The sequence below is a fragment of the Pelophylax lessonae genome, assembly GCF_965119305.1.
Source record: "Pelophylax lessonae genome assembly, chromosome: 5".
In the NCBI taxonomy this organism is placed as follows: Eukaryota; Metazoa; Chordata; class Amphibia; order Anura; family Ranidae; genus Pelophylax; species Pelophylax lessonae.
In genome coordinates, this window is record NC_138772.1 from 486,076,326 (window position 1) to 486,220,504 (window position 144,179).

Below are 144,179 nucleotides of genomic sequence, written 5' to 3' on the forward strand. Positions count from 1 at the left end.
CAGTGCCCAGGGCAGCCGTCCCTTCTGCCCACCCCTTGTCCCGGCCCTGAGTGCTTTACATGGTTTGCCCTCTTTAGGGGAATGTCTATGCCTAAATGGATACTGTATGTGCTTTGTTCAGCATGGCAGAAGACTGCACGTTTGTTGATTTAGAAATTACCAACACACATGCCTGGTGTACTGGGCTTGTAAAGGTCCTTTCACACGAGCGATCCGATCAGATCTACCTGTTTTTTACGCGGATCTGATCAGATCCTCCATGCATCCCTATGGGGGCAGCGGATGTCAGCGGAGACATGTCCGCTGACACCCGCTGACATCCACATCCGATCCTGTCTATGAAATCCGGATGGATGGAAACCCTATTTTTAATCCGTCCAGGGGATGGGATCGGATGAGAGCAGACAGGCAGTCCATTCTCATCCAATTCCCCCATAGAGAGCAGCGGGGTTCTGACACCTCCCTCTCCACACACAGGATCGATCCCCACTGAGCAGAGAACGGTCCGCACCGCACAGCGGACCATGTGAAAGGACCGTAAGGTTCTGGGAAAGGGAAGGTGGGTACATTTTTAAAGCTTTTAATTAAAAGGGTTTAAAAACATTTAATATGAATCATCCTAGAGTGTAATAATACAGTATTAGCACTACAGACAGATCCAGCCACACACTTGGAGATTCAATTAGGCTTCGGTCCCACTAGAGCTAAGCATTTTAGGGCTTTTTTTTATTTTTTGTAACTGATTTGCAAATATTTTTTTAGGCATTTTTGCTGTGACCTATGTAAGGTGTAGAGTGAGTAATGCTAGAAAAGGTGAGGGGAGCTGCTGTTTGAGTCGAAAGCGCCTGAAAAAACACTTGGAAAAAAAAAATAAAAAATTTGCGCTATTCAGGCTTCTTCCCTTAAAGTCTATGGGGACAAAAACACTCAAATCTGCCTGAAAAGTAGGTCATGTCGTTTTTTGAGTGAACAGTGTTTTGCTACAGGCGACAAAACGCTCAAATGTGAACAGGGGCCATTGAAATGAATGGGATTTTGCTTGTTGAGGGTTTTTGAGCGTCGAGCTTTGAGCTGAAAAGTGCTTAAGTGCCATCAGGGTCAAAAGTTTCAGTTTACTTCACTTTTGATGTTAATCAGACATTCTTCAAGTGTCACTTTTCCTGGGAGCATTTTTGCTGTGTTACAAATAAGACCATTGTAATGGCGAATTTTGATGCTGAAGAATGTGCTATGAACTTTTTACCAGCCAGCCATATACAAAAATGTGTGTGTAACTGTATATACAGTGCCTTGAAAAAGTATTCATATCCCTTGAAATTCTCCACAATTTGTAATGTTACAACCAAAAACCTATTTTTTGGGGATTTTCTGTGATAGACCAACACAAAGTGGCACATAATTGTGAAGTGGAAGGAAAATGATAAATGGTTTTCAAAATGTTTTACAAATAAAGATGTGAAAAGTGTTTTGTGCATTTGTATTCAGACCCCCGGAGTCAATACTTTGTAGAACCACCTTTTGCTGCAATTACAGCTGCAAGTCTTTTTGGGGATGTCTCTACCAACTTTGCAGATCTAGAGAGTGACATTTTTACCCATTCTACTTAAATAGCTCAAGCTCTGTCAGATTGGATGGAGAGTGTCTGTGAACAGCAATTTTCAAGTCTTGACACAGATTCTCAATTGGATTGTATATTGTATATATATTTTTTTCTGTATACTCTAATATTTCAAACTAGGTCACTAGCAATCCCTGAAAATTTCAGGTCATCTTTTATTGTATATAGGCTCAAAGTATTTGTAGACATACATCACTATCAACATTAAAGTGCATTTCCAGACAATCTTTTTTGTTTTTAGTTTTGAATAAAGTAGGGTAGGATTAGACCCTCTGTCAAGTTTTTAATGCTGTGTCCCCAAAGAGGAGATTCAATTCTCCATTTGTACAAGAAATACATTCAGAAAGATTTTTTCCTTTTAAACGTATTCCCTGTAACAGTCTATTGCGAAGGTGAGTCTGCTAAAAAAATTCTGCAAAAAATCGATAAAGTTGCTGCTCAGCGGGTTTCTTTGTATTCCTTGGGGGTTGAGGGTAAATGCCAGCGCTATGGAGTTTTCAGTATGTTAATAGTAGTAATTTTTAGGAATGGTGATGAGCTGCCGCCAACCTGCCACTGAGGCAGTATGTAATGGGAAAGTGCAGAGTTGTTGGTGCTAGGCGCTATCACCAAAGAATGTGTGCTGTGCGTTTTTAGACGTAAAGATAAAATGTGTGCTGTGCGTTTTAAAACCTTGTGTTTTAAACCTGTGCTATGCGTTTTAAAACATATGCTGTGAGTTTTAAAAAATGTGCCGTGCGTTTTAAAACCAACCCGTTTTAAAAGCAATCCGTCTTTAAAACCAATGCGATATTAGCACCAAAATCATACCATCATAAAATCATAAAAGTGCATATAGTGCATACAATGAAACCATATAGTGTCACCACTTGGTTAATACAAAGTGCTTTGGTGCTTGTTGTGAGCCAGTGTATCAAGTGCACAGTAAGATACTTATACAGTAAGAGAATAACAACCCGTGGATCCCCACTGGGTGTAGTTGCTTACCACACTCTTGTCTTGTTTGGCTCGATTCCCCTCATTTGCTGCAACAAAAAATAGCCTCCATTGCGTAGTATAGCATGTGTGAGATGAAAGCAGGTGTAATATCCACTCACATAGTAGGAGTTCACTCTCAGCGTGCAGGGTCCGCCGGGCTGTACCGCTTCCGCGTTCCTCTGGTCTGAACCACCGCTACTGGAAGTGACGTACTGACGCAATAAGCCACGCCCTACGCGTTTCGTCACTACGACGTCATCTACTTAAATAGCTTAAGCTCTGTCAGATTGAATGGAGAGCGTCTGTGAACAGCAATTTTCAAGTCTTGCCACAGATTCTCAATTGGGTTGTATATTGTATATATATTTTTTTGTATACTCTAATATTTCAAACTAGGTCACTAGCAATCCCTGAAAATTTCAGGTCATCTTTTATTGTATATAGGCCCAAAGTATTTGTAGACATACATCACTATCAACATTAAAGTGCATTTCCAGACAACTTTCTTTATTTTTTTTTAGTTTTGAATAAAGTAGGGTAGGATTAGACCCTCTGTCAAGTTTTTAATGCTGTGTGTCCCCAAAGAGGAGATTCAATTCTCCATTTGTACAAGAAATACATTCAGAAAGACTTTTTCCTTTTAAACGTATTCCCTGTAACAGTCTATTGCGAAGGTGAGTCTGCTATAAAATTCTGCAAAAAATCGATAAAGTTGCTGCTCAGCGGGTTTCTTTGTATTCCTTGTGTATTTACTATTGTCCTGTCATCTATTGTTACAAAAAAAGAAAGTGAAGGGAAATCCAACATTCTGGAGCTGTCCCCAAAACAAGAAGTGAAGGAAAACCATCCAATGAGGATACTTGTTCTGGGGAGACCTGTACGAAAAGGGAATTATTTTACTTTGGGAGGTTTTATCTAATATCCTGATGCGTCATTGGGACAGTAATTGAAGTGACATTTCCCCATTGAGAATCAGACAGCAAAACATAAACAGAAAGGGGTTTGAACCCAATACCACACTACCCAAAACTAAAATAAAGTTTTTTTTGGCTATACATACACTTTAAAGAGGTTGTAAACTCGTTTCAATTTTTTTTTTTTTTTTTTTTACAACCTGAAAGACAAACCCATAATGAGCTAGCATGCATCGCATACTAGCTCATTATGAAATACCTTACAACGAGCCCCCGCCGTGCCGCTCACTCACCTGTATGACGGGCGACATGTTCAGTCGCCCGTCTTCCGGGATCGCGGCATCCGGCCATCTGATTGGCCGGAGCCGCGGTGACGTCACTCCCGCGCACGCGCGCGGGAGCCGACAGTCACGGCACGGGACTCTGAAGGAACGGCACCAGCGGCCGTTCCTTCAGAGCGCATGCGCCAGTGACGTCACTGGCTGCATGCAAGGTAAATATCTCCTAAACGGTACATGTTTAGGAGATATTTACAGTACCTATAGGTAAGCCTTATCATAGGCTTACCTATAGGTAAAAGTTACAGAGGAGGGTTTACTTCCTCTTTAAGTGCAAGTGTAGGCTCCAAACATATAGGAATCGAAAAACAAAAGCAATCAGAAAGTGGAAAATGTCACAATCATAATCATACTTTCCTTTGAATCATGTCTGTCTTTAAGACAGACAGACTATGAAGGTATGACTGATCATACACTGGATGTGGCAATGCTTTCCTGTTAAGGTGACACCCTAGGATTTTCACACATTGCTGAAATCTTCAGCATCACGTGTTGACCTAGTTTCCTGAATCAGGAATTGGTCAACAATTTCAACAGTCTAAGAAAGGTATAGGGTATAATCTGGTACATCTTAAAGCATTTGTTACCCCAAAACTTCATATTCCTAATATGTGCCCGCTGTACCATGTACTTGTATGAAAAGGTATCCTTTTCTCTTTGTATTGCTTCCTTTATGTGTGTGGCACCCTACAGGTAGGTGTTAGGTGAAGGTATAGTGGGCCTTGTCTGCCTAACATCAGGGCTGTGATTTATTAGTCAGGGTGTCATGGTTTTCAGGTGTGCCTGCTGAAGGGGGAGTCTCCCCACTGGCTCCTGTGAGAGGCTTCTCATAGGGCAGTGGAGGAAACCCAATCAGGGGACACATCCAGGCTTGTAACTACCCCAGAAGGCAGATTGTGCTGCAAAGGATTCTGGGAGTGGGTATAAGTTTGGGGGTGGCGCAGGACACAATGTCTTTGGCGGGAGCAGAGTCCCAGGAGGGAGAGAACAGCTGTCTCCCCTCCTGTCTGAGGAGGAGGATCTCGGGGTGCTGCCTAAAGATCCAGAGAGTGCTGAGCTAAGCTAAGAGGATCCGGTGTGCCGAGAACCTACGGAGAGTCAGAGGGGTCCAGTCCCAGGAAAGCCTACACAGATCGTGAGTACTGAGGATTGCCCCTGGGGGTCTGCCTGAAGTTTGAGGGGACCACTCCGGAAGAGGTTCGGGGATTCAGTGCCAGCTAGTGGTGAAAGGGGGTACCTAGGTTGAGGACCTTGAAGTGACAGAGGGGGTACATAGTGTGAAGGGGGCGCCTGCGGTTTGGGCCCTGAAGTGATAGTGCACAGTGTGAAGTGTGCCAGTTGAGAGTTGAAGCAGTACAGGAACTTACAAGGAGCTTTCTCAGCCAGTGCAGTGCTGGAGGGAGCCATTCAGTGACTCTGAGCTATTGCAGTGTTACAAGTCAAGCAGTTCTACAGTCCTGGATCTTCTGGACTAAAGTCAAGGATCCAGCACAGTTTCAGTGAATACACAGTGTTCAAGCGTCTCAGGAAGTGTTGGCTGGCGTCAAGACAGCGCTAACAGGCATTTTTGCCAGAAAAGTCCCACAATTGTATTTAGTTGAGTCTAAAGGAGTATCCCACTCATTCCCTTCTCCCATCCCCTTAAATACAATAAAACAACAAAACAGAGATGCTGGAGTTGTCAATGTCTCAGTGCTCACACCCAGGGTCGCAGCTCACAAGCGCTGGAGGGGTAACCGGTACCGATGGCAGACCCACATCAGGCCACAGGCCTGGAAAACCTGCTACATGTGATATCACTGGTGGTCCTGCCAGTCCCTCTGCTTTCCTATTAAAAACTGACCACTCTAAGAAGGAGAGCACATCGTGGTCAGTTCTCTAGCTATGTTGGGAACTCAGTATGCTCTCCTCCAATGATCAGACTTGTCCTGACATGCCCCCACTGTACAACCATTCACTGGGAAGCTCGGTGTACTGCTGCTTCTCCTCTCCCCAGCCCCTATGCAGCTGAGAACAGAGGGATTAAAAAGGGAAAAAAAGGTATTTCGAACTATTTTTTATTTCTATACAAAAATGTTTTGGTTTTCATTTCTATTTTAAACTGAATGGGTTGTTTTACAAGGTGATCATTTACAATCACTTTAAGTCTTTACCTCCAGGGCCAATTCTGATACTTCTCACATACATGTAAAAATCAGCATTTTTCAATAGAAAACTAATTAGAACCCTAGTATTTATATATTTATTTTTAAGCAGAGGCCCTAGAGATTAAAATGATGGGTTTTTCAATTTTTTATGTCACATGGGTTTTAGGCGACGCTTTTTAAAACGCATATTTTTGGGAAAAAGTACACTTTAATTTTATTCAACACAAGAACAATAACATACCCAATTTTTCTGGCAAAATATAAAAGATTATGTTATGCAGAGTAAATAGATACTAACATGTCATGCTTTAAAATATGTAAGCCCATGAAATGGCACCAAACTACGGTACCTTAAAATCTACCTAGAATATTCTTTAAAAGCCTTTACAGGTTACCAGTTTAAAGTTAGACAGGAGGTCTGGTGCTAGAATTATTGCTCCCGCTCTGCCATTCGGGACAATACCTCACATGTGTGGTGCGATCACCGTTTACATATATGTGCAGGACTTCCATATGCATTTGCATTGGCACGTGAGCACGGGGGATAGGACGCTTTAAAACAACATTTAAATTTATTTTTTTTTTTTTTTTAAATTTAAACTGTCCTTTTTTTTTTTTTAGCAAAGTGAAGAAATTACACTTTGCTACAATGTAAAGTAGTGAGTGTACAGCTTTTATAACAGTGTAGATTTGCTGCCCCCTCAAAATAACTCAACACACAGCCAATAATTTTTTAAACCGCTGGCAACAAAAGTGAGTACACCCCTAAGTGAAAATGTCCAAATTGGGCCCAATTAACCATTTTCCCTCCCCAGTGTCATATGACTCATTAGTGTTACAAGGTCTCAGGTGTGAATGGGGAGCAGGTGTGTTAAATTTGGTGTTATCGCTCTCACTCTCTCACACTGGTCACTGGAAGTTCAACATGGAACCTTATGGCAAATAACTTTGTGGATCTGAAAAAAAGAATTGTTGCTCTACATAAAGATGGTCTAGGTTATAAGAAAATTGCCAAGACCCTGAAACTGAGCTGCAGCACGGTGGTCAGGACCATACAGCGGTTTAACAGGACAGGATCCACTCAGAACAGTCCTTGCCATGGTCGACCAAAGAAGTTGAGTGCTCGTGCTCAGCGTCATATACAAGAGGTTGTCTTTGTCAAATAGACATATGAGTGCTGCCAGCATTGCTGCAGAGGTTGAAGGGGTGGGAGGTCAGCCTGTCAGTGCTCAGACCATACGCCACACACTGCATCAAATTGGTCTGCATGGCTCTTGTCCCAGAAGAAAGCCTCTTCTAAAGATGATGCGCAAGAAAGCCCGCAAACAATTTGCTAAAGACAAGCAGACTACTGTAACGCTCCTGCGTTTTACGTATGATGTGGATTTTCAGCTGCAGAGATATTCCACTTCAGTAGTCATGTAGAGAAACGCTGAGACACCAATCCCAACTCTCAATGACTCATCATGTGTGGATGATCTCAATTCAGCAAGTAAATACACACACTCAATAAGATGTTTCCTAGAGTGACTTATGTATATAGTAACACAGTGATGATAGGCTGAAGAGACAGGTTGGGTAGAGATGGTAGATGACAGACACTTGAAAGGAAATGTTCTTGAAAGTAAGATAGTAGCAGATGGGATGCAGATAGGTTTAGCAATCATGTATGGTAGTAGATGACAGAGTAGCAGGTGGACATACACGAGAGATCAACCCAGTGCAAGAACAGGTGGTAGTAGGCTCAAGAGCTAGCAATCTTAGATAATGCAGATGTAGTAATAGTCCTTAGTATGCAGAGCTAGATAGTGTAAGCTTTAGTATAAAGGTTATAGAGGTTTCCCCTGTGGGGTACTTATCACTAATAGCAATGTAGCAGAGGAGAGGTTCGGCAAGAGCGGATGATCCGGTAGCGGGATACAGGGATCAGCGCAGCGTGGTTCCGACAGCGAGGTATGCTTGCAAGCATGAGAGCTTCAAGACAGGTTAGCATCAAGGCACAAAGCAGTTTGAACGAACACATGTGAGTGAGAGCCGGCGATCTAAATAGCCATCCAGTCCGGCGCTCAGTGATGACAGCATCAGTCTTAAAGGTGTATGCGCACCTTACCAAAAGAGAATGGTGGGGCGCATACACTTATGAAAAAGTAATTCGGGTACCCAAAGGTACCAGAACATTACAGTACCCCCCCCTTAAGGCCGGCTCCTGAAGGCCTCTGGAGCTGGTTTGTCTGGGTACTTTGCATGAAAATTGCGAATTAATCTAGAGGCATGTATGTCAGAGGTGTTTAGCCAGGTGTCGTCTTGGGGCCCATAGTTCTTCCATCGAACCAAGTACTGAAGTCTTCCTCTGTGGATACGAGAATCCAGAATCTCTTTTATCTCATATTCTTCTCCACCTTCAACTTGTACAGGAGGAGGAGGTGGGATAGTAGGCCTTATTCCTTGGTCAGGAACATGGGGCTTCAGTAGTGACACATGGAAAATGGGATGTATTTTTAGGTCTATTGGCAATGTAAGCTGTACTGCAGCTTTTCCAATAAGTTTCTTGATTGGGAAAGGTCCCAAGAACAGAGGTCCAAGCTTTTTGCTAGGGATTTTCAGTCTTAAATTTTTTGTTGAGAGCCAAACGAGGTCCCCGATAGCGTACTGAGGAGAAGGTCTTCTGCGAAGATCATAGTACTTCTTTTGTTGACTATGAGCGTGTGCAATGGTAGTATTAAGCAAACCCAGAGAGTCCTTTATTTGGGTAAGATAGTCTGAAGCTACTGGGTTATTTGAAGGAAGGATGCGTGGTGGAAGAATAGAGGGATGAAACCCATAGTTCAAGTAGAACGGACTCTGCTTGGTCGTACTGTGGGTTGCGTTGTTGTAGGCAAATTCTGCCAGAGGGAGAAGATCCACCCAATCATCCTGTTGGTAAGAAGTGTAACAACGTAAATATTGCTCGATGCATTGGTTGACTCTTTCAGTCTGTCCGTTGGTCTGCGGATGGTAAGGAGAAGTGAGCTTCCGCTCGATCCGTAGTATGTGACATAGTTCTTGCCAGAACTTGGAAATAAATTGTGATCCACGGTCAGACAGAAGAGGTTTTGGGATACCATGTAACTTAAAGACATGTTTCATCAGGAGTTCTGCCGTTTGTTTAGACGAAGGTAGTCTGCGAATAGCAATGAAATGTGCCATTTTTGTCAGATGGTCCACTGACACTAAGATGGTATTAAATCCTTTGGAAGGAGGCAATTCCACTATAAAGTCCAAGGACACAACTTCCCATGGAGTTTGGGGTATTGGTAGACTGCATAGTAGACCGGATGGTCTCGTAGTGTCAATTTTGGACCTGGCACAGACATTGCATGAAGAGACGAATTTTTGTATAGATGTTTTCATGTCAGGCCACCAGAATTGCCTGGTAATCAGAGTCTTTGTCATACCCATATGTCCTGCCATAGGCACATCATGCGATAATTCCAAGATCTTGGTGCGTATGGTAGGTGGTATGTAAAGTTTGTCGTTGTAGTAGAGGAAGCCTTCTGCATCAGTATTTAGTTGTGGTGGGGGTGAATCCAAACTTATACCATGCAAAACCTCTTCCTTCAAGGAACGGACAACTCCAATAATGCGTTTGTGAGGTATTATAGGAACGGAAGGGATTTCGAAGTAGTTTTCTTCAGTTAGTCGTGATAGTGCATCCGCCTTTTTGTTCTTATCTGCAGGTGTGTAGGTCACTAGGAAGTTAAACCTTAGAAAGAATAGTGACCATCGTACCTGTCGGTGAGAGAGAGTTTTGTTAGTCTGAAGATATTGGAGATTTTTATGGTCCGTGTATATAAGTATTGGTAATTGGGTGCCTTCGAGTAAATGTCGCCAATTCTCCAGAGCCAATTTTATAGCAAGCAGTTCCTTTTCACCCACGGGGTAATTTATCTCTGGACTGCTTAGGGATTTAGAAAAAAAGGCGACTGGATGAAGTGGTGAAGTGTGAGTTGGTCGTTGGGAGAGTATTGCCCCTACTGCCATGCTTGACGCATCTACTTCCAGAATGTATTGGAGGGATGGGTCTGGATGGCGTAATATGGGAGCAGAAGTAAACCTTGTCTTTAACAGGTGAAAAGCTTTATTTGCTTCATCTGACCATTTGAATGGTTTTTTAATGCTAGTGAGCTGTGTGAGGGGTCTCACAATGGCAGAGAAGTTTCTGATGAACTTCCTGTAGAAATTCGAAAATCCAAGGAATCGCTGTAGCGCCTTGCGTGTGGTTGGTGTAGGCCAATCCTGAATGCAGGATATCTTACTCATGTCCATCTCGATTCCTGTTTTGGAGATGATGCAGCCTAGAAACAGTACCTCTTCTTTATGAAACAAGCATTTTTTTAGGTTTCACATAAAGGTTGTGTGCAAGCAATCTCGATAATACTAGTCTTACATGTCTTATGTGTTCAGACAGGGATCGTGAATATATAAGTATATCGTCCAGATATACCACAACACAGACATCTAGTAAGTCTCTGAAAATATTGTTTATAAATCGTTGAAAAACTGCAGGGGCGTTGCATAGCCCGAATGGCATTACAAGATATTCGAACAATCCGTATCTGGTTCTGAATGCAGTCTTCCACTCGTGTCCATCACGGATTCGAATGAGATTGTATGCTCCTTTCAGGTCGAATTTTGAAAAATAGGTAGCTCCACGCACCTGCTCAATGAGCTCAGGGATAAGCGGTAGAGGATAGCGATCTTTTATTGTAATAGCATTCAATTGCCTATAGTCGATGATAGGCCTGAGACTTGAGTCCTTATTGCGGACAAAAAAGAGTCCTGCTGCTGTGGAAGAAGTGGAAGGTCTAATAAAACCTTTTTCCAAATTCTCATCCAAATAGTCTTTGAGATGGGAAAGTTCATCCTGTGAAAGAGGATAAACATGACCGAACGGCAATTTGCTATTTGGGAGTAGATCAATGCTACAATCATAGTCTCGATGGGGAGGTAGTGCTTGAGCATTTTTCTCAAGAAAAACCTCAGAGAGATCCTGATAACATAGTGGTGCAATCTCATCTGTCACCACAGACAGGATCTTCCCGAAAGACGGGAGGTTACAAGTACCCTCGCAATAGCAAGAGAGGAAGGTCAGGGTCCGTTCCTTCCAATCTATGGTTGGTTGATGTGTGTGCAACCAGGGAAGTCCCAAAACAATGGGAAAGTGGGGTGAAGGTATTAGATCGAAGGTAGTGGTCTCCATATGAGACCCGTTAGTAGTGACTAGGAGTGCCTGTGTCTGATCAGTGATCGGACCAGAGGATAAAGGAACACCGTTAATAAGACTCACTGAGACAGGTTTAAGTTTAGAAATAATAGGAACTTTATTTAAAGCAGCAAAACGTATGTCCATATAATTTCCACAAGATCCTGTGTCAATCATGGCCTTAGTAGTAATCCTGTTCTGGTCCCACTGTAATGTTAAGCAAACAGAAAGGTAAGGGTTAGTGATTGAAGTTGTCAATCCCCCTAGGAGGACATGTGAACACTCACCCTTCTTTTTGTAGACTAGGGGACAGACGTTTATCTTGTGATCCGGGGATGCACAGTACAAGCAGAGATTACCAGATCATCTTTTGGCTCTTTCCATAGTTGATAGAGGTGGGCGTATGGTTCCTACCTCCATAGGAACGGGGTCAACGGCCGAAATCCGAGAAGAACTGGATAATGGCATTCCCATTTTCTCAGCCTTTCTTTCTCGTAGTCTTCTATCTATGGTGATACTGAGTTGTATCAATGCATCCAGGGTTTTTGGCAGATCCGCTCGGGCGAGCTCGTCTTTAACGGCCTCTGATAGGCCAAGCCTAAATTGGGTTTTCAGAGATGCATCATTCCATTCTGAATCAAGGGTCCATCTCTTGAATTCTGCGACAAAGTCTTCTACAGGTCTCCTACCTTGTTTCAAGGATCTTAATTGAAGATCGGCAGTACTCTGCCTATTGGGATCATCATATAGGCTAGTGAGTTCTGCTAGGAACAAGGCATAGGAGTTGAGAAGTTTTTCTCAAAAAGAGAGTCTGCCCAGGCCCGAGGAGGTAAGAAATAATAGTACAAACCTTAATGTGATCAGTAAGGTAGGTACGGGGTTTTAGCAAGAAAAGTAACTCACATGCGTTTTTAAATTCGCGAAATTTTTTGCGATCGCCTGTAAATACCAAAGGAGGATTTATTTTGGGTTCAGGGGACTGAGCAGTGGTAAGTTGTGTCAGTCTAATTACCTGCTGCGACAGAGCCTGATTGTCTTCTTTTAATTCAGCAAGTGCGTGTATTAACGCAGTTACTTGCTGTTTTAATTGTGTCATCTGAGTGGTTATTTCTGCTGAATCCATTTGTGGTTCGTTCAATCTGTAACGCTCCTGCGTTTTACGTATGATGTGGATTTTCAGCTGCAGAAATATTCCACTTCAGTAGTCATGTAGAGAAACGCTGAGACACCAATCCCAACTCTCAATGACTCATCGTGTGTGGATGATCTCAATTCAGCAAGTAAATACACACACTCAATAAGATGTTTCCTAGAGTGACTTATGTATATAGTAACACAGTGATGATAGGCTGAAGAGACAGGTTGGGTAGAGATGGTAGATGACAGACACTTGAAAGGAAATGTTCTTGAAAGTAAGATAGTAGCAGATGGGATGCAGATAGGTTTAGCAATCATGTATGGTAGTAGATGACAGAGTAGCAGGTGGACATACAAGAGAGATCAACCCAGTGCAAGAACAGGTGGTAGTAGGCTCAAGAGCTAGCAATCTTAGATAATGCAGATGTAGTAATAGTCCTTAGTATGCAGAGCTAGATAGTGTAAGCTTTAGTATAAAGGTTATAGAGGTTTCCCCTGTGGGGTACTTATCACTAATAGCAATGTAGCAGAGGAGAGGTTCGGCAAGAGCGGATGATCCGGTAGCGGGATACAGGGATCAGCGCAGCGTGGTTCCGACAGCGAGGTATGCTTGCAAGCACGAGAGCTTCAAGACAGGTTAGCATCAAGGCACAAAGCAGTTTGAACGAACACATGTGAGTGAGAGTCGGCGATCTAAATAGCCATCCAGTCCGGCGCTCAGTGATGACAGCATCAGTCTTAAAGGTGTATGCGCACCTTACCAAAAGAGAATGGTGGGGCGCATACACTTATGAAAAAGTAATTAGGGTACCCAAAGGTACCAGAACATTACAACTACATACATGGATTCCTGGAACCATGTCCTGTGGTCTGATGAGACCAACTTATTTGGTTCAGATGGTGTCAAGCGTGTATGGTGGCAATCAGGTGAGGAGTACAAAGACAAGTGTGTCTTGCCTACAGTCAAGCATGGTGGTGGGAGTGTCATGGTCTGGGGCTGCATGAGTGCTGCCGGCACTGGGGAGCTACAGTTCATTGAGGGAACCATGAATGTCAACATGTACTATGACATACTGAAGCAGAGCATGATCACCTCCCTTAGGTCTGGAGACTGGGCCGCAGGGCAGTATTCCAACATGATAATGACCCCAAACACACCTCCAAGACGACCACTACCTTGCTAAAGAAGCTGAGGGTAAAGGTGATGGACTGGCCAAGCATGTCTCCAGACCTAAACCCTATTGAGCATCTGTGGGGCATCCTCAAACGGAAGGTGGAGGAGCGCAAGATCTCTAACATCTACCAGCTACGTGATGTCGTCATTGAGGAGTGGAAGAGGACTCCAGTGGCAACCTGTGAAGCTCTGGTGAACTCCATGCCCAAGAGGGTTAAGGCAGTGCTGGAAAATAACGGTGGCAACGCAAAATATTGACACTTTGGGCCCAATTAGGACATTTGCACTTGATGTGTACTCATTTTTGTTGTCAGCGGTTTAGACATTAATGGCTGTGTGTTGTGTTATTTTGAGGGGGCAGCAAATTTACACTGTTATACAAGCTGTACACTCACTACTTTACATTGTAGCAAAGTGTCATTTCTTCACTGTTGTCACATGAAAAGATATAATAAAATATTTACAAAAATGTGAGGGGTGTACTCACTTTTGTGTGATACTGTAAATATTTAAAAGATGTAACTACCTTAATGGGAGTAAAAGACTTAGGTAGTGGGGACTTCGGCTTATCAATAGGCAATCACACATACTTACTTCAGTTAATTAGCAACCCCGAGAAATGGCAACAAGTGGAAATTATGGTCATAGCATTTTCTAAGGATCGACCAGCATCTCTTAAAAATAAGAACACATCACCCACATACTATAATTTTTTCCTCTGTAGGTCCCCTTTTAAAACCATTATTATTTGAAGAACAGCTAATCATTGCTGCTAATAGTTCAAAAGCTATTACAAAAAATAGCAAGGATAAAGAACACTCTTGTTGCGTGCCACACTGTTATTTAAATTGTGGAGATAGGCAATTATTTACTCTATTTTATGTATCACCGTAGCCAAACAGTTTGCTAACATTTTAGCTAATAATTTAACATCTACTGTCAACAGGGATATCGGATGATAGGAATCTGGATACAGCACATTTTTACCCAGTTTCAATATAGCCACCACTATTACCTCATACAAAAATGCTGGTAATACATTAGGCTCAGAACGAAGGTGCATTAGTAGTGTCTAAAAAGGTTGGCAAAATAATTATTTAAATAAGTCTTGTATACTTCAGCTTGAAGGCCATCTCCCCCCCCCCCCCCCCCCAGGGGCCTAGTTAAAGTCTCCAATGTTTTCCAACTCTCCTAAGGTAAATTAAGAGTCTATGTAGCAGTGCCAGGACAAGGCCATCCAGTGCTCAGAGTAAAGATGCCAAACTGTGCCCACTCCCTTCGCTTAGGGTTAGGTTCAGGGTGCCCCCATCCCTGCAATAAATTATTGTGCCCAGGGAAGCAGACCCCTCCTACCCACCCCTTGTCCAAGCCCTGGATGCCCCCAAATCTCACATGATACCACAGTGTCCAGGGCAGCCGCCCCCTTGTGTTAGTCCTCGATGCCCCCAAGCCTCACATGATACCACATTGCCCAGGGCAGCCGCCCTTCCTATCCACCCCTTGTCCCAGCCCTGGGTGCCCCCAAACCTCACATGATACCACAGTGCCCAGGGCAGCCGTCCCTCCTGCCCACCCCTGTAGTTCACATTCCCTTGCTCTAAACCTGATAATGTTATCTGTTTCAAATAATCATGTAGCTGTAAATCTGAATATGATTGTTTAGAGGTAAACAAATGACTGTAAAACCCACAAAATGCATCTACAATTTCAGTGGTAGACAAAACCACTACCATTTCATGTACTTTTGCCCCAATATTCTATATGTTGGTTGCTGTTGAGTCCTTGCTATAGTTGGTAAAACAAGACAAACTCTACATCAAACTTGAAAATAATTTTTCTTAGCAAAAAAAAAAAAAAAAACTACCTAGGTTCAGCTTTTTCAGTGCAATTTTTTCCCCCAACTCCTGTATCACTTCCCAATTATTTAAAGAAATGGTAGTAGGTATGCTAATATATTCCTCCTCTGCTTTGTTCACTTCTTCGTTCAAATTAATCTCGATTCTTTTGCATTAGCTTTAATGATTGAAGTCTGTTTTGCCAGTGTTAACCAATAAGAATCTAATCTCCATAAACTAGGAGTGAGCCTGCTTTTAAATTGTATTACTAATAAAGAATGATGAGGGGGTTCCTCTAGCCATATAATCTATCTTTTGGATTAAAGTGACATTAACCACTTTACCACCGGAGGATTTTGCTGTCTTCCGTCCAGGCCACTTTTTGCGATTCGGCGCTGTGCGAATTTAACTGACAATTGCGCGGTCGTGCGACGCCGTACCCAAACTAAATTTACGTCCTTTTTTTCCCACAAACAGAGCTTTCTTTTGGTGGTATTTGATCACCTGTGCGATTTTTACTTTTTGCGCTATAAACAAAAAAAGAGCGTTTATTTTGAAAAAATAACAATATTTTTAACATTTTTTTATAGGAAATTCCCCCCCCCAAAAAATGTAAAAACCAATTTTTTTAAAAATTTTTGGCCAATTTGTTTTCTGCTACCTATGTTTGGTAAAAAAAATCACAATAAGTGTATTTTGATTGGTTTGCGCAAAAGTTATTGCGTTTACTAACAAAGGGAAAGATTTCTGTCATTTTTGGTGGTTTTTTTTTTAATGCGTAATGGCGGCGATCTGCGATTTTTTTTGTGGGACTGCGACATTGCGGCGGACAGATTGGACCCTTGACTGACATTTTTGACACTTTTGGGGGTACCAGTGACATTACTGCAGTAATCAGTGCTATATATATGCACTGTTACTGTAAAAATGACACTGGCAGGAAAGGGGTTAATTTTATTGGAGAGGGAGGGGTTAATGTATGCCTGGTGCTTACTGACGTGTGGGGGGGGGAGGGGACTGAGTGAGTCATGGACAGATCGGATGTCCAGCTATGCTGAACAGTCCGATCTGTCACTCCCTGTCACTATGGAGATCCGCCCGCTGTGTTTACACAGGCGGGCGGATCTCCACACTAGATCCCCGACGATCGGGGGAAGAGCGGCGGCGATCGCCGCTGCTCCTCCCCTGGCCCGACTCCCGCTGTGACTGAAAACAGCGGGAGCGAGCCTCCGGCGGCGCGCAAGCGCCGCCCCAGAAGGGGGAATGTCTGACGACGTTAATACTACGTCGTCAGACGATAACGAACCACTCTGCCGCAGTAATATTACTGTGGGCGGTGGTAAAGTGGTTAAAGGCAGTATAAAAAAAAATATATAATAACAAACTTATTGCTTCTGAGCAGCTACCCTGTGTGTCCCTTCACACACAGAGTGCGGCTTGGCCCTGCCTCCGCTCTCTCCCTATTGGCTCACTGGCTGTGGTTGGCAGTAGCTAATGGCTCCCGCTGGTGTCTCAGCCAATGAGGAGGAAGAGCCCTGGGAGAGCTTCTGCTCTTTTGCACATCGCTGGATCGAGAAGGGGCTCAGGTAAATATTAGGGAAGGGCTGGGGGGCTGCTGCACACAGAAGATTTTTCTAACTTTATGCATAGAATGCATGAAGGTAAAAAAAAAAACTTAAAGCGGAGTTCCAGCCTAACCGCACATTCACCTGTCCCACAGTCCAGCAATGCGCCGTCTTCTCCCTCTCTGCTCTGCGGCGCCGGCATCACTGGTGTGGGCTCCCGGCTGTGACAGTTTGCGGCTTCACAGCCGGGTACGCACTGCGCATGCGCGAGTTGCGCTATGCGTCGTGATTGGCCGGCAATCTTCTGGGACCTCTGACATGTCCCAGAAGATTGCAGAGAGGGAGGGAGAGAGGAGAACTTCCGCTCAGGGCGCCGCGGCGCTCCGAGCGGAAGTGGGAGCGGGTACCTGTCAAAACTAGATACCCGCTCCCCCCCCCCCCAAAAAATGACATGCCAAATGTGGCTTGTCAGGGGGTTAGGACTACTTAAAGCGGAAGTTCCACTTTTGGGTGGAACTCTGCTTTAAGTCTTTACAACCATTTTAATAGAATAATACTAGAGGAACCAACTGCTAAGTCTATCCTTAGCAGTTAGGATTTGAAAAAGCAAGAGTATTTTTTCTCATTACAATGCACCCTATAACTATAGACCTGAGTTCCTGTAATAGACATACTTTTTGAGTCACAGATCTAGAACAGACATACATATCAGGAAATACAGAAGTTCTTATTTGGGTTAGTGACTCAAGGTACTGAATAACTGACAGGCAGGCAACTGTTAACAATGCAACCTCCCATTTACTTCAAGAAAGCCTACTTTAAAGAGACAGAAGTGTGGCAAGCGGAGGACAAGCAGAGTCATCCATATTTCCTGTTTCCCAGCAGCTAATATTTTATCCAATACTAATTTACCTTGCCTTTTTCTGCACTCAGTCTCTTTGTAAAGGTGGCTTTATTGCTAGAGGTTCAAGGTTTTGTTTCCCTCAGAGCTGCTCGCTTGATGACTTGATCTGATTACTGGTGATGGAATATTCAGGAGAGGTGCAAGAATCAAAGATCCACAAGCAGAAGTCTGCAGGTACTCAGGTACAACTTTCTCTCCAGCATGAGCAGCACAGTAATGACCTTACTAACTATCACCATAAATCCACTGGGACTAGCAGTCAAAAGCAGCAGTTAGATGATGTCAAGCAACAGCTATACAGCTATGAGGCTCAAAGGCTCACATTAGTGCCTAGGCACAGGAAGTGCAATGCTATTTTTCAGGCTATAATTCAACGCAATAGGTAGATTTCCAATGCTACTGTTGAGACACAATCACCATTTTATTTGCTCCCTATAACAAAGTAAATCTTCACTTTTAAAGGTTTGCCTCCCAAGCCAATTCTGACACTTCTCTCCTACATGTAAAAATCATAATTTTTTTCTAGAAAATTTGTAAGGATCCCCAAACATTATATATATATATATATATATATATATATATATATATATATATATTTTTAGCAGAGACCCTAGGGAATAAAATGGCGGTTGTTGCAGCTTTTTTATGTCACACGGTATTTGCGCAGCAATTTTTTAAATGCGATTGTTTTGGAAAAAAAACACTTTCATGAATTAAAAAAAAAACAAAACACTAAAGTTAGCCCTATTTTTTTTTGTAATGTAAAAGATGATGCTGCACCGAGTAGTCAGATACCTAACATGTCACACTTTAAAATTGGGCACACTTGTGGAATGGTGCCAAAATACGGTACTTAATAATCTCCATAGGCCATGGTTTAACATTTTTACAGGTTATCAGTTTAGAGTTACAGAGGAGGTCTAGTACTAGAAATATTGCTCTCATTCTAATATTCACGGCCATACCTCACATGTGTGGTTTGAATGTTGTTTAAATATGCGGGCGCGACCTACATATGCGTGTGCTTCTGTGTGCTAGCATATTTATTTTATTTAAAGTTTTTTACTTTTTGCTCACTTTTTATTCATATTGCAAGGAATGTAAACATCCCTTGTAATAGGAATAGGGCATGACAGGTCCTCTTTATGGAGAGATGTGGGGTCTATAAGACCCCACATCTCTCCTCTAGGCTGGAAAGCCTGAGATCCAAAAAATAAATAAATCGATCTCAGGCTTTCTAACAGAAAAATGCCAGTGTTTACATCTGCCGGTGCCGGAAGTGACGTCATGATGTCTTTTCCGGCCTCTGAGAGTTATCGAGATGATGGGGACCATCTGGCCCTCGGTCAGCTCTATGGTACACTTCTGCCGCTGGTGGGTTCATTTTCTGGCTTGAGAATGTTAGGCTACATTTACATATAGGCGTCTCGGATCACGGGCAGTATTGCCCGTGATCCCGAACCAATGCAAGTCGCGGGACGCCTGTGCGATTCCTGTGATTTGCAATGGCACCCCAAACGTGGCGCGATTTTTCTACGATTGTCGACGGATGAATCATGGTAAAATCGCACAAAACAGAATCACGGGACGCCTGTCGCCCAAAAGAAGTTCTTGTACTTTTTTTGGGTGACAGGGGTCCCACAATTCTCTTTGTGCTATTTTACCACGATTCGTCGGGTGACAATTGCGGCAAATCGTGCCGCGGTTGGGGTGCCATTGCAAGTCACGGGCAATGCACAGGCATCCCGCGACTTGCAATGGTTCGGGATCGTGATGGAGCCTTAAGGAGCCTGCTAGGGAGACAGGTGTAGGACTATTGTCTAGATTTCTGGGGCTGTGAGAGAATATATCATTTTTCTGTCTATCTTTCCTTGTGTGTTGCTTAAATAATGTTTACCCTGCCGATAGCTTTCTACACTATTGTAGTGGGTACAAATGTATGCCTGAGCACGTTTAGGAAATGTAGTAAGATCAATTGTTGCTGTATTCTATTTAGTCGCTGTTCTCTGTGAGATGTTAAGTCTTTTGATTGGTAAGGCTTCTCTGTACAGATCCTCTTGGCTGCTGATGCTGTTTTTCTCATTGCGATCACAATTTCTAAGATCTTAACAGCCTCTTCTAAAGTTTTCTTTCTAGCTAGAAGAGCACTTTTACCAAAATGAATTTGTATGAGAAAAACTTTCAAATTGCCTGTTTTCGCATTCCATGAGCAAGTTCCTTTTTCACTCACAGTCAACAAGCCCCTCAAATGCTGATTTACTTATATTGATTTCTTTGGATATTTTGAACAAATTGAGAACCATAGGACATATGATACACTATATTGTCAAAAGTATTGGGACGCCTGCCTTTACATGAACTTTAATGGCATCCCAGTCTTAGTCCGTAGGGTTCAATATTGAGTTGGCCCACCCTTTACAGCTATAACAGCTTCAACTCTTCTGGGAAGGCTGTCCACATGGTTTAGCAGTGTGTCTATGGGAATGTTTGACCATTCTTCCAGAAGCGCATCTGTGAGGTGAGGCACTGATGTTAGATTATAAGGTCTGGCTTGCAGTCTGCACTCTAATTCATCCCAAAGGTGTCCTTTCAGGTTGAGGTCAGGACTCTGCACAGGCCAGTCAAGTTCCTCTATCCCAAACTCGCTCATCCATGTCTTTATGGACCTTGCTTTGTGCACTGGTGTGCAGTCATGTTAGAACAGAAAGGGGTCATCCCCAAACTGTTACCACAAAGTTGGGAGCATAAAATTGTCCAAAATGTCTTGGTATGCTGGCACCTTAAAGTGATTGTAAAGTCTTGTGTTTTTTTATTTATTTTTTAATAATTAACTTATTATATTTACCTCCTCTGTGCAGTTGGTATTGCACAGAGCAGCCCGGATCCTCCTCTACTTGGGTCCCTCTTCGCTGCTCCTGGCCCCTCCCTCCTGTTGATTGCCTTCACAGTAAGCAGCTTGCTATGGGGGGCACCCGAGCCGAGCTGCAGTTCCGTGTGTCCATTCAGACACGGAGCTGCCATTTGGCCCCACCCCCTCTCTCTCTCCTGATTTACTAACTGACTTTAATTGATAGGAGCGGGAGCCAATGGCACCGCTGCTATGTCATAGCCAATAAGAAGGGAGAGTCCCGGACAGCTGAGGGATTCGTAAACATTGCTGGATAGAGAAGGGGCTCTGGTAAGTATTAGGAGGTGCTGGGGCAGCTGCTACACACAGAAGGCTTTTTTTTTATCTTAATGCATAGAATTCAATAAGGTAAAAAACCTTCTGCCTTTAAAACTCCTTTAAGAGTTCCCTTCACTGGAACTAAGGGGCCAAGCGCAGCCCCTGAAAAACAACCCCACACCATAATCCCCCCTCCTTTAAATTATTTGGACCAGTGAACAAAGCAAGGTCCACAAAGACATGGATGAGCGAGTTTGGGGTGGAAGAACTTTACTGGCCTGCACCTGACCTTAACCTGATAGAACACCTTTGGGGTGAATTGGAGCAGAGACTGTAAGCCAGGCCAACATCAGTGCCTCACCTCACAAATGCGCTTTTGGAAGAATAGTGAAACATTCCCATAGACACACTCCTAAACCTTGTGGACAGCCTTCCCAGAAGAGTTGAAGCTGTTATAGCTGCAAAGGGTGGGAAAACTCAATATTGAACCCTACGGACTAAGACTGGGATGCCATTAAAGTTCATGTGCGTGTAAAGGCAGGTGTCCCAATACTTTTGATAATATAGTGTATGTGCCTAAACTAGCAACTTCTTTCTACCTAGTTTGTCTCCAAAGAGCATACCATCATGCTGATTAAAGAAGTTGTAAAGTCTCAAGGTTTTTCACCGTTTTTCACCTTAATACATTCTATGCATTAAGGTGAAAAACCTTCTTGGTTACAGCTGTCCTCCAGACCCACCGTTAATCTTACCAGAACCTGAAAATTCCAGCGACGAGCATGAGCCCAACAGCTCCAGCCGCTGTCTCGGGTCCTCATTGGATAGATTAATAGCAGCATCGGCTGTCTCTGCCTCTTAGTAGCAGCATTGGCTCCCACTGCTGTCAATCAAATCCAGTGACACGAGAGCGGGGGCGAGGCCAAGTCCTGCTGTCTGTGTAAATGGAGTGGACGCAGCAGCGGGACTTGGGAGCGTGCCCGCAAAGATGCCCCAATGGAAAGTGGCTCTCAGTGGGGGCACCCGATGAAAAGGAGGACCCAGAAGTGACGTTGGGTACCCCAGAAAGGGAGGATTGGGGCTGCTCTGTGTAAAACCCTCGCACAGAGCAGGTAAGTATGACATGTTTGTTATTTATCAAAAAAATAATAATTTTACAATCACTTTAATTTATAGGACTGCCCCCTATGTTAAAGTAAACCTGTATCAAATGAAATCCTTCACAATCCAAATCTAAAAAGGAATAGCAGGAACTTCTAGTTGTTTGTAAATCAACCTGGGCCAAACCTTCAAAGGGTAACTCCACTGTCATGGAAAAAAAAATTTAGCAAATAAAAAAAATAATATAGCATATACAGTTGTGACTCAAGTCATAATTGTGATTGAATGTTATAAAAAATGACTTTCCCTTTTCAATCTGCAGCGCTGTAATTTTCTGAGCTAGGAGGAACAAATGAAGCGTAGGGCTGGCATGATAGGGTGGAAGAGGAACCAGACAGCATAGAGTTAATGTACATAGAGAGAGGTGAGAGTCTTACATGATTGGTTGGGTAGATGGGGTAATGGGGAGGAGCACAGAAGAAAAGATGGTAGAAAGGGGTGGTACAGTAACAGTCGGAGTGGGAAGCCATCGGATGAACGTCCCGCCCTCCCTTCCTGAGAAAGGGTACGTTGGTTAGAAGGGTAGGTATGGAGATGGCTGTTGGGACCCCTTGGATGGGGTTAAGAATCTGTTGGTGTGATACAAGTGGGGAACCATCGTTGGTATGGTGTCCTCTGGTTGGGTGTGGTCCAATGAGAGGAACCAGGTAGTGATAGACCTGTAAGGTCTGTGGGACAAGTGGTAATGTCCCTGAGTCGGTGTTCTGCGGCTGGGGACATCTAGCTTTGGTTTATGTTACTGTTATTTTATTGTTATTTATTATTAGTTACATAGTTGGTGAAGTTGAAAAAAGACATCAGTCCAACCATTTCAACCCATGTGTGTGTGTTTACTGTTACCCGTACATTGTATACCCCTGTATTTATGTTGTTTAATAAAAGGCCATCTAACTCCACCTTGTGTCTTAATGGGATAAAAAGGGGGGTGGGGCTTATAAGGGGTTATGTGGTAGTTATATGGATACCTCTGAGCTACCCTAGTCATGTCCCCTGAAAATGTAATTTCCTGCTTGTGTGATTGGCTCACTGATTTTCCCAGAAGTCTGCACTAAAGGACACGTCAGATTTTGAGCATCCCCTGGAACAAAAATTTGATTTTTGATAAAATACTCTCAAAGGGAAATCACGTCTAAAAGGATGCAAACCCTGCCACTTTCCTCATTAGAGCCCTGCAGGTGCAGCCGCTGACTGATAATTATAACACCACTGCCATTAGATTCACTTTCCGCATGGGCACAGACAGACAAACAGTTTTTCCTTCAGAATAACAAAAAGTAGGAGTCTGCAACAAAGTTTGTTACAACCCCTGCAATGTACAGAGATCACCCAGAGGGCAATGTTTTTTTTTTCCCAGCAAAAGTAGAATTACTCTTTAACTTTATGACCGACGTTCATGTTTGTGTAATAAGGCGCCCCTAGGGTTTGGGCCACTGGAGTGCTCTGAGAAGGAGTTGATATGACTTGCAGGCATCTAGAGTGATTTTATTAGGAGATAGAAATATGATTCAGGGCAAAGCATGCTTGTTTATCATTGAACGTAAAGCGTTTGTTACCCCAACACTTCATATTCCTGATATGTGCCTGCTGTACCATGTACCTGTATGAGAAAGTATCCTGTTATCTTTGTATTGCTCCTATTGTGTGAAATCCCTGGTGTTCCTGCCAGTCTCTCTGCTTTCCTATTAAAACTGATCACACTAAGCAGGAGAAGGCATCGTGGTCAGCTCTCTAGCCTTGCTGGGAACTCAGTGAACTTTCCTCCAATGATCAGACTTGTCCTGACACGCCCCCACCGCAGGGCCATTCACAGGGAAAATCTGTATACTCATGCGTCTCCTCCCCCAGCTCCTATGCAGCTGAGAACAGAGGGAATGTGATCGCGTATAAAAAAAGGGAAAAAAGGTATTTATAATTTTTTATATATCTATACAAAAATGTTTTGCCGTTCATTTCTATTTTAAACCGAATGGGTTGTTTTTCAAGGTGATCGTTTACAATCACTTTAACTACTTACCTACCGCGCCAATTCTCCAAATGTAAAAATCAGCATTTAGAAAATTACCTAGAACCCTCAAACATTATATATATTATTAAGCAGGGGTCCTAGAAAATAAAATGGTGAGTGTTGCACTGCACAGTCATTCACTGGACAGCCATTTACTAAACAATCTAAGCAGGAGAGCACATGGTGGTCAGTTCTCTATCTATGCTGGGAGCTCAGTATGCTCTCCTCCAAGCACGGAGCAGTAGAAGACACCGTGGTAAGTTCTCTAGCTATGTTGGGAGCTCAGCATGCTCTCCTACCAGCAGGGAGCAGGAGAAGACACTGTGGTCAGTTCTCTAGCTGTGCTGGGAGCTCAGTATGCTCTCCTCCAAGCAGGGAGCAGTAGAAGACACCGTGGTCAGTTCTCTAGCTATGCTGGGAGCTCAGTATGCTCTCCTCCAAGCAGGGAGCAGTAGAAGACACCGTGGTCAGTTCTCTAGCTATGCTGGGAGCTCAGTATGCTTTCTTCAATGATCAGACTTGTCCTGACATGCCCCCACTGCACAACCATTCACTGGGAAGCTCAGCGTTCTGCTGCTTCTCCTCCCCCCAGCTCTTATGCAGCTGAGAACAAAGGGAGTGTGATCACTTTTAAAAAAGGGAAAAAAGGTATTAATGTTTTTTTTTTTTTTTTTTTTGGTACCTATGCAAAAATGTTTTTCCTTTTATTTCTATTTTAAACTGAATGGGTTATTTTGCAAGGTGTTCGATTATAATAGCTTTAACTCGTGACCCACCATTTAAACATTGCATGTTTGAAAAGCCTCTAACTTGGGGTTTTGACCAGTGATGGCCAGGCCAGTTTTTCTAAACCCTATGGTGACTCTATTATGTTCCTCCAAGTTTGGTGCACTATTTGCTATGTCTGCTATGTGTTGTCTTGTGTTGGCAGACAACACATTTCAGTCATATCATTCAATTTGTGGTATTTACATAGTCAGCCAGGTTGAAAAAAGACACATGTCCATCTAGTTCAACCAATAGAAAAAAAACAAATAGACAACCTCCATATACACAAAAGAAAGCATAGAGGGGTGCCAGAAGAAGTGCAGCATTAGTGATATTCCAGTTTATTAAAAGCGTAAGACAAAGGGCAACTCACATGTTAGCAAGTCAAGCAGACATGGTGGTTTATGTGGCGGTCCTGGATGGCAATTGCATTGGAGCACTGGTGGAGATGTGGTTAGTAGGGAACAGCCGATCGCCACATTACCCAGCATGGAATGCTGGTTCAATTCACATGCGATTCAGTGCGCTGAATCATTTTGAATGGGCTTAAATCACACCAAAGAATTTTGGAGCCTCATTGCAACTAGATCGCATATTAGTTTTGAACCATGCAATGCAGATCAATACGGTGCTGGCAAATACACTGCATTTGCAATGCCGTTATTATTGCACTGACACCTGCTGCGGATTGCAAGGGAAGTGCGATTTGAATGAGGTGTAGGAAAGATGCGTGAATCACAACGTTTCTCATGCTGCATTAGTGTAAACATCATCTGTCTTTCACATACAGTGCTGTTTTAATATCTCTACCCAAGCTATTTGAAACAATTTGTAATCTGCTGGGCTAGGCTGTCAGTTTGACAGCTGGATTCTGCTCTTTGTATTTGGAGGGACAGCAGTTCCTGTACAAATGAAGGATATAGTTGTAGTCCTCATTCATAATTAGTGCTTAACCGCAAATATTCTCCTTTGTTCTGTACATGATGATTCAGCGGGAAGGGGATGAAATTTGAGCCATGTATGTGTAGTACTTTCTAGTGTGTGCTAGATCTAAGATAGTTTTTTTTGTAATATAGGTTTGTTAGTGTAGCAAAATTGAGTTCAGCTCAGGACTAAGCCTGAGCTGTGAATCTGGGTCAAGCTTCAGTGAGTTAGGGATGACTTATTCTGACAGCTCCTCTGGTTCCTCCCCTTGGTCTGGAAGGTTGTAGAAACTTCTAGAGCTGGTGGGTGGAGGTGAGGAGGTGCTGTTTGAAATATTTTTGAAGTCCTCAGCCAATACCCAGTAAAGGGCTGGCAGGGGGCAAGGCTTACCTCATGAATAGGCATGAGACATGCCAGCAAGGGTAGTCGGGTAGAAGACTGTGGGTGGAACTCTGGGGTACCCCCTAATCTGGGGGGAGTGACCTTGGGCTGGGGCTCAGGTGCTGGAAGGATTCTGCCATAAAACACAGAGGAAGCTCTTTCTGGAAGAACTGGAGCAAGATGTAGGACGGCTTGAGTAGAGCAGCACTACTGAGGACTTACAAGGGGTGAGACTGCCACATGTAGCTAGTTCTCCCTGAAGACCGTGTTGTACCAAGTCTTCATCCCTTCCTTGGGAGATCTCCTGAGAGTCAGCCGGGTGGGCTGGTGAGAGTCAGTGTGGAGGACTGTAGAGGAAAGTTAGCCTGGAGGGCTAGTGAAAGAGGCAGCCAGGTGGGTTGGCAGTGCCTGAAGAGGTGATGCTGGGACAAGTAGCCTCAGGAGGAGTAATAAAAGCTGTAATTTCTACACAAGAGGCTTAGAGTTCCTGCCTGCTAAGGGCCATTGCTAAAAATCTGACTGTGCCTGTCAGATCCACAAACAGTGTTTCAGTTGGAACTGCAAGCAAATGAAATGCTGGAGGAGTGTTGAGAGACTGTATATAGACTATGTATAGGAAAGATGTCTCTAAAGTTGTTGCCAAGTTTGTTACTGAAGTCAAGTGGGTATCCTATAACCTCCCATCTCATCCAAGTTATTAACCCTCAATAAACCACAAAAACAAAGTCATGGACTGTTCTCTGTCTCTGGAGTGGAAAATGCATTGTGCCTGGCTGTGCAAGGTGGGGGATCCCAATTCATCTGTGAGCTACATATAGCAGGCTTAAAGTATAACTAAAAGCAAAACTTTCTCTTCTAGTTTTGGCCAGAGAGGAGGGAGATTAGTACACCTATAGTATTAGGTTTTTATTGCTGTCTCTGCCCCTTTTAGGGAGATGCAACTTCCCTATTTGTCCTGTTTACCATTATCACAGAAAATAAAAGTGAAAGAAAATGCCAAATGTTGGGATGTTCCCAGAAAAGTAATAGAAGGAAAATCTTCCAACAGGGATACTCGTTCTTGTGACCTACTGTAGGGAGGTCTGCTCCCCACCGCTCCGGACGCTTTTATCTTTGCCTGGTCTTTCTTCTAGGTTTCTGCCATCTGGCCATTTGCATGGTTGGGCTGCAATGACCCTAATCCCGCACATGCACACGGGAGTCACCCTGCAATCACAACACATTCAGTGTGCACATGTGCAGTGACATCATTAGCTTCAGCCAGCGTGAATATTTCCTGAATGGTGTTTAAGAATGTTTGGGAGATATTCACAACTTAAAATAGGCTTATCTGTAGGAAAAAAATAAAAATATACCACTTTAACATACAATAATATTTTATGATGACCCCTGATGACGTCAGACGCTCCTGACAAAACGCGTTGGGTTTCGGGCTAACGTGATACGTCACTTCTGCCGTTTGGGATGCAGGTGGATCGCAATCGGCGTCCCCGTGTATCCTGAAGACCCTGATTCATTTATATGCTCGTCAGTTGTTTTAATCCTTAAATTACTCAATAATAAAGACGATATAATGTTATTGAAGCCTCTATTTCTTCTATCTTCCCTAGATATGTACCCTTGAGATAATGTGATGGAGATCTGATACACCCTCCTACTTAGCATGGCTTGTGGAAATTACCTTTGATGGGGTTTAACATCTATGATGGATATATTTTGTGAGTCGTATACTTACCTCTGTTAAGTGAGTTTTGCTGCTGGTGGTGGATTTGATCACTTTATTGTGGAAGTCCCTCTGAAGTCCCTCTGAAGAGCGATCCACAATCTTCACGTGTGAACCACATGCGCAATAAGGACAATTTTTACGCTTTGCACAGTGCACATACAATTAATTTGCACTAATTTGAACCGTGTTAGTCCACGGACATTATTTATTTATTTATTAATAAACCATATTTTATTTTAAAGCACTATTCAGCACTTTATTTTTATGTATATATTGTTGTATTCAAATATCATGGTTTGCTAAATTATCAAATTCACATTAGATGCACACTCTTTTAATGAATTTTTCACGAGCCTATGTATTTATTTATATCAATTATTATATCAATTATTGATTTTTTGTATTTATTGGCACTTATTCACTTTAAATTATAGCGCGGTTTGCCAAGGGAGCGATTGGACCATTTGGCAATCGGTTCTTTGGAATTGTAAATAATATCTGATGGCCCACTTCTGTTAAAACTTTCATATAAAAAGTTATAGGGCTATGAATGGATGGATGGATGGGCAGACAGATTAACTAGGTGGCAGATTGAGGTTTTAAAAGCTTTATATTTAGTTCCAGTTTTCACACAGTTTCATATTTGTTTAGTCTGGGTTGAGAAACTAAAAAAGTCAGACCACAATGTAGGCTTCCATGACTAACTTGACATTTTAAAATATTTGCACCTTTCTAATGTAAGCGAATAACACTCCACCTACGTGTAACCTAATTGTGTGACTGTCTCACGGATAACAACAGACACACATATTACACTAATAAACCCTATTCATAGTGGCTTTACTGTATGCAGATTTTATAACTTCAGCACAGGAACCAGTGGTTGGGATGATGTCTGGCCTCTCACAAACACCTTCCACTATGGTGGGAATTCATGGATGAACGCAGGCTTCTGCATTGCATGGCAACATACCTGCTCTGTATGGTGGAGCCATTCATTGTGAACACACTGTACAATACAGTACAACATGTCATTTGTAGTGTGTTGTGTTACCAAAAAAGGGTCATGTATGTTTTTTTCGCCCTCTGTGGTTTGTTGGCAGTCCATTTACAATGAATAAGCTGTCTTCACACACCACTTGTTAATGCATGCAGTAACGTGTTAATATGCACTCATTAGTGGACCGCAATGGAATACTTACAGTATGTGTGCATACTAGTGATCGACCAATATTGTTTTTTTATTGCCGATACCGATATTTTGGTCATCGGATATCGGTATCTGTCGATATTGGCCGATATTTTCGGACATTTAAAAAAAAAAATGTTTTCCACAGGTCTTCTGGTGGAGGGATCTGGGGGTCTAAAAGACCCCAAACCCCTCCTCTGCACTTAAAAGCATTCAAAACGCCAAGTTAGGCTGTTATAAAAGCTCGCATTTTTTGTAATTTGCCGCCGAGCACCTGGAAGTGATGTCATGACATCACTTCCTGGCTTTTTACATGGAGACCCAATCAGAGTCGAATGCGGCTTTGATCGGGTCTTCTCTTCGGCGGCCGTGCAGGTAGGATGCCTGGGTCTCCCGGTGGGACGGGAGACCCGGGTGAACCACGGAAGGCGGCGGGAGGGGGGAGATGTCCCCTCCCGCTCCTTGTAATGACAGCTGACCAGCTTCTCAGCCACATCGGTTGTCATTACAAGACAGCCGACCGCCGGCTATGGACGAAGGTACCGGGGTGATGTCTTTAGCTGCAGGCATCACTCTGGTACAGCACTTTCCCTAAATATTGACAATATCGGTAAACTCAGGGGCTGATTCCGATATATCGGGGAAAGTGCAGATCGGCTCCTGATATATTGGCATTGCCAATATATTGCCGATCCCTAGTGCATACCTACGAGGGTTGCACTGATACTGATACTAGTATCGGTGCCGAAACCGAGCATTTGCACCAGTATTTGTGCTCATGCAAATGCTCCGATGCTTAATCCGATTCTTCTTGGAAGTCAGTGGGCGGAGAGAAGACAGAGGGAGTCAGCGCACCATCAACATTCAAGAACACACTGGCAGGTATGCTGGCCAGGGCAGGAGCACAGCCCCTGTATTTTCCCAAGACACATTGTTCCGTCAGAATTGGCGACCCGTCAGATTGGGTAAAGGAAGTGACCTTCCGTCAGAACACCACAAAGCCAATCTTGTTACACCCTGCACTTGGCCACAGTAAGCCCGCAGTCAGAAGGCAGTAGCAGACATCTTGCTATGAGGAAGGCTGAGGCCGAAACGCGTTAGCCTCTATGGACATTGTATTTGCTGTTGTGTATCAATAAAGGATATTTTAAGAAGAAGCACCGAGTTGCTGGCTTTTTGCTGGATTATCTACAGTGGACTGGTTGGCCTGAGCATCAGCACTCAGTCTTCACATCATTTATATGGCGGTAGAGCTTGGGTGAGTCTTGTATATATATCCATCTTGTTATACCCAGCCCATATACACTAGTTCTGGTGACAACCAGGGATTTACTTACTTTGGTAGGATTTTCTCTAGCTTCCTGTTTTGCCTATGAGACAGGAAGTGAAGAAAAATCTCCACAATGGGACAAAAAAAAAAAGTTTTGCCTTCAGTTACAAATTTTTTCAGGCTTTGTATCAGTGCTCCTTCCTATAATAGAGGATAGTAAACGTGGTGTATATAGTTATGAGTATTATAAGCAGGGTTTTATAGAAGGGTGTGAGACTTCCTTTCCCTCTGTTTATAGGCGGCTCCTGGTTTGCGCAGTGAATCACTGTATGGTTACTGTTCTCATAGATGGATTTTGGCAGGAGAGATCTGGGAACTCCACATTCTTCCAGATCCAGCCCTTCAGCAGATGGACACGCTTCACTTGCGGAAATACACAACGATATGGAAAGGCTATTTCAGAACTGATAATCCCGCAGGTCCACTATACACAAACAAAGCCAGACAATCTCCGTCTGATGAGTAGTTTTTGGCTTCCCGGTCTAAAGGAATAATGTATACTTTACAGGGTGCAGCAGACGTAGTATGGTTAGAATACTATGTTCCCTGGCAAGGCTCCCTTGCAGCGTAGTGTGATATACGTGGCTCGGCTCAGGAATGCAGAACTACTTATTGAGAACAATATGTGACCGTAGGCTGCGTTCCAAACAAGGGCTATGTGGAGCCGCTGACTAACCAGAAGAAAAATTAATGAGGAATTCTTTCAATTTAAAGTAGAACTAAAGGCAAAAGTTTTATTTTTCATTTTGGATACATTAGCCGCTTAAGGTGCGCCCGCCGCAGTTTTACTGCAGCAAGCAGTCCCTCCTGCGCGAATCGACGTAGGTATACATTGGTCGCGCGACTGCAGCTAGAGGGCGACCGTGCGCTGCCGGTGGCGCGCTCCCGCCCCCTATCGGCAGCGGGGACTCCGATGCAGGGGGCCAGCAGCTCTCTGCAATGATCACAGAGCGCCTGTGATCCTTCTATATAGGATCAAAGGTCTCTGTGATCATTTCAAAAGCCCAACCCCCATACAGTTAGAAAAAGTTCCCTAGGCTTACATTTAACCTCTTGATCACCCACAGTGTTAACCCCTTCCCTGACAGTGTTATTAGTACAGTAACAGTGCATATTTTTAGCACTGATTACTGTAGTAATGTCACTGGTCCCCCCAAAAGTGTCAAAAATGTCAGTTAGGGGTCCAATCTGTATGCCGCAATGTCGCAGTCCCACTAAAAATCACAGGTCGCTGCCATTACTAGTAAAAAAAAAAAAAAACAATAAAATCTTTCCCGTAGTTAGTAGATGCGATAACTTTTATGCAAACCAATGAAAATACGCTTATTGCCATTTTTTTAACCAAAAATATGTAGCAGAAAACAAATTGGCTTAAAATGTTAAAAAATCTAGATTTTTAAATGTTTTTCTTTTTTTCTGAATGTTATATAGCAGAAAGTGAAAAATATATATATTTTTTTTCAAAATTGTTGCATTTTGTTGTTTATAGTGCAAAAAATTAAAATTGCAGAAGTGATCAAATACCTCCAAAAGAAAGCTCTATTTCTGGGGGAAAACAGACATCAATTTTATTTAGGTACAGCGTAGCACGACCGCGCAATTGTCCGTGCTGAATCCTTCCGGTCCAGAAGTGGTTAAGGATTTTATATAAAGTGCATCCGAAAAGTATCCAGAAAGCTTAACAGTGAATAGATTAATTCAGTGTGTATTTTGATTAGCTGTGATTGGCCTCAGCTAGTCATATGGTACAGATGGGCTGGGATTGGCCCTGTCTGTGCCACGTGATCACTGTGACCAATCACAGAGATCACAGAGATGTACACAATGAATGGCATGAATCAAAGGGATTCATTCTGTACAATTGTTATGTGATCTGCTGTGATTGGTCACAGCGATCACATGGTACCAGCAGTGCGCTGGTACACTGATCTATCATCCACTATTTTTGGTAGACACAGAGGGTGACAGATCTCGCCGGAACTAGGCCTAATCCTGGGCGAACATCATATTTGCAAATTTATTAAAAACAAAAAAATCCCATGTACATAGATATTTACAGCCTTTGCCAAGACACTCAAAATTTAGCTCAGATGCATCCTGTATCCAGTGATCATGCTTGAGATGTTTCTACAACTTGATTGGAGTCCACCTGTGATGAATTCAATTAATTGGACATGATTTGGAAAGGCACACACCTGTCTACATAAGGTCCCACAGTTAACAGTGCATGTCAAAGCACAAACCAAGCCATAAAGTCCAAGGAATTGTCTGTAGACCTCAGAGACAACAAGGCAATAAAGGAGTGGCTCAAGAAGAAGTACATTAGGGTCATGGAGTGGCCTAGTCAGTCTCAGGCCTTAATCCTATAGAAAACGCATGGAGGGAGCTGAAACTTCGGGTTGCCAAGAGACAGCCAAGAAACCTTAAGGATTTAGAGAAGATCTGTAAAGAAGAGTGGACCAAAATCCCTCCTGAGATGTGTGCAAACCTGGTCACCAACTACAAGAAATGTCTTTCCTCTGTGCGTGCCAACAAGGGTTTCTTCACTAAGTACTAAGTCATGTTTTACTTGGGGATCAAATACTTATTTTTCTCACTGAACTGCAATCTAATTTAAAGCATTTGTTTTATGTGTTTTTTTGGGGGAATTTTGGGTTGATATTTTGTCTCTATCATTTAAAATACACCTTTGATACAATGCAATTCAATACAGTAGGAATCAGAGGGCCCTGCTTGTTAGAGTTTGCAATCTAAGAGGGACGGTGAAGTGAAACAAAAGGTAATAACTGTGGGGGATGAGCTGATGGAGAAAATAAAAATGAACGGTTGTTAGGTGGGAGCCAGATAGGCTTGCCTGAAGAGGAGGGTTTTCAGGGATCGTCTAAAAGCTAAAAGAGTAGGAGGTAATCGGACAGATTGGGGTAAGAAGTTCCATAGGATTTGAGAGGCTCTGGAAAAGTCTTTGGGGCGAGCATGGGAGTAGGTGACGAGGGAGCTAGAGAGCAGGAGGTCTTGGGAGGAACAGCTCTTACTGTTAAGAAACCTTTACGTATTTGGAGATTAAAGAGGTTGTAAACCTCAGAAAAAAAAATTAAAAACCTGAAAGAAAAAGGCATAATGAGCTAGTATGTATTGCACACTAGCTCATTATAAAATACTTACCTTAGAACAAAGCCCCCACAGTGCTGCCAGCACACTGGTGATGCAACTGACACGTTCATCCGTCTTCCTTCTGGGTTTGCGTCCTACGGCCATCTGATTGCCCGGAGCCGCGATAATGTCACTCCCACGCATGCGTGCGGCAGCCATCGTTCATGGCACAGGGCTCTGAAGGAACAGCACAGGCGGCCATTCCTTCAGAGCGCATGCGCCAGTGATGTCACTGGCTGCATGCAAAGTAAATATATCCTAAACGGTACATGTTTAGGAGATATTTACAGTACCTATAGGTAGGCCTCATCATAGGCTTACCAATAGGTACAAGTTACAGAGGAAGCTTTACTTCCTCTCTAAATCTCTTTTCCTCCAGATGTAAAGAGTACCCGCTTGTCCTCTGTGATGACCTTAAAGTGAATAACGCAAGCAACACCAAGTTCACTATTTGGACCCCTTATGTATACATGTTGATCATATCCCCCGTAATCTCCTCTTCTCAAGAGAGAATAAATTCAGTTCCTCCAATCTTTTCCCATAGCTGAGCTCCTTAATGCCTCTTATCCGTTTGGTTGCTCTTCTCTTCTCTGAACTGCATATTCCAGATGAGGTCTTACTAATGATACGTACAGGGGAAAAATTATATCTCCTTCTAGAGAGTCCATACCTCTTTTAATACAAGAAAGGACTTTGCTTGCTTTGGAACCCGCAGTTTGGCATTGCATGCCATTATTAAGCTTATGATCTACCAGAACACCCAGATCCTTCTCCCTCATTGACTCCCTCAGCTGTTCTTCTCCTAGCATGTAAGATGCGTGCACTTTTCAATCCCCCATGTGCATAAATTGACAGTTCTGGTGACAACAGTGATTTGCCTGACTTCCAGTTGTGTATATGGGACAGGAAGAAAAAGAGCAATTTCTCTAATGGGACAAAGATTGCAAAAAAAAAAAAAAACTGACAGGGGTTTCAACCCTTATTACTCTATTTAGAATGAATAAAAAATGTTTGCCTTCATTACTATTCTCAAACTGTACACTAAAAACTTACAGAAAGGGGTTTTCCCTTCTTACAAAAGTAGCATGTCTGCCACAGCAGTTCATGCTGCACGGCTCCCAAATGTCCCTTATTGGAGGGACTGTCCCTGTTTTAGAACCAAACCGCTCTGTCCTTCCTTCCGTCTTGGTTGTCAGTGTCATACACCTAGATGGAAAATGGACTGTTTACCAAAAGTAGTTCACCTAACCTCTACAGTAACTGGCAGAAGGAGGCCAGAAATGGGCAGTAGGAACAAAAAAGCTGAAGCTGGGCTAAACTCTGGGAATTGCAAAAAAAAACAAATTTGCTTCTGAAATGGGGCCCTTGTGCACTGCAAGGGTTAAAGTGACACTAAACTCTGGTTTAAAAAAGAATCCTCTATTCAAGTATGTATTGTTAACCCAAAAAAGTCCCTTCTATTGCTCTCAGCCTCCTTCAAACCTCCAAATTCCTTTATTTTTGCTGCTGTGATCCAACTTCTTGTTAGAAGATGGCTACGCTAATTTTCTATGGTCCCACTGTATGTAGGAACGTAGCCACCCTCTATTGCTCACTCCCGAGATGAACTATGGACTATGGGATTTGTAGTGTGCATAGAGTAAAACGCATAACTGCATCAAATGTGCACTGGAATATGCCTAATTGTGCCCCCCCCCACCAAAAATCCCATACCCCCCCCCCAAAAAAAAACAAGTGTTATTCTGCAAGCTTAGCTCAAATCCTTCCTCGCACAATTTCAAACCTGTATGTCAGTGCAAGATCGTGGGCAATTTGACAGACATCTGTGTGGGTTCCTGCACAGATGTCTATAAAAATCGCCCCCTAAAGTCGCCAAAAGTAGTGCAGGAACTACTTTTGGGAAACGATGCAGCGTCGCACTGATTCGGGTGGTGCTGTTACCAGCACTAGCCTCCGATTTGACATGTGATTTGACATGTCAAATTGCCATGATGTGAACGGGGGCTAAAAGTGCCACTGCGGCAGAGTAAGATTAGGTCCTCTTGTATGGCAGAGCTGTGTGAATCCCAGGACTGGATGGACAGAAATAGAAATCATTTGGCTAGTAAAATCACTCTCATATACTGTGTGTTTTTAATCTGAGTATATAGCTGTTCTCCTGTAGAAATCAAAACTAATGCCTGCAGCTGATGATGCCTGTCTGTTATATGCAGGGTTTTCTGTTTTGTAGCTGAGAATACATCCCTCTGTTACTGTTAGCATTGGCTTCACAGACCTCTCAACATCTAATGACTTTAGTCATTCAACAAACATTGAATATTCAAACGGTGACATTGTGTCTTATTTGTATATGGTGTCACCTTTTATTGTGGCCAGTGAAATAATAACTTTCATTACGGCGCTTACACAGGGAATGGCGCCAGTGCACTTGGAGACCGCTGTTATTAGGCTCCTAAGATGCTTGCGTCTTCTGGAGAATTTAGAGGAAAACTTTATTTTAAACAAGCCTGGTCATAAACGTCTCGATAATAGCATGCATCTACATTCAAGTTTTGCTTGCAAATATTATTTTTTTTCTGATTTCCAAGGGGGCGCTAATGAGCACCCCCCTCTTTGGGTAAGTGTGTATTCTGGTGCTCCAAAACCTGATTTGGAGGTAGACATGTGTCTCCCCACCTGTCATTCTCTGGATATATTCCCACCACCTACAACAGATTGTGCACCTAGGATAACAATGCCTGGAGCTCAACATCACAGCAACCCAGAAAAACCAGCACAAGGGACTTAAAGCAGAATTCCAGTCCCCCAAGTCAATTTATTATTTTTTTAATAATCTGCTGTAATTTTGTCCACTTTATCTGCAACATAGATAGTATCTAGAGTGTAGTCCTTGTCATTTATGTTTTAACCACTTGCCGACTGCCCGCCGCAGATATACAGCGGCAGGCTGGCTCAGCTGCGCGAACCACCAAACCAGGGGCTGACTGGCACTTTCAGGCCAGGGGGCAAGTACAGACCAGAGGCCCTTGGTGCAGCGACTTGGCCCCATCCCACTCTCTCTCTCTCTCTTCCTGGCCTTCTCAGGACCCCCATTCCAGGCCTAAGCTCCGCTGCAGGTACTCTCTCCTACTCACCGACCGAATCCAGGTTCCCAACCTGGCCAGCAGAGGGTGGTTGGGGGGAGCTGGGACAGCTCCGTTGGGGCTGGCGGGGGAGGAGAGTCTCCAGTGGGGCATAGAACCAGCTTCTGCTTAGACAAATATTACACCATCCATGCTGGGGGGAGGGGCCTGCGCTCTGTCCTTGTCTTCATCCCGCACTCAGTAGGTCAGCGGTGGGGACTTTTTACTTCTCTTCACCAAGAATCCTTTAGTCATGTCTGTGGCAGAAGCATTTTTTATGGGGCATTAGAGCGGCCCAGGGGGCAAATGCCCCCCTGCACCCTGGCCCAGTCCTCCCCTGCACCAAACCTGTACGGTTTCAGAATTGTCGCTCTTTTTTTGTTTATAGCCCAATAAAAAATAAAATGCACAGGTGATCAAATACCACCAAAAAAAGGCTCTATTTGTGGGAAAAAAAGAACATCAATTTTTTTTTTAGGTACAGTGTCGCACAATTGTCCGTTAAAGTAATGCAGTGCCGAATCAACAAAAATGGCCTGCTCATTAAGGGGGCAAATCCTTCCGGTGCAGAAGTGGTTAATAAAGTAAAACTACCTGGATCTCGGAAGCTGGCAGGGTCCATGTCCACTGTGGGCATCTGAAGCCCTCTTGTATCTATTTACGGAATTCGGTGCAGCTGGCTACCAGCAGTGATGCCACCGTGTGGCGCTCCTTCCTCCTGACCATAGCAACGGTCTGGAAATAATGCGTGACTTTGCCACTAAGCAGATTCGCAAGGACTCCTGGAATACATGACGCCGCTATCCCAGGAGCCCTTGTGGATCGCCTAGTGACGTAATCGCCTAGGCGGCTGCAGCCGGAAGTGCTGCTGATAAAATTTATGATTATGTAAACAAGCCGCCTGTCATTCTCCCCTGTGTAAAAATGGAGATCAGACGGTTCTACTATGTAGAACCGTTGATCTCTGTTTTTACACTAGTAGCCATGTCCCACTACAGTTAGAATCACGCCCCTAGGGACACACTTAACCCCTCCCTGTCCAATACAGTTAACCCCTTCCCTGCCAGTGTCATTTTTACAGTAACAGTGCATATGCATAGCACTGATTACTGCAGTAATGTCACTGGTACCCCCAAAAGTGTCAAAAATGTCAGTCAAGGGTCCGATCTGTCCGCCGCAATGTTGCAGTACCGCAAAAAAAATCGCAGATCGCCGCCATTACTCGTTAAAAAAAAAACACCAAAAATTACAAAAATCTTTCCCTTTGTTAGTAAACGTGATAACTTTTGCGCAAACCAATCAAAATACGCTTTTTGCGATTTTTTTTACCAAACATATGTAGCATTAAACAAATTGGCCGAAAATGTTAAAAAAATTTTATTTTTACATTTTTTTGGGGGGGAATTTCATATAAAAAAAGTGAAAAATATTGTTTTCCTGACAGACTCCATGGCAGCATACGTTTGGGTAGGCCCCGCCTCCTCTCCTACCTCATAGGACCCCACTCCCATAAATCTTTGCTCCCTTTCAGCATCAGTGTTCCTTTTTTGTCCTCCTCATTCATACAATGTGATGTTCCTACAAATACGGTCCTATACGCGGAAGCAGGATTGGGTCTTGGAGCCTCCGCTAAGCCCTGGCTATAAGCAGGGTATGGAGGGGGCAATAGAAGAGACCCTTTGCAGGAGCTCTGTGGTCTGGCCGAGAGAGCCCAGCTGCGGTGGGTGGCCCATCATTGCCCGAAGATTCAGCTGGTGGTGCGTCTCTGGACCCGTCTCTGCTCCGGGCAGGGTGGTAAGCCCTGTTATGGGACCCTTTTCTTACTATCTTATGTGTTTTTTCTTTCCCTGTTGTGTTTTAGCATAGACCTCCTTCCCCTGATAGGCATTTTTATTATGGTCACCCTACACTGATATGTATGCTTTTATGGTCACCTTTTTTCCTTATTCGGCTTGTTCATTGTGGTCTCTTTCCCTTAATCAATGTCCGCCGGGAGTGTGCTGTTGGTTACCCCATTATAATCCGGTTTCGGTCCGCGGCCGCTTCTTCCGGGTTGCGCCATTGTCTACGCATGCGCAGTAGCCGCCGGCGGCGTTAGGAATGTGCGCGTGCACGGGATGATGCGTGACATCACTTGCGCATGCGCAGTACCGCTCACGGACCGCAAAGCGGTCTATTTAAACTGCCGATGTGTCAGAAGCTGGTGGGAAGGTCGGCTCGTGTTATAGCCTCCCCCAGTTTCTGGCTTAGTCTAATAAGGTAAGATGCCACACAAGAATTACTTTTTTATCCTGGTCTTCTGCCAAATGTTGTGTCCTATAGCCTGCTTTTTCTTTTACATGCCCCGCTGATAAGACACTGTCCTGTTTATTGACAAGTATGGATTCTTCTCAGCCCCCTAGTGGCCAGCCTGCTCATACAAGGTATGTGCTGGGCAATTTTTGGGGGCAGGGAAGCTGCAGGTTCTTTTAGCTGATGTCTTTCTCTGTCCTATATGTCTGTCTCCAGCTTTTCTAGGTCTGACCAGCAGCCCCACGCACGCAGTGAAGACAGACATTCTAAACCGCACCACCGGCGCTCCTCGTCTAGGTCCAGACGCAGCTCTCCCCACGATAGGGGACGCAGTGGTCAGTCTTCCTCCAAGCATCATGGCCACTCAGAGCGTCCGCATGGGAAGAAGTGCTGGGGGTGTAGTACCCTAGTAACGGATGGATCCTCTTTGTGTAAACCCTGCTATGCCCAAGCTACGGGTGAACGGGAAAAGTCGGACCAACATATCGAGGAAGTTGTGCGTAGAGTCCTCAAAGACTCTCTTGCTGAGCTACACAGGCCAAATACTGCTGCAGGACCATCCCGCTCTCCTGAAAGAGATTTTTTGTTTCAGGATCCGTCTGAATCTTCTCAACCCAACCATCCTTCCATTCTTCCTTCGGATTCTGAATCTGATTCGGATGACTCCGGTACTGGGTTTGAGTTCAACCTTGTCTCTCCTTTAGTCAAGGCGGTGAGAGAAGCCCTTGAATGGGATCCGGCTGTCTCCTCCCCAAAGCAGAAAAAGTTCTTTAAACAGTTGTGCAAAGAACGTTTGAACTTTCCCTTTTTAGGGGAACTGGGAGATATAATCTCCAAAGAGTGGAGCAAGGTGGAGAAGAAAAATTCCTTGACCACGAAAATGGCAAAACTGTATCCATTTAAACAAGAGGAAGTGAAGCACCTGGAGTCCCCTCCCCTGGTGGACGCAGCTGTGATGCGACTTGTCAAGCATGTCACTCTTCCATTGGAGGATACGGTATCATTTAGAGATCCTTTGGATAGAAGGATTGACGCCGACCTCAAACGGGCGTATCTTTCAGCTGGTATGGCCTGCATTGGCTCTGGCTACAGTTTCGAAAGCCATGGAAGTTTGGATCAACGCCCTGGATGACACTCTTAAAGGAGTTTCGGAAGAAGTTCTTCAATGTTCTCCGATTCAGGAGTTGAAGATGGCTGCGGGTTTCTTGGGGGAGGCGTCTATAGACACCATTTGCCTTTTGGCCCAAGTTATGCTGTCTTCATTCACGACTAAACGAGCCCTCTGGCTTCGTCCTTGGGTAGCTGACGCTGCATCAAAACAGGCGTGGTGCCGGATTCCCTTTGAGGGTTCTTCCCTCTTTGGGAACAAATTGGATGCAGCCATAACTCGGGCCATGGGTGGGAAGTCTGGGTTCCTCCCTCAGGATAAACGCCCAGGCGCTCAGGAGCGCCCTTTTCCGAAGAGGCAGAATGTAAATCGCTCTAGGGAAGCACGCAGCTACAGACCGGGCAAGTCCTACGGAAGAGGTTGGAAGTCAAGGCAAACCACCTTCCAGAAAGGCCCAAAAGGCTCTTTGTCTGGTGACCGGGAGGCCACCAAATCCTTTTGAGGTTGGGCCCGTCCAGGCTTTCCCGGTAGGAGCCAGGTTGCTCCAATTTCAGGATGTCTGGGCGGCCTCGATCCAGGATCCCTGGGTTTTAAATATTGTGTCCCAAGGGCACTCTTGGGCGTTCGACAACGTGCCCAAACCCAGGTTCGTGGCAACTTCCCTTCCTCCTTCAGCAGAGAAAAAGAAGGTTCTTCTTGGCTATGTGGACACTCTACTGGCTCAGCGAGCCGTTGTGCCAGTTCCCGAAGCAGAAAGAGGTCTGGGAGTCTATTCACCTCTCTTCCTTGTCCAGAAAAAGAATGGCACCTGGCGCCCGGTAATAGACCTCACATATCTCAACAGATCTATCCATCGAGAAAGATTCAAGATGGAATCCCTGGTCACAATACAGCATTCGGTTCTCCCAGGAGACTGGCTAGCATCGATAGACCTAAAAGATGCGTACTTCCATGTACTTGTGGCAAAAGAATATCATCAGTTTCTCCGGTTTGCTGTCGGTCATGCCCACATGCAATTTACATGTCTTCCCTTCGGGCTCTCAACTTCGCCTCGCACATTCTCCAAGACCTTGTTGGCGGTTGTGGCTCTCATCAGGACCAGAGGTATCAGATTGCATCATTACCCGGACGATCTCCTTCGTCTGTCCCAGGACAGACTTCAGTTACTCTCACATCTGGAGCAGGTGATCTCTACGCTCCAGGAATTCGGGTGGATTCTGAATCTAGAAAAGAGCCATCTGGTGCCAACGCAGTCCCTGGTGTTTCTCGGAGCACTATTCAACACGGTGAAGTGCACCATTTCTCTGCCCGAAGAGAAAATCCCAGTAGTTCAGAGCAGGGTGGCTCTTGCTCTCGCTGCCTCCCGTCTCACTGCTCGTCAGTGTCTGAAGGTAGTAGGGACTCTCGTAGCTACTTCACCCATGGTGAAGTGGGCTCTGTGGAAACTGAGACCCTTCCAGAAAGGGTTTCTCCAACAATGGACGACAGAGAACTTGTCGCAAGTTATTCACCTGACTCCATTCATGAAGGGGTGCCTTCCTTGGTGGTTACGCCGTGCGAATCTAACCAACTGTCACTCAATTGCTCCAATCTCCTGGATTACGATAACCTCCAATGCCAGCAGTACCGGTTGGGGAGCCCACTATCTGTCAGAAGTGGCACAAGGCAGATGGAATTTTCCCGGTCATGGAGTGGTGTCCAATATCCTAGAATTACGAGCTGCCCTCAAAGCCCTTCAGGCTTTTCACTATCTAAATCAAGGGGCCTCAGTGTTGCTAAGGATGGACAACACCACGGCAGTGGCATACGTCAAGAGGCAGGGAGGAACTCGCAGCATGTTGTCATGGTCTTACCTTCTTGCTGTTCTCCTTCGTTTGACATGTGCTGGCGGCCATCTTGGTTTCTGGGTTTCTTGTAGCCTCCCACCCTGCGGCTCCTCCTTCCCACTGGGAGGAGCTGGATACCTAGCTCATATATATAGGAGGTCTGTGGCTTCAGTTCCCTGCTTGGTCCCCCTGTGTTCACATGCTACTAAGACTGCTGCTACTTCTGGTTCCTGTTCCTGGCTTCGTCTGACTACCCTGCTGGTTCCTGATCCTGGCTTCGTCTGACTACCCTGCTGGTTCCTGATCCTGGCTTCGTCTGACTACCCTGCTGGTTCCTGCCCCTGGCTTCGCAAAGACTCTGCATCGGTTTCGCCATCCGTTTGGACTTTTGCTTTATAGCTTGTTTTTCAATAAAGCTTTCTTATTTTCACTTATCTGTTGTTGTACGTCTGGTTCATGGTTCCGTGACACATGTCTCTCCTTCAAGAAACAGAACCAATTATGTCATGGGCCCAGCATCATCTGGCCAACCTTTTGGCGGTCTTTGTTCCGGGAGTGTTGAATGTGGAAGCAGACTTTCTATCCAGATTCCAATTAGACAACAACGAGTGGTCCCTCCATCAGGAGGTGTTCAATTGGGTCCTGTCCCTGGGGATGTCGCCACAAGGGGATCTGTTTGCGAGTCCACGCAACAAGAAACTTCGGAAGTACTATACGAGGTTCAGGGATCCTCGAGCCTTCGGAGTGGATGCCCTCACGGACAGATGGAACTTCCAGTCTGCTTATGCTTTTCCACCAGTACCAATAGTACTCCAATTCCTGCGGAGACTGAAGATGGAGGAAGTAGAAATCATAGCAATAATTCCCTTCTGGCCCAACAGGCCCTGGTTTCCCCTGCTGTCCCTTCTCAGCTTCAGGGATCCAATCCCTCTACCTCTCAGGCCGGACCTTCTATCTCAGGGTCCTACTCTGCATCCATGCCCTGCGCGTCTGCACCTCAGGGCTTGGTTCTTGAGAGGGGGAGGTTGGAGACTCTCGGATGCCCAGAAGAGGTGATTCCTACTCTTATGAGTTCAAGAAGAGCTAGCACCAACAGGGTATATGAAAGGATCTGGGCTAGGTTCATGAGTCATCAAGCCCAGAGGTCGGGTCTAGTAGGTACACCTACTATTCAGCAAATCCTGAGTTTCTTGCAATCTGGTCTGGATCTCTCCCTGTCGGTTAGTTCTCTCCGGGTGCAAGTCTCTACCATCTCAGCCTTCACCGGAATTCAGTGGGCAAGACATGAACTGGCGCAGTCAGGCTCAGGCCTCAGAGAAAGCCGAGATTCCCAAAATGGGATCTCCCATTAGTTTTGGACTTTTTTTCTTCAAAGGTTGTTGCTACCATGTCAATCAAAGAGCTTACGCTGAAGACAGTGTTTTTGGTGGCCATTACCTCCGCTAAAAGGGTCTCGGAGATACATAGTTTAGGTTACAAAGAGCCTTTTCTGACCGTCTTTCAGGACAGAGTGGTCCTAATCCCTATGCTGGGGTCAAACCCGAAAGTGACCTCTGTCTTCCACGAAAACTCTGAGATAGTTCTTCCCACCTTCAGAACTGATGAGGAATCTCTAGTCCATCCTCTAGACGTGGGCAACACTTTAAGTTAATATTTGGAGTCCACATCCTCCTTCCACCAATCGGATTTCCTTTTTGTTCTTCTCCATGGCAAAAAGAAAGGAATGCGTGCCTCTTCTAGAGCGGTGGCTGCGTGGATTGTCCAGGCTATCCAGTGGGCGTATAGAGCAAAGGGCTTGGCTCCCCCAGAGGCGATTACGGCTCATTCTACCAGAAGCATCGCTACGTCTTGGGCAGTTTCCAAACACGTCGCGCCTGATGTGATCTGCAAAGCAGCCTCCTGGTCATCTGTCAATACTTTTCTTTCCCATTACTGTGCTGAACCTGCTGCTTTATCTTCCGTTAACTTTGGCGTTCAAGTCCTGTCAGTTGACAGTGCCAATTAAAGTTTTCTTTGTTCAGCATCTTCCCACCCGGGAGTGTATAGTGAGTTATTTCCCGAACGTATGCTGCCATGGAGTCTGTCAGGAAAATGGAAAATTGATATCAAATACTTACCGTAATTTTCCTTTCCTGATGGACTCCATGGCAGCAGGAGTGCCCTCCCAATTCCTGAGTAGGCTAGTTACAGAACACTGATGCTGAAAGGGAGCAAAGATTTATGGGAGTGGGGTCCTATAAGGTAGGAGAGGAGGCGGGGCCTACCTGAACGTATGCTGCCATGGAGTCCATCAGGAAAGGAAAATTTAAAAAAGTATTTGATATCAATTTTCCATTATTTTTGCAAAATTTACGCTCTTTTTTTGTTTATAGCGCATGATCAAAAAATCGCACAGGTGATCAAATACCACCAAAAGAAAGCTCTGTTTGTGGGGAAAAAAAGGACGTGAAATTCGTTTAGGTACAGAGTCGCACGACCACGCGATTGTCCGTTAAAGTCACGCAGTAAAAAATCGCAAAAAAAACCCTGGTCAGGAAGGGGTTAAAATCTTCCGGGGCTTAAGTGGTTAACTGACAACTGCGGCATCGTGTGACGATGTATACAAAAAAAAAAAATTACATTTTTTTCCCCCCCCATAAATAGAGCTTTCTTTTGGTGGTATTTGATCACCTGTGCGATTTTTATTTTTTGCGCTATAAACAAAAAAAGAACCACAATTTTTTAAAAAAACAATATTTATTACTTTCTGCTATAAAACACAACCAATAAAAATGTTTTCATCAATATAGGCCGATATGTATTCTGTTACATATTTTTGGCAAAAAAAAATCCTAATAAGTATACTGGGATTGGTTTGCGCAAAAGTTATAGCGTCTACAAACTATGGCTTTTTATTTTTTTTATTGTTTTTTACTAGTAATGGTGGCGATCAGCAATTTTTAGCTTCGACATTGCGGTGGACAAATCTGACACTAAGGGCTCTTTCACACGGGCGTTCCGTATGTTCGTTTTGCGGATGAAAAACGGACATAATGTATCTCTATGTAAATACGGATGTCAGCGTTGGACCATCCGCTGACTTCCGTTTTTCATCCGTTCAGTTCAGTTCAGTTTTTTTGAACGGAAGAGAACCCTATTTTTTCTTCCGTTCAAAAAAGAAACGGACGCAGAAACGCTGACATCCGTATTTACATAGAGATACTATGGGGGAGATTTACTAAAACTGGTGAACACAGAATCTGGTGCAGCTGTGCATGGTAGCGAATCAGCTTCTAATTTCAGCTTGTTCAATTAAGCTTTGACAATAAAACCTGGAAGCTGATTGGTTACTATGCACAGCTGCACAAGATTATGTTTGCACCAGTTTTAGTAAATCACCACCATTATGTCAGTTTTTCATCCGCAAACGGATGGGATGAAAAACGGACATACGGACCGGATGACACAAGTGTCATCCGCGTCCGTTTAAAAAAAAAAAAAAAGGAACTGATCGGGCATAAAAAACTGAACGCCCGTGTAAAAGAGTCCTAAGGGGGTTATTTACTAAGACTGGAGAGTGCAAAATCTGGTGCAACTCTGCATAGAATCCAATCAGCTTCCAGTTTTTATTGCCAAAGTGTAATTAATTAAGCTGAAGTTAGAAGAGGATTGGCTACCATGCACAGCTGCACCATTCTGACTGCACCAGTTTTAGTAAACCTCCCTCTAAGTGACACTTTTTGGGGACCAGTGAAACCAATACAGTGATCAGTGCAAAAAAAAATGCACAGGTACTGTATAAATGACACTGGCAGGGAAGGGGTTAAAACCAGGGGCGATCCAGGGGTTAAGTGTGCTCCTAGGGAGTGTTTTCTAACTGTGGGGGGAGTGGATGTACTAGAGGAAAAGATCTCTTTTTCTCCCTGACAGAACAGTAGTCTGCCTTGTTTTACATAGGCAGAACGCTGTTCTGTCATTCCGCCGAACGATCAATCCATCTGTTCAATCACAGCAGGAGCGGTCCGCATGCCCCTGAAATCTCATGCACAACATCACATACATGTACGTGATTTTGCGCAGCCAGGCCATCCTGTGGCAGGCAAGTGGTTAAAGTGATTGTAAAGTCTTGTTTTTTTTTTCTTTAGAAATAACAAACATGTTAGACTTACCTCCTCGGTGCTGTTGGATTTGCACAGAGCAGCTCGGATCCTTCTCTTCTCGGGTCCCTCTCCGGCTCTCCTGGCCCCTCCCTTCTGTTGAGTGCCCCCACAGTAAGCAGCTTGCTATGGGGGCACCTGAGCCGAGCCACAGCTCCCTGTGTCCATTCAGACAAAGAGCTGCAGTTCGGGTCCCACCCCCTCTCTACTGATTGGCTCCTGACTTGATTAAGAGAAGCGGGAGCCAATGGCGCTGCTGCTGTGTCTCAGCCAACCAGGAGGGGGAATCCCGAATGGCTGAGGCACTCGTGCAACATCGCTAGACAGAGATGGGGCTCAGGTTTGTATTAGGGGGGGCTGCTGCACACAGGTTTTTTATCTTAATGCATAGAATACATTAAAATTCAAAAACCTTCTGCCTTTACAATCCTTTTAAAGTGATTGTAAATGATCACCTTGTAAAACAACCCATTCCGTTTCAAATAGAAATGAAAGGCAAAACATTTGTGTATAGATATAACAAAAAAAAAACATTATAAATACATGTTTCCCTTTTTTTAATTAGTACATAATTCTCATCCAGCACAGTTCAGTCAGTACTCTATGTGAACTTTGTTATTGGGATTTCATTATTGTATCAAATTATTAGTCCATTTACTATTGTTTTTACAGCTTAGAACATCCTTATGCCTGTATTAGAGCATCCCTGAAGAAGATCAGATAACTTCACATTCGAAACGCGTTGGACGTCTCTTTAGCCTATGTATACGATTAAGGTTATGTTCCCCCATTTTTGCTGTGTATACTGTATGTCGCATTGTTCCAGCTGTGAGTATGTTTTTAATCACATTTAATGGATTTCTGTAATTGTAAAAAGATTTGTATACTTTTTATTAACATTGGGGCTTCTTTGTCTATGCTGCCTTATACAGTCCCTTATCTTCCTGGAGGGTATTCTGTTTCCATTTTTTTAAATAAGTGATCACATTCTCTGTTCTCAGCTGCATAATAGCTAGGGGAGGAGAAACAGTAGCACACTGATCTTCCCAGTAAAAGGCTGCGCAGGGAGTGTGTGTCAGGACAAGTCTGAACATTTGAGGAGAGCAGGCTGAGTTCCCAGCAAGGCTAGAGAACTGACCAAGGTCTGCTCTACTGCTTAGTGTGGTCAGTTTCTAATAGGACAACAGAGGGACTGGCAGTAACACCAGGGATTTCACATAAAGGAAGCAATACAAAGAGAACAGGATCATTTTCCATAGAAGTGTATGGTACAGCAGGCACATATCAGAAATATGAAGTGCTGGGTTTACTAACTTTTTAAAGTGTCACTGAACAATATTTTTTTTTTGGCCCAAAATAATCAATACACATCCCCTACTTAATGGCCTGTGATCTATTTTTCATGAAATTGCCTTTTACTGGGTTTTTCTGTCTCCTTGTAATATCCTTCTTGAGCTCCTGTACTTCTCCTTTCCTCCCTCTCTGTTTGGATTGAGAAGTACATGTGAGTTGCAGTCATGTGCACTTCTCCATGCACACTACTAATCCCATAGTCCATCTCTGGAGCAAGCAAGAGAGGGTGGCTACATTGCTACATACAGGGGGCCTCCACTCTGGATTAAAAGGCAACAGAGACAACTTTGTTCAACAGCATTGTCAGTGTGGGGTAAATGATAGGTGTACTAACAGATTTAGCTACATTAACAAGTTGAAGCCAAACTCCAGGCAACACTTTTTAAGCAGTTACAGCAAACAGTTTTTTTTTTTTCCTTCTGGGATAAAGGTTTTACATAAATAAAATCTGATCATTGTATGCACCCCTGCTAGTGGTAAATTGTTTGTCTCAACCCTCTTAACTGCTACATTTGCAGGACAGCATAAAAAAAGAAAACACATCTACGACATGGTAAGCTGCAATATAATAAATGTTTGCTTTTGGGGTTGATACTGTTTTAACAGCATACAATGGGTGTGGGGAAACAGTCCGCAGAGACACATGATCTGATGTCACAGGCTCCTCCTACACGTTACGTCACCAGTCACGTGACTTCCTCAGGATCATATCATTGATATGAGCATATTCTAATATTCACTTGAACAGTGCACCATTTCTTTGGTTTTATAGTTTCATTTGCATAAGACTTCCCCATATGGAGGTTAGGAGAAGGAGAAATCCACACCAGGAATGTCTTTTAACTAGGGTTGCCACCTCATCCCTTTAAACCAGGACACACATTAATCACACAGGTTCTGAGGCTGATTAAGGTGGTAATAAACTCACTTAGTGCCTTATGAGCATTATAATAGCTTCAGAACCTGTGTAATTCATATGTTTCCTGGTTTAAAGGGATTAAGTGGCAACCCTACTTTTAACAGTTCATTAAATCAATATCAGCAAAGGTATCTGCGTCCTTCAGCCAATCCTTGAGGTTGGTGGCACCCATTTCTTACATTAGGGGTGTCCCAGAGTCTGGCATCTCAAGACAGGGGAATAAAAGCAGTCCCCGAAAATGCTTACAGTCCTCACACTGCTCCCAACCTTCCCACTAAGAAGAAACGAAAGGAATGAGGCCCAACTGTGTACATGTTGAACTGGCTCGGTCCACATAAAGAGCGAGACCCTGGGGGGGTTACCGCCTACACTATATATAGGCCAAATTTCCCATGGTGCCCCACTACTGGCAGGGGCAGACTGGCATTTAATACTAACACGAAGAACTCCTGAGCCATTCCTTGAATTATGACTATGGGGGCATCTAGTGGTTTCAGAGAGAATTACAACAGGACACCTATGTGCCCTACCCTTAAAGTATAACTTTGGAGACAGGCTTATAACCACTGTGAGATTTTGTTTTTTTTTCCATCTGTGTCCCATTGTGGAGATTTCCCTTCACTTCCTGTCCTGTATCCAAACAGTAAGGGAGAGGAAATCCCTGAAAATTAAAGGAATTCCTTTTGGACCACCAGGACCCCAGAATTAGTGTTCCCTTATGAAGATTTCCCCACTATTACTTTTCTGGGGACAACCGAAAACAAAGGATTTTCTTTTACTTTCAATGATAATGGTAAACAGAACAATTAAAGGAGGTGAATCTCCCTAACAGGGGCACAGACAACACTAAAAACTGACAGGGGTTCTAATACATCTTCACTCTATCCAGAACTAAAAAAAAGTTTTGCCTTTATTTATAATTGAACCCTCACTTACAATCACTAAGCAGGAAATTAAGCTGGGCATACATGGGTTCGTTTTTTCAGATCAGCCAGTGAGTTGACTGAAAAAAATGGAATGGATCCCCCATCTACACATTCAAGGTGGATGGAGGAATTCTCCCGGCTGCACTAATATGTTCTGACAACAGGGACTCCTCTGCTGTCAGAATACACTAATCAGTGCTGCAGCCGATTGGCATGGCGTTGTTGTGGGGCACTTGCCAAGCAGCCCTATTCACTTGAAGGGGTTGACCTCAACAGGTGTGACAAGGGGTATAATTCCTGCCATGGCTGCGATGCTTTGCTTGTGTACACCCCCGGTTGCTGCCTCTGCAGCTAAAGGGTTAGCAGTTTGGGAGGTGGGCAGTAAAAACACAGCTCGACCATGAGGTTTCCTGCCCCTCAACCAATAGTTACATAGTAGTTGAGGTTGAATAAAGACAATAGTCCATCCAGTTCAACCTGTGTAGGTGTGTGTGGACGTAATCATTTCCCACACCGCTGAATGTTTACATCTTTGAGATGTACGTCCAAGAGTCTTTAAAAAGTAGCCATACTCCCTGCAATTACCACCATTTGTGGAAGAGAGTTGCACATTCTTATTGCCTTTACTGTAAAAAATCCCTTACGTAGCCTGAGGTTAAATCGCTTCTCTAATCGCATTATATGGCCTTGTGTCCTCTTACATTCCTTGCATCTGAACAGTTTTTCTCTATGCTGAGATCACTGTTGAGGTATTTGTAAATTGCTATCATGTCCCCTCTCAGGCGTCTCTTCTCCAGGGAGAATAAATCAAGCGCTTGTAAACGCTCTTCATAATTAACGTCCTCCAATCCCCTAATTAGTTTAGTTGCCCTTCTCTGGACTCTCTCCAGTTCCAACACATCCTTTCTGAGGATTGGCGACCAGAACTGGACAGAATACTCCAGATGTGGGCGGACCATGGTTTTGTAAAGTGGCAGGATTATAGTTTAATCTCTGGAATACATCCCCTTCCTTATGCATGCTAATATTCTGCCAGCTTTGGCAGCTGCAGCTTGACATTGCATGCTATTACTTAGTCTATCTTCTACTAAGACTCCCAGATCTTTCTCCATTTTTGATTCCACCAGAGGTTCCCCCCCTAAAGCATATTTTGCGTTTATGGTTTTAGTCCTCAAGTGCAATACCTTACACTTCTCCACATTAAACCTCATTTGCAATGTCGTTGTCCACTCTGTTATTTTGTTCAGGTCATTTTGTAAGATTTCTGCATCATGATGTGAAGTTATTGCCCTGCTTAATTTTGTGTCATCTGCAAAAACAGAGATTTTGCTAATGATCCCGTCTTCAATGCTATTTATGAATAAATTGAACAAAATTGGTCCCAGGACTGAGCTTTGGGGGACCCCACTTACCATTCCAGACCAGTCTGAGTACGCATTATTTATTGCTACCCTTTGGACACGCCCCTTTAACCAGTTTTCTATCCAAGAGCAAACCTTGTGGTCGATGCCTACAGACCTTAGTTTGTAAATTAAGCGTTTGTGGGGAACTGTTTTAAATGCCTTAGCAAAATCTAGATACACCACATCCACAGGTCTCCCCCTATCTAGCTCACAGCTCACCTCCTCTTTGAATGTTAAGAGATTGGTTTGACAAGAACGTCCTTTTGTAAACCTGTGCTGATTACTGCTGATGATGTTGTTGACTTTAGCAAATTCTTGGATATAGTCCCAATAAATTGATAGGTATGTAACAGTATATGGAACTGTAGCATATTCTGCATGTATTAAAGGTGGTCAGAGAGGGTCCTGTGTGGGCCCGTTAACATAATTCCCTAATTAGGAGGAACAATATTTCATTCTCTGTGTTTACCTCACCTCTGAGTTCATGAGTGGAAAAGTACCTGCACTGTGTTTGATCGTTACAAACCTAACTGCCTGCACTTGGCACCTTAACTTTATTAAGCCTCGGAGGTATTATGGAGCATTCAGTGCCAAATACTTTACAGAACAATAGGCCATGTAATTTCCTTTCTTTGGCGGTATTACACACTTTATTCACTCTTATTAACACACAGCTCAGATAAAACGAAAATTCCACAGAATTGTTAACAATAGGCAGTGGAGAGTTTTGTGCCATCATACTTAAAGTATATCTAAATCCAATCACTAAAATCTCTTATAAGGTTTAACATATTAAAATATTTTTAAAAGTTGTTTTCAATCGGCCTGCATCTTTCAAGTGGTGGTAAACCCTTACATATACGCAGTGAAGTGACTATATTCAGGTGATACACAGAGATGAAAGCAATCCCCCTACGTAGATTGTACCTACTGTAGCACCCTCCTAGGTAAGTGCTAGAGAGTGAGTATAGTTTTGGCTCTGTCTGCCTATCAGAGGAGCAGCAGGTAAATTCTAGATTGCTCTCTACTTAACAGGGAGCAGGATCTGTGAGTTAGATCTGCTCTATGTGCTCAGTGTGTGATTCATGTGGTCTGGGGGAGTGTCGCCACTGGTCCAATGGGGAGGCACATTGGACAGTGGAGGAAACCTGGCCAATGGGTACAAAGGCACAGCCCCGGTGATTGGCACAGACTGGTGCCAGGAGCACATGTGCTCGGGGTCTTTGGCTGGTGAGCAGAGTCCCGGAAGGAGGGTGGCGACTGCCTCCTCTTCTGCAGCGGTTGGTGTATGATCACAGGCAGTTGGCCTGGTGAGCCAGAAGTGAGGAGCTGAACCCAGGTCCAGAAGAGCTGACTAGGAGGAGTTGAGACACTGGAGAACCTGAAAAGCAATATCGTGAGTACAGGGGATCGTGTCTAAGGGCCTGACCAGGAAGGGGGTCTCTCCGGAGTAGAGTAGTCAGAGGACTGGTGTCAGCTGGTGGAGTGAAAGGGGGTGCTAGGCGAGTACCCTGAGGATAAGTACTAAGCAAGTGTTTATTCAGGAACATTACCTCAGATTCATCTAGTGGCAAGGTGAAACTGCAGCCTTGTCGCAACCTTCAGATAGAAGTCCTCAGCATTGTGAATAGTTCAAGTTCTGGAGTATCCTACTCATCCCCTCTCCCACCCCCATATAAAATAAAACAACAAAAACAACAACCCCTAGACTGTTCATTGACTGAGCCAGAAAGTAAAGTGTTAGGATTCTGCATGCAGTCGCTACTGGTAACCCAGGGGGACCTGAAAGGTGAGAAATCCAGCAGTCCTCAAGGGGGCAGTGCTACATTTGGGGGCCTCTTTCAGGATTCGCTCTGGGTTACCGCATCTGTTGCTAACGGCAACGGCTGAGAAATCTTGCAAAATAACATCATGCTTTCTCAAGAAATGTGCTGGAGTGTCAGCAAAGAGAGTGATGTCTGCTCTACAGGGATTTGGGAGAGTGGGATGAAGAATCAAGTTTACAGTGATGTTTGCCAATGGCAACGGATGGACTTTTGTCAAAGAAGTAATCTGTTTTTCAAGAAATGTGCAGGAGAGTTAGAGGAGAAGAGATGCATCATACTGTACAAAAGGACTGTGTCTGCTTTACAGTGATCGGTGCAAGTGTGGATGGAGAAGGTGGGGACCCGGGACACAGGGATCTGTGTATCGGGGGTCATGTCTGGACATGCACTATAAAGAAAAATATTGACCGTGCAATTTATGACAGCAGATCCGTTTTCCCAAATAGTGTGGAGAGTGATATCAGAGGAGATGATGTAAAGAAAAATGTTGACTTTGCAATTCATGACAGCGGGACAGTTTTCCAAGACAGTATGGCGGGTGTTGTCTGTACATGTGCTATAAATAAAGATGTCAGCCGTGCAATGCCTGACAGCGGGATCATTTTCCAAAATAGCAAGGGAGATCAGTTGGCCTGTCGAGATGGAGGTGCAACTGAGGCCCAGGTACAGACAAGAATGGCGGATGCGTGTGGATTGAGGAGCACGATCTTACTGTACCACGCGGGAAAGCGCGCGCTGAAGAGATCTGCCCAGCAGGAGGCGCCATCGCCGGAGAATCAGCTAATCTGGGGTTGTGGACGGAGTCGCTGACCACAACTAGCCAATCCGGAAAGAGGAAGGGAGCTGTCAGTTTCCTTGGTGGAGGCCGAAGTGCTGAGAGGGCTTCCCTTGCAGCTCGGTGCGGATCACCCCTGGTGGTGAAACAGGAGATGACACGTCCCAAGGAGCACTGGATGTGGATGGATCCCGGGTTGGATGGATGGATGGTGATTCAGGACCGCTTCCAGGAGATCTATAGATGCTCAGAGAAAAAAGACAAAGTTTAATGCCAGGCCAAGGGTCATACACAGATAATCAGTCCGAGGAGATGAAGGTACAGAGGGCCGTACAAGAGAGAGAGTCTGTGAGATCCAAGCCAAGGTCATTACACAGGAGATCCAGCAGAGGTGTCTTTTAGACTAAAGGGTGGTCAGGCAAGCCGAGGTCAAACGAAGGAGAGATGCAGGTAAGTCAAAGAAGCTAGCTGGGTCAAACAGGAACAACAGGCAATCGAACAGGTCACGGGTACAGGAGCTGATGATAAACCAGCACTGAAGAACAGCCAGAGAGCGTCTTATATAGGGCCAGGGCTGGGGAGATGGGCGTGGTGACACACCTGCTCTGAATCCGGCGTTCTATTGTTGCTGAATGCAGATTCCATTCCTGACAGGAGCCTACAAATTACTTCTGCTTTTGGGTGTAGCTGAGAGGGAGACACGTGTGTGGACGAGCAAGATGGCGGGTGCCGGAGTGACCCAGAACGCGGAGGCTATCCTACGTGTTGTTGGAGATCTTGCAGAGCGTATTGGAATGCCGATGTCGACCCTGTGGGACACCAGGGTGCGACATGTGCCTGATGGACGACTGGCGTTATGTACCGGAGCTGGCATGTAGCATCTTGACCTGATATTTAGTCAGTGTCTGAATGTTGCCATGCGGCTGCAAGTGTGGGGCCAGTGTGGGCACTGTGGCAATCTGCTGCGGGGAGAGAAGAGTGACAGTTAGCCCAGAAGAATAAATGTGTGGTGGGAGACTGGAGTCATTCGTATCCTGTCGGCTTCTGAACCAGGAATCCCTGTGGGCAGAGGAAGAGGAGTGCTTAAGATGTTGCTGGAGCCGGGGCCAGTAGCACCTGTTTGTACTACAGTGTGCCAAGTGAGGGAGACCCGCACTACAGAGGCAATGTGTATGCAGGTAGTGAGGGCTGAGGAGCAGCCACCTGATGCATGGAAGACTGCAGTGGCAGATACCAGCACAGTTTCAACAAATGGCAGAGGGGAGTCGATGGCCTGTGGTGTGAAAAACTGTGTGAGCAGTGAGGAAGAGTCCGGAGCCATTGATGTGGGGTTTCCTAGCTTTCAACATAGCTGTGGATCCTTGGAGGAGGGGATTTATGTTTGGAAGTCAGAGGAGGAGACAGAGTGGGACTGGGGATAGGATGAACGGAGCAGTTCAGCCAGTCCTAGCATTTCTGATGAGGAGACAAGAGATTCAGTGGTACGTGGACAGTGTGCCAAGAATCTAGGGTTCTGCAAGGCTAACGCTACACAGGTCCCATACCTATCCCCACCTCTAACCTACGCCCTGGCTCGGCAACAAAACTAGGCCTATGCCTCCCTCATCACAAGAAAAGAGACCCTGTATTCCCCACCTGGGAGAGGCAACAGACAAACCCAAAAATAATGTAAAGATGGTACAGCGCCACTAAATTGGTTAACTAACTAATTAAATATAAAGAGGTGAGCCAAAGTCCATAAGTCCATGTAGAGGAAAGATTCAGATGCTGAAAATGTGGCCGCAAATCCAACAACAATCTTGCAAATGGAGTTTCTGGCAGAAATCACACAAACAATAAAGGGTGTACCCTTACCGGATAGTTGGACCCCCTGTTACGGAAGGTCAAACAGGCGTGCGAAGTCAGTCACCAGGAACAAGTAAAGCGTCCAAATTCCTCTCCGAACAACCACAGAACATCCGGGTAGGACCATGGAACCGATAGACCTCAATGGACCCCAGGTGTGCATAAGGGATGACCTCCAATAATACAAATGGGGGCGCACATGGTGAAGTTAGGCAGAGAGCAAGAACAAGGCAAAGGGGGTTCAGGATGGATCAGGATCACAGACACTCAGTAGGCAGCAAGGAGGCAAATCAAAATAGTGACGCCTATTTAATTAGTTAGTTAACCAATTTAGTGGCGCTGTACCATCTTTACATTATTTTTCGGTTTGATATACTTTGTACAAGCAGCCTTTTTAGCAATACTGTTCTCTGTGCGCAGCTTTCTTCCCATTATTGTAACAGACAAACCCACCCCAGGTTCTCCAGACTGCAAAGGCTGATACAGAGAAAGGTGGCCTTGGAATACGGATAGGATTCTCCTTACTGTATGCTCCTAGGGAGATAATGTTGGAGATAGAGGTCAGGAGAGAAGCTTGGTGTGATGAGGCTGTGTGGGATTTTCTTTACATCCCCAAACCCCACCGCAACCAGTCTAAGTCCGAGCTGTGGAAGACCTTTCAATCTGTTAAAGCCAATTGGAACTTGGGGCGGACTATCTACATTGACCGCGTGGAGGTCTGCCAACCAAACGGATCTGGCCAGGCTTGGTCCATTTGTGTGAAAAACTCTGAAAGGAAAGTTGTTCAGATCCCACATTTTGACTACTATTGCTAAGGATGCAGGATGTTACCCTTTGCAGAGATGAGTGATAAAGCTGGCTAGCCTGAGTTGCTTGAAGAAGAAGCGGGGCTAGAGTGGCCGAAGTTAAAGTTGAATGCTACAGTTCATAATTTTAAGTTTGTTGTTAGGGCCAAAGCCCTGTTCCCAATACTCCTTTCCCTTCTATCCTTGCAAAAGGGATTGGGAAATCTGCAAAACTGGGTGGTTTCATCAAAGAGGGCCAACCCTCTAACTTTACAAAGAGACTCTTGCTAAAGAAGGACTCTAATGATTAAATTACTTTGCTAAAATGGAGATCCTTTGGGCCATCGGGCCAGGATCATTCACTACCTTAGAATTAAAGGGACACTCTGCAAAGAAATTTGGGCCATCGGGACATAGAGGAGGATCTTTTTATAGAGATACTTTTTCTAAAAAAAAACACTTTGTGAAGATTCTGTCGGGCCAGTTGAAGGAACTTTGTGCAAGTTGCTACCTCGGTAGAGCAGGTAGTGGCTAGAAGTCTCTTTGGACAAGTGGGTTCCAGAATGTGAGGGGCTCCTAAAGAGACTGATAACCATCCCAAGCTGGACAAGTTTTTTTTCAGGCTCCAGCAAACAACTTAATGCTACAGGTGGGAAGGATACTAAGGAAAACTTGTCAGACGTGACTTATGCTGATAACAGAGGAACGAAGCAGCAGACAGAAATTACACTTAAGGCCCGTACACACGTAGCGATTGTCGGCCGTAAATATTCGGCCAACGTCCGATCGGCCGATTGTTGGCTTGTTAGTATGATGCTTCCGACAACCGACTGCGACTTTTCGGCCAAACAGAATCTGGTGTGCAGGCTTTAAAATTTTTGTTGGCCAACACCAGAACGGCCGATTGTTCCTCAGTCAGTACAGAATTCGGCCAACAAACAGCAGATGAGCAAGACTGGGCATGCTCAGAGAAGAAAAAACACACGGAAAGTTAACCATCACATGACATCACTTCTGCAGTCGGCTGTTGTTGGCCAACAAAATTCGTGTGCAGTCTTTAGCACTTTTCAACCGACAGGACAGCACAGGACAAAAGACGGCCGATCGTTCGGCCGACAATCGCTACGTGTGTACGGGGCTTAAGTGCTTTTAATTGAGACAAGTACACACTAAAGAGGGATGTTCTTTGTTCATATTTCATGTCTGAGGTTTACAAACACTTTCATTATAATAATACCTGGACAATGACCTGGATTCAGTCTGAACCTGAAAGCTAGATGTCATGGCTGGGCAAATGAGCTGAGGGCAGGAGATTCCCTGATCTTCAGCTCACATACACAAATGGGCGGGAATGCTTATGACATCATTTACCTAATATGAGCACAAGGCCATATTAGGTCATTGTCATTGGGTAGAGGGAATCTCCTGCCCGCAGCTCATTGGCCCAACAATACCAGATAACTTCCACGTTTGGACTGAACCAGATTTGGCTGAACCAAAGCTCATTCCTACTTTTTACTAAGAAGATACCCTTGAAATGATTTTCCAGTCTTAGGGAACCCCTGCCAAAGTGTATTATATCTACAGCTTATTGTATATTAGCATGATCAGTAAGTTGTAGATATGACAATAAAGTAAAGATATGAAACATCCAGAGCAGACAAATCCACAGTAAAAATGTTACTGTGTCTTTATGTAGCAAGGTTTCCAGGCCTGTGGCCTGATGTGGGTCTGCCATTAGTACCGGAATCCTTTCCAGCCCATGTGAGCTGAGTCCCTGGGTGTGACAACTAAAGCAGCAACAACTCCGGCATCTTTGTTTGTGTTTTTTATTATAAGTTAAAGGGGATGGGAGAATGGAATGAGTGGGATACTCCTTTAGGCTCTAACTAATTACAATTGGGACTTTGATCCTGAAAATGCCCGTTGGCACTTCCTTGGCACCAGCCAACGCTCACTAACACTGAGTACACACTGCAACTTGATAGAAGTGCTGAATCCTCGACTGAAAGTCCAAAAGATCCAGAACTGTGACACTGTAGAACTCCTGACACTGTTATTCTGTACAATTCACTGAATACTGTCCCCTGCTTTGGCCAGCTTGAGGTAGTATGAAGTAGAACTCTGCAAATCTGTACTTGCAACTGACACACTCTATACAATTCAGGGCCCAGACACAGATGCCCCCTTTACTGTAACTCTTCAGGGTCCACTGACTAGGTACCCCCTTTGCAGCTAGCTGACTCTGGATCCCAGAACCTCTTCCGGAGTGGTCCCCTCTAACTTCAGGCAGACCCCCAGGGGCAATCCTCAGTACTCACGACCTGTGTAGGCTTTCCTGGGACTGGACCCCTCTCGCTCTCCGCAGGCTCTCGGTACACGGGATCCTCTCAGCTCAACTCAGCACTCTCTGGATACTCAGGCGACACCCCGAGATATCCGCTTCCTCAGACAGGAGGAGAGACAGCCGTATTCTCCCTCCTGGGACTCTGCTCCCGCCAAAGACACCGTGCCACGCACTTCCCCCCAAACTTATACCCACTCCCAGAATCCTTTGCAGCATAATCTGCCTTCTGGGGTAGTTACAAGCTGGGATGTGTCCCCTGATTGGGCTTCCCACACTGCCCTATGAGAATCCTCTCACAGGAGCCACTGGGGATACTTCTCCCCTCAGCAGGCACATCTGGAAGCCCTGACACCCTGGCTAAATAAATCACAGCCCTGCTGTTAGGCAGACGAGGCCCACTATAGTTTTACCTAGCACCTACCTGTAGGGTGCTACTTTTACATCAGTGGTCGATGGAGAAATGCCCTTTCTTATTGTTGGTTGTCAGTGGCATAGTGCTTTTCGTACACTGGAGGTAAGCAGAAAAGTGCTCCTTTATATTGATAATCAGTATAAAAGTGCCCTTTACCTTTTAAAAGAAGTGCCTTACAATGAAGGCCAGTGGGATGGGAGCTCCCTTACATTGGTGGTCAATGGAAAGAATGTCCTGTCAGTTTACTGCCCCCTGTTGACTGTTGTCAGCATTGGAACTATGCAGGAGCCATCATGTGGGAAATCAAACCATTGCTTACTGCACAAGTAACCTCTTACATCACTGAAAGAACCCCAAGGCTCCATGGAACCCTAGTTAAAAAAAGACTCTATCTGATGATCCTGTAAATTAAGGCTGTTGTTAATGTAATTGTGCTCATGTTTTGTTACCTTGTTGCAAATGCTCCCAAATAAGACTACATTTGGTCGTTCCAACACACCTTGGGGTTTATTTACTAATACTGGAGAGTGCAAAATCTGGCGCAGCTGTGCATGTGTCAGGGTGCCAGGAAACCAGACCACATGGGGATGCAGGTAAAACAAAGCAGTTTATTGGAGCAAACAACAATAAACGTACAGCAAGAGTGAGCTAGTGAGAGCAGGAACATGCCGAGGTCAAGTACAGAAGCGGGTAGTCATCCAAGCCGGGGTGGAGTCCAAAAGCGGATAGTCTACCAATGTCGGGTCGTCTGTCAATTCGGTTTCGAGAGCCAGGAGAGTCATCAGCCAAGCCAGGTCATCCACGGAGGTACGTAGAGAACAGAAGACTACTAGCAGAGATGCACCTTGGAGCACAAACGCAAGGGCAAGGACTGCAACCCATCAAGTGATAGATATAGTCAGGTGTGCAGCATCATCACTGTGTGACACCCAGGCAGCAGGCAAGTGATGATGCCATCAAAGTTTATAAGAGGCAGCACTCTGCACATGTCGAAGATGGCTGCCAACAGGAGGGCAAGGTAAGACCCTGACAGCATGGCAGCCAATCAGCTTCTAACTTCAACTTGTTTAATTTAGCTTTGACAAAAACCTGGAAGCTAATTTGCTTCTATGCAGAGTTTGCACTCTCCAGTTTTAGTAAATCAACCCCATTGTGTAGACTAGGACCACTCGCAATTGTCACTATAAAGAAGCTGGTCAGGAGCAGTGACATGCAACTGAAGTTAGAATACATGTAGATAGTAAGGGGCAGAGAGAAGTTGAAGTTATCAGCAGTACTGAGAAAAAATAAAAGCTGGGTGCTTGAAATCCTATGAGAAAACCCATTGCAGGAGGGTACTTTTGCAGTATTTTGAGCATCTAGCAATCATAGGAGGCATCGGTGAGGACGTAATTTAACCTACGCCTTGAGGAAGCGCTGGAAACCAATCAAAGAAGCATGATTTCTAAATCTATTTTGCAGGAGATTTAACTTTGGGGGGCTTTCACTAGAGCACACCATCAATTTTAATGTCTGCTTTAATTAGATCTGATTTACAATGTATCATTCGCTAAACATCCTGCGCTGATATAATGAACTAGCTTTGCCAAACAGGCATAACTTCCAAAGCTTTTAAAAGTACTGTAGAAGTATGTAGGCAGGTACCTACATAAAGTTATTGTTAAATTTGTCTTTCTAATTGTTAATCTTCCCGTGTGTATCACTTTCCTTTTGGATGGAATATTTAGAGAGGAGGACCAACCTCGTGGGGCAGTCCTGTTATGGAAATAGTGTAGATAGGACAAGTTGTTATTATGTGATCTGTTTTGGTGGCAGCATTACTTTTTAATCGTACCTGATCATGGGCTCCTAACTAATAAAGTCATTGAGAGATGTGGCACCTCATGGGAGGAGACAGGGCCTCATTCTACTGCATAGAACCTTACTAATGGAGTCTTCCAGACATATAACAAGCAAGGGGTGATTTGACACACTGGTGCCCACCCAACACTATGAAACATGGATTTTTGTTGGAGTTGGCCATAGGTGAAGTTGGCCAAAAACTGTACATTACCACACAGTTAAAACCCTGCAGCTGCAGATAAAAATATAAACTTATAGGTTCAGAACTGGTAAAATGATGCTGCTTGTCCTACATATCCATACAAAGCAAACCTCTTCTTTTATTTAATTGCCCATGGTGATTTGCAAAAAACTGCGTCACATGTTACCGTAGAGCCCAGCTTCCCTAAGATGTTTACAGAATGAATGAGAGTCCATTGTGTGGATAGGACACTGGAAACAGGGACAGATGCTAATGCTGCTGTCAGACTGACACACAAAAGAAGGAAATGATGATTCTTGGTAAGTTGTGTAATGGTAAATTTGTCCTCAGGAGCAGCACTGCAATGTATTGTGCAATCAGACCTCTTTTGTCCTCTTCATAACAGCCCCAGGAGGTGACCCAGTTTAGGATAAATTAAAAAAAAATGTGTCTGTTGTCAATTTTTTTCTCTCTTGCTTACTTTCATTTGCTTTATAGATCTAAAGTAAAAAGTAAGTATTAAAAATCACCGCTAATAATAACCATACAACAATAAAACTGTCCAAACTTCCACTCAGCTGACCTTTAAGTGGAACTTTGGACAAAACCAAAAAATACACACAGGTGCATCTCATAAAACTAGAATATCATCAAAAAGTTAATTTATTTCAGTAAATCAGTTCATAAAGTAAAACTCATATTTCTTATATAGATGCGTTACACACAGAGTGATATATTTCAAGCATTTCTTTCTTTTAATTTTGATGATTATGGCTTACAGCTAGTGAAAATACAAGATTTGATATCTCAGAAAATTAGAATATTACATAAGACCAATAAAAAAAAGGATTTTTAATACAGAAATGTTGGCTTACTGAAAAGTATGTCCATGTACAGTATAGTATGCACTTAATACTTGGGAAGCATGAAGTTTTCTATAATATCCTGGTAGAGGGCTGTGCTGACTTTGGACTTGATAAAACACAGTGGACCAACACCAGCAGATGACATGGCTTCCCAAATCATCACTGACAGTGGAAACTTCACACTGGACCTCATGCAACTTGGATTCTGTGCCTCTTCACTCCTCCTCCAGACTCTGGGACCTTGATTTCCAAATGAAATGCAACATTTTCCACAGTCCGTGAGTATTGAGAGTCCGTAAGTGCATTGAATTTGCTTGTATTGCATTTGTGGATTTTATTAAACATACTGCACTATCAATACATCTTTTTTTTTCTATTGAATGTGGGAGAGGAGTGCATCAGCAATGCTGAACCTAATCCGTCTTCATTGTTGGTATAATTTAAAGGCTTAGCAGGCCTGTATGGCCACAAATATCTGGTGAGTGGTTTATTTTACCACAAAGGGGTGGAGCACTTCATTCTGGATTGAAGAATTTGTCACTGATATTTAAAAGCACAGTGTCTAGGAAACAACTTCACATATTTATGGACATTATTTGTATTGTACATGTGGTATTATAGTTTAAGTGGAAATTATTCCACCGATCCATGGACCCTATTTGGAGGTGTTTTTGGTGATATTTAAAAATTTTAAGTTTATTGTTGTTTGTGATTGCAACATATATGTTCTTTCACACATTTTGTCCCATTTAATATAAAATATATATAAAAAAAGAATCACCCCCCTTTAAAATAGTCACGTTGTTGCTTTGCAGCCTGAAATGAAGACAGACATGGTTGTTGTATCAAACTGTAACAGTTTGTTTAATCCAGCTGTACTTACTCAATTTATAGCATCCAAGCAGAAGATATAACACAATGTCAGAGAAATAGAAAATACAAAATGAGAAAACAAAATCACTTAGTTGGAGAAAGGATCAACCCCCCCCCCCCCTCTTAAAAATTACTTGTAAACTCAATCAGTTGTAGCTAATCACCTTCTCTTTCAAATATTTTTTATGAAATGCACAATATGAAAGATACAATAAACATAAATAGTTGAAAATTACATTGTTTACAGAGTTGTCTGAGGCCCCGTTCACATAGGGGCGATCCGACTTGGGGGGGGGCGACCTCCGAGGTCAGGGTGCGAGCAGCGCGCCGCGACCTCGGAGCGGCCGCCACAGACTTCATAACATTGAAGTCTATGGCGGTCGCCTCCGGGTCGCCCCAAAGAAGCTCCGGACCCTTTTTCTAAGTCGGAGCGACTTGTGTCGCTCCTATTAGAACGGGTCCGCAGCTTCCCTATGGAAGGCGACCTACGGCGACCTGTGAGGCGACCAGGTCGCCTCACAGGTCGCCTTAGTGTGAACGGGGACTGAGGAGTAAACATATAAGATATGCAACTGGATTAGATTGTTAGATCAGTACTTTGTCACACGTAAATAACATATATACACTTTCAATGACTTTGGTTCGAGGGGGGGGGCATAGTCCCCTCAAGCCCTGGCACCCCAATGGGATCAAACTGTGTCTTGGGCTTCAGGGACAGCACCATCCCTCCCCTTCTTTTTTCCAGGTCATTATCATTGTTTCGAAGTAGGGCATCCTTGTTATGTGGTAGGTCACTATGGGCAGAGTACCCCTAACAAAAAACAGTCTAACGCATTGTTGTGGATTTTCACTCTGAAACATTAGGTAAGCAAGAAATAAAGTAATCGTGTATAACGGGATGGGGGGAAGGGAATAAGTAAAGGAGACTTAATAAATAAAGGATGGCACTTTGTAGCAACAGTGAGTTGCCCAGTGGTTGGCCGCACTTCTGAAGACTTGGATATTAGGTTATCATTATTTTAAGGATATTGAATCTAGGAATCCCACTTGGGAAATGTTTGGATCCAGTAATTCCAAGTATCTCTAAACCTTTTTACTGAATTCATCCTATAGGCAAAAAATCTCTCATGTTGGGCAGAGACATGCACTCTATTAATAACTTCTGACACATTAGGAATTGTATCTGTTCTCCAGTATGAAGAAATAGTCATTCTGGCTGCAGTAAGAATTTGGGAAATTAGAGTATGGAATTGTTTAGGTATCTTTTCTATATTTAGTAGTAAAAGGGCTAATTCCGGAGAAGGGGTTATAAAAAACACGTAACATTGGAGATTAAAGCAAAAATTCCCCTCCAGAAGCTTCTAAGACTTTTGCATCCCCATAGTGTATGGCTTAAATTGCCCACCTCCCCACAACGTCTCCAACATCTTGGCGATGTGTAAGATCCTAGATAATTTATAAGGGGTAAGATAGCTTCTATGCAAAGTTTTCAGATAGTTATCCCAATGGTGTTAACACTTGGATCTGAAAGTAAGGGATACTGCCCTGCTTTATTCTTTACTGTCAAAGGTTCTATGCAGGTCCTTCTCCCATGCTAGTATAGCTGTGGCCTTGGAAAAGTTGTTTTCGCCCTGAAGATGGGAATAAAAGACTGAGATACCCCTTTTTTTAAATGGACCTTCTCTTAGGGCATTCCATATAGTGTTATCAATTGGTACTCCAGAGATTTGGCGTTTGGATAAAAAATGGTGGATTTGAAGATCGGCAAAAGAAGTGAAGTTTGTAGTTCCCATTTTACTCCTTAAAGCAGGCATGTCCAACCCGCGGCCCAGAACCACAGGCAATGCGGCCCACTGCCGGCAGCTCACGAACACCCGCAAGTGCCATGCTATCTCACGGCTCCCGCGGGAGACTTAGGATGTCTGCAGTCAGTGACGGAGCCGCTGCTTCCTGTATAGTTCCGGCTCTGTCACAGGCGGAGTGATATGAAATGCACTCCGCCTGTGACAGGAGCCATACAGGAAGCAGTGGCTCTGCTCTCTACTGCAGCCGCCGCTTCCTCCAGCAGTACCCAACGTCATGACCAGCAGTACCCGCATGACCAGCATTACCTGCCAGCAGTGCCAGCAGTACCCACCAGCATCTGCCGCTTACAGACAAAGCGACATAGACCTAAGTCGGCAGCGTGCTCTTGCCCCCACTTGTTCCCTGGGGAGCCAGCGCGTGTGACCGGTGGCTCCGATGGTGGTTACTTCACTAGCCACACCCCCTGACAGTTAGAATCATGCCCCTAGGGACAAACTTAACCCCTTGATCACCAATAAAGTTAACCCCATTCCCTGCCAGTGTCATTTTTACAGTAACAGTGCATATTTATAGCACTGATTACTGTAGTAATGTCACTGGTACCCCCAAAAGTGTCAAAAATGTCAGTCAGGGGTCCGATCTGTGTGCCGCAATGTCACAGCCCCGCAAAAAAAATCGCAGATCGCCGCCATTATTAGTTACAAAACAATAAAAATGACATAAATCTTAACCGTAGTTAGTAAACGCAATAACTTTTGCGCAAACCAATATAAATAAGCTTATTGCAATTTTTTTTACCAAAAATATGTAGCAGAAAACAAATTGGCCTATAATGTTAAAAAATTTTGATTTTTAAATTTTTTTTTGAGAATTTCATATAAAAAAAATGTGAAAAATATTGTTATTTTTTCAAAATTGTCGCTTTTCTTTTGTTTATAGCGCAAAAAAAAAAATCGCACAGGTGATCAAATACCACCAAAAGAAAGCTCTGTTTTTGGGAAAAAAGGATGTCAATTTAATTTGGGTACAGCGTCGCACAATTGTCCGTTAAAGTCACGCAGTGCCAAATTTCAAAATAGGGCCTGGTCTTTGAGTAACCAAATCCTAAAGTGGTTAAACCCCATTGAAATTCTGTGGAATGATTTGAAGACTGCAGTCCACAAATGCTCACCATCAAATTTAACTGAACTTCGGCACTTCTGCAAAGAAGAGTGAGCAAATATTGCAAAGTCTAGATGTGCAAAATTAGTAGAGACATATCCCAACAAACTAAAGGCTGTAATTAAAGCAAAAGGTGGTTCAACAAAATACTGACAAAAGGGGATGTTCATTTTACAACCTAGTGATTCTGTTTTCGAATTTTATTAATTTATTTATGACATGTCGTTGTTATATCTTTCACTTGGATGTTATAAAGTGCATTGAGTACATTTCTATAGCCATTGTATTTTGTTTTTACTGGCTCAGAATCTTAAAGCAGCACCTATCTTTATAATCATATACATTCTTAGTGTTAACACTTAAAGTGGCAGCTGCAAATTATGTAGGGTGCCCACTTATATACGTATATATTTTCAAATATTTTATGCTATAGTGGTCCTTTAACTTCAGCACATTGTTTATACTAGAAAATATTTTTTCTCTAGCTTTCATTTCTTTGTGTGAACTTCATACTATAGGTGCCTGGCAAGCTTCAGCTTGGATACCTGTAGACGTTAGCTGGTTGACCTAATAAAGTAAACTAAGGCAAAATGCCAAACTTCATCCTTTGCTATGATAGTCTGACTTTTAGTTTACTGACCTCTCCAGAGACCAACAAACCCTTGCCCTTTCCCAAGCTTGACAATTATCTACACTGCCATGTCCAAGTTCACCGCTCTCAAGTTTTCTACCTGTAATACATTTCATATACATTTTCGAATTTCTTTAACTATCTTAATGTTATTCTTTACATGACTACCCACTACCCACTACCCATGATCCTACTGGCTCCTCCCAAATTTAATGGTGACCATAGGTGATCTGGACATACATAGTTATATAAGGCTAAAGAAGAGTGTACTATATGAAAATTGATCAGCTTCCCTATGTCTTTATCGCAGTATGGGTTTGAAAATCAAATAAGGATTCTAATTGTTTGCTATGGGAAACAAAACTGCTCACTTTTCCTATATCGACCTTAGGGGTTTTAATTATAATCACAGCATCAATGCATCGCGATTCAGAGATTCGCGATTCTGCATCGATGCTGTAAGTCTGCCGAATCGATTGCCGATTACGTCATCCGGCGCTCTGTGTAGTGCTCTGCCTCTCCTAGACGTACAATGTTGGGAAGGTTCAGTTTTTTTTTGGATACGGCGATCCAGGATGGCCCAAGCTGGACGGGGAGTGCGGGTGGAGTTGTTCAGTGTTCCTGGTTCTCCGGCTTGTCCAGTGCAGGCTGCTACTTCTGGAATTGCGTCCGGGGCGTGTTGGCCCATTTTTGTTGCATGAGTACGGTTCAGCTTTGTCGCAATACCAGTTTACTCCAGTGTTCCGGAAGGGTTTGGCAGCCTTGGGGCTTTGTCCGGCTGCTTTTGCATCGCATTAATTTAGTATCAAGGCTACCACGGAGTCAGCGCGCTGGAGTTTGGGTGAAGGGGTTGTACGGCGTATTGGCAGGTGGGAATCCAGGGGTTATCACCTGTATGTTCACCCCAATTGTTGTTGATGGTGGGTTTTATGTCTAGTGGGTTTGCAGCTGCTGTTAGTTGTTGATTGTTTGTGTATCGTTGTATGTCGGTAGAGTTATGGCTTTTAAGGTTATTATTTTGTGGTTTGTTGTTGTTGTTCTTCTCATTACAGTTAGGGGTTCATGTTTGATTTGGATCTTGGGCCACTCATATATCCACTGGGGGGCGAAGAGAGCTGATGTCTGGCCTAATGGATGGCAGTTGGGCATCCCTAGGAAGGAGGCGGTGGTATGTTGGATTGGGGTGCCGGGCTTATTGTGGAGTAGAGTGGTTCCAGAAGTGGAGCGTTATGCTCAGCTTGATAGGGCCCCTGATGTGCTGGTGGTACATGCTGGGGGTAATGATTTGGGTCTCCGGTCTATGTGAGAGCTAATCCAGGACAATTAAATATGATTTTCTCCGGCTTCACATGGCTTACCCAGACTTGTTAGTTGTTTGGTCAGATATGGTGGCTCGTTCTCAATGGCGCTTTGCTCGGTCAGTGGATAGTCTGAACAAGACTTGGGTCAAGGTAAATAGGGAGGTGACAAGATTTGTGCTGGGCAATAAAGGTCTAGTGGTAAGACATCATGAGTTGGAATTTGAGACCTGGAGGTATTTACGGGGTGATGGTGTTCATTTGAACGCCATAGGGATGAAATGTGGTGTCTTGGTTTACAAGATGGGGTGCAGAGGGTGTGGAGGTCCGCACAAACCTAAGGTGTCAGGTTTGGGCAACAGTGGCAGGGTGCAAGGTCCTTTTAGGTTCATATGGGCACAAAAAGATACGGTGTAGGGACCCATCTGAGATACAGCTCCCTGTTGGTGGGATGTGTATCTGTGAGTTTTCTCCAAGGTTTTGCGGCTGGAGGCCTGAGAAGCGGCACACAAGTACTGTCTTTTGTTTTGATGCCTATTAGGACCTAGTGGCTCCATTCTTTATGCACTGTATGTTCATGTTATGTTATTTATCAGTTATTCATTTGTTATTTATGTTTTTGGGTAATAAATGACTGCTATAGCCATTTAACTTCAATCTGTTGTGGTTTGGTTATTATACCGATGGGGTGGGGATATTGGTATAGCAGTTCAGCACAAAGTCATATTTAATATCTTAGTCAAGAATGGAGGGCCTGTCAACAGGTCTGTGGTAGTGAGCCCTTATAGATCCCCAGCTCAGGATTCCTCAGGGTGCGGAGTCTAAGCCCCAGCCTGCTTCTTCACCAGGGCCCCTGATGGTGGGGATGGACTTGCAGCAGACTGGAACCAGGTCGCGGCCCCCAGGTAGGCCCAGCTGAGAATGTGGAGACTGCTGGCGTGTGCAGGGTAAACAGGAGACTATAGGAGATCCAAGAGACAAGCCGAGGTCAGGACAGGCAGCAGACAAACGTAGACGGAGAAACAAAGCCGGGTCAGTACACAGGAGATCAGATACAATAGCCAAGGGATACACGGATGGGAGCTCAGAGAACAGCGACGTTGCTCAAGCAAGGAACAGTGCACTGAGCATGTGTATATATAGGGAAGCATACAGGGAGGTGACCCAGGAAGTAATTGACAGGAACAGGATATAACCCACAGTGGAGCAGGTGACACCCATAGGAAACAGAGAAGCCCAAACACCACATGTGAAGGGAGGCAAAACAGAAGCACTGCAGCAAGGAGGTAAGAATATACAGACAAAACTATAGGCTAACTTGTGACAGGGCCAGCATGACAGGGGTTAAAGGAGCTTGGGTAAAGGAGGGGTAAGCAATGTTTGTCTGTGCAGAATAAGCAAGGAGAATTGATTGCATTGGGGAAAGGTTTATTATGGGAGGAGTTTTGGGGGAGGTGGTGTGCTAACTAGGTGGGGTGGTCTTTAGTTGGAGGGCAGCCAGCAGGGAACATCTTACCACCCTCCCGCCCTGTATTTTGTTGATATTTCGTGTTGGGTAATTGAGTGTGGTGAGAAGCCAGGTATGGCGACTGGTGGGGTGCAAGGTTCTTTTAGGTTCATATGGGCAAAAAAAGGTACGGTGTAGGGACCGGTCTGAGGTACGGCTCCCTGTTGCTGGGATGTGTATCTGTGAGTTGTTTCCAAGCCGGTGGTTTTGCAGCTGGAGGCCTGAGAAGTGGCAAGCATGTACTGTCTTTTGTTTTGATGCCTATTAGGACCTGGTGGCTCCATTCTTTATGCACTGTGTGTTCATGTTATGTTATTTATCAGTTATTTATGTTTTTGGTCAATAAAAGGCTGCTATAGCCAATTAACTCCAATCTTTTGTGGTTTGGTTATTATACCGAAGGGGTGGGGGTATTGGTATAGCAGTTCAGCACAAAGCCATATTTAATACCTTAGTCAAGGATGGTTATATGAACTTACAGTATAGGGAAAATGAGAGATTGTAGAAATATGGGGAACACCACATCCAGGGCCGATGCTTCCACTAGGCAAACTAGGCAGCCACCTAGGGCGCATTGCAACCTAGGGGCGCAACCATGAGTCGCCACTCTCTGTCCATCATGAATGATCCTTGTGAGCTGAGGGGAGGGGGCGGCAGTGGGGGAGGAAGAAAGGACAGAGGAAGATGCCAGGTGTCTGGGGCAGTGGCTGAACTACCAGGCCCTGGCTTTCCACCACTGTTGGGGGGGCCCAAGAGGCAGGAAGGGAGCCCACAGGAGTGCTGCCTGCATGATGATTCTCTTTGGCTGGAGCTGAGTGGTGTGAACCCTGGGCAGGAAGTGACTCTCTGCACTGAGCTGGAGGGCAGCCGTTCATTTCCCTGGGTCGGTATTAAGCAGGGAGCGGAGGAGAGCTGAACCTGACGCCAAGCTTGGCACTGGAGGGCGGCACCTTTACTGGAGCAGAAACGGAATGGTCTGAGGAGGTTGGGGATTAGGGAAGTGCGGAGTTCTCTGACTGCTGCTTCTCCCTTCACCAGGAGCCGGTTGGAGCTGTGGTGAGCACTGTGGTCCAGAAGAGGAGCATCCTAGGAAGGAGGGCAGAGTGCGGGCCATTCTCTTCATACCGCCCAGTGAGTGTCCCCAGAACAGGGGATCAGGGTCCCTGGGTGTGACATGGAGGTTCTCTGGTGTGAAAGGGAATCAGGGTCACCAGGTGTACCATGGGGGATAGGGGTCACCGGGTGTAACAGGGTTTCGGAGTCACCAGGTGTACCATGAGGAATTGGGGTCCCTGGGTGTGCCATGGGGGATTGAGGTCCCCAGGTGTGACATGGAAAAACATCAGGGTCTCTAGGTATGACATGGAGGAACATCAGGTGCCCCTGGTGTGACATGGAGGATCATCAGGGTCCCTTGGTGTGGCATAGAGGGACATTCGGGTCCCCAGGTGTGACATGGAGGAATATGGGGGTCACTGGGTATGACAGCATAACATAGAGGAGCCACCAGATCAGGGTCACTGGGTATGACATAAAGGAGTTTTTAACCCCTTCCCTTTTTATTTTATTTTTTTGGGGGCGGGGGGGCGCAAGTAGCTGGTCTTGCCTAGGGCGTAAAATAGTCTAGCACCGGCCCTGACCACATCCCAATCTCATAAATAAAAAGTTGTTGGTAGGACTAGCTGATATACACTCACTGGCCACTTTATTAGGTACACCTTGCTAGTACCGGGTTGGACCCCCTTTTTCCTTCAGAACTGCCTTAATTCTTCGTAGCATAGATTCAACAAGGTGTTGGAAACATTCCTCAGAGATTTTGGTCCATATTGACATGATAGCTTCACACAGTTGCTGCAGATTTGTCGGCTGCACATCCATGATACAAATCTTCCATTCCACCACATCCCAAAGGTGCTCTATTGGATTGAGATCTGGTGACTGTGGAGGCCATTGAAGTACAGTTACCTCACTGTCATGTTCAAGAAACCAGTTTGAGATGATTTGAGATTTATGACATGGTGTACCATGTCATAAATCTCAAAATATCTCAAACTGGTCCCTTGAACATGACAATGAGGTCATTGTACTTCAATCAGAAAATGGGTACACTGCAGTCATAAATGGATGGACATGGTCAGCAGCAATACTCAGGTAGGCTGTGGCATTTAAATGATGCTCAATTGGTACTAAGGGACCCAAAGTGTGGCAAGAAAATATGCCCTGCACTATTACACCACCAGCCTGAACCATTGATACAAGGCAGGATGGATCCACACTTTCATGTTGTTTACCCCAAAGTCTGACCCTACCATGTAAAAAGTCACAGCTGAAATCGAGACTCATTAGACCAAGTAACATTTTTCCTATCTTCTATTGTCCAATTTGGTGAGCCTGTGTGAATTGTAGCCTCAGTTTCCTGTTCTTAGCTGACAGGTGTGGCACCCGGTGTGGTCTTCTGCTGCTGTAGCCCATCTGCTTCAAGGTTTAATGTGTTGTGATCCCAGAGATGGTATTCTGCATACCTTTGTTCTAACGTTTTTTTGAGTTACTGTTGCCTTTACATAGTTTACATAGTAGGTGAGGTTGAATAAAGACAATAGTCCATCCAGTTCAACCTGTGTAGGTGTGTGTGGCTGTAATCATCTCACATAGCCCTGAATGTTCTGATCCTTGAGATGTACGTCTAAGAGTCTTTTGAAAGCCACCATACTTCCTGCAGAAACCACCTCTTGTGGTAGAGAATTCCACAATCTTGCAGCCCTAACAGTAAAGAACCCCCACGTTGCCTGAGGTTAAAACGCTTCTCCTCTAATCGCATTGTATGCCCTCGAGTCCTCATGCAATCCCTTCGACTGAATAGCTGTTTTTCTAAGGTGAGATCCCCATTGAGATATTCATAAATTGCTATCATGTCCCCCCTCAGGAATGATATAAAGATATAAAGGTAAGCCTTTATATCATCTGAATCAGTCTGCACATTCTCCTTTGACCTCTGACAGCAACAAGGCATTTTCATCCACACAACTGCATATTTTCTCTTTTTCAGACCATTCTCTGTAAACCATAGAGATGGTTGTGCATGAAATCCCAGTAGATCAGCAGTTTTTTTAAAAAATCATACCAGCCCGTCTGGCACCAAGAACTATTTCATGTTCAACGTCACCTAAATCCCCTTTCTTCTCTATTCTGATGCTGGGTTTTCAACTTCAGCAAGTCGTCTTCGCCAAGTCTAGATGCCTAATTGCAGTGAGTTGCAGCCATGTGATTATGTGTGGCTGATTAGCAATTTGTGTTACTAAGCAATTGACCAGGTGTAACTAATAAGATGGCCGGTAAGTGTAGAATAAATGCCAAATTATTTCCTCTTCTTTTAGCAGATGGGCTTGGTGAACAGGTGGCCCTGTGTTGGCAGGGTCACTTTAAAGCAGAATTTCTCGTTCTTTTTTACCCCGAAGGATCTCTCAAAATAAATCTGAGGTCTCAGAGAACCAATACTACAAATGAACACATCTACACTTACCTAGAATATATGACTCCCAGGACCAATTATTTTACAAAACTCCCTTGCTGTATACATCAATAATAATCATGAAAATGTACAATAATGTCCAGAAAAGAAACACCGGCTGTGAAATTTGTGGCGTTCCCTTACACTAGTCATTGGAAAAGTGTCCCCATAAATTAGTTATCAGTGGAGAAATTTATTTTTTTTTTTTTAAATATAATTGCTTTTTATTGACTTTCACAATAGAAAAACATAAAAAAGGTAAGCGCAGAAGTGCCAACAATGTGAAAGCAGAGTCATAAAACCAAGGATATTCATCAGGAAAGACCAATCCAAGCCCCTAGAGCAGTGAGAGAAGGGCAATGTGTACTCAGTGAAGGTGGTGTGTCAGGGGGCAGATAACCAAAATTAAATATGAAGAGTAGACTTCACAAGCTGGAATAATGTCCCAATAAATAGTAGATATTGGTATAGAACCACTGGGACTTGCATACTCTCCAACATACAAAGAATAGAGACACATGTATTTAAAGTGGTTAAAAAATTACAAACCATGTTTACCTTAAAGTGATATTAAAGGGCTTGTTTTTTTGTTTTTCAAATAACAAACAAGTCATACTCCCCTGCTCTGGGTAATGGTTTTGCATAGAGCAGCCCATATCCTCCCCTTCTTGGGTCCCTCGCCAAAGCTCCTGGCCCCACCCTCCTGCAGAGTGCCCCCCCAGAGCAAGCAGCTTACAGTGGGGGCACCCAAGCAGGCTCATTCCTGAGCCATTGCTCTGCGTGTCCATTCACACACAGAGCCGTGGCTCGGCTCCACCCCACTCCCTCTCTGTCCTCATTGGCTCACTGGCTGTGATTGACAGTGGCACCCGCTTCTGCCTCAGTTAATGAGGAGTGAGAGGACCACAATAGCCGAGGCTCTCACTGGATCGAGAGGGGGGTCAAGTAAGTATTAGGGGGCTGCTGCACAGAGGTTTTTTACCTTCATGCATTCTAAAAAACCTTGGGCCTTTAGAACCACTTTAATGCATTCTCTGCATTAAAGAGGTTGTAAACCGAAAAAAAGTTTTTTTTTTTTTTCTCACCCTGAAAGAGAAAGACATAATGAGCTAGTATGCATCGCATACTAGCTCATTATCAAATACTTACCTTAGAATGAGCCCCCGCCGTGCCGCCCGCTCACCTCTATGACGGGCGACATGTCCAGTCGCCCGTCTTCCAGGATCACGGCATCCGGCCATCTGATTGGCCGGAGCCGCGGTGACGTCACGGTCACGGCACGGGGCTCTGAAGGAACGGCACCAGCGGCCGTTCCTTCAGAGCGCATGCGCCAGTGATGTCACTGGCTGCTTGTAAGGTAAATATCTCCTAAACGGTACATGTTTAGGAGATATTTACAGTGCCTATAGGTAAGCCTTATCATAGGCTTACCTATAGGTACAACTTGCAGAGGAGGGTTTACTTCCTCTTAAAGGTAAAAAAAAATATCCCACTGCCTGTTCCTTCCCCCCACCCTAACACTTACCTGAGCCCTGTATTGATCCAGTGCTGTGCCTATTTGTAGCAGTGCCAGTTTCTCTTTCTCTTCTCACAAGACAAATTGAGAGCAGCAGGAGCCATGGCAAATCTTGTGAAAGGAAAATGTCTATGGATGCACACAGCCCAGCTCGGGAGCACGCCTGCTTGTGTATCATTATAGCAAGCAGATGGAGAAGAGGAGTAGCAGAGAGCACTGATGGGAGACCCTAGAAGAAGAGGTAAGGGGCTGCTCTGTGCAATACAATTGCACAGAGGCAGGTAAGTATAAACCACTTTTTTTTTTTTAGTAAAAAAAAAGGCTTTACAACCGCTTTATTAATTAGAATTAAAGTGCTATTGTAGCTTACACCTTGTTGCTGACTAGGCAGAGTAATAAAAAAAAAAAAAAAATTAAAGAAAAACAGGAGAGGGGGTGGGAGAAAAGGATAGATTGAAAGAGGGTTAGGAGTGTCAAGCCACATAGAGGGTTCGGGAGGCCACTTATGCAGGGTAGCTCCTTGTCAAAGTGTTGGAGATATTTGAAGCCAAGGGTCCCCATTTCCTTGTGGTTTTCCAGATTATTATTTATTCTGTCCAACAGTGGCTCCATAATATGCATGTCTCTGATGTGATTGATGAGCTGAAGTTTAGACCAGTGGTTCTTAACCTGGGTTCGATCCGAACCCCAGGGGTTCGGTGAGTCAGTCTCGTGGGTTCGGCGGAGGTCAAGACACCGACTCATATGATTCGTGATGACACGCCCCCGCTCATTGGCTGCAGGTGATCACGCAACATCGCTTGGCCTATCTGTGCTGCAGGGAATTTGGCGCGCCCAGTAGTCGAATTGTAACTGTCGTGATGGTACGCCGTGTGATTTCTTTCTTAGTATTAATCCCTTCATACTATGTCGAGCAAAAAAAGAAAGTGGTCGGACGAATATGTGGATATATGGATTCACATGTATAACGGAACGTGATGGGAGTCAGCGTCCTAAATGCATGATTTGCAATGCCAAGTTGAGCAATTCTAGTCTAGCTCCGGCAAAACTAAGAGAACACTTCCTTAAGCTGCATGGAGATGGAAAATACAAGAACACAACGCTCGCTGAATTCAAGGTGAGGAGAGCCAGATTCGATGAAAAGGCTAGTCTGCCTGTTCTCGGCTTTGTACCTATCAACAATCCGATCCTCATAGCATCGTACGAAGTAGCCTACCTGATCGCAAAGCAAGGGAAACCACACACCATTGGTGAAACACTATAAAACCAGCTGTGTTGAAGAATGGTTTTGTTCTTTAATGGTTTTGTTCATTTTGTGCACCTATGTATAAATATATACCTATGTTTTGAATTTGAAAAAATCATATTTTATTTTTCCAATTAAGAAGGGTTCGGTGAATGCGCATATTAAACTGGTGGGGTTCAGTACCTCCAACAAGGTTAAGAACCACTGGTTTAGACTGAATGTTTCCAACTAAGCACAATGAAGCATCTAGCAGCAGTTAGAATATGTGAGATAAGCTTATTCACCAATCTTGAGGTCAAGAAATGCCTTTTCTTTCCGGTGGCCAGAGGAGATATGTCCCCTTGTGTTGGTAATAAGTGTAGATATGACGCCTTGACATTGCATGTTGTCTCCTTACATTGGTAGTCATTAGAGTGGGAGATTGATCTCTCACTGCTCAAGGAACCCCCAGCAACCTCTGGAGGAACCCTCACTTTCCACAGAACCCCAGTTGAGAAAGCCTGCTTTATTGTTTGAAAAGTTAGTACTAATATACATTAAATGTCTAAGCCACAACTTAGAATAAACTCCTTCTTCTATCCTCAGATGCCTTGTACATAGTTTACTAAAAAGAACTCTTAGACTTTGTTCTTCTAATCTGCTCCTTTTGCAGCCTGGTCCATGCTAATATTTTTCCACCTAAAGGCAGAATGAGTTGAATATTGTCTTCACCTAACATTAAAACCAGCTTTGTTAGGTAATGTCTCTCGAGCTGGCAGAGTTCTAATTACAGAGACTATACAGTATGGGCCTATTAACCTCTCAGTCACCGTTTAACATTGTGGCAGTATGTTGGCTAGGGGACCACTGAATGAAGTCCCAAGCCCTGCTGGCATTAATAAATTACAATGTTTAATTTTTACTTTCACACAAAACCCTTGCATTGCTTGAAAGCCCGGAACTCAGTTTGCCTGCTAATTTTATTCCGCCTGGAACAATAATCCTCAGCGGGGCCTCTAGCACGGCCTGTACTCCTGTCCTGAGCACAATAGCTCGATCTGACGAGCTTCCTGAGCTGTCGCACATATAATAAATACTTTTATTGCTATACTAGACATTGCAAATGCTAGGCAAAGTCGTGTACAGCATACACCTGCCAATCAAAGGTTTATGCCCGTTGTGTTGCTTTTCTTAGATAGTCCTTGTGACACAGGTCAGTATTATAGATTTCAAAGTAAAGCAGCCTCTATAAAGCAAAGATTACATGAAAAACTAGGCAAAAGGTAATGTGTAAATCAGTCAACTGATATCCATGGTTTATCAGTGGGGTCCTGTGCCCATACAGGGGGTCTACAGACTCAGCAGGGAGCACAGAACCCAACAAATCGTGAAACAGGATATGGCCAGACACCTCCACACTGGTAATTTGGGCCCTGGTCTCTAATTGTTTCACTCCAGTTACAAAAAACAGCCCCTTGGTCACTGAAAAGAGTGATAATATACTTAGAGTTTGTTCCAGTGTTGGGCACGGAGAAACTCATGGCTGCAGAGTCTTACTAGCAGGAGATTTACAGAAGCAGATTAGAACGATTTAGAAAATAAATAAGTCGCGCTAAGCAATGTGATAAATGAACTAAAAATTAATGTCCGCGGGGGCGTGGCCGCACGGGCATGTGAGTAGTTGCATCTCACGGAGCTCCCGCCGCTAATCCGGTAGTTCCCTCCTTGCCCCGGCCGGCAACCTTATCTTGAACACTGGAATCTTCTGCCTCTATCTCCCCTGAGTGCAGCGGTGCCCTGCATGCTGCGATCCAGAGCCGCCATGACGAGAGGGAGCAAGCAGAAAGAAGGCAGAGGAGCTGTCCCTGCCAGCCAAGATTGCGCCGGCCCTGGGACACCGCAGCCTGCCTCCCGAGAGCAGGAGAAGAATAAAGACACCAGTACCAAGTCTAAATCGGCCAGGAATGGGGTTAAGGACAATGCAGGGGACATACTATTGAATGCGAAGCGGCTCTGTGACATCCAGGGAGCTGTAGAAGCCGATTCTACTCATTCTTCTGACACTCAGACCCCAGGGGAAGTGACATGCAGTCTGGGGGATGCAGGGATCCCAGAGCAGCCCGCTCTGGATATGGACATGGTGGATGACATTCAGGAGTCTGACCAGCCCACTCTCGGCCAAATTCTACAAGCGGTGCATCGTTGTACTGCTTCTGTGAATACAGTGAAAGACAGGCTGGGGGGTCTCACCGAGGAAGTAGCCCTCCTCAGACAGGACTTGCAGAAAATTTGTGCGCGCACTACAGCGGCGGAGAGTCGCATCTGCAACTTGGAAGACCAGGTACCTGCTCTGATTGTAGAATCTAGGGCTACGGCCAGGCAGGCTCAGGCGAAAAATGTATGTCCATATAAGTCCATATAAAAAGACCAGATGAAATAGAAGATATCCACAGAATTCCCTATGGTAATGTGCTTACCAAAAGATCATAAGAGTAATACCAATAGAAGAAAACACTCCAAATGGAAATGGAGGCCTGAAGGATTCTGCCAAAGTTGAAACGGAGACTCTCAGAAGACCATGGTGCATGAAAATTTCATGGAATAAAAAACATAAACGCCATAGCGTAAAACCAAACAAAAAAAATAAAAAATATAAGCAGAAAAATGCACTCACAATAGAAAATGTGAGACCATCACCACCAGGGTGAACTCCAAAGGTGTGATAAAAAGCATATGTAGGTACTCCTTACCAGAGTAAATATAAATGAAGCAAATAGTATCAGTAAACATAAATCAGTGATATCCTCCAATGATTTAGACGCTCCTTACCAACTTAAATGGAATCACACGTACATCCACACAAGTATATAGATAGTGTTACAATCCAAAGGAACCTCTGATAATCCCGGATGAGGTATAGAGGTAAGACTTCCACCAATAGCGAAAGTGTGACACACTAAATAGGTACTCCTTACCAAAAGTGTATGAACTTGTGCCACAATAGAGTAAATGTGCAGGAACTCGTGATACCGCCACCAGATTGTAGTGTATATCACACGTATATCAGAGTGGGCAGGTGAATAGGACACTCCAATTGAACATCAGATGTAGCCAGATAGGGACTCAGGATAACAACAGATGCGGGCATATTCAGCCATAAAGGACAAGAAGAGACGCCATAGCATAAAATCCCACAAAAATGTAATAGTATAAAAGAATCAAACTTACAAACAAGCAAATGTAAAGGATCTCGGAGAGATGTGTAAAGCCGCAGGCCAGACGGCTCCGCTCGCCCGTAACTTCCTGGACGCTGGGGGTGACGTCAGCACGCAGTGACCCGACGCGTTTCGTCACAGATGACGTTATCAAAGGTATTACAACAATTGGTAGTTCTGTTTTGGCTGTGCGCTGCTATTTGGACATTGGCACTTATAGTTTTGTATTGGCTACATGCTGCTATTTGGCCATTGGGACTTATAGTTTTGTATTGGCTACATGCTGCTATCTGGACATTGGGACTTGGTGGTGCCCCCAGACTGTGTGAACTTTGGAACTTTTAATAGGGTCCCTTCTGCCCTATTGTATTTATTTGTTGGATTATCAAAAGTATATTTAAAGCCAAATAATTGACATTAGATAGAGGTCAGACATACAGATATTAAATGGTCGCTAAACAATGATTATTTTAAAGAATGGCTTCCGGTAGAACAGAAGGCATAGTTTGGATAGACTAAGACCTCGTTAACACCATATGTGCTTAAAAATTGCTGGGGAAAAAATGCAGATTTTACTTGCATAGAAAATATATGCAGAATGGGCTGGTTTATACTATGTGCAGAGACATGCATATATGTAGCACATGTCTGCAAGGACATAAAGAAAACAATTGTGTCCAGGGCACATAGAAAACAATTGTTTTCTGTATGTCCTTGCAGAGACCTGTGCTAGATAAAGTATCTCATAAAAGTGAGTACACCCCTCACATTTTTTGTAAATATTTTATTATATCTTTTCATGTGACAACACTGAAGAAATGACACTTTGCTACAATGTAAAGAAGTGAGTGTACAGCTTGTATAACAGTGTAAATTTGCTATCCCCTCAAAATAACTTTACACACAGCCAATAATGTCTAAACCACAGGCAACAAAAGTGAGTACACCCCTAAGTCAAAATGTCCAAATTGGGCCCAATTAGCCATTTTCCCTCCCCAGTGTCATGTGACTCGTTAGTGTAAAAAGGTCTCAGGTGTGAATGGGGAGCAGGTATGTTAAATTTGGTGTTATCGCTCTCACTCTCTCATACTGGTCCCTGGAAGTTCAACTTGGCACCTCATGGCAAAGAACTCTCTAAGGATCTGAAAAAAAGCTGTACATAAAGATGGCCTAGGCTATAAAAAGATTGCCAAGACCTTGAAACTGAGCTGCAGCACGGTGGCCAAGACCATACAGCAGTTTACCAGGATAGGTTCCACTCAGAACAGGCCTCGTCATGGTCAACCAAAGAAGTTGAGTGCACATGCTCAGCGTCATATCCAGAGGTTAAAATAATAAAATAATATTTGATCGTGGAAGTAAACAAACCATGTACAAATATTAGTAGCGCAAAAGAATGACAATATTAGATTATCATAAATCAGGCATAAAGGATCAGAAAACCCCAGTGAAAGAAAATGTTAAAAAATCCACTTAATGTCCCACAGTCCTTCAGCCAAAAGTGCAGGAGAAATGATGTGTGTTCCAACAGGAGTCCCAATATCAGTGAAATGTAGAAGGGATCACCTCAATCTCCACCACTAAGTGCCGGGGATAGTGCAGAAATGGCAACTCACCAAAACATCATGCTTACTCACTCTCGTGAATAAGCAGGAATCACATTGACATATAAATGGTCCAGTATAGGATCCACTTCCTGGTTCACCACTCATCCACCGATACTCCAGTACATGCAGGAGAACAAAATAAAGCCTCCACTAGTGCAATATTGTAAAGACTGTTTATTCATACAAAAGCATAAATAATTGCACTCACTTGGCATAGATGGAAAACAAGCACATCATAGAAACATTGGTGAGGCAGATAGCCGTTGTAGCCAAGTCTTGACTCCGCGCCAAGGCAGGGAATGCTTGAAGTCTCCGTCACCAGAATTACAGTTGCAGGGTATGCCGCCTGGCCACGCCCCGACGCGTTTAGTCACTTCCGACTTCAACTGGGGGCATGGCACAGGCGGCGTAACAAACCCATTTGTACCTCGCTATACTCCGCCTCACAGAGCAGCTCCCAATCATTCTCTCCTGCAGGCTGATCCGGAAAAGCAACATTGCTTGTGAGAGCGGAAGTATAACTGCAACCTATGACCCCATACCGGCCAATGGCAGAACATATCCAGAGGTTGTTTTAGGGAAATAGACGTATGAGTGTTGCCAGCATTGCTGCAGAGGTTGAAGGGGTGGGGGTTCAGCCTGTCAGTGCTCAGACTACGCCACACACACTGGATCAAATTGGTCTGCATGGCTGTTGTCCCAGAAGGAAGCCTCTTCTAAAGATGATGCACAAGAATGCCCGCAGTTTGTTGAAGACAAGCAGACTAAGGACATGGATTACTGGAACCATGACCTGTGGTCTGATGAAACCAAGATAAACTTATTTGGTTCAGATGGTGTCAAGCGTGTGTGGCGGCAACCAGGTTAAGGGAGTACAAAGACAAGTGTGTCTTGCCTACAGTCAAGCATGGTGGTGGGAGTGTCATGGTCTGGGGCTGCATGAGTGCTGCTGGCACTGGGGAGATACAGTTCATTGAGGGAATCATGAATGTTAACATGTACTGTGACATACTGAAGCAGAGCAAGATCCCCTCCCTTCGGAGACTGGACCGCAGGGCAATATTCCAACATGATAATGACCCCAAACACACCTCCAAGACAACCAGTGCCTTGCTAAAGAAGCTGAGGGTAAAGGTGATGGACTTGGCAAGCATGTATCCAGACCTAAACCCTATTGAGCATCTGTGGGGCATCCTCAAACTGAATGTGGAGGAGCGCAAGGTCTCTAACATCCACCAGCTCCGTGATGTTGTCATGGTGAAGGACTCCAGTGGCAACCTGTGAAGCTCTGGTGAACTCCATGCCCAAGAGGGTTAAGGCAGTGCTGGAAAATAATGGTGGCCACACAAAATATTGACAGTTTGGGCCAAATTTGGACATTTTCATTTAGGGGTATACTCAATTTTGTTGCCAGCGGTTTACTTGCTCTCAGAGGATGTTTTTGTACCATTCTTTATTCATGAATGTGTTTTTAGGCAAAATTGTGAGTGAGCCCACTCCCTTGGCTGAGAAGCAACCCCACACATGAATGGTCTCAGGATGCTTTACTATTGGCATGACACACACAGGACTGATGGTAGCACTCTCCTTTTGTTCTCCAGACAAGGTTTTTTCCGGATGCCCCAAAAAATCAGAAAGGGGATTCATCAGAGATAATGACTTTACCCCAGTCCTTAGCAGTGCAATCCCTGTACCTTTTGCAGGATATCAGTCTGTCTGTTGACTGTTGAGGCTGTATTCATGGGCACTGTTGAGGCTGCATTCATGGGCATTGCTGAGGCTGCATTCATGGGCATTGCTGAGGCTGTATTCATGGGCATTGCTGAGGCTGCATTCATGGGCATTGCTGAGGCTGTATTCATGGGCATTGCTGAGGCTGCATTCATGGGCATTGTTGAGGATGCATTCATGGGCATTGTTGAGGCTGCATTCATGGGCATTGTTGAGGCTGCATTCATGGGCAATACACTGGTTAGGCTGCATTCATGGGCACTACACTGGTTAGGCTGCATTCATGGGCACTGGTGAGACTGCATTTGATTTAAAAAAAAAGTTCTTAGTTTAAAGTTTTTTATTTCAAATTTAAGATTTTTTCCTGAAACTTCCCTCTCAAAATTGAGGTGCGTATTATACACCGATAAACATGGTATATACCATAGTTTGTGATCTCTATAACTTTCCTACATACTAAATAATATATAATATATGCTGATTCTGGTTATTTTCACCAAAGAAATGTAGCAGAATACATGTTAGCTGAAATTTTTGAAGAAAGATTATTTATTTGCAAAATTATATAACACGCATTTTTCTTTTTAGAAACGTTTTGGTGTTCTTTCATTAATTTAGCAAAAAATAAAAAACCCAGCGGTAAAAACCACTAAAGAAAAACTCAGTTTAAAAAAATGATAAAAATTTAATATGGGTACAGTGTTGCATGACTGCGCAATTGTCATTCAAAGTGTGACATCGGCAGGAAGGGGGTGAAAGTGTATTGAATTGGTTAAAGTATAACAAAAGACTATACTTTCTTTTATTTAGTTTGGATGGAGTGGAGAGGGATAAGAACATCTGTCAGGTTTTTATTGCTGGCTGTGCCCCCGTTAGGGAGATTCATGGCCAGAATAATAATAGAGGAAAACTATTCCAATGGGGACAGGGCCAGCGCCAGCCATAAGGCAGCCAAGGCGGCCGCCTGAGGGTGCCAGGAGAGGGGGGGGCGCCAAAGCATGAGTTTCCCACAAGTCTCTGACCATCTCTTGTGCCATGTTTGCAGTCTCTGATCATCTCTTGTGCCACATCTGCAGTCTCTGTTGACTGTAATGCAAGGGGGAGCTCTATGGACTCTAGTGTAACGGGGGGGGGGGGGGCTGTGGTGACCAGGGACTTCCTTTACCCTTTACAGTTTCCCTTTACATCAGAGAATGCAGCATCACCTATTACATCAGAGTTCTCCTTTACAGTACTTTAGGGTCCACAATGTTCCCTTTTACGTCAGGGTCTACAGAGTTCTCACTTACACTGTAAAGAAAAACCCTGTGTTGGGATATATTACCTGACCTTCATATAAATGGACAAATATGTTTTTTGCCTTTTTTTTATATTTAAACACATTGCTAATCACAGTAGTTACGTGTGTGATTAGCCCAATACATAGCTTAAATATTGATACAGTATTTGCACTGAAATCTGCCATTTTATGTACTTTTTTGAAGTTTCCGTAAAAAATGTGGCTCAGTCAGTAAATGTCATGATTTTTGCCAGTAAAAAATTAATGCTGTTTGAATATTTTGGGTGCCCATTTCTGTAATTTTCACTTGGAGAGGTTGGCAACACTGCACCCCAGTAAAGTGCCCCCTTCCCCCCGCTATGTATCCTGAGTGCCGCTTGCCCATCTTTGGCATCTGGGACCAGCATAGCCGGTGCTGCCGGGTTAAGGGGAGGGAGACGAGCGGACACATGTACACTTTCTTCCCCTTCTTGTTCCTGACTTGGAAGCAACATTGACATTTTCCCCGACCATTAAAGAGGAGTTCCGGCCTCAAAATTGAAAAAATCGATTTTGGGCCATCCGCTTGCTAAGGGTCACCTGAAAAAAGAAATGGGTGCTCCCGAATTTTTTTTTTTGTTCACTTACCTTGTTTTTGAAGAAAATATACTCACCTTCCTTCCACTTCCTCCCTCTGCAGCCGCGGCCCGCGCTGTCACTTCCGACTTGCGATGACTCCTGGGAGCTGAACGTCATCACTCCCAGGAGTCAATGCGCCTGCACTGGCCCCACTCGTCACTTCCGGTGCAGGCGCGGCATTCCCTGCTAAACTGCTTCTGGGCATGCCCAGAAGCTATGCAGGGATGCTGCGCCTGCACCGGAAGTGACGAGCGGGGTCAGTGCAGGGCATTCTGGGACTCCGATGTCACCAAAGAGAAGGCAGAATAGAACGCGCTGGCTTCAGCTGCCCACACCTGAGATGGCAGCGCTGGAGAAGAAATTTTAAAGGTAAGTATTTCTTCTAAAAGGTAAGTGTGACCCGGGACAGTACAGAGGCTATCCATTATGGAATGCACTAGCCCTGACTGTCTGGGGGGTATTTTTATCTAAAATTCACCCCGAGGCCAGAACTCCACTTTAAGGCTGGGAAAGAATGCATACTTGCCAACTGTCCAGTTTTTGGCGGGACAATCCCGGCAAGTAGGACCCTGTCCCGTGTAATTTTGTAATTTTTCTCTGCCGGGACTAGTTCTGGCAAATCAGTGTTGCCTTGGGCTGCCCATAAATGCCTGCCGTTATGGGCAGCCCCTCAGAAGGCGGGAATTGCACTGCAGCCGCTCCTCCCCCCCGCACGTAATGCCAGTAACAATGAATGAACAGGGGGCGGAGCTGCAGCGGGAAGAAGGTGAGTGCTCGAGTGTGTGTGTGCTGTATAGGAGGGGGATGGGGCAGCTGCATATAGAGGAATTGATCTTTCCATATTCCTCCTGCAGCCGCAGAATGCCTGATTCTCCTCCTCTCCCTCCTGCAGGTATTCAGCGGCTGCAGGAGGAATAGAGAAAGATCAATTCCCCTATATGCACCTGCACCATCCCCCTCCTATACAACTTCTTTTGCTTGCCCCCCAGTGCTCTCCAGCCCCCCTAGTGATCTTAACCCCCCCCAGTGCTCTTAACCCCCAAGCTCTTAACACCCCCAGTGCCCTTAGCCCCCCTGCCAGTGCTCATTAGCCCCCCTGTGCTCTTTAGCCCCACAGTGATTTTCACTCCCCCCATGCTCTCTGGCTCCCCCAGTGCTCTCCACCCCCTGTGCTCCCTGGCTCCCCCCTCTGTGATTTTTAGTTCCCCCCCCCAGTGCTCTCCAGTTCCCCCCCTCCCCTATGCTCTCCATCCCCCTGGTTCCCCCCCCTAGTGCTCTCCACCCCCTGCGCCTTCCAACCCCCTTGCAATGCTTTCCAACCCCCCCTTAATTCTCTTCAGTCCACCCCCGTGCCCTTCAGCTCCTCCAGTGCTCCCTGCTTCCCCTGTGCTCTCCGCCCCCCCTAGTGTTCTTCTATCTTCTATCATGTCTGCAGTCTCTGCCCTTCTCTTGTATCATGTCCGCAGTCTCTGACCATCTCTTGTATCATGTCCTCAGTCTCTAACCATCTCTTGTATCACGTCCTCAGTCTCTGACCATCTCTTGTATCATGTCCTCAGTCTCTGACCATCTACTGTATCATGTCCGCAGTCTCTGACCATCTCTTGTATCATGTCCTCAGTCTCTGACCATCTCTTGTATCATGTCCTCAGTCTTTGACCATCTACTGTATCATGTCCGCAGTCTCGCATCATCTCTTGTATTATGTCCGCAGTCTCTGACCATCTCTTGTATTACGTCTGCAGTGTCTGACCATCTACTGTATCATGTCCTCAGTCTCTGACCATCTCTTGTATCATGTCCTCAGTCTCTGATCATCTCTTGTATTATGTCCTCAGTCTCTGACCATCTCTTGTATCATGTCCGCAGTCTCAGATCATCTCTTGTACAGTGGCGGAGCCAGAGGGCTAGCTGGGGTGGCAATTGCCACCCCAGACGAAGTCCTTGACACCCCTGTTGCCACCCAGCTGAAAACATTACACCATCTCAAGTCTCCAGCAAATCACGGGAGACTCCCGTTTTCTGCCCTGAGCTCATGGACACCCGCGAGCTCAGGGCGATATCCCGGCAAGCTGCGAAGCCGAGTGGAAGCAGCTGAGCTGTCAGTGTGACTCGCTCACTCTGTGAGTCATCCTGAGCAGCTCCGTGCAGTGAGACAGAGCCGCTACTTCCTTTGTAGTCCCGGTCACAGGTGGAGTGATATCAAATGCACTCTGCCTGTGAGAGGAGGAGGGATACAGAGGAAGCAGCAGCTTTCTCTCTACTCCTGACAGTGAGCCGTGTACTACACTGCAGCAGTTGGCGCCACAAGACCACATGTAACAGTAAGTATGCTAGGTACATGCAGATTGATTCCTCTATGTCCCACACTAACTGCGCTTCCTAAAACATCTGCTTTAGCACAGAAATAAATTATGGAAAAAAAAAATAACAGGAGATAAAAATTGTCAGCACTACAGCAGTTGTCCATAGCAACCCCTTCACTGATGTTTACTGAGAGCACAGGGGGCTTCTTGAAGCTTCTCCTCACTGCTTCTGGAACATGTGGACCTATGGTAAAGTGTACCTGTAGACATTCTTCTTTTACATTTTGATAAAGGAATAAAACTTCTGCCATAGTCATTTTTTGTGGTCTATGTGCCTCTGGGGAAATATACCCATTATTCCACTACCAGAAAGCCAACAGGAAGTCACTGGGCTTTTCCTGAAGGGAGGGGAAGTACCCATTATCTAGACATGCACTGTAAAGTACATAGCTAAATTCAAAACTTTTTTTTTTTTTTTAGTAAACCTCCTCTGTATACTGAATTTAATCTATATACATTTTGTGGAAAATAACTTATTTTTAGTGTAATTGAACAGTTTGTATATTGACCCCCCAAAATAATACCTTGCCACCCCTTTGCCACCCCTGTTTTAAAAGTCTAGCTCTGCCACTGCTCTTGTATCATGTCCGCAGTCTCTGACCATCTCTTGTATCACATCTGCAGTCTGTGAACATCTCTTGCATCATGTCTGCAGTGTCTGACCATCTCTTGTATCACGTCTGCACTCTCTGACCATCTCTTTTATCATGTCTGCAGTCTCTCACCATCTCCTGTATCATGTCCACAGTCTCTGACCATCTCTTGTATCATGTCTTCAGTCTCTGACCATCTCTTGTATCATGTCCTCAGTCTCTGACCATCTCTTGTATCATGTCCTCAGTCTCTGACCATCTCTTGTATCATGTCCGCAGTCTCAGATCATCTCTTGTATCATGTCCATAGTCTCTGACCATCTCTTGTATCATGTCCGCAGTCTCAGATCATCTCTTGTATCATTTCCGCAGTCTCTGACCATCTCTTGTATCACATCTGCAGTCTGTGAACATCTCTTGTATCACGTCTGCACTCTCTGACCATCTCTTGTATCATGTCTGCAGTCTCTCACCATCTCCTGTATCATGTCCACAGTCTCTGACCATCTCCTGTATCATATTATCCACAGTCTCTAAACATCTCTTGTTTTTTTTTTTTTTTTTTTACAAAAAAAAGCGCCAAAAGAAAAATAAATGCAAAGACAGGTGTATAAACAATATATCTACCAAAATATGAACAAATACATACCCATACTTATAAAAAGAGAAAAAAGAAAAAAGGGAAAAGAGAGGGGGGGAGGAGGAGAGAAGGTTCCAGTGTGTCTTTTTATGTATACTTAAACCTTTAGAGCTTACCCAAACCCTTAAATATATTTGGCATTGGCGACGGGCAAGCAATAACATACAATCGAACCGTATATATTTTCCATTACTATCTAAAGCAGGTTTTCGTCCATATTATGGGGTAGTCATTAACTTTGATTGCAAGTTAATTTTATATTCTCTCCATTTAGCCCAGATTTTTTTGCCTCTATCTACCCGACCCCTTGAAATATATGTGAGGTCCTCCATCAAAGCCACTTGCTCAACCTTTCGACACCACTGACGGAATGTAGGTGGTTCCGGGTTTCCCCAACTGGCTGGTATCAAGGCCTTCGCTGCATTGAGTAAATGGGGTAAAATAGAGTATTTGTATGATTTTATTTATTTTGCTGTACAATGAAAAAGAACCGTCCAGGGGTCTCTCAGTAAGGGTGTACCTATTATTTTCGTAATGGCATCCAATATATTTTCCCAATATGTTTTTATAAGTGGGCACAACCACCATATATGCGCATGAGATGCCACCTGGCCACATTTTCTCCAACACAATGGTGATTGTGCGGGGAACATAGCATGTAGTTTTGATGGGGTATAATGCCATCTTGTTAACAGTTTATAGTTTACCTCTGCCGTTTTGGTTGAGAGAGAGGAAGACACAGCCAGCCGGAGAATCCGAGCTCTCTGTTTATTTGACAAAGGGGAAGTAAAATCATATTCCCACTTTGCCAGATATTTTGGATAATCTGGATAGTACATGCTCTGCAAGACTTTGTAAAAGGCGGATATAGCGTGTCGCGAGGTTTGCTGTGCATGTAATATTGTTTCTACGGGATTGAGATCCGTCAATTCGCGTATTGGCTGTGGGAGAGAGCTTAGAAAACTCGTCAACTGACTATATCTCCACTCATCCTGTCAGGATCTGTGTCATTACGTGGGTCACCTGCTGGTGGCACTGTTGTTCCTGGAACTGAGGGGCGCAGTTCCAGGGCCCACCAGCGGGTGTCTCCCAGCAGCTGGACTGTTCTTTTAATTAAGCTGCACCTGAGGAGGACTGCTGAGGGAATATAAGCCCGCCCTTCACTGAGGCTCAGTGCTTCAGTATTTTCTCTGCTAGCCGTGTCCCTGTCTGAACCTGTATCCTGAAACCTGTATCCTGATCCTGAGTCCTGTTCCCTGCATCCTGCTTCCTTTACCTGGCTCCCTGCTTTCCTTGTCTCCTGTTCCTGTCCTGTCCTGCAATTGTTTGCTCCATCCCTTTGTATATAGTTTGTTAGGTTCTATTGGGGTTTTGTACTGTTATCATTTATATTTTGTTTACTTGTTTATGGTCACTGGTGTTGGTATTGGAGTGTGTCATTTTGCTTAATAAACTTATTTACATCTTATCCATCTGGGTCCTGATTCCTTGGTGCAGCCAACTGATCTGATCACTCTTGCTGGATGCCTGCATGTGGTATCCCTGACAGAATACTGAAGCCACTAACGATCAGATCGGTTGCACCTGGGAATTAGGAATTTTCTGGTTGTTGCAAGATGCAGTCAGAGGAGGTCTTTTATTTTTCTTTGCTTGTAACAGAAGACAGGGAATATTGTCGCCAAATTTTGAAAACTTACACTAGCGAGCAGTTGTTGGAATGCATCCGTCTGGCCCACTCGTTTGTTGACAAAGGCAGAGTTTTGTTCAAAGAGATTCAGCCACTTATTCAGCTCTGTGCAGAGTTGGCTTTATCTAATACCCCTAAGGGTGGTGATGATTATTCTCCTCCTTTTAGTGTCTCTCAGGTGGTATCTCTTGTGTGGCTCTTGGAAGATGATAAACCCTATTTTATTGAACATTATTCAGTGTATTCTCCAGAGGCCCTGTTGGATTGCATGAATGCTGTATATTCTCTAATCAGACAAGGGGGTTGTAAATTGAGTTTTGTTCAGGCCTTACTGCAAACCTGGTCAGATCTTTCCAATTTAGCATCAGCTAACTCACACCAATCCACTTCTGCCTCTGGACACCAGTTTTCTCAAAGTTTCTCCTCTCCGTTACCCGTAGCAACCACAGCTGCAGTTAGGTATGGTTGCTTTCCACTGCTTGTTCATATCCTGGCTTAACGAGTTGCACTTTTCCTGCATTTAACTCTGTGAAAACTTCCTCTACTACTCTGTTGCCCCTAGCAACCTCTCAGAAATTCTCCTCTGTAACTGTCTCTCCTTTTCCACCATCTCCCAATACTGCCATTTCGCTTCCATCTACTCCACAATCTATTCATAGCCCTGCAACCACTAGCAAGATTTCTGTATCTAAACCTAAAAAGAAAAGGAGATTTTTCCCAACACATACAATTATACCTGTTACCCAGCCTGCTGATCCAGTGCCCGCTGATCTGGTGCCTCCTACTGAGCCTGTTGATCCAGTGCCCACTGATCCGGTGCCTCCTACTGAGCCTGCTGATTTAGTGCCCGCTGTTCTGATGCCTGTTGTTCCAGTGCCTGCTGATCCAGTGCCCACTGATCCGGTGCCTCCTACTAAGCCTGCTGATCCAATGCCCACTGTTCTGATGCCTGCTGTTCCAGTGCCCGCTGATCTGGTGCCTCCTACTGAGCCCGCTGATCCAGTACCTGCTGTTCCGGTGCCCGCTGATCCGGTGCCTCCTACTGAGCCTGCTGATCCAGTGCCCACTGATCCGTTGCCTTCTACTGAGCCTGCTGATCCAGTGCCCGCTGTTCTGATGCCTGTTGTTCCAGTGCCCGCTGATCCAGTGCCCACTGATCCGGTGCCTCCTACTGAGCCTGCTGATCCAGTGCCCACTGTTCTGATGCCTGCTGTTACAGTGCCCGCTGATCTGGTGCCTCCTACTGAGCCTGCTGGTCAAGTGCCTGCTGTTCTGATGCCTGCTGATCCAGTGCCCGCTGATCTGGTGCCTCTAACTGAGCCTGTTGATCCAGTGCCCACTGATCCGGTGCCTCCTACTGAGCCTGCTGATCCAGTGCCCGCTGTTCTGATGCCTGTTGTTCCAGTGCCTGCTGATCCAGTGCCCACTGATCTGGTGCCTCCTACTGAGCCTGCTGATCCAGTGCCCACTGTTCTGATGCCTGCTGTTCCAGTGCCCGCTGATCTGGTGCCTTCTACTGAGCCCGCTGATCCAGTGCCTGTTGTTCCGGTGCCCGCTGATCCAGTGCCTCCTACTGAGCCTGCTGACCCAGTGCCCACTGATCCGGTACCTTCTACTGAGCCTGCTGATCCAGTGCCCGCTGTTCTGATGCCTGTTGTTCCAGTGCCCACTGATCCGGTGCCTCCTACTGAGCCTGCTGATCCAGTGCCCACTGTTCTGATGCCTGCTGTTACAGTGCCCGCTTGTCTGGTGCCTCCGACTGAGCCTGCTGATCCAGTGCCTGCTGTTCTGATGCCTGCTGATCCAGTGCCCGCTGATCTGGTGCCTCTTAATGAGCCTGTTGATCCAGTGCCCACTGATCCGGTGCCTCCTACTGAGCCTGCTGATCCAGTGCTCGCTGTTCTGATGCCTGTTGTTCCAGTGCCCGCTGATCCAGTGCCCACTGATCCGGTGCCTCCTACTGAGCCTGCTGATCCAGTGCCCACTGTTCTGATGCCTGCTGTTCCAGTGCCCGCTGATCTGGTGCCTCCTACTGAGCCCGCTGATCCAGTGCCTTCTATTCCGGTGCCCGCTGATCCAGTGCCTCCTACTGAGCCTGCTGATCCAGTGCCCTTTGATCCGGTGCCTTCTACTGAGCCTGCTGATCCAGTGCCCGCTGTTCTGATGCCTGTTGTTCCAGTGCCCACTGATCCGGTGCCTCCTACTGAGCCTGCTGATCCAGTGCCTGCTGTTACATTGCCCGCTGATCTGGTGCCTTCTACTGAGCCTGCTGATCCAGTGCCCACTGATCCGGTGCCTCCTACTGAGCCTGCTGATCCAGTGCCTGCTGTTCTGATGCCTGCTGGTCCAGTGCCCGCTGATCCGGTGCCTCCTACTGAGCCTGCTGATCCAGTGCCCGCTGTTCTGGTGCCCGCTGTTCTGGTGACCACTACCCAGTCTGCTGACCCAGTGCTTGCTGTTCCAGTGCCCGCTGACCCAGTGCCTGCTGTTCCGGTGCCTGCTGATCCGGTGTCTCTTACTCAGCCCGCTGATCCGGTGCCAGCTGATCCCGTGCCCGCTGTTCTGGTGACCACTACTGTGCCTGCTGATCCTGTGCCTGCTGATCCTGTGCCTGCTGATCCTGTGCCTGCTGATCCTGTGCCTGCTGATCCTGTGCCTGCTGATCTTGTGCCTGCTGATCCTTTGCCTGCTGACCCAGTGCTTGCTGTTCCAGTGCCCGCTGACCCAGTGCTTGCTGTTCCGGTGCCTGCTGACCCAGTGTTTGCTGATCCAGTGCCTGCTGAGCAACGGTCTGCCGCCCTGTTTGATGTGCCACTGTCTGTTGCCCAGCCTGGTTTGCCACTGCCGGATATCCTGCATGCCGCTGGCGCTCCCCTGCTTGATGTCCAGCTTGCCTTCAGTCCCAGTGTTGGGACATGTGTTGCAATGAGGGCAGGTGTATCCCTAATGTTACGCCTCTTCAGGAACTTGACCTGTGGGGTGCCAAGACGGCTTCCAGACCCTGGTGGTGGGGCGCATGATCAATTGCTGGACTCTGGTGGCACGCCTTCCGGCAAGTTAAAGGACTTTGGCCTAGAGAGTGCTAGAAGACCCGCAGACATGGAGGGGAGACCTTTTTGGACTTTCGGGGTAGAAGCACAATGGAGCGTCCGGAGGCCGCTCCTTAAAGGGGGGGAACTGTCAGGATCTGTGTCATTACGTGGGTCACCTGCTGGTGGCACTGTTGTTCCTGGAACTGAGGGGCGCAGTTCCAGGGCCCACCAGCGGGTGTCTCCCAGCAGCTGGACTGTTCTTTTAATTAAGCTGCACCTGAGGAGGACTGCTGAGGGAATATAAGCCCGCCCTTCACTGAGGCTCAGTGCTTCAGTATTTTCTCTGCTAGCCGTGTCCCTGTCTGAACCTGTATCCTGAAACCTGTATCCTGAAACCTGTATCCTGATCCTGAGTCCTGTTCCCTGCATCCTGCTTCCTTTACCTGGCTCCCTGCTTTCCTTGTCTCCTGTTCCTGTCCTGTCCCGCAATTGTTTGCTCCATCCCTTTGTATATAGTTTGTTAGGTTCTATTGGGGTTTTGTACTGTTATCATTTATATTTTGTTTACTTGTTTATGGTCACTGGTGTTGGTATTGGAGTGTGTCATTTTGCTTAATAAACTTATTTACATCTTATCCATCTGGGTCCTGATTCCTTGGTGCAGCCAACTGATCTGATCACTCTTGCTGGATGCCTGCATGTGGTATCCCTGACACATCCATCCGTGTAGGCACCTGTGGATGTCTTATTTCTCTTAGTGTGTTAATCTGTTTATTATTAAATACATGGTATATACGAAGTTCCTCCCCTGGTTTCCATTGTCTAAAGCCCCTATCCATGAGGCCTGGGATAAACAAAGCATGGCCTAATATAGGCATGAGTGGCGAGTTATATGCCCACTTAAATTTTTTATGTAGAGAATCCCATATAGCTAGTGTAGAGGTAGTAATCGGAGAGACTGTGGGCAGCAGTAACCTGTATTTATATGGTATCCAGGGGGATTTAGATAAATCTACCCCACTCAGGTCCCGTTCCACTTGTACCCAAAGTTTCACATTATTTGTACAGAGGAGGTCTGCTATTCTGGCTAGTGCTACTGTGTAATAATATAATATTATTTGTGGGGGAGAGCGAAACCCCCATTTGATTTGGCTCGATAGAGTGTCGTTCTAGCTACACGAGGTTGCTTACCTTTCCATATAAATTTGGACAGTAATCTATGTAAAATTGTAAAAAAGTTCTTTGGGACTCCTAATGGTAACATCTGCAGTATAAACAAAATTCTAGGCAGTATAGACATTTTAATTATATTAATTTTCCCCAACCACGAATGTGGGAGAGATGACCACCGCCGAAGTAGGTCTTTAATATTATTTAACAGTGGAATATAATTATGTCTATACAGCATAGAAACTCTGGGTGTAAGATAAACACCCAGATATTTCAGACTATTTGTTTGCCAACGAAAAGCGAAAGATGATTTTATTAAAGTGACGTCAAAAGGGGACACGTTTATGTTCATAATTTCAGACTTGCTCATATTAATTTTAAAGTTGGAAACCTGTTGGTATTCTGTTAAAGCTGATATTAGATTAGGTAAAGATACCAAGGGATTTTGTACAAAAAAAAGAATATCATCCGCATATGCGGCATATTTATGTGTTCATTGGCCTATTTGTACACCTTGAATATCTATATTATTTCTAATTGTCGCTAAAAAAGGTTCCAGGGACAATACGAATAATATTGGGGACAGGGGGCAATTAAATTAAATTTATACCGTTATATAAATGGAAAGTGTCGCTTACTGTACCGTTAATTTTGACCCGAGCTGTTGGAGAAGAGTATAATGCAGATATACTATTAATCATCTTGGATCTAAGTCCAAGATGTTGAAGGACAGCATTTAAGTAGTCCCAATCCACCCTATCAAACGCCTTCTCAGCATCTGTTGAGAGGAGTAGGGTGGATTGGGAACTTACTTTTACATAGTGAATCAGGGAGATGGCTCTCAATGAATTATCTCTGGCTTCTCGTCCCTGTACGAAGCCCGCTTGTTCAGGTGAGACCCATTCAGGTATCAGCGGCATAAGCCGGGTAGCTATAACTTTCGCTATTAACTTAACATCACCATTTAACAAGGAAATAGGGCGGTAGCTAGTGCAGCAAGATGGGTCTTTGTCCGGTTTTGGCAATACCACAATGTGGGCCTCAAGTGTTTCCTTTCTAAATTGAGGGCAGACAGATGTAAAATTAGCATACATGGTTAGATGTGGGAGGAGTATGGAACCAAATGTATTATAGTAATTAATAGTGAAGCCATCTGGTCCTGGAGCCTTCCCCATTGGTGTAGATCTTAACGCCTTTTTAAATTCTGATACAGTAAGGTCATCCTCCAATACCGAGAGTATCTGAGATGTTAATTTCGGAAGTTTCGCCGATGTCAAGTAAGAGTTTATTTTATCTATTTTAGATTCTTTTGACATGTGCGAAAGCCCTCCTTGTACATTGTATAAATCTGCATAGTATTCTTGAAAGACGTTAGCAATTTCCGGGGTAGAGTGTGCCCAGGTGCCCCCCCCCCGCGTCTTAACCCGAGCTATAAAAGAAGTAGTATGTTTACTTTGCAAGGAGCGAGCAAGCTGTTTACCTGGTTTATCTCCCCATTCATATATTACACGGGAAATTTTATGTGCATGGTTCTTAACCTCAAGATCTAGAAGCGACCGCAGTTCATCTCTTTTAATTTCTAATGCCTCTAAATGTTTAGCCAATAGAGTAAGTTTATGCTGGGTTTCCAAAATTTTAATTTCAGATAAAAGTTTTTCCATTTGCTGGGATCGTTCCTTTTTTTTCTGAGCCCCCAATTCTATCAGTTGGCCCCTTATACTTGCCTTATGGGCTTCCCATATTACTGGAGGTGATAAGTCATCTCCAGTGTTTTCTTCAAAATATTGTGATAAAAAAGAATGAAACCACGCCCGCTGGGTCTGCCAATAGTGAATCGTTCAGACGCCATTGGTATTGTTTCTTTGTCAAAAATGGTAGTGCCAGTGTAATCTGTACTGGAGCATGATCAGAGATTGTAAGCTGGCCTATTGATGCTGTGCGCACCCTTGGAAGATAATGATGATTTAAAAATATGGCGTAGATTCGGGAATATGAATTATGTGTCTTAGAAAAATGTGAATAATCCTTCGTTTTAGGGTTTAATAGACGCCATACATCCATCATTTGAGAGTCATGTAACCGCTTCCTAATAAATGATAGTTTTTTTAAATGAAATACTAGAACGGCCTAGAGATGTATCCATCAATGGGTCTAAAGTTAAATTTATATCTCCTGCCAACACTAATACCCCTTTTGCAAATCCCTTTAGTTTAGTAAGGATTTTTGACATGAATGGTATTTGATGATCATTAGGACAGTAAATATTCGCAAATGTACAAACAGCAGTACCTATTGTCCCCCCTCAAAAATATAAATCTGCCCATAGCGTCAGCTTGCATTTCCTCTGTCTGAAAATCGACATCTTTGCTGAAGCCTATGGCCACTCCTTTAGCTTTGTTAGTGTCTGATAAACCATAATACCATTTTGGGAAAAGAGGTGAAAACAATCGCACCACCGTCTGGTGAGTAAGGTGTGTTTCTTGTAAATAGATTACAGATCCTTTTAGTTTCTTAAGTTCCTGAAAAACCAGGTGGCGTTTGGTAGCGGTGTTTAAACCTCTTACATTATATGAAATTATATTTAATGTGGCCATGACCAAAGCAAGGGTTCCAACCTTTCCACATAAAGTATATCCTCCCCGTCGCCAAATGATTCAACACTACTGTAACCCAGGTAGAGGGTTTGGGGGTTACTAACCACACTGGGAAAAAAAAAAAAAGGGGTGTGGGGGGGGGGGTAGGAAGGGGGAGGGAAAGAAAAAAGGGGGGGAGTGGGGGGAGGGACACGCGCATATTGCGCGTGAAAAACAAGGTCCCCGGTAGGGGCGCCCATCCCCGGGTCCCCAGCGCAACACCCGGCAATGCCAGGTCCTGAACATCAGGCACCTGGGTCCGTCCGTCCCCGCAGGGGCCAGGGCGTGGTGCTCCATCCAACTGCATGGAGCAGGCAGATTCTCCTGGGGCATGCGGCCATCTATTACAGTGTATGCTTCTAGTTTCCCTATATCCACCAATTTGTCTCCTATTATTGTTCTTGTCCCACCTGTTATCTGCTGATACCCACCCGCACCATATCTTCCATATTATGCTCTAAACATTAGACTAAATATATCTTCCAATGGAGTCTTACATTGGATTCCATCTTGCAGGCAGGGCAAAAATGCAAACATCAAGAACAAAAAGAAAAAAGAGAAAAGAAAGAAAAAAAGGGGGGGAAAAAAATAGAAAAAATGGAAAAACCCACTCCAGATCTAAGAGAATCTGGGGAAATCGGAGGGAACAAGAAGCAAAAACTTTATAATATAGCGCCATCAGCGTTAACAGGATCCCAGTATTTTGTCCTGCTGCTGCCAGAAGACCCCCAATCCTTTTTCCTTATAAAAAAAGAAAAAAAAGAAAAAGGGGACTGCAGCTTTATACAAAAAGGAAAGTGTTTTAAGGCAAAAAGAGGTAAAACGAAAACCCAGAAGTGAGATAATAGCAACAGGGTGTAAGCATTATCTATAGAGATTTCACAGGGTTCACTATCCCTGTTCCTTGCCGCTATCCACCACCCACAGTCTCCCAGGGTCTCTACACAGGGCCAGTGGTGGCGGTGCGACTCTTTTTAGCCGAAGTCTTCCGCCATGAGGAGTCTGGTTGGTTCACAAAAGATGGATTATCATCGTGCCAATCTGGGAGTTCAGGGATTTTTAATTGAAAAGTCTGGCAGAGTGTCTGGATATCCTCCGGGAATCCCAACGTACAGGATTTACCATCTCTGGTCGCAGTTAAACGGGCGGGGAAGCCCCATCTGTATGTATTCTTCTTTGCCTTTAGCAACTCCAGCAGTGGCCTAAGGGCCTTTCTGCGCTCCAAGGTTTCCTTAGCAAGATCTTGGAAAATAAGAAGATTCGCACCCCCGAAGTTTACTGGGGCAACATTGCGTGATTTGGCCATTAGACTGCTCTTATCCTCAAAATGATGCATCCGGCATATTACATCCCTCGGAAGATCAGAGGGGAGGCTTCGTGGGCGAAATGTTCGGTGGATCCGATCAAATCGGATAGGAGCATCTGAGGGTCTATCCAGTATTTTATTAAAGATACCTTGGGTTATCACCTGCAGGTCTTCATCTTTTATGGTTTCTGGTAGCCCTCTTATCCGCACGTTATTACGCCTATTCCTGTTTTCAAGGTCCTCTAGCTTATATAAAGTGGACCTGTGTGCTGTAGCCAATTTAGTAATATATTGCTGAAGTTCTTTGACAGCTTCTTCCTGCCTGTCATGGCGGCTTTCGGACTCCTCCACCTTTTTCAATATGTGTGACATATCCACTCTGACTGCACCCAGCTCTTTTTTTATACAATTTTCCATGTTGTGGAACATCCCCGCTATCTCCCTTTTTAACTCTTGCATGAAGACCGGCATTCCTGTATTGCTATGCAATCCTGCTTCTCCTATAGCTCCTGTAACATCGCCCATCTCCTCCATAAGCTCTGAGTCTGAGTCTAATGTGAGGTCTGAAGAGCTTCCACTTATTTGTGTTTGCGGGGAGAGAGGGTTCCCAGCCTTATGTGCCTTATGTGCACGTACCTCGCTGCGCCTCCCGGCACTGGCTGTGTCCTGAGTCAGGAATTTCGTGATGGAGCTGGAGGTCAGCGGTCTTGGCGGTGGTTGTTTGCCGGTTTTCTTTGTTCCGGTGGAGCGGGTAGTGCACGAAGTGCGGGCGGAGCGGGTCGGGTGGATTGGATGAGTCCGGGCTCCCTTCGATGGCATCGCTCCCTGTTACAGCCGCAGCCCCCGGCCGAGTCTGCCTAGACGCGGCTTCTCCGCGCCATTCAACACCACGCCCCTTCCGGCGGAAGGGAAGAAAAAAACCTGACCATCTCTTGTATCATGTCTTCAGTCTCTGACCATCTCTTGTATCATGTCCTCAGTCTCTGACCATCTCTTGTATCATGTCCTCAGTCTCTGACCATGTCTTGTATCATGTCCTCAGTCTCTGACCATCTCCTGTATCATGTCTGTAGTCTCTGACCATCTCCTGTACCATGTCCGCAGTCTCTGACCATCTCCTTTAGCATGTCTCCAATCTCTTACTCAAACTTAAACACATTGCTAATAATATTAGCTATCTGTTTATGGACTGTGCAGGGGAGGCAGAGAGTGCAAAAGGGGGAACTGTGATTAGAGAGATGGGGGGAGGGGGAAGACTGCAAGGGGCACTGTGATGGGGGGGGGGGGGGGCTGTGAAATGTGTGCACTAAATATTCTTGAAAACATTACAAATTTTTGTGGGTGTTTTTACATTTTAAAGTTGGGGGGGGGGGGGGCTGCTAGATATAGGATCCGCCCCGGGTGCCAAATGCTCTAGGTACGCCACTGATAAGGGCCATTCATATCACATGTATTGCATTACATTTTTGACTGCATTCCAACTGCATAGACTGTCTATCTATGTAATCCTATGGGCAGAGCTCACACCACTACAGGGCAGTGGGAAGATATATATTTTTTTTCTGCAATGATGTGAACTATGCCCATAGGATTACCTTGGTTTTGGGCCATATTTACAGTGTGAGTGCAGGTCAAAATGCAGTAAATGGTATTCAGTGTGAAAGGGTCCTTAATGTACATAAAAAGGCACAGAAAATTAGCATGAAACCCAGTCTCTGGTGTGAATGGGCCCCAAATTCCGTATATATTTGATTCAGAGAGATCATCCCACTGTTCAGGTAAGGGTAGTTCAGGGCTGGGGTGACAGAGGGGGTCACAGGGCTGGGGTTATGGAGGGTCACAGGTCAGGGATGGGCGATGGAGGGGTACAGGTCAGGGTTGGGGTGATTGAGGGGGGGGGTTAGCTTTGGGGTGACTGGAGGGGTCACAGGTCAGGGTTGGGGTGATGGGTAAGTAGTTCAGGTAAGTCATCTCTCTCATCACTGATCTTACAATGCAGAGGCCTCATGTTTTGTTTAGGTTGCTAAAATTGGCTCCTTATTCTGCCAGCTGCTTATTTGACTGCTGAAATTAGCCGCTTTCTCACACAGCTTCTTATTCAGATATTTATTTACGAAACAATCATCTGCAAAGTTTGTAATGAAATTGTGAAGTTTGGCAACAATTCTATCCCCCTAACTGCCATGTATTTAATGGGGTAATTCTGAATAAATACCTTTTTCTCTATAAAAACCATCTTGGTTCACCCAGATGTGACTTGTTTTCATATAGTTGAGCACCCCTCTATTAGCCCACGTTCACATTGGTCTGATTTGACATGCAATGCATAGGCACCGTCTGAATCTGTGCAACGTCACACCGATTCCCAACAGTAGTTTCTGTACTTCTCTCTTTATTGAGTAGACCCTATAATCTGATGATAAATAGGCAGAGATTAATTATGCGGAGTGGGCGGGGCTTCAGGGAAGTGGGTGTGGTAGGTAATTGACAGCTGTGCTGCAAAGTGTCCCTGGAAATTTTTTCCAAATGTTGGCAACGATGAGAATGTAATGCAATGCAATCTACACTGCATTACATTAAAGCGGAGTTCCGGGAACAAAAACGATTTTTTTTTTTTTGTGCCCCTCCGCTAGGTATAGCTCACCTGAAAAGGAATTGGATAGTTATTTTTATTTTTTTTGTTTACTCACCTTTTTATTGAAGATCGTAAATACTCACCTATGACTGCTTCCTCCTCCAGCGCCGAGGCTCATCCCGTCACTTCCTGCCTCGCGATGATTCCTGGGAGCTAAACGTCATCGCTCCCAGGAATCAATGCGACGGCACCGGCCCCGCTCGTCATTTCCGGGCGACGCCGCATTCCCCTGCTAAACAGCTTCTGGGCATGCCCAGAAGCTGTTTAGGAATGCGGCGCCGCACCGGAAGTGACGAGAGGGGCCGGTGCAGTGCATTCTGGGACACGAAGACGCGGAAGAAGACAGAGAAGAGGACCGCGCCGGCTTCAGCTGCCCACAACAGAGATGGAAACGCTGTGGAAGAAATTTTCAAAGTAAGTATTTCTTCTAAAAGGTAAGTGCGAACCGGGACAGATCAGAGGCTAGCCATTGTGGAATGTGCTAGCCCTGACTGTCCCGGGGGTATGTTCAGCAAAAAATCATTTCTGTGCCCGGAACTCCGCTTTAATGACTGAATGCATGATTACATTAATGATGTAACATCAGCAGGCAAATAAAGTGTATGCCATATGAGGGGGTTTGCATTGTGGAGGGGAGTGCGCCCCAAGCCCACCCATTGTGTGACAATAGCGAATGAAAATTCGCTATTGTCACACGGATCCTCCTCCTGGCTAATCAGGGAGCGGGTCCGATACGCGCTTCCTGATTGGCCGCAAGGCAAACCCCATGCCATTGGCCGAGGAGGAGGCGGGAGCGGGAAGACTTGACGAGACGCCGGGGGATTGAAGAGAAGCCGCCGCCGGGACACTGAGGAGAAGGCGCCACCACGGCTGCTCCAGGGCTCCAGGTAAGTGCACTGGTATTGGGGGGGGGCACACTGCATTGAAAGGGGGCATGTATGCTGGTCACTGCATTGAAAGGGCGCATGTATGCTGGTCACTGCATTGAAAGGGGGCATGTATGCTGGTCACTGCATTGAAAGGGGGCATGTATGCTGGTCAATGCATTGAAAGGGGGTATGTATGCTGGTCACTGCATTGAAAAGGGGCATGTATGCTGGTCACTGCATTTAAAGAGGGTATACTGGTCACTGCATTGAAAGGGGGCATGTATGCTGGTCACTGCATTGAAAGGGGGCATGTATGCTGGTCACTGCATTGAAAGGGGGCATGTATGCTGGTCACTGCATTGAAAGGGGGCATGTATGCTGGTCACTGCATTGAAAGGGGCATGTATGCTGGTCACTGCATTGAAAGGGGGCATGAATGCTGGTCACTGCATTGAAAGGGGGCATGTATGCTGGTCACTGCATTGAAAGGGGGCATGTATGCTGGTCATTGCATCGAAAGGGGGCATGTACGCTGGTCTCTGCATTGAAGGGGGCATGTACGTTGGTCACTGCATTGAAGGGGGCATGTACGCTGGTCTCTGCATTGAAGGGGGCATGCTGGTCACTATTTTGAATGGGGTCCACTGGTCACTGTGCATTGAAAGGGGGCACGCTGGTCACAGTGCATTGAAAGGGGGCACGCTGGTCACTGTGCATTGAAAGGGGGCACGCTGGTCACTGTGCATTGAAAGGGGGCACGCTGGTCACTGTGCATTGAAAGGGGGCATGCTGGTCTCTGTGCATTGAAAGGGGGCACGCTGGTCACTGTGCATTGAAAGGGGGCACGCTGGTCTCTCTGCATTGAAAGGGGGCACGCTGGTCTCTCTGCATTGAAAGGGGGCACGCTGGTCTCTCTGCATTGAAAGGGGGCACACTGGTCTCTCTGCATTGAAAGGGGGCACACTATACCTTAATTACTGAAGGCCCCTTTCACACTTTTGTGACCTCAAAGTCACGCAATTTTTTACAGCGTTTTTGCCGCAAAGCAATGCCTATTACATTTTTCTGTTTGCGCCCCCCCCAAAAACTTTGAGCACCAGCCGCCACTGGTTATAATCCTCTCTTACACTATCTAAAATAAAATAAAAAACGTTTTGCGTTTAGTTCTGCTTTAGGTGCACACTTCCTTTCCTTTTCTTTGGTTGTAATAAATGATCCAACTTCTATATGAACTATACTTTTAGGTTGGCCCACTAATGGGAGGAAGAAGATGTCTTAAAATGTTGTTATGACCAGCTACAGCACAGAGAGAAGAGGTCTTTGTTAAACAATGACACTGCTCCCTCTTGTGGCAGGTGTTGGAAAACATCTTTGATATCCCAAGATCCCGGTCTCACAACTTCCAGAATGATTGTGTCACAAATGTGAGCGTGCCAATTTCAACAAGTATGTTCATACTGTGGATGACCATGGTGCACTGTTGGTGAGTAATAGCAGTCAGCTGGTAAAAAGACAATATTTTCCTCTGCTAATATTAGTCTTTCAGGAAGAGTCTGCACAGGTCACACGGCTCCCAGAAACATGCAATTGTGGGGTGGGTGGTGGGGACCGAACTTCCGATGGAATCCCCTAGGCAATCCAACCAGAAGTGGGAGCGGATACCAAAATTACGTACCTGTTCCCCCCCAAAGAATAAAATTGTCCTACTGTGCTAGAGGAGGGTGGGAGGAGAACATAACGCAGAGCTGTGAAGTTCCGCTTTAATTATGGTGATAAATATGGCATTATCTGACTGCACCCTGATTAGGTGCCCTTTCAGAAGGAGTGCCCAGTGCTGCAGGGTCAACTGGACTGCCCTGAGCTCCAAGATGTTGAACGGAAGCTTTGTTTCTTCTTGTGACTGTTTTCCTTGGACTGTGAGGAATTGGAACACTCCTTCCCAGCCTGAGAAATTTGTGTTCATTGTGATAATATTCCAGTTATGGGTAAAGAATGCCCACTGATAGGCCTGGGATGGTGATCTATCAAGACAGCAAATTCCATGCTGGGCTAGACAGGAGCATGTTTAAAACATGTTTAAAAAGAGAAGGAACCTGCTTTTTCAAGGTCGACAAGATGTTTAGTTTGGAGAATCATACTGCCTAGAATAAAAATACAATTAGGCCCAAAACTCTTATAGAGAATCCCGTTGTCGGATGTCTCTTGGATCTCAATTCTCAAGCATGTGCACTTAGAGAATTAACTTTCTTTAATGGGAGAAATAATTTTGCTTCGGATGTGTCCAGGACCAGATCCGAGTATTTCAGGTGAAGGGAGGGCTGGTAAGGAGATTTGTTGAAATTATTCACCCAGACAAAGGCCTGGAGCATCTGAATTGTCTTGTGGACATTTTCTGATAGTTGGAGGGAAGATGAGCCCTTCAGAAGGTTATATAGATAGCCTGTGGCTTGGAAACCCAGAGTTCTGAGAAGGGACAGAGGATAGGCTGTAGGGCAGTGCAACAAACTGTAAGCGGCTGTCTGCCACTATGAAGCGCAGAAATCGCTAATGAGGTGGGTAAATGGAAACATGCAGATAGGCATCTTTGATGTCCATGGATGCCATGTATTCCCCTTGCTCCAGGGAGGCAATTACTGATCTTGCAGATTACCTGTAAAATTTTGGAATTTGAAGGAATTAGTTGAGATATTTTTATGTCACGAGTACAAACCTGTCTTGTGGAAGTACTGGCACAACTACTCCCTGGGACAGGAGACAGCTGAGAAGTCACGGACTGGGGTTATAGGGGAGGCGCCCCGGGGGCATGTGTTCTAAAGCTTTGCCAGTTTCCAATCACCTAAAAGTACATGCATATAACCCATGATAAAGGCCAGGGTGGGTAAGCCATTATGGGGGGGTGGGGGGTGGGTGAGGCAGTATGGTGGGAAGACATATTTACAGATACCAGAAGCAGGATATTCAGCTCACCTGAGTCTCTCAGTGCCACTGGTCAGCCTGGAACATCTGTGCAGAGCCCGCCCTGAGTCCCAATTTCCTGCCTGCAGTAATGTCATTCCCTGGCCGGGTAGGTCTGATGGAGGAAGTTCCGTCCTTGCCCTCCTCCTTCTCTGAATGTCAGGGCGTGGGAGCGGGGTAAGCATGTGATTGATTGCTAGGATCGCTGATGCCCTAGCAACCAATCGTGTGCTTGCCGCGCCCCCAGGCCCCAACTTATAGAGAAGGAGGGGGCAAGAATGGAGGAGGGGGAAGTCTGGGGACCACATTGCCACTCAGCCTATATTCTCTGATAAATATAAATAGACCAAACAGGTGCACCCTGCACATATGTGAAAAGTTAGTTGAATGTGTAATAAATTATTTCTTAAATGTTAAAGCTGCTGTTCATCAGCAATTGAAAATAATAAGTGAAGTGAATAACAACACGTCACTTCCGGTTTAGTGGGACGCAAGCGGAAGCAGTGCTGGAACGCACGCCGCTATTCCACTCCTAGCAGGACGGTAGGAACACCTTCCACTAGACACCGGGGATTTATCTATTAAGGCTTGTATTCTATTTATCAAATGTGAGTGTAATTCCTAATTTGTGCAATAAATTACATCTTATTTGGAACGTACTGCACTATTGCCTTTTTATGCTTATTTGCATATGTCTATTGGAGAGTAATCTGAAGGCTCGCAGCTCATCCGCTTACCTCTAAGCCTGTGAGACCTAAAGACTATAAGGCCTATAGGGGTCCATAATATTTGGTAAGTGGATTCACGTGTGGGGCACAAGGGCACGTGTGGAATACATTTGTTGAGCACTCGGGAGCACACTTCTGTTTCAAGTTTTCAAAGTGGATTTTTTGGTGCTGGCAGCACTGAATATTTTTGGACACTTTTATTTGAATACTTATATTTGGACACTTCTTTTTCACCTCTTTTTCTTGTTTGATTGTTTTATATTGTGTGATTTATTCATATATCTAATAATTTTTTTGGACACTTTTAAATCATGAGTTAATTTAATTCACTGTTATAGCGCTGTGTTTTTGTTATTCGCTTATTATATTCTCTGATAGATCTGATTGCTGAGGCTCAGTGGAGCCGGCTCCATGCGGCAGCAGGGATTAACTGGGCATTTGGGCAGGGTGCTCTGGAGGGGGGGGGGGTTCTATGTCCCTGCAGTGGAGAGTAGGGAAACCAGGGGCCGTGGCTAGCTAGCAGCCTAGTTCGCCTACAGGTAGCGCTGGCCCTGCCCATGGTGTATAAATACTCTGTATAGTAAAGGGAAACAAAAAGGGGAACATACATTTTTTTTGAGGCATCAAACAAGGAGGGACCTCTAGTTACTTACCCACTCTTTTGTATAAAGTGGGGCCCTATGGCCAAAGCAAAACATATACAGAAAGCAAGCAGATAGAAAGAACTGCATAAAGCACCATAACTATAAGCCTCCGGGGTATAGTAGCAAAAAAATTGCAAGAGCGGCAACAATTTATAAAAATAGCACATTTTTTTTATTATTATGCACCAAAATCCAATATTAAAAACAGAAACAACCCCCCATCACCAATCAATAAAAAAGAGACAATGTTGTCTAACAGAGGCGGCTCTAGGCTTTGTGAGGCCTTAGGCAAAATTTAGACATGAGGCCCCACTGAATCCCTTTGCAGAGGTTAAGGAGAGAGAAAGAGAGAGAGAAGACCCCTCACATCAGAGTACTCACTGGGAGGCAGGAGAGACAAGGGAGGGACTGGATAAATGGATGGATGGATCAGGCTCAATCTTTCCTCTTCTGGCTGCTGGGCTTCAAACTTCCCACTCAAGCATCCCCTGGTGGGCAAGCACAGGAGGAGAGGGCAGGAGGAGGAGGATCAGAAGGAACTGTCAGCGCTGGCTTTGCTGAGGAGGTGTATCTTGCTGTGCTCAGGGCCCGTGCTAGACTATTTTTCGCCCTGGGCAAGACCAGCTATTTGCGCCCCCCCCCCCCCCCCAAAAAAAAAGAAAAAAGAAAAAATCTAAATAAATTCACTAATACTAGCACCAGAACTCCTGCATAACATTAAACTGATGACCTATAGGGTATTTTCGTGTGTGCGCCCATGAAACAGCGAAAAACTTCAGTATCCTATATTTTTTCATAGGCAACACTCAATAAGCCCCTACAGGACATCAGGTTAGTGTTATGCAGTAGTTCTGATGCTAGAAATATTGCTGTCAGTCTGGCGTGCGTGGTGATTCATAACATGTGCAGGGCAATGACATGCATTTTTTTTTGTGTGTGTCTTTTGCTTTTATATGTGTCTAAATGTTTAAATTTTTTTTTTTTTTTACATAACTTTTATTGCCATTAGACAGAGGACCAATAGCCCCCTATGTGGTAGCATATAGGTGACAGGTACTCTTGATTAGACAGAGCCAGGTGGACAAGAGAGGGAGGGTGCAGCCAGGTGGACAGGAGAGGAGTGCGCAGCCAGGTGGGGGGGGGGGACAGAGCCAGGTGGACTGGAGAGGGGGGGGGTGCAGCCAGGTGGAGGGGGGGGTGTAGCCAGGTGGGGGGGTGGACACAGGGCTGGTGCAGGAGAGAGAGAGGGGAGAGGAGAGAGTAAGTCAAAGTGCTCACTCACTTGTAATGGTACCGTGTACAGGATGTTATTGAAGCTGCAGGCATGCTGGAGGTGGAGAGGACAGAACAGAGGGGAATGGATCCTCTCCACCTAGGACAGTTGCACTTCCCGAACCATCACCTGAGCACAGTGACAGAGCAGAGAACAGAGGGGTCATCGAAAGAGAGAGGGGGAGGAGAGGAGCAGGTGAATGGGTTTTCTGAGTATCTTACCCTACATAGCAGGTGGAAGACCGAGGATGCAGCATGTCTGAGCAGAGGGCAGAAGCTGTCCAACTTTTCATTTAACAGGCAGATGATTGGTTGCTAGGACCGCCCATAGTAACAAATCACAAGCTTTTTAACTTGAAAAATTGGACAGCTCCTGCCTTCTGCTTGGACATTCTTCTACTTTCTGTATAAGAATGAAATTGGCGGCAGGGGAAGGAGGAGACACATAGGCAGTCTGCCATTAAGAGATACCACAGCACTTGTCACCTGTGACCTGCACATACTCCTCCTCCCCCTCCAGCCTTGCGTACCTGATAAGGGCGGGCCAGGCGCAGTCATCTTGGAAGCGGCAGTACCTTCTCCCCTGCTGGGGGTGGAGGTAGGGGCGGAGAGGGAGTTCTCTGTGTCATCTTATGCATGCAGTCTATCTTGCAGCACAGCTGAAGTGCTCACTCCTCACCGCCGCATGCAGCCAGCAGGATGCCAGCCCGGCGCTCCGGGACCCCACGCTGTGCTGATGGCAGGGAGATCCTTGCTGCCAGGCTCAGAGGCGGTTCTTAAACTAGGCAAATTAGGCGGCTGCGAGGCCCCTGTGAGTGCGAGGCCTTAGGCGACTGCCTAATTTGCCTATTTAACCACTTTACTACCGCTTACGGTAATAGTACTGCGGCAGTGTGGCTCGTTCCCGTCCAGTCACGTAGTATTAACGTGACTGGACTCCTCCCCTTCTGGGCGGCGCTTGCGCGCCGCCGGAGGCTCGCTCCCGCTGTTTTCATTCACAGCGGGAGTCGGGCCAGGGGAGGAGCAGCGGCGATCGCCGCTGCTCTTACCCGATCGTCGGGGATCGAGTCTGGAGATCCGCCCGCTGTGTGTAAACACAGCGGGCGGATCTCCATAGTGACAGGGAGTGACAGATCGGACTGTTCAGCATAGCTGGACATCCGATCTGTCCATGAATCACATAGTCACCTCCCCCCCTACACGTCAGTAAGCACCAGGCATACATTAACCCCTCCCTCTCCAATAAAATTAACCCCTTCCCTGCCAGTGTCATTTTTACAGTAACAGTGCATATATATAGCACTGATTACTGCAGTAATGTCACTGGTACCCCCAAAAGTGTCAAAAATGTCAGTCAGGGGTCCGGTCTGTCCGCCGCAATGTCGCAGTCCCGCAAAAAAAATCGCAGATCGCCGCCATTACGCGTTAAAAAAAAAACACCAAAAATGACAGAAATCTTTCCCTTTGTTAGTAAACGCAATAACTTTTGCGCAAACCAATCAAAATACGCTTATTGCGATTTTTTTTACCAAACATATGTAGCATAAAACAAATTGGCAAAAAACTTTTAAAAAAATTGGTTTTTACATCTTTTTTGGGGGGAATTTCATATAAAAAAATGTGAAAAATATTGTTATTTTTTCAAAATAAACGCTCTTTTTTTGTTTATAGCGCAAAAAGTAAAAATCGCACAGGTGATCAAATACCACCAAAAGAAAGCTCTGTTTGTGGGAGAAAAAGGACGTAAATTTCGTTTGGGTACGGCGTTGCACGACCGCGCAATTGTCAGTTGAAGTCGCACAGCGCCGAATCGCAAAAAGTGGCCTGGACGGAAGACAGCAAAATCCTCCGGTTGTAAAGTGGTTAAAGAGCTGCCTCTGTTGTCTATATAAAACCAAAAAAGGTGCACCAGACACCATACTCACATGCACTCTACTCAGACATTTCTGAACAACAATTTCCTATAGGGGATTGGTAAGTGCAAAAAAAAAAAAAAAAAAACTTATGGGACCTTAAACACAGAGCGATGCAGCAGGTACAGAGCAATACGCAAATGTGACCAACATAATAGGTAGATATCTAATGAATGGTCTGTTAACACTGCTGCATCAATGTGTGGGGTCCTTGGGTAGAAGAAATGGTCAAAGACCTATCTCAAAATGATGAAAACAGAGAAAATAATTGTATATTAAGCAGACTAAATGAAATAGCTCAATGAACCTCTGTTTCCATCATTTTGAGATAGGTCTTTGACCATTTCATCTACCTAGGGACCCACAGATTGATGCAGCAGGGTTAGTAGACTATTCATTCATTAGATATCTACCTATTATGTTGGTCGCATTTGCATATTGCTCTGTACCTGCATTGTTCTGTGTTTAAGTCCCATAAGATTTTTTTTTTGCACTTACCAATCCCCTATAGGAAATTGTTGTTCAGCTATTAGAGGGATGTCTGAGTAGAGTGCATGTGAGTATGGCATCCGGCGCACCTTTTTTGGTTTTATATAGACAACGTTGTCACTTTTTTATTGTTTGGTGATGGGGGGGGGGGGTGGTTTTTGTTTTTTATATTTTTTTATATTGCATATTGGATTTTGGTGCATAATAATAAATACATTTGCTATTTTTATAGATTGTTGCCGGTCTTGCACTTTTTTTGCTACTATACCCCGGAGGCTCATAGTTATGGTGCTTTATGCAGTTCTTTCTGTCTCTTTGCTTTCTGTATATGTATAAATACTCTGCCTATGTTCTCTACTGAACAATTTTCATTTATTTTCTCAATGTTATCACTCATTTTATTACTCTCTATTTTTGGGTTTGGGGTTGATTTTTACATTTAAACTGGAGTTTAACATTATATAATATAACATTAATCTGAACACTAGCAGATTTGTCAAAAACATGTTTATCTAATTAATAAGCTGCTTCCTGTCTAAGCCTTCTTTTCTTGATGACAGATTTCCTTTTACAATTAAGGATTAAGCCCACCCAAAACTAAAATTTTTGGGAGGATGCCACTGGAATGAAATAACTGCTTGCTTTATAGATAGATGCCAGCATGGTAAAATAACCGCTTGCATCTTATACCTCTCATAGACTCTGAATATTCGATCTCCCATCTCAGACCCTCTTTTCTCCTCTTGACTTGCTGCCAAAGCAGTTATCAGAATCGCCCTCCTGCTGAGGGATTCCCCTTTTAATCACTTTTATATCTTACAGCGGGAGCGTGACACTGTGGCTCAGCTTGGTGATAATTGAGTCATGAGAGCAGAGCTGGGAACTGGCACTGAGATCTTGCTAACAGAATGTCCAAGCGATAAAAAGCCAGCAGTTCTTTCATTTGGCTGGGTTCCCTAACATTAAACAGATACGAATGCAGGCAGCCCCAAGACCATCATCACATAACATGCTGGTAGATAGCATCTGCTTTCCTCAGGATGTCAGTCAATACACATCCAAAACATCAAATCAAAGTGTACGCCTGGACAAAACAACGACGAAAAATCAGTACATGATTCCAATACATGTACATTCCCCCAAATTTTATCCCTTTAAAGTACTGCAAGCACAGAAACATTCCTGTTGATCTGCCAGCAATACGATGTGCTCTGAACTGTTTGACCTGAGAACACCTTTCCTCCATTATCAGCCCTGTTCGCTTCTTCCCTGCTGGACTCCTGAACCCTCTGCTGAACCCTACTTAGGCCTAGTTCACTTCTAGAGTTTTTTTTTTTTTACTTCATCTCTTTATTGAACAATTTTTCAACAATTACACAAAAAACAAGGGAAAAAAAAAAAGTGGTCCAAAAATTAAAACAACATCACATCCTCCATTCACCCCCCCTCCCCCGCTCTATATATACATTTTTAAAGGAGAATTAACTCTCTACCCACCCTCTGTAATAATTGAATTCGTAGACTCAAGATCCCTATTATCTAATGAAATGTTTTACCAACTGCTCTAATCTTTACTATACATTCCCTTACACCTCGTTGCATACTCGCTCCAAACTCACATTCCTCCTACTTTCAATCCTTAATGACCTTAAATGGTGCAGTAGTCACTATTAACTTGTTAACTGTGCTTCTGTACTAATGGGCTTTACATTGTAATCCCTCTATCCTCCCACCAGGGTCTCCAAATCTTGTCGAATTTCTTTAGTGCTCCTTGTTTTATGTAAACCGAGTTCTCTTTCAGAATAACCACATTCATACTATTTATCCATTCCTCACTGGACGGGGGTGAAGCCTCCTGCCATCGTAAGGCGATCAGCTTCCTTGCCTGGAACATACACCTCAAAACAGGTATTTGAGTGTCATCTGGTATTCCCCTCACTTCCTCCAATCCCAATAGACAGTACTTTGCCTCCAACAAGATGGAGGTCCCAAACACCGGATCAATATTCTGCTTCACCCCCATCCAGTATCGGAACAACTTCGGACATCTCCAAAACATATGGACTATATCCCCTTTCAGGTTTCCACATCTAAAACAATTTGAGTCTAATCGGCGGCCAAACTGGAAGAGTTTATATGGGGTGTAATAGGCTCTATATATTAAAAATAGGTGAGACATTCTCTGAGATGGAGAAAGAGAACTTCTATAGGTTTTTGATAGAGAAGCACTAAAAAAATTTGGCCGAAAATGGTGTTATCAGCATTTTGTCTATAAGAGAAAAAGGTGCGGATACTGGCTCCGAAAAAGCACAAAAATTAGCGGTAATTTCACCGCGATTTTACTGTGCTTATAGTTTGTTTTTCATAGGTCACGCGACTCAAAAACAGCATCAAAAACAGCATCAAAAACAGAACATGGTTACGTTATTGCTGGGCTTTCAATGCATTTCAACGAAGAGGTGCGTTTTTGATGACCAAAATGCAGCAAGCAAGATTTTTAACACCACAATGGAAGACAAGAAAAGACAAGACAGACAAGTGTAAAGACATACATAGAATTTACCACTTATGGATCGGCCGCGGCAGTTTTACGTACTTTGGCGTTATGTCTCGGGGTTTGGCGTTATGTCTCTTATGGCAGATAGCTGCCATAACCTCTGTATTTTTTTAAACTGCCAGCATTCCGCTTTAACATAAGGGAGGTCCCAGTGGCGGATTTGCCGCGGGATCACCCTTTTGGACGGCGGTAGAGGTGCCTCCCGGTGCTTCCAGGTTGTATTCTCCGCCCGTCGGTAGCGGTGAAAACGATCCGGTCTGCTGTCCCCTCAGGCAGGAAGTCGAGTGAGGGCAAGGTGGCCCTTACTCGACTCTATGGACTTGGAGGACAGGAGCAATAAAGAGATCCTGTCCTGCTTATTTCTATTACAAGGCATGTTTACATTCCTTGTAATAGGAATAAAAGTGATCAAAAATGTTTTTAAAAAAAAAAAAAAACCTGTAAAAATAAAAGACAAAATAAATAGAAAAAAATAATTAAAGCGCCCCGTCCCTGTTGGCTCGTGCGCAGAAGCGAACGCATACGCAAGTCATGCCCACATATGTAAACGGTGTTCAAACCACACATGTGAGGTATCGCTGCACTAGTTAAAGCGAGAGCAATAATTTGAGCCCTGGACACCAAAGTGTCGTCTATGGGGATTTTTAAGTACCAATGTTTGTCGCCATTCCACGAGCGTGGGCAATTTTGAAGCATGACATGTTGGGTATCTATTTACTCGGCGTAACATTATCTTTCATATTACAGAAAAAGATTGGGCTAACTTTACTGTCTTCTTATTTTTTTATTAAAAAAAGTGAATTGTTTCCAAAAAAATTGCATTTGTAAGACCGCTGCGCAAATATGGTGTAATAAAAAAATATTGAAACGATCTCCATTTTATTCTCTAGGGTCTCTGCTAAAATATATATATATATATATATATATATATATATAATGTTTGGGGGTTCTAAGTAGTTTTCTAGCAAAAAAAAAAAAAAAGATTTTAATGGCCCGTACACACGTACCGATCGGCCGATTGTAGGCTTGTTAGTATGATGCTTCCGACAGCCGACAGCGCATTTTCGGCCGAACAGAATCTGTCGTGCACGCATTAAAATTTTTGTAGGCCGACACCAGAACGGCCTATTGTTCGTTCGCCAGTCAGTACAGAATTTGGCCGACACACATCTACAAATCTCAACACGCATGATCGGAACCAAATAACGTCCTGGAAGAATTTTCTCAAGTAAACTCAACATTTTATCCAGAAAGAACTTTCGGCTCGCGGCAGTCCAAAAAATATGTGGAATGCGGAGCACATGCTCATCTTGATAAATGTGAGAAGAAGGAAGATGCTGCTCATAATTCTATACTTTACAAATAAAAAGGCATGTGTTCTGTTATGATGAAGATAATGTTTGTCTATTCTATCTGTTCTATCAAATTTTAGATTTAAATAATTTTAACTCTTCACCATTATCTTTGTATTTTGACTGCAAAGATCTAACTATTGATATGTCCCTTTATTCTTTTATGAATTAATGTATAAAACATATTTTGCTGGTTATGCACAATATTCAACATGTTAACAAATTAAGATACACCATTTTTTAATTTCAATCTTATTTATTTTTCTAAATCAGAAAAAACAAGCAGAAAACATTAATACTTTCCGTATTATAAAAAAAAAACATAAAAAAGGTCCATTTTGACTAAATTAACTTATAAAATGAGAAACAGGGGTAAAATAAATAACAGGGTACAAAAATTATAATTGCCTATAGCTATACTCAGGCTGCCATGAGGGCATTTTGTCGTCATGTTGGCCATATTGCCACTGACTGCCATGTGGCATTTGGCGAGGTGGTGGCTGGTGTTGTGGAGTTGGAGGGCATGGGTGCTCATCGCACACGTGGGTGTGCTCCTTCAGGCAGCCCCTTTCGGCCTTGTGCAGCACATCCAATATAATTTTTTGGGCAAATTGGCGCTGGAGTAACTCCACTTGCCCTAAAGTTTTGCCAGTTAAATTCCCGAAGGACTCATGGGCTTCAGGCTTCCTACGGAGGGCTATGGTGGCCTAGCTTATAAACTGGTTGGTGATCTCATCCACGTGTTTTTTTTTTTGTCTGCGTTTGGCAGGAGGTGGAAATGACACCGAGGGCTCCACAGCCTCCTGGCTGCCACCTGCCTCCTCCTTAGTGATACTTCCCTGTTGATGAAATGAACAATTCATTAGAATGTTATAGTGTATATAAAAATTCATGTTTGTTATATTATTGTGAACAAATAGCAGACTTTACATACAGTGGCGTATCTAGGGTCTCCAGTGCCCTTGTTGAGGAGCTGTATTTGGCAACAACCCCCCCCCCAAGATCAATGTAAAAATTTAACCACCCCAAAAAATCTAAAAGGGCATTAAAAGTTTCTCATTTGTCCCTTGTTTGCCCAGTGTAGAGCTCTCTAGTGGGCAATCATTGTCTCAGGTGTGAACAACAAGAAAGAGAGGGGTGAGAGATAGAGAGAGGGAGAGAAAGAGGGGGTGTGAGAGAGAGAGGGGCCTGAACTTGCAGAGGGCTTGATGTGGGGCATTGAGGGTGAAGCGGTGCAGGGAAACAGGAATAAGGAAGCCACCTGCCTTGCTGACCCAGAGTGAGAGACCAGAGACATGGAAGCAAGGATGGATGTTTCATTTGCAGGAGCTGTTAGTTTGTTAGATTTAAAAAAAAAAGGTTGAGCCGGAGGAATGCTGAGGCTACAGCAGTGTTTGTAAAGGGACTTACACACTATAAGATTTTCTGAAGACTTTTTCCTTCACATTTACCTTTTTTATGTAGTGCAAGGGCCTGCCAGATTGCATACAAATTGAAAGTCTTTAGGTCTGACCTCATATTATATGGTTTTGGTAAGTCTGAAGGAAAAAGTCTTCTGAAAATCTTATAGTGTGTATGGCCCATTAGACCGGAGGTGTGCTGGGGATGCAGCAGTGTTTGTAAGACCGGAGGTGTGCTGGGGATGCAGCAGTGTTTGTTAAGACCGGAGGTGTGCTGGGGATGCAGTGAGAGGCAGTCTCAGTCTCCTGGTCTGTTGGCTCAGCTTCCCGGGAACGTGCGACCGTAACCACTTCCGGGTTGGAGGAACACTAGCGTCCAGCAGTGCTCATCGTCCCGCTAATGTGATACTTTATACAGGCGATTTTGACATGGAGATTGTAGTAAGTGCAATATTTTATTAATAAACTGAAATGTTTTAAAACTTACTGCACCATGAGAAGTCTCTTTTGCTTTACACATATGTCTGCATTGAGATCCCGGTGTTATATCTGAGAGCTCGCCATAGGAGTATGGATAGTGGAGCTGAGAAGCTGAGGATCGTTATATTGAGTGGATTCAAAGTCTATATGACCCCCTGTAATTAAGGGGTCATATACTTCTGGTAAGAAGTACCTTGCTTGAACACTGGGTGGAAGTGTGGAGGTGGAGGTTATTTCAACACCACTATAAAGGCTCTGCTTTATCCTATATAGTACTGTCAATGCTTCATGGACTCTGATTCTCTGTTGCTGTATATGGACTTTACTTTTTTGATATTAAGCTAATTTTGAGACCTTTTTTCACATAAATTTTTTTTATGTAAATTATATTTGCACAAGCACTTTTGATTATGATATATGTTGAGCGCAATATCTTATCCTTTTAAAATTTGTCACAGCATCATAGCTTTTATTTGCTGCTCACAGTGAGGAAGGAATTCCCCAAAGTTTCACAGTTATTTATTTATTTATTTATCTATATCAAGGTTGTATTTATCACGGGGTTTTTTAACCCTTTCACAAGAATAATCCTTTTGCGCATTTTCCTTGGTTTTTCACCAAATTTTATCTATAATAAAGATATTCCCAATAAAAGCTGTATAGGGCCCAAAACACACACTTTATAATCAAGTAGTCGTACCTTTGTTTGCGGGGAAGAGTCGTGATTCGCCAATCACTCGTGCTCCAACCAACGATATGTCCGCTAGCGAATCGTTGACCGAAAGATCTGGCGTCCTTTAAATACAGCGCATGCGTCAACTCCCCCTCCAGCGGCGGGCTTGTGCAGGGGTGTGTACGTGCGGAAGATCAGGGCTGCATGTGACACACACACACCTGAGGCGGTGGAACAATCTTTGGCAAGAAACATGTCTCAAAGATCTGAGAGTTCAACTAGTGTGGGCCGAAGTGGTTGGGCCACCAAAAAAACAAAAGCTACACCCATGACCAAGGGGGAAATGGTGGAGATGGTTGAAATACTTGAAAGGCTGGACTATGATGGCAGGTTGGAAAATTATGAGAGGCCCAATGCCAGAAAAGACCGCATTATGGACACGGTGGTGGCCTGTTTAAAGAAAAAGTACGGTGTGGAGCGATCCAAAGACCAAATCAGGAAAAGATGGTCTGATCTAAAACATCGTGAGCAAGATCAGCTTGGACAAATACATCGTATTCTGAAAAAAAGTAAGTTTTTTTTTTTATCATGCAATATGTTTTGGTTAAATTTGGTGTATGTTGTATTAACATGTCTAGATTATAATGTCTATATAAAAAGTACTATTACTCATTTTATTGGTCATGTCGTGATTAGATCGATCTATTGTTGATTTTTTAGTATATTACATTAAAAGACAGGAAGCCATAGTTAAAAATATATGTATTGTATTGTAACAAATGTTTTTTCTTTTTCTCTGCAAACATTCCTATTATTCACATATTATTATTCTAACCTTGAAATAGGAGAAAAAAGAAAATTAAAAGCTAAGGAATGGGAAAGGAGGAGGAGAGGTGCAGGTACTTTGTCAGCTCCATCTACAGTGGAGGAAGAAGCAGAGGACATGGGCCCAGATGCTGGCACACATTCTCCAAAAGGTAATTGGTTCCTATGCACAGTCAAACATTAATGTACCATATTTTTCAGAGATAACCATGTACATGTCTTAATATTTGTTAATAAAATAGCTATCAAGCAGGGCACCATGTCCTATCAAATGTACCTCTTTTGACTTTTGACCTCTGACTTTTATGATATGGCAACTTTTTTGTATTATGTAGATCAAGACATTCTTCCAGAGTGCATAATGGTGGAGCCAACAAGTGTGCAGCCACCAGAGCAACATGAAGGTTGGTAGGCACAGATTTTTGGGTAGTGGGATAATAGAAATATGTGTATTTGCAATGATTGTTTAACCTTATATTCTTGTATTCCCATACAAATTTACATTGCAGATGTTCCCTCATGCGAGGATGTGTCATCTCCAGCCGGATCGGATGTTCATACATCAGAAGATAAATCTCATGGCAACTTGCCAAGCAGCCTTGCCAGCACATCTGCAACTGTTAAGGATCATGGAGCAAGTGTCGGGGAGGCAGTTGTGTGCCCACGTATGTTTTTTAATAATGATTTTTAAAGTGTATTTGTCATTTGCTGTATTTGATGTCATGCTTCAAAGGAACGACCTGTTTGTTCAATAATGAAAATCAGGTGTGCCAAGCTTAGAAAATATTTGATCATTATATAATCATATAGTGGAAATTCGTCATTATTTAGCTTTATTTGTGTAGATTTGTGACTATATGATTATATATTACACACATGATTAAATTGTTTTGCGCACCTGATTGACATTTTACATAAAACATATGTTTTTGACGTTTGCAGGTTTCTAGGCCCCTTGCACATGGGGCATGAGCTAAAACATGTGTCAAAGATTGTTTTTACGCCAGAAAAGCAGCTGTAAATACGTGCTTTCAGTATTTGTGAGAATTTGCGTAATCGCACGTTTTGCCATGTTGCTTTTATCAGCGTTATTTTCAGCCTCCATTTCTAAACACTAGTTCCCTATGGGAGCCTCTTTATTTGAATGGAGGTCGCAATGTAAGTCGGATCAGGATGATCTGACTTGCGGGGCCACTTGCGCTGTGAGATTATTGAGGGGTAACTACACTCAAAAATTGGATAACCCGCCGTGGGTGTCCCCCCCAAGTTCCCAAGCAGGCCCTTTGTGTGTGGTATTGAGTTTGAGGGTAGGCCCACACCAAAAAGATGGCGTGGGTTACCCCCAAAATCCATACAAGACCCTTATCCAATCATGCAGCTTGGCAGGCCAGGAAAGGGGACGGGACGAGCAAGCGGACCAAACCCCCCCTGGACCACACCAGGACACATGCCCTCAACATGGGGGGGTTTTGTTGCTTTGGGCCAGGGGGGGCTCTGCACCCCACACCCAAAAGCACCTTGCTCCCATGTTGATGAGGACAAGGGCCTCATCCCCACAACCCTGTCTGGTGGTTTTGGGGGGTCATGCGGCCAGGGGGTTCCTAGGACTTTGGAAGCAACCTTTAACAAAGGGTGGCCCCCAGATCCCAGACCCCACTCCCTATGTGAGTGGGTATGGGGTATATAGTACCCCTACACATTAACCACATAAAAGGAAGTGTATGTGAATAACGACAGGAGATGTTTCTGAAATGTTCTTAAATATCTTCATCCGGTCTTCTCCACTCTGCTCTTTGGATCTTCTCCTCTCCACTCTTCTGCTGTCCAATCTTCTGCTCTTATGTTGTCTGCTCTTTTGCCCTAGGCTCTTCTTCTTCCTCCTGTCCTCCTCCGATGCTGTTGCCGTGGATTCTGCCCGTCTCTGGTCTCTGCAGCTTAATATATATACATTACGACCATGCCCTCACAATGACGTCTCATGCGTTCACACCCCTAATGAATATATAGTAAGCTCCGGAGACCGGCAGAATCATCAGCAACAGCATCGGAGGAGGACAGGAAGAAGAAGAAGAGCCTAGGGAAAAAGAGCATAAGAACAGGGTAGTTATTAACTCGAGAGTAATTTAAGATAAACTGGACACCAAATGTTTCTATATTATGACCTCATGTAGGTGATTCACATTGACTCTGTTTTATTTTTTTATACAGATCATGTTTTACATAGTTGCACTCTTGCAAAATTGACCACTGAGCCTCTACAATGCTGCTCAGACCTAGAAAAAATTAAGGAGACTGCAACAGCATTACAGAATAAAATGCGAGACTTCGTGGACATGATTGGCAAATTTAAAAAAAAAGTTTTACTACATTTTAAATGTTTTTATTGGGATGTTCCTGATTTTACCCATTTTGTAGTGTCTCTTATGGCATATTTATTGCACTCAGCTGTTAAGGGTGTACCCAAGTTTGGGAAAAGCACTTTACAACACCCTGACCCTAACCCTGTGAATGTTTGTTACTAAAACATTTTTAAATTCAACAATGTGTGTTCGATTCTTTATTTGACTTTCGTTGGGGGGTCCAGGTCTAAAGCTGTGTAAAGCACTAAATGTATGATGGCTGTCCTATTCACATATTTGCATGTTAATGAAAGCAGTTTTGACACTGCCATATGCGAGTTGCTGGGGGTGTCAATGAAATGTTAAAGACCCCCCCAGTTTTAACACATATCACAGTGCGATCTGACATTTCACACAGGATCGGATCACAAAAGTGTGAACGACTGTGCGATCCTATCCTGATGCGGCTGAATAAATGCATCATGTGCGACTTTTGTGCGAGTGCAGTGCGAATTTAGCCAAACAAACTGTATAGCTGATTTTGCCCTGAACATCTGATCGCATGTAATAAAGGAGCAGTGCGCTCCAATATTACATGCCATCAGATGTGCAGTGTGAATTGAGCCATACACTTTGTATGGCTACATTCGCACTGAACCCGCACACAAGTCGCGCATGACCCTTTATTTCTGATGTATCTGGATTGGATCGCACAGTGCTTCACACTTGTGGAATACAATCCTGTGCAAAATGTAAGTGGCGGGTCACCCTTATGCGATGCAGGAAGGCTGCAAAGTCGCAGCCTTCCCGCATCGCATAAGTGTGACTCAACACTCAAGGTACTAGCAGTCCTAGGATTCAATATGGCATTGATATTGCCAGTAGCAATCAGTGTAGGGAGATCAGTGTAATCTATAGTGTATTGCTTGTTCTTTGGTCTAGTTCACTTTACATTACCTATATATAACACTTTGAGATCAACAATGATCAAGTTTCACATAACACTGACATATCCTAACATTGGTGGGCAGTGAGAAGGATGTCATAAATGAACACAACATAACAGGTGTAGGTACGTTGTTAATACCCTAATGTATTATAAGAAATATATAGTATGGGCACCTTCTGGAGAATGACCACCAATGTAAGGTGACATTAGATGAACCTTGGGTGTGACCTAGTTCTCAATGTGAGAGGGTTTGTGGAAATGTAATGGGGTGCAGAAGGCCCTTGTATTTACACCACTGGGTAAAAAATAACACATGGCCATCATCACTTTGGATCAGCTGGGGAGAGACTACAGTAAAGAAACACACTGATGAATGTATTAACCCTTCTAAAGTCACACATATATAACACATGATTAACCCAAAAAATTATGTTTGGGATATGTGCCCAAATGATTAGAATCCACAATACAGAATCATTGCAATTTTGGTTTAATGTGTAGAAAAATCTTATATCTGTGACATTTATCTTGTGTGTAAAATATTTTAGAACATTAATGGGTGTGTGGCAGTGATTGCTGCCAGGACACAGCACCTCTCCCCACAAAATATTCCAGATATTCCTGGCGGATCTGACGGGCCCTTTGTGATGCCAATCCGGAACGTCCAACTTGCATTGAGGTCATGGACTCCATTTGCTCACGAGGTTGTGCCTCTCCACTTGTCCCTGGCATAGCAGGTCAGTATCCAGTTGCTGCATAAGATAGTTTTCTGCATTCCTGCGTAGAAAGTTGTGTAAAATGCAGCAACAGAGGACCACGTGATCTACTTTGTAGAGTGCCAGGTGTATGGACGTCAGGAATATCCGGAACCGGTTGGCCATTATCCCGAAGGCATTCTCAACAACTCTGCGAGCTCTGGACAACCGGTAGTTCCTCTGAGGGTAGGGCTTCATAAGATGCTCCCCAAGCGCAAAAGTATCATCTGCTATAAAAACAAAGCTCATGCCCTCAATGGTTTGCTCCCTGGATGGCAAGTTCAGAGTGCCGTTATGAAGACGATGAGCGAACTCCGTCTGCTCAATAACTCCCCCATCCGAATTGCGGCCATTTTTGCCAATATCCAAAAAGATAAACTCATAGTTAGCATTAACTATGGCTAGCATGACTATACTAAAAAAACCTTTATAATTATAAAAAAATGCGCCGGAATTCGGAGGGGGGACAATGCGGACATGCTTCCCATCTATAGCACCCCCACAATTGGGAAAATTGCACTTTTCCAGAAATTGAGCAGAAATCTCCAGCCATTGCTCTGCGTTTGAAGGAAACTGTGGGGGAAACAAAAAAACAAGATTTAGTGCTTGAGCACATCACATTATTAATTACACACACAGTTGTCTGTTAAATGCTTATGCAACTTTGATAAGATATAAACAACAGGAAGGCAATCGTTTGAATTTGGGGATGTAACATCTACATACATTTATTTTACACCTTCTAATGTTATTATATTGTAACTCACCAGCTAGAGCAGAGATTCTCAAACTACGGCCCTCCAGCTGTTGCAGAACTACACATCCCATGAGGCCTTGTAAATCTCTGACATTCACAGACATGACTAGGCATGATGGGAATTGTAGTTCCTGAACAACTGGAGGGCCATAGTTTGAAGACCTCTGAGCTAGAGCTTTGGTATATGCTGACTTTTAGATTTAGCATGTGGGTGGGGGATGGGTAAGTAAAACTATGCATTTATACATCAATAAGGGCTTGTGGTCAGTGAAGGTTTTAACATCATTACATAAACATACACAATCATAGGTGGGAATGGATGGACTGATGTATTTAAGATAAATCATAAACTAGGTACTAAAACATTGTCCAAGGAATAATTGTTTGAGGGAAAGTCATAAAATGACACAGATTCAAAATACTGTTAACAGGCAATGCGTTTAGGGACACATAGGAGAGAATGCTGGGGTGGTTAGTGGGTAATTTTACAAATGGTTAAGATAATCTACATCTTTACTACTATGTGCATGCGGACAGAGGGTAGTTACAAAATAATGGCCTGTGTAAATTGCTGTACATCCAAAAACATCATAATTCGGGTGAGATGACTAATACATGTAATGTAATGTAATGTAAAAAATTAAACGTACCTTGATATAGTCCTTCTGCAAGACCTTGATGATAGCAGAGCAGGTCTCAGGGATGATGATACCAAGTGCTTGGGGGGAGATGCCTGTGGTGAACTTGAGATCCTGCAGGCTTCTCCCTGTTGCAAGATATCTCAAAGTCGCAATTAACCTTTGCTCAGGAGTAATTGCAACCTGCATACACGTATCCTGCTTCAGAATATAGGGGGACACCAGGGCAAGAAGACGGTGAAAGATGGGATCCGTCATCCTCAAATAATTCCTGAAGTCATCAGGATTATTTTCCTGGAGCTCCCTCAGCAAGGACATGTGGGAAAATTGATCACGGTTAAGCAACCAATTTTTCGTCCAGGAGGTCCGGTTCTTCTTCCTCTTGCTCAAACCTCGCCAAAACTCCAACGCTAACTACAGCAAGGGTCGAATCCTCGGTCTCCATAATGAATTCTCGAATGATGTCTCGGAAAATAGCGAAATGTCGTCAACCAAACATGCTACCGAAATCAGCGCGAGATGCCCAGAAGGGTCACGGCCAAACACTCACTTCCTCTTTTGTAGCGGCGGACGTGCGTCGAACGTGCGTTGAACGTACTGACGTCATTTTCTGTCGGCCGACAAAAGTACAGGGCAAGTCTAGAGCACTTTTCAACAGACAAACAACAGACACGACGGCCCTGGACAAAAGACGGCCGATCGGTCGGCCGACGATCGGTACGTGTGTACGAGGCATAACTTGTTAACAACAAGTGTCAAAAAAAAGGTCCAGAAGTGGTTAAAGGGATACATTTTTCTTGAGCTTCTCTTGTGCTAACAGTGCCCATAATGGCGGACAATAAATAACAATTTTATTTAAATTCATGATATTAAATTTAATGGTTGAATATAATACAATTTTATATAAAAATATAATTATTTTTTAAAAACTGTCATTTTTGGTTTTCGGCCAAGTGCATCCTGCAATTTCGGTTTCTACACCAAAATCTCCATTCAGTGCGCCTCTATTTTTTGGTGCTTTTTGCAGAAATGCACTACAGTCCATTTAACTTGGTTTCCTATGGGACACGTTCACATCTATGCTTTTTTCAGCCAATGTGTCATTGGAAAGGGTCAAGGACTTATTTAAACACAGAACGGTGCATTTTTGGTTGAATAGACTTCAAGGGAGACGCTGCAGAAAAGCATGTAATGCGTTTTTGACATTTTTTGTGTTTTTAATCTGCCTAGCACACTGGCCAAAAAAAAAGGATCAAAACAAACAAAAAAAAAAAAAGCATGTGCATAAAGCACTACAGAAACAGATCAAAAGCAAACTGCATACAATATTCATCTATGAATATTAGAGATTTGTGAAAGAAAATCCTTGATTGCCCTCGTCTTGCCCACATCTTTCTTTCTTATCTTATCTTTATTTATTTTTTATGATTAATTTTATTTATTTTTTAAAAAAACTTTAAAAACACTATTCAGTTGATTAGTGATCAATAACAATGATACTTGTATTATATAGATAATATTTTTATATATGGATTCATTTAATGTATTCGATTCTGTTAACATATTTACTACATCCCTACTTTTTTTCTTAATGTTTCATTTCAATGTCAGTTACATTATATATTATTTTTTTACTTGTGTAATACTTTGGGTATAGTATATTGTACCTTATGTTATTAACAATGTGTTAAATAGACTAGGTAAAAAAAAAAAAAACTTGTTAAGGTTAAAAGCAAACTGCATAGGTGTGAACCAGGCTATTCTTCAACCCTCTTAGTCCCACTCCGCATTCATACATTGATTTCTTTTTCCAGTTATAAATGTACTTCCAAGAGCCTGCCCACACACTACGTATAGGGAAAGGGCTATTGTGAGACGTAGTTCTGGAGGTTAGCCCACCTTATAAGGAACTAAGCTTCCAGCAGCTACCAATACAAGTGTGGTGATGATATCACAGGAAGTAATAAAAAACGTTCCTAGCGATTTACTGGCATTTATTTCTACCCAATAAAAACATTTTCGATCGCTTTCTGTTCTGGTGACAGAGAGACCCCCAAAACAAAAAGAGAGGATGGATCTCCCCAGCAGGGACAAGACATCAATAACACAAAAGGGGTTGGTATCCTTTCATTCTATATCCAAAACAATGAAACAGCTTGAATTCTACTATAAAGCTGGACTCCAGACATATAAGTTTTAATTTACATTTATTTCCTAATAAACACAAGGGATATAAATGCAGTTTGTGTAAACTATTTGCCTTTGCAAATTCAGTTAAGTAGCAGGGATTTTATTACTGTGCTGTACATAGTCTGTGCCGACAGCAGAGATGTGGGAGGGGCCTAGCAGGTCCACCCACTACAGGCTGCCTGCCGAAAGCTATAGAAGGGGGTGGAGCCAATACCAGTCACCCTGCACAAGGAGAGAGGTCAGCACGGACCGCTCTGTATTTCAGGAAGATTTGGCACATAGGTTAAAGTTTCACAATTGATTACTACACAGATATGGAAGAAATACACAAAGCACACCAAGATTCACGCAATAATACCAATGATGAAAGTATTTAGACAATATTTGTTTATCCTGGAGTTCAGCTTTAAGCATGAGAAGAGAACTGTGCCTGAAAGGATAAGTTAAGCCCCGTACACACCGGCCGAATGCCAGCTGACATTGGCGAATTCTATAAAAGCCAGACGAGTATGCTGGAAAACCAGCAGTCGTCCGGGTCCTGATGAGCACTCTCAGCCAATGACAAAAGCACTGATTGGAGTGTTCTGGGGGGGCCATCCCCCTATCAGAACACAACTCAGCAGGGGAGATCGCTATACTAACATCGGATCGTTGGTACAGCGTCTCTGACTGGAGCTGACAGGTTTTTTTTGTTCAACCCGGGAAAAAAGGAATAGTGTGTACCAGGCTATAGTCTCTCCCATTGTGCCTTTAAAGTGCTATTAAACCCAAAACCAAGAGTTATTATATCAAAGCTTGCCAATTCTTAGATGTAGTGGCTGCATTGAATTTCTTTTTTAGGCTTTCTTTCCTTTTTTTTTCATCTGATGATCCTGCCAGGCAACCTGTTATTTTGCAACACAACAAACTCTCTTGCAAAATGTATCGGAGTGTTAAAACAACCCATTTACCACTGACAGGGGTGCTTAGAATGATCAGTTATTTATTCATGTAAAATCTCTATTCCAAAAGGAAAAAAAGCTGTTGCTGTAACTGCTTAAAGAGGTTGTAAACCCATAGTTTTTTTTTTTTCACAACCTGAAAGAGAAACACATAATGAGCTAGTATGCATCGCATACTAGCTCATTATGAAATACTTACCTTAGAACGAGCCCCCGCCATGCCGCCCGCTTACCTGTATGACGGGCGACATGTCCAGTCGCCCGTCTTCCGGGATCGCGGCATCCGGCCATCTGATTGGCCGGAGCCGCGGTGACATCACTCCCGCACACGCGCGCGGGAGCCGACGGTCACGGCACGGGACTCTGAAGGAACGGCACCAGCGGCCGTTCCTTCAGAGCACATGCGCCAGTGACGTCACTGGCTGCATGTAAGGTAAATATCTCCTAAACGGTACATGTTTAGGAGATATTTACAGTACCTATAGGTAAGCCTTATCATAGGCGTACCTATAGGTAAAAGTGTCAGAGGAGGGTTTACTTCCTCTTTAAGTAACTACAGTTTGAGCTGGAGTTTGGCTTCAATTTGTTAGTTTGTCTAAATCTGCTAGTACATCTAACAATCGCCTTCCCCCAGACTGACAATGCTGCTCTCCAAAGGTGTCTCTGTTGCTCCTTCATTCAAAGTGAGGGCACTCTTATACAGGAGGTGTGTTACTGGCCAGATCACCAGGTGGAAAGCCTAAAAAAAATTAAAAAAACAAATGCAGCCACCACATCTAATAATTAGTAAGCTGCAATATATTACATTTTTGGTTTTGGGTTTAAAGTGATTGTAAGTCTTGTGTGTTTTTTTTTTTTAAATAACAAACATGTTATATCTCTGTGCAGTTGGTTTTGCAAGGAGCAGCCCTGATCCTCCTCTTCTCAGGTCCCTCTTCAGTGCTCCTGGCCCCTCTTTCCTGTCGAGTGGCCCCACAACAGCTTGCTATGGGGGCACCCCGAGCCGAGCTGCAGCTCCGTGTGTCCATTCAGACACAGAGCCGCAGTTCAGCCCCACCCCCTGTCTCTCCTGATTGGCTAACTGACTTTTATTGACAGCAGCGGGAGCCAATGGCCGAGAGACTCGTGGACATCGCTGGATAGAGATGGGGCACAAGTAAGTATTTGGGGACGCTGTTATACACAGAACGCTTTTTATCTTAATGCATAGCATACAATAAAATAATAAAACCTTCTGACTTTACAATTCCTTTAAGGCTATAGCGGTGATTTAAGCCGGTGCAAATTGTAGTGGCAGGAATCCTGCTGTGGCCCTGAGCAGCGAGGTGCTGCCCGCAGTGATTACCTTTGGTGATCGCTGCAGGATGCCCACAAAGCGCATCCAGCAGTGATCATTGCAGGCAAACGTTGGTTGTGGAAAGAGCCACGAATAGCTGCAGCTGCTGTCAACCTGTCATTAAAGTAAATGGGGCCGCCGGCCGCACCTAGCCACTCAGAGCTCCAGCAGGAATCTCTGGTTTCTGCTGCTAAAATTTGCACTGCCCTAAATCGCCGGTGTGAATGTAGCTTAATACAGCTTTTTTGGTGCAGTACTGAAAGTAAAATCCATTGTAAATAAGTGTATCCATGGTCAAAACATAAAATCTTATATTTAATTTTAAATTGTACTTCCATTATTTCTAGCCTGCTCTTATTAATCTGAATGATCTTGAGATTTGTAAACTTACAAAACTTACTTTGTAAAGATCCCACACATTTATTTCCTTAAATTATGTGACATGTAGTCACTAGAGATGAGCTTCGACTCAAACATTGGCTGTTCACCCGTTTGTCGAATGGAGAACAAATGGGCTTCTTCGCAGGAACTTGGAGTTCCCGCATCCATAATGCGCTGCGCACTGGCAGTGCATTATGTGATTGGCCAAAGCATGGACACTGACCTATGATTCCACTTATAAATCCCCCGCTTGCCAAAGGATTTGAACCCACAACTGAGAATTGCAAGCCTGGTATTCTACCACCTACGCCACCGTCAAGCCCGCTTAGGATGAACACACTCATCCTGCCTAACTAACCAACATCTATCTCACCCACTGTGTGTAGGGTGAGATAGAAGTTAGTTAGGCAGGGAGAGTGTATTCAGCCTAAGCAGGCTTGACGGTGGCGTAGGTGGTAGAATACCAGGCTTGCAATTGTGAGGTTGTGGGCTTGAATCACTTGGCCAGCGGGTGATTTATAAGTGGAATTCTATAGTTAATAATACATTGCTGGCAGGGAGATTTTTACTTTTTACAGTTTGTTGAGATCAGATGCAAGTGCAGTGTATACCACACCAAGTTATATACAGTAAAACCTTGGATTGCGAGCATAATTCGTTCCGGAAACATGCTTGCAATCCAAAGCACTCTTATATCAAAGCAAATTTCCCCATAAGAAATAATGGAAACTCAGATGATTCGTTCCACAACCATCATAAGTCCTTCAGTTTATAGTCCATATAAAAAGATTATAGCATTGTGATAGGTTGTGTAACCATAAAATGTCCATCCACAAATGGCGCCTCCACAAGGGGATTAGAAGCAAAATCCAGCAGGAGCTACAGAGTAGCAAAGAGAAGAGAGGCGCCTCTAAGTGTAGCAATGTGGTTACATTTAATGAAGGTACAACATTTAGCAACTCACATGGTTAATGAATAAAACAGGCACATCTAAGTATGAAGGCATCCGGGGTAAAGCTGTCCACATAGACCATCTTCTGCACCGCCGGCTGCCAGTCTGTAATCCTGATCGGGAAGACCATCCTGGAGTAAAGCGATCTGATAGTGAGGGGCAGCATGGAAGGGATGACGTAGATGGCGGTGCGGAGGATGGTCTAAGTGGACAGCTTTACCCCTGATGCCTGCATCCTTAGATGTGCCTGTTCCAATCATCAACCATGCGAGTTGCTAAATGTTGTACCTTCATTAAATTTAACCATATTGCTACACTTAGAGGTGCCTCTCTTCTCTTTTATACTCAGCTGTGACTTGAGGCTACTTGTATATCAAGACATCGCTTGTATATCAAGTCAAAATTTGTTTGAAAATTGTGCTTGTCTTGCAAAGCGCTCTTAAACCAAGTTACTCTCAAACCAAGGTTTTACTGTATATATATATATATATATATATATATGTATATATATATATATGCACTTCAGTTTATGTCAGTACTGCTGAAAAAAACGGTGCGGGGTCCCCCCCCCCCAGTCCATACCAGGCCCCTCCGGTCTGGTATGGATTTTAAAGGGGATCCTGCGCCAAAATTTAAAAAAAAAACGTTGTGTGGTTCCCCCTAAAATTCATACCAAACCCTTATCCGAGCACACAGCCAGGATGGGGGTGGGGCGAGCGAGTGCCCCCCCTCCTACACCATACCAGGCAACATGCCCTCAACATGGGGGGTGCTTTGGGGCAGGGGGGGTCTACACCCCCCACCCCAAAGCACCATGCCCCCATGTTGATGGGGACAGGGTTCTCTTCCCAACAACTGTGGGCTGTGGTTGTGGGGGTCTGCGGGGGGAAAGCTTATTGGAATCTGGAAGCCCTCTAACAAGGGGGCCCCCAGATCCTGGCTCCTCCCCCCTGTGTGAATGATATCGGGTACATCGTACCCCTACCCATTCACCAAAAAAGTGTACAAAAAAATAAAGACAAAAGCCAGTTTTGGAAAAGTCCGTTATTAAAAAATAAAAATAAAACAATAGTGTCCCCCAATGATCAGTCCCCGTCCGCAACTGAAAAATAGAAAAAAAAAAAAAAAAGAAGCTCCTGCCTCTTCGGACATTTCCCGCGCTAATGAGCTGTTTGAGTTTGACAGCTCTTTTATAGGGATCTGACGTCACGAGCACCCCATAATGCACTGCTCAGGTACAATGAATAAATTACATGACGTCAGTAATTTATTCATTGCACCTGAGCAGTGCATTGTGGGGCGCTCGTGACGTCAGATCCCTATAAAAGAGCTGTCAAACTCAAACAGCTCATTAGCACCCACCCCTCAATATTGGGGGCATGTGGCCTGGTAAAGTTCAGGCAGGGGGGGGGGCGCTTGCTCGCCCCCTCCTCCATCCTGGCCAGCCAGGCTGTGTGTTTGGATAAGGGTCTGGTATGGATTTTAGGGGGAACCGTTTTTTTTTCTTTTTTTAATTTTGTCATTCCTCTTAAAATCCATACCAGACCCAAGGGGCCTGGAATAGCCTTTTTTTCCATTTTTTTTATCTGTATTGCCGGGAGCCGACAATACATTACAGCCGTGAGCAAGTTTAAATGACATTTTTTTCCTTTAGAAATGTCAGTATTGCTGCAGCAGGCTACATACATCGCACAAATACGCCACTTTACAGGCACATTAACCACTTGCTGACCGTTTACTGCATATGAACGCCAGCAAAGTGGCACGGGCAGGCAGAGTCATTAAGCAGGAAAATCCTCCGGTCTGAAAGTGGGCCCCCTAGGCATGATATTTAAAGGAATTATTCATTTTTATTGTTTCTCGTTAAGCATTATTAAAATCACTACGCCTGTAAAAACGATCATTCTAAAAAATGTTTTTTGCATTGATTCATGTCCCCCAGGAAACCAAAAAGAAACAAATCACCGCTCTGAAAACAATCAGCTGAGCCAGATGGATCCCGAGCAGCTGTGGCAGTCCTGTAGGAATGGGTGCTCACCAAGGTCCGTGACCTGAGGAATCCATGTGAATGAAGAAGAAAGTGGCACTTCCAGACCCAGGAACTTGGAAACTTGAGTTTATTTCTTCAAATCATAGGTACAACATCAGACAAGACCACAAGACAGACTGGACAGCAGACACGTTTCACACCTTGTGCTTATTCATTCATGTCCCCCAGCCCAGTACCCAGGTACCCATACACTTTTTTTTGGCCAATAACTTGCATTTAAGCCTTTAAAATTAGGACTTTTGATTTTTCATGTTCGTGTCCTATAGACTTTAATGGAGTTTGCATGTTCACTAGAACATTTCCCCTGTTCGAGATGTTCTGGTGTGAACCGAACAGGGGGGGGGGGTGTGTTCGGTTCATCACTAGTAGTCACTAGACCCTGGGAGTAGGCACTTCTGTGTCACACATTTTACAAAGTCTGCCTTCTGAACTACAGAGGTGCTGAGCGGAGCAGTTTCAGAAGGCGGAGTCAGTATAGGAATCACTGCATGTAGAAAGCAAGGTATCATGGGATATGTAATCCTTAGAAATTGTAAAGTAAACAGCAGAGGGTAAACTGCAAAGCATGCAGGGAATCCAGGAAATTGTGGAAAGAGATGGGCAGCAGACAGACATAACTCACAGCATGAAGAGAGATTTTTTTATTTAAAGCAATCTTATATTGGACTGTCAAAAAATTGGATTTTTGACTTACCGTAAAATCTATTTCTCTGATGTTCATTGACGGACACCGCTTCAGATCTTCATAGCCATTGGGTTATACTGCCCCCTAAAGGAGTAGGACACTAGGCAGAAAAAAAGTCTGGCTACGCCCATGGGCAGTCCTAGGGGGTATACTCCTCTCTGCTATAGGTACTCAGTGAACATGGGCTATAGGCACATCAGAGAAATTGATTTTACGGTAAGTAAAAAAAAAAAAAACATTTTCTCTTTCGTTCATTAACAGACACAGCTTCAGATCTTCATAACCGTTGGGACGTCCCAAAGCAGAGTTAAACATGAGGGGTGGGAAAAGAAAAAAAAATCCCAAGGCTAAACAGTAGCCAACCAGGCAACAGGAGCTCAACCAAAACAACTGGAGCCCACCTGAAAAAAAAAAATACACCCTCGAAGAGGATCAGGTCCTCAACAGCAGCCTGCAGAACCATGCGGCCGAACGAATCATCCGCAAATGCCAACACATCCACCTTATAAAACTTTGTGAAAGTGTGCACCGACGACCAAGTAGCCACTTTGAAAACCTGCGTCACTGACGCCTGATGACAGAAAGCCCAGGAGGCACTAAGCTCCCGAGTAGAGTGCGCCTTAACAGGGAAAGGAGGAAACTGACCCTTGATGGTATTGGCCTGAATCACTGTCTGTCTGATCCATCAAGGCCAATTTCTGTTCAACCCCCCATTGAAGGAAGGTCAAGATTCAAGCCACCGAGAAGGAACGAGGATGAACCCCCAAGAGACTTACACCACGCAATGTACGTCTTCCATGTACAATGGTAGATCCTCCTAGAAGTAGATTTCCTAGCATTTAACAGTGTAGGAATCACCGATGCAGATAAACCCCTATCCTTCACCACCTGGCGTTCAACAGCCAAGCCGTCAAAGCCAGCAACTATAAGGCAGGATGGAAGATCGATCCTTGGGACAGCACATTCTCCCTGAGAGGAAGCTTCCAAAGAACGTCGGCGACCAGACGCACCAAATTGGCGTACCAAGCACGGCGAGGCCAGTCCGGAGCCACTAAGATGACCGGAATCCCTTCTGCCTCGATCCTGCGTAGAAGTCTTAGCAGAAGCTTGAGAGGCGGGAAGGCGTAAAGCAGACCTCTGCACCTTTCTGTTGAGCGGAGACGCCAACAGATCCACCTCGGGGCTGCCCCATGATGAAACACCTCTGGATGAAGGGACCAATCCCCTTGGTGCAACGCCTGCCGACTGAGGTAATCTGCCTGCCAGTTTTCCACCCCTGGAATGTGTACGGCAGAGAGGGATTGAACAAACCGTTCTGTCCTCCTTAGAATGCCAGCTACCTCCAGAGCCACATGTACACTTTTTGTGCCCCCTTGGTGATTGACATAAGCCACGGCTGTGGCATTGTTCTATTGAAAGCGCACTTGACAACCCTGAAGACGATCCATCCAATGGTCCAGAAACAGTCTGATCGCTCGGATTTCAAGACATTGATCGGTAGTCTGTACTCCTTCAGCGTCCAGATCCCCTAAGCCAGTGGTTCTTAACCTGGGTTCGATCGAACCCCAGGGGTTCGGTGAGTCAGTCTCAGGGGTTCGGCGGAGGGGCAACAGAGCAATTGCTCCCCACGAGAAAATATTACTGATTGTGAGGCCAACCCCCCCCCCCCTGCTTGCTGTTTGAGTGGGCGGGGTGGGGATGTACCTGACCACGGAGATCGCGCCCGCCTGGAAGAGGGAAGTGTGAGCAGCTGAGCAGAGGGAGCCGAGTGAATGTTCCTGGAGGTAGGCTCAGCTAGCTGTACATGGTGGATTCGTTTACAAGGACCTCTATGCTAAGTCTGCTGAGTTACTGCAGCTTAGCATAGAGGTGCTGTTAGCTGACAAATGGAAATGCATGTCCTTTTCATTTAGCTCAATAAGCATTGTGAATGCCCCCTGGTGTGTGCCCTCCTGATACCCCATGGTATGCCCTCCCAACACCTCCCCCCCAGTGTGTCCTCCTGACACCCCATGATATGCCCTCCCAACCCCTCCCCCCCCGTGTGTGCCCCCCTGACACCCCATGGTATGCCCTCCCAACACCTCCCCCCCAGTGTGTCCTCCTGACACCCCATGATATGCCCTCCCAACCCCTCCCCCCCAGTGTGTGCCCCCCTGACACCCCATGGTATGCCCTCCCAACACCTCCCCCCAGTGTGTTCCCTCTTGACACCCCATGGTATGTCCTCCCAACCCCCCCAGTGTGTGCCCTCCTGATACCCCATGGTATGCCCTCCCAACACCTCCCCCCAGTGTGTGCCCTCCTGACACCCCATGGTATGCCCTCCCCCAGTGTGTGCCCTCCTGACACCCCATGGTATGCCCTCCCAACCCCCCCAAGTGTGTGCCCCCCTGACACCCCATGGTATGCCCTTCCAACCTCACCCCAGTGTGCCCTCCTGACACCCCATGGTATGCCCTCCCACCCCCACCCCCCCCCCCCCAGTGTGTGTCCTCCTGATACCCCATGGTATGCCTTCCCAACCCACCCCCCCAGTGTGTACCCTCCCAACCAACGATGTGAGCCCTCCTGACACCCAGTGTGTGGCCTCCTGACTCTCCACTGGTGTGTGCCCTCACTACCCTCCCCCACAGTGTGTGTCCTCCTGACCCTCCCCCCAGTGTATGCCCTTCCAACCCCCTGTTGTGTGCCCTCATAACCCCCCCCGGTGTGTGCCCTCATAACCCCCCAGTGTGTGCCCTCATAACCCTCCCCTGGTGTGTGCCCTCCCAGCCCCCTGGTGTGTGGCTTTACTGATCATTGTACACTGTCCTATCCACTCCTGTCCTCTGCCCTATTCTCTGTACACCGTCCTCCAGCCTACTGACCACTCTATCCTTCCCTACAATCAACTGACCCGTATACACTGCCCTACATGCTACTGGCCTCTGTACGCTGCCCTACAGCCTACTGACCTCTGTACGCTGCCCTACAGCCTACTGACCTCTGTACGCTGCCCTACAGCCTACTGACCTCTGTACGCTGCCCTACAGCCTACTGACCTCTGTACACTGCCCTACTGCCTACTGACCTCTGTACGCTGCCCTACTGACCTCTGTACGCTGCCCTACTGACCTCTGTACGCTGCCCTACAGACCTCTGTACGCTGCCCTACAGCCTACTGACCTCTGTACATTTTACTTTGTATGATACATTTAATTCAGTTCTGTAAACAACACCTTATTTTCTGGCAGTGCCCCTCCCGAGACTAGACTCATAAAATCATATTTTATTTTTCCAATTAAGAAGGGTTCGGTGAATGCGCATATGAAACTGGTGGGGTTCAGTACCTCGAACAAGGTTAAGAACCACTGCCCTAAGCAGAATGCTTGCCAAGGATGCCTCCCCAGCCGTACAGGCTGGCATCTGCGGTGACCATTGTCCAATACAAGGGGAGGAAGGATCTGCCCAGCCAAAGCCCCAGAGAACAAAGCCACCATATCAGGGACTCCTTCGTTCCCCAACTTAGCCGGATCTGATTGTCCAAAGAGTCTTGTCCCATTTGGTCAGAATCTCCCTTTACAGGGACCTCGTATGGAACTGTGCAAACTGAACCGCCTGGAAGTTAGACGCCATTAGGACCAGCACCTGCATGCAAGTCCGATGGGATGACCATCTGTTGGACAGCAGGAGACAAATTGCAGCCTGCAATTTCCTTGAGTTTGTCCAGAGGAAGGAGAACTCTGGCTTAGGCCAAGTCCAGAGTCAGGCCCAGATAGTCTAACTTTGTGGACAGAACCAGGGCAGACTTCTGAAAATTCAGAATCCAGCCAAACTCCTGCAGAGATCGTATTGTGATCTCCAGGTATTTCCACCAGAGCAGAAGGTGACTCTGCTCACACAAGCAAATCATCCAATTAGCCCAGTACCGCGACCCCCCATTGACGTAGCAAAGCTAGCACCAGGGCTAACGGTTTTGTGAAGACCCGAGGAGCAGAGGCGAGACCAAAGGGTAAACTGGTAGGGTAAACTGATAATGCTCCTCTCCCACGGCAAAGTGGAGGAAGCGCTGGTGACTGGCACATATTGGAATGTGAAGGTAAGCATCCTTGATGTCAATACAGGCGAAGAAATCCCCCTCACGCAGGGATGCCCCCCCTGTGCGAATGGACTCCATTCTGAACTTCTGCACCCACACAAAGCAGTTCAGTGCCTTGAGGTCCAGGATTGGATGCACTTTACAGTTCCCAGGAAGGAGCAAACAGGTTTGAGTAAAGAAGTATGAGGAAGGAGAGGAGTGAGGAGTATCTCCAATTGCTATCCCCAGAGGGGAAATCGCTTTTTTGACTCATTGGTAACACAAGTCAGATACTAAGGTGAGCTGCTTGAGAGCACAGGTGGAAGTGCTCACCAGCACTTTATTTATGTGGATTGTTGCACCAGCACGCTATTTTTTATACTGGCATGGCACGGTGGAATTTCATTGAAGAAAAGTGTTTTATGACACGTTTATAGATGGACTTTTACTTGCAATTATAAATTTTTAGCACATAATTTTATTGATCACTAATAATTTGGGTAATGCACATTAATATATTGATTAATATTTATTATGCACCAATTTATTATCATCTGTTTTTGGTGCTACATTCTTTTGAGATATATGCTAGGTTTGAGTAAAAACCCTGAAAACTTTCCGAAGTCGGAACCGGGACAATCACCCCTTGATGTAACAGGTCTTGTACCGCCCCAAACAGACCCTGCAAGCGGTCCAGAGACAGGCTCAAGTTAGAAGGAAAGAACCTTGCCAGACGACAAGAGAAACTTGATCTTGTAGCAGGACCAAATGACTTTGTGGACCCACTTGTCTTGCACCAGGGAAGGCCAAGGGTCTGGAAACCAGCAAAGGTGTCCCCCCCCACCCCCAATACGGGTGAGGGCGCACCTCCATGTTGAAAGAGCCTTGTCCGTGGGTCTGGAGAAGCCTGCTCTCGGCTTGCCAGACCAGGTTCATTTGGATCCTCCAGAGAAGGCCCTGAAAGGCTTCAAGCCCTTGTCAGTCGACCCCGAGGGCCGAAAAAACTTCTTATGAGCCGAAAAGGTTTCTTGCTCTTAGTAGCCTGCAGAAGAAAGGTACTCTTCCCCCCTGTAAGACCTTTTATGATGTCATCCAGGGTAGCTCCAAACAGGCGATCTCCATGAAAGGGAAGATCAGTCAAGGCCTTTTTAGAAGTCTGGTCCGCAGACCAGCATTTCAGCCAAAAGACACACCGAAGAACCACTGTCAAAAAAAGAGAGCAGAACCACTGTCAAAAAAAAGAGAGCAGAACCACTAGGGCAGCCGCATCCAAAGAGGCATCGCAGATAAACTGCAGTCCCTGAACCAGCTGGACCGCCAGCTCAGCAAAAGCAGGGGCGAGCTGTTCTCCCTCCAGGTCTCGGCTTAAAAGCCAAGCCCACTCGGTCAGAATTTGCTACACCAGGGCAATGGTGAATAACGGCCTCAGTGCCGAATCAGCCAGAGTGTATATATCGCGGGCCACAGCCTCCCACTTCCTGTCAGCCAGATCCTTAAAGGCCAGGGACTCTTCAACTGGAATCATGGCTGCCTTGTTCAATCTTGAAACCGGAGGGTCCACCACCAGTGGAACAGTCCACTTCTTAAGAAGGGACTTCTCATAGGGGTAACGCCTAGTAAAGTGCATAGGGACTCCACGGGGACACTTTGGTCAGCCCTACTCTTTAGTGACTATTCTGTCAAAATAGACGGGGAAAGGAAACACCTTTGCTGCTCTGGATGGCTTGTGAGTGCCAAAGGGAACTTGCGCCTCCATCTTTAAGGTCTCACGCACAGATACAATCATAACTTCCACCAGTGCCTTTTCGTGCATGGTTGCAGACCTGCTCATTATCCTCACTATCAGAGGATTCCGGGCACGTGCTTGCAGACCCAGCAGGGTGACCCACGTCTGCAGCGGCCGGATCAGATTCAGGATCTGATGAGACAGATGAGGGAGGGGAAAGCAGGGGGTGCTTTCTGCTAGCCTGTCGCCCGAAGACCACCTCCACCCGATGGATGTATGGGACCTGGAGGGCCCCCGCAGCCTCAGAGAGGGGAGATGTGCTCCAAAAGACTCCATGAGTCACCAGGGGGACCCCACGAAAAGTGTAAAACACTGCAAGGGACAACCTCCACCGTGCTGGCAGCACCACCCGGTCGCCAGGCATAAGCACCAAGCGATCCTTAGCAGAGAGGGAGAGAACTCCACCAGACTCACCACCAGTATAATCTGCACTCCACGTGCAGCGATCAGGAAGTGAAAGGATCCAGGAGTCAGCACCAGGGGATGAGCAGGGGCTCCCACCGCCAAATTCGCTGTCCACAGGGCTCCACTGTCATGGCTGCCACTATTTTCAGAGGCAAATCACTGGAAAATGGCTACCAGACTACACAAACGTGTATAGAAACTCTCAAGTTAAAACAAAATGGCAGCACCACGACGCTTACAGGACCCAGGAGAGAACCCAGGCCTTAAGGACAGACCCAGGCAGGAGTTACCACCAGGTATATCCTCCCCTGCACAGTCAATCCTCCCCCGCCAGCATAGCGCACTGCCCCCACCCCAGGAGATGGAACAGACCACCCAAACAGCCCCAACATATGTGGAGGGGAGGGAGGTAAGATGGGAGGGAGACAGATGACAAGGAGGGGTGCCTGACGGGAAGGAGGGGAACCCGGGGGTACAACCGTCCCAAGGAGGGGCCCACGTCCACCCAAAAACCTTCCAGGGGGAGAGGGGGGGGGCAGCTATTCACCATACCAGGAACCAGGCGGGTACCACTCCAGACAAAACCTCTCTCCATCGAAATGGGTGGCTGTTGGCCAGGAGGAATGCTGCGACTCTGGCTGAGACCCAGTCGTATGTGAACACGCAAGGCGTTTACCTGGAAGGCCAGCCCCGTCCAGTGGGGCTATGTCACGGCCGACCTAGTGCGGAGCTGAGGTGTGCGCGCGCTCGCTGGTCAGCCTGGGGTGACCACTGGGATCTAGATTATCCAGCCTGTCACCCAGTCCAGCAGTTGATTGTAGAGCTTACAGGAAAAAGCCAGGAGAAAAAATGTTTTATCTAAAAAGAAAAAATTGCAAGGACCAAAGATCCCGGCAAGGAACTAGGTCCTTACTCCTGACTAGGCAGAAAAAAACGGAGAACCTATAGCAGAGAGAGGGAGTATACCCCCTGGGGCTGCCCATGGACGTAGCCAGACTTTTTTTTTCCTGCCTAATGTCCTACTCCTGTAAGGGGCAGTATAACCCAACTGTTATGAAGATCTGAAGCTGTGTCCGTCAATGAACGAAAGAGGAATAACTATTACTTGTGTTAATATAATGCAGATGTTATAATATGAAAGTGTATGCTATAACCTTGAGGAAGACCAAAATACATGAAGAATTTTTTTTTCTTGCTTATCATTGCATTAGCATCACAATGAAATGGATATAGGATATATTGCAAATGAAACAAATGCTCATAAGATTCACTCCCCACTAGTGATCAATTAAAAATGCTGTATGTAGCTGAATGCCTGGCTTCCTTACATCAAATGGAAAATGTCTTTAGAACTTCCTAATAGAAGTCAATTTTTGACAATGGATAACGCAGTAGTTAAAGGTTAATATCATCTGCATCCCCGGAGTCTAAAGGGGTTTAAATATTATCAGTGTAAATATACTTTTTTCATTGATAGTCCTGAAATGCTATTAGTTCTCTGTTCAGAACAAACTATTAAATGAAATCTAATGTTTACTAAAGTTAGATATTACACTAAGTAAACACAGTGAGCCATAATAATAAATCAATTGATGGTTTCCAGCAAATTCAGTACAGTGTGTACTGTGAACCATCAAGACTGTGTGTCATCCCACGTACTGATTACCACATCCCTATAACGCTGCCAGCATGTCATTATTTTTCTAATTATCTACTTCGTAAGTGCCTGGCTTTACAGGAAAACTGAATATGGGAAATATAGCAGGTCAATGTCTTCTAAAAATAATAATTGCCTGGCTCTCTTGGAAACCCAATGTCTTCAGCACTTAAAGTGATACTAAACACACTGTTTAATTTACATTGCCCCTTCTATTTCTGTATACTGTAATTATTTTATTAAAAAAACATCTAAAGTACCTTTTTCCTAATTAATATACAGCTGTCTCATGACCTAGCTCTTTCCCGGTCTGTCTGCAGGTAAACATAAGCAGGAGGAGCCTCTAGTCCTTTGCTGCTGGTCACAATTAAAAAAAAAAACAGCCTTTGGAAAAGAGTGAAAATAAATAATTAAAATAAAAGAAAGTTTTAAATCATTATATATATATATATATATATATATATATATATATATATATACACACATACAGTATACCCCCATTTTTGTAACTATTTTATTACATCATTTCATGTGACAACACTGAAGAAATTACACTTTGCTACAGTACAATGTAAAGTAGTGAGTGTACAGCTTGTATAACAGTGTAAATTTGCTGTCCCCTCAAAATAACTCAACACACAGCCATTAATGTATAAACCACTGGCAACAAACGTGAGTGCACCCCTAAGTGAAAATGTCCAATTCGGGCCTAATTAATATTATTATACAGGATTTATATAGCACCAACAGTTTGCGCAGCGCTTTACAATGTGAGGGAAGACAATACAGTTACGATACAATTCAATACAGGAGGAATTAGAGGGCCCTGCTTAGCCATTTTCCCTCCCCGGTGTCATGCGACTCGTTAGTGTTACAAGGTCTCGGGTGTGAATGGGGAGCAGGTGTATTAAATTTGGTGTTATCGGATCCGGGACTGATTAATAGTAGATTCGAGGAATACTATTTGCAACTTTATACGTCCAGGGTGGCTTATACTCTGGATGATCTCTCCACTTACCTGGATAGCATAGAATTTCCATCTCTCCTTCCTGCCAGGGCCCTCCTACTGGATGCTCCTCTTTCCCTAAAAGAGGTAAGGACTGCTATTAAATCCCTGCAGACTGGTAAGTCCCCGGGACCTAATGGACTTCCCACAGAGTTCTACAAGACAAACTTGGATATTGTTGGCCCTTACTATCATGAGACGCTTTGTGCCAACCTAGGGGCTGGCTTCCTCCCACCCTCTATGTCGGAGGCCGTTGTTGTTGTCCTGCCTAAGCCTGGGAAAGATCCTGAGATGTGCTCCTCTTATCGGCCTATATCGTTGCTGAATGTGGATTCAAAAATCCTCACTAAAATATTGGCTAATCGTTTAAATTCTGTAATTCTGGCTCTGGTACATGGGGACCAGACTGGTTTCATGCCGGGCAAGGGCACGGACATAAACATTCGCCGCCTACATGCCAACATGGCCTACGGTGCCGCTAATGACTTGTAGGGTGCAGTGGCCTCTCTCAATGCCGAGGAGGCCTTCGATTAGGTGGAGTGGGAGTACTTGTAGCAGGTGCTTTTACGCTTCGGTTTCGGGCCCCGATTCATTGCCTGGATCCGTCTCCTTTATGAGGCCCCTGTGGCTCGGGTGCGCACCAACGGCCTATTGTCCCCCCTTCCACTTGGGTAGGGGTACAAGACAGGGCTGCCCGTTGTCCCCCAGTCTTTTTGCCCTGGCCATTGAGCCGTTGGCCATACTGCTTCGGGCGTCGGACAATGTGGGGGACTTAATGGTGGGCTCAATGTTTGATTTTTTTTGTTACTGCTTCATTTATCAATAAAACTTTTCTGTAAAAAAAATGTTGGTGTTATTCACTCTCTCATACTGGTCACTGGAAGTTCAACATGGCACCTCATGGCAAAGAACTCTCTGAGGATCTGAAAAAAAAGAATTGTTGCTCTACATAAAGATGGCCTAGGCTATAAGAAGATTGCCAAGACCCTAAACTGAGCTGCAGCACAATGGCCAAGACCCTACAGCGGTTTAACAGTAGAGGTTCTACTCAGAACAGGCCTCACCCTGGTCAACCAAAGAAGTTGAGTGTACCTGCTTAGCGTCATATCCAGAAATTGTCTTTGGGAAATAGACGTATAAGTGCTGCCAGCATTGTTGCAGAGGTTGAAGGGGTGGGGGTCAGCCTGTCAGTGCTCAGACCATACGCCGCACACTGCATCACATTGGTCTGCATGGCTGTCCTCCCAGAAGGAAACTTCTTCTAAAGATGATGCAGTTTGCTGAAGACAAGCAGACTAAGGACATGGATTGCTGGAACCATGTCCTGTGGTCTGATGAGCGTGTAGCGGCAACCAGGTGAGGAGTACAAAGACAAGTGTGTCTTGCCTACAGTCAAGCATGATGGTGGGAGTGTCATGGGCTGGGGCTGCATGAGTGCTGATGACACTGGGGAGCTACAGTTTATTGAGGGAACCATGAATTCCAACATGTACTCTGACATACTGAAGCAGATCATGATCCCCTCCCTTCAGAGACTGGTCCGCAGGGCAGTATTCCAACATATTAATGATCCAAACATACCTCCAAGACGACCACTGTCTTGCAAAAGAAGAAGAGGGTAAAGGTGATAGCCTGGCCAAGCATGTCTCCAGACCTAAACCTTATTGAGCATCTGAGGGCATCCTCAAATTGAAGGTGGAGGAGCGCAAGGTCTCTAACATCCAACAGCTCAGTGATGTCATCATGGAGGAGTGGAAGAGGACTCCAATGGCAACCTGTGAAGCTCTGGTGAACTCCATGCCCAAGAGGGTTAAGGCATTGCTGGAAAATAATGGTGGCCACACAAAATATTGACACTTTGGTCCCAATTTGGACATTTCCACTAAGGGGTGTACTCACTTTTGTTGCCAGCAGTTTAGGCATTAATGGCTATGTGTTGAGTTATTTTGAGGGGGACAACAAATTTACACTTTTATACAAGCTGTACACTCACTACTTCAAATTGTAGCAAAGTATAATTTCTTTAGTGTTGGCACATGAAAAGATCTAATAAAATATTTACAAAAGTGTAAGGGGTGTACTCACTTTTGTGAGATATATATAAATATATATATATATATAATTTATTGTTTTACTTTTACAGAAGAAACAAATATATATTTTGAAAATCAAAACTTTATTAACAATACCATGGCGTGGGCAGATTTCTGCCAGTCACAGGCTGTGTCACACCCAGCAGCCGTGTCTTAGAATAAGAGGGAGGTGAAGCAACCATTAATCAACATATATTATCCCATCCCCTTTGGTATTTAGCTGGTTAGTGGGCATGGATAAAGAGGGAGGGAGTGGACTGTCATTTATCACTGTGTATATGCCCACACGTGTGACTTTATAGTCACATGGGCTGCTCAGATGTGATAGGGAGGAAATGATCAGCATAGCAAATCACTGAAAATTGAGCATATGCAGTTGCCACTACAGCTACAAAATCCTTAGCTGAACTGAAGACATGGACAGGAGGGGGAGATAGAGAGCAGCAGGATCAACCAGGTTTTTTTTACGCAATACAGAAAACAAAGTGAGTGAGTGAGTATGAGTAGCATGTAATGCACCATTTATTGATAGTTTTTTTTATGATGTGGGTTTAGTGATACTTTAAAGTATTACTAACGATAAAACATGTTTCAAGTACAGTATTGGATATAATGGGTAGAGATTAGAACACCTCTCAGGTTTGTATTGCTGTCTTTGTTTCCATTAGGGAGATTCCTTTATGATTCTTTATGTGTCCTGTTTACCATTAACACAGAATAAAGGGGAAATTTTCCAATGGGACACTAATTCCATTGACAACCATTGATTCCCTCAATCTGGAGGGATTTCTGCTCACTTCCTGTAAGGCACAGGAAGGGAAATCTCCCCAACAAGACATAGACGGGAAGATCTCTGACACTGTCCCCCACAGACTCACTGCTATGGCTCCCGGCCACTGCTCCTCTTCCAGGTTGAATGACACCCAGTGTTATTTATCCTACTTCTGTAAGCCCAGGGTGTCATGGTCCCACCCTCTGACTTGGGCTGCTGCTGCAGCAAGGGGTGCCATGTCATTTTGTGGCCTCTCTGTTTACAGTATTTAGGCTCTGTCTTTAGAAGAAGGCACATGTGTAAATTACAATTGCCTCCCTGGCCTCATTTCATTCAAAGCTTGAGTTGCTTTTACAATTAAGCTCCCCAAAAGCACTCAATGGTCTGTCACACTCGTAGGCCCTAAGGCCTTTTTTTTTTTTTTATTACACAGGTGTAATTAAGCATAAGCCTGTGCGAGAGCCGGGTTAGCACACATAGGGATGCACAGGTATCCTGAGCATCCCTGGAGCAGGCTGTCCCTTTAGGCCCCTTTCACACTTGTGCGACTTAAAAGTTGCGCATTTTACCACAATTTTGACTGGACTTGAAGCAATGCCTATGTCTTTGGACCTCAAAACGCATTAAAGTCAGCCAAAAGTAGTGCAGGGACTACTCTGAAGTCGTTGCGACTTGCAGTCGTACAGATATGAACGGTACTCATTGGAAATCATGGAGGATGCCTTGTCATGCGACTTTGCAGTCCCAAATCGCAGGACAAGTTTGAAAGGGGCCTTAATGTGAACTGGTGCGCACCAGCTGCACGGGCACGGTCACTGCTCCCAATTTGACAGCTGTGAGAGTGCGGGTGGACAGATCCACTTGCGCAGTGTGCACTCTAGGCCACGCACATGCCAGCCTTAACGAGGCCTAACTCTTTCTCAGAAGAACCAATAATACCCCAAATATATTGGTGGAGCCAAATACTTGTATGAGGACACTGCATGGTTAGCCTCAAATCTAAAACAGCAGCATTGCAGCAAAGCCGTAAACTCCCTTTAAAACTGCCCAGTTTGGGAAAATTTAAATGTAATGTCATGTGCGAAGGTTCACTGACTTGAGATCACAATTGAAGGATTCAACACCTTTATATATTCTTAAATCTTTACAGAAACACGTTGTAACATAACTGAAAATGTACATTTGCAGCTACAAAACAAGAAGAAAATGCAAACACTTAGAAAGCAAAAAGTATTTCATACAAGGTTTAAAGTTACAATATCCGAAAAAAATCAGGAATATATAATAACTAAAAACAACACATAAATAAATACTGCTGAAATTTTCTATACAAAAACAGTTATCCTATTTGAGCTATAAAACCGTGGAAAAGGCTTTATATACATTATCTTTATTCAGCCAGACCCTTACCAAAGGTCCCCTTTTACTGACAACAGTATAGTGAAATCTGATTGACTATTAAGCTTCATCAAAAAATCTATTTTTGTAGTGGAATCAGCAGATCGGATTAAGGTAGTTGGGATGGGGTTCCGGACACACTGCTGATCTGCAATCAATGTTTTGTTGGTATTTTCTTACGATCATTTAGTACTGTGGAATGGTTGAAGGATCAGTCTAGCTGTTTTAAGAAACAACAAGCGTTCAGAATTCATTTTACAACTTGTGTAATGTTATGTTTCCAATGTGATGCACTATGACCTTTTTATCAGACGATATAATACAATAGGTATCAGCCAACCCAAAAATGACATTTTCATTTTTTGGAAAATGTTGGCGATTTAGATCCCCTAGTGATTTTTTTTCTCTTGAGGTTTCCAGTTTGCAGTACGTTTTAAATTAGTTTACATAATGGAGAATTCCAACCTAAGAGTACAAACACAAAGGTTTGGGTGAACACCCTCAAAGCTACACTGGGCAAAACTGGGAACAATAGCAAGGTAGATGTTTCTGCTGGAGACCCCAAGAGATGAAGGAGGCCAGCAGGTATCTCAGGCCGCTATAATTCACCTACACCTAGAATACAACTTTTGGGTAGACGATGCATTTTCAGGGCTGCTATCCTTGGTCACTTGACAAGTCAACCCATAATAATTAACAGCTATTGATGGTAAGTAATCCAACTCCAAATGGTAAAGTCAGATGAGTAACACACAGCAGTCTAAAACCTAGTACACACGCGTCGAAATTCGGCTGGGAATTTTCGTCCGACGACCGATCCGCCGATTTTCGGCTTGTTAGTATGAGGCTTCCGACAACCGACCGCCGAAAAAATTCTGGTGTGCAGGCTATAAAATTTTTGTCCTCCGTCAAAACACGTCCGATTTTCGTGCAGTCAGTACAGATTTCAACAGGGAAAAATCTTATGAGCAAGACTGGGCATGCTCAGAGAAGAAAGAACACAAAGAAAGCAAACCAACACATGACATCACTTCTGAAGTTGAATTTTGTCGTGCGGGAAAATTTGTGTGCAGTCTAGAGCACATTCCAACCAACAAAACACCACTCTGGACTAAAGACGGACGACCGGTCGGCGGAAATTCATTGCGTGTGTACTAGGCTTTAAGCCCCGTACACACGTACCGATCGTCGGCCAAACGATCGACCGTCTTTTGTCCAGGGC